Source organism: Notamacropus eugenii, chromosome 1 (genome assembly GCF_028372415.1).
Source record: "Notamacropus eugenii isolate mMacEug1 chromosome 1, mMacEug1.pri_v2, whole genome shotgun sequence".
Taxonomy (NCBI): Eukaryota; Metazoa; Chordata; class Mammalia; order Diprotodontia; family Macropodidae; genus Notamacropus; species Notamacropus eugenii.
In genome coordinates, this window is record NC_092872.1 from 693,133,070 (window position 1) to 693,260,993 (window position 127,924).

General features: G+C 41.8%; 1 protein-coding gene across 3 annotated transcripts; it reads left to right on the forward strand.

Annotated features, from left to right (window-relative positions):
• The first annotated feature begins 7,598 nt into the window (after positions 1-7,598).
• Positions 7,599-117,837, forward strand: BEAN1 (brain expressed associated with NEDD4 1). 3 transcript variants are annotated; one of them, XM_072635921.1, is made up of 6 exons: positions 7,599-8,603; positions 25,353-25,487; positions 65,720-65,802; positions 81,767-81,979; positions 89,751-89,892; positions 114,055-117,837. In XM_072635921.1, the coding sequence occupies exons 3-6, from the start codon at positions 65,742-65,744 to the stop codon at positions 114,392-114,394; spliced, it is 756 nt and encodes a 251-aa protein (XP_072492022.1). In that variant the 5' UTR covers positions 7,599-8,603; positions 25,353-25,487; positions 65,720-65,741; the 3' UTR covers positions 114,395-117,837. The 3 variants fall into 3 exon arrangements, with proteins under 3 accessions (XP_072492022.1, XP_072492020.1, XP_072492021.1); XM_072635919.1 differs by lacking the exon at positions 65,720-65,802; XM_072635920.1 differs by lacking the exon at positions 7,599-8,603 and having other exon boundaries at positions 25,404-25,487; positions 65,663-65,802.
• Positions 117,838-127,924: the final 10,087 nt, after the last annotated feature.

The following is a 127,924-nucleotide window of genomic DNA, read 5'->3' on the forward strand; positions in this document are numbered from 1 at the left end:
AACAATTCAGAATGAATGATATTCAGGGAAAGGACTGGTTATATTACCTCCCAACATATCTTATTCTCTAGGATAGCATGGGATTGGCTCTCAGTAGCATCAATATAGAGATATTGATGAACAGTGATGATAGAGTCAACTCTCCAATAATGTAAAAGGGGCAAAGAAATAGACAGACGGATAAAAAGGAAATTTACCCCTTTGACATTGAACAGGTCTCCCAAACAACCATGGAATGCTGGAGTCTCAGAGTTGAAAATGACCTCAGAGGTCATTTGGTTACATCCCTTTCTGAATAAGAATCTGCAATAGGAAAACACTCCATTTGGAACAAATATCCAAGAGCAAGAGGTCTCATGTTCACTGTTCCTCAATTACATCTGAATCCCTGATCCAACAGAGGTTTCAAATAATTTATATCTATTGTATAATCAACTTCTAGATTCCTTTTATCTTCTCTAGAAAGCCTAAATTTTAGTTCTCATTATCTTTCACCTGAACTATTGACACAGCCTCCTAATTGGTCTTCTTGCCTCAAGTCTCTCCACCCCACTCTTCTATCCTTCTTTCATGTAGCTGCCCAAATCAATATTCCTAAAACAGAGGTCTGGTCATGGCACTCCTTTACTCAGCAAATTCCAGTGGTTCCCTGTTACCTCTAGGATCAAATTCAAACTTCTCTGTTTAGCATTCAAACCAGCCTTTCCAATGAAACATTACTCCCTTTCATTCCCACTCTAGTCCAGCCAAATTCACCTTCTTATTATTCCTGACCTACAAATCTCCATCCTTCATCACTATGCCTTTGCATGGTCTCTCCCCAATGCCCAAAACATCCTCTCTTCTCACACCCATTCCTTAGTGTCCTTCAAAGATCAGCTCTAATACCAGTTCCTATATGTAGCCTTTCATGATCCCTCTAGCTTCTAGTTTCTTGCTTACCTTAAACTTATCCTGTATTTATAATGTACAGGCTTGCCTCATTTTATTGCTTTATTGTGCTTCGAGCATATTGCGATTTTTACAAACTGAAGGTTCGTGCCAACCCTGCATCAAGCAAGTCTTTCAATGCTATTTTTCCAACAGTATGTACTCACATTGTGTCTCATCTGGTAATTCTTGGAATATTTCAAACATTTTCCTTATTATTATATTTGATATGGTGATCCGTGATTAGTGGATCTTTGATGTTACAATTGTAATTGTCTTGGAGTGCCAGGAACCACACCCATATAAAAGGCAAATTTAATTGATAAATGTTGTGCAGGTTTTGACTGCTCCACCAATCAGCTGTTCCTCTCTCTCTCTCTCTCTCTCTCTCTCTCTCTCTCTCTCTCTCTCTCTCTCTCTCTCTCTCTCCCCCCCCCTCAGGCCTCCCTATTCCCTGAGACACAACAATATTGAAATTAGGCCATTTAATAAACCTACAATGGGTTCTGTAAGAAAGAGTCAATCAATGAGACAAGCTTCATTGCTGTCTTATTTTGAGAAATTGCCACAGCCACCCCAACCTTCAGCAACCATCACCCTCATCAGAAAGCAGCCATCAACATTGAGGCAAGACCTTCCATCAGCAAAAAAAATTATGACTCACTGAAGGCTCACATAATGGTTAGCATGTTGTTTTCTTTTAGCAATAAAATATTTTTTAAATTAAGGCATGCGCACTGGTTTTTTAGACACAGTACTACTGCACATTTAATAGACTACAATATAGTGTAAACAGAACTTTTATATGCACTCGGAAACCAAAAAAAATTGGGTGATTCACTTTATTGCAATATTAGTTTTATTGCAGTAGTCTGAAATCAAACCCACAATATCTGTGAAGTATGCCTGAGTGTATTATATATAAGGGAGAGGGGAGCTAGTCTTTTTCCACCTCCTTATTCAAGTATAATTCATGTAGTCGCTAGATACAATCATAGATGATTGTAAACAAGGTGTTAACACTTAGTGTTCTCTTTTACAAAGTGTGAACAGCTTTATCTGATGAAATTAAAGGGAATCTGACCATTAGATGAACAAAAAATTGTCAACATGCCCAGAAGAATTTAAATCCTGGAGTCAGTCACAAGTTTAAGAGTAATCAACTGCACTCACACTCCCCACTAGTAAAACATTCTATTTAAAGTAGATATACAGAGTAAAATGCTTTAAGCAGTTGTGGAATATGGCATATATCAGAGTTCAGAGAGGGAAAGGAGTACAGTTTCTTTTTTTCCTACCCAATCAACCATTCACTGATGGTTCTATTTACCCAGTATGATCCACCTCATTCAGCAGCTGTAGTGTTTCTCAGCTCAAGTAAGTTCTAAGCACAGTTAAGATGCATGCAGCAGGGAATAGGGTCACACATTCACCAAAGAGGCAGAGAGATAGCCACTTGAGATCAGAAGCAGCTTTGAAGATTGTCAGCTCTGGCATCATAGAAGAGAGCTGGTAATGGACTCAAGAGAGGCTTAGCTCTGGTAGCCAAAAGCTGAGGTATGGAAGCTGAGTTGAGTAATCTGCCCAGCCAAGATGCTGCTTCGAAGAGGGAGCTACATGAGGATTCCACGGAAAGAAGAGACATCACAGCCCTGGAGTTCTAGAATCATAGATTGCCTTTGTTATATATCCTCTACATGTGTACAACACTATTATTGTACTCCAAATTTATGTCCACTTTTCATATGAAAGCTATGTTATACACATATGAAACTGCATTTATGGGGGAAATGCTTCCCAGGCTTATGGTGGGAATATTTTGTCACTACTATTCTTACTACATCCTCTTCATTAATGCCTTTCCTTTGAGCTAATTTTATTGACTACCTAACTGTTAATGAGATGCACATCATAGGGGTTCATAAGCTATATAATGTTAGATGTACAGATTCACAAGTCACCCTTAGAAACCAAAATATCCAACATCCTCTGGGGACCCAAACTTCAAGTGTGAGAGTAGGTTTGAGGAAATATCTCAGAGCAAGTGCAATAGATAGAAGATATGTAGAAAGACAAATAAATACATACATACATACACACATTAAAATACATGTCTGTGTATATCTGTATATAGATATATAAGTACATGTAGCCTCTCCTGATAGGTTATAAGTTCTTTGATGATGGACCATTTTATCCCCAGCATCAAGTATAGTATCTGTAGCATACTAAGCACTCAATAAATACTTGAAATCCACAAACATTTATTCAGCATCTACCATTTGTCGGATGAAGAGGAGACAAAGACAAAAATGGTCGATTGGATCTGGAGCTGAAAGAGACTTAAAGATCATCTAGCCTGACTTCCTCATTTTAAAAATGAGGAAACTGAGGCCCAAAGAAATGATGGAATTTGCCCAAGGTGACAAAAGTTGAAAATAGCAGAGCCAGTATGAAAACCCAAGTCTTTATAAGGTTCTGAATTTTGTGGTGGTTTTATTACTTTTCAGTATGGTTTTGCACTTCCTGCCAGCATGGTTATATTTCTCAATTGTTCCTCCAGGTTTCTCTCACTTGAATCATTTCATATAGATTGCAGTGATTCAAAACAAAACAAAACAAGACAAAAACTGGAAACGAAGTAAGTTCCCATCAATCTGGGAATAACTAAGCGAACTGTGGCAGGTGAATGTCGTAAGATACAATCATGCCATAGAAAAGAGTGAATATCAGGAATTCTGAGAAACATGGCTAGACTTAAATAAACTGATGCAGAGTAAAGGAAGAAGAACCAGGAACACAAGATCTACACTGACTACAACAATGTCAATTTCAAAAAACTACTAAAAGTCATTCGATCTCCGATTAAGTGCAATAAACAATCTTGGTCCTGGAGAACTGATACTGACAAACATTCCCCTCCTCTAAATATAGAAGTAGAAACCTAGAAGTATGTAGAACATCACATACACCATCAGACTCATTTTCTTTTTCTTGTGTTCACTTAAATGTTTTACTTTGTTATGAGGACGAAGATCCAATGTACATGTAACAGTTGTTACCCTTTAGACTCTTTTGCCCATATTTCATTGGCATTGATATTTGGATTCCCATTCTGCCACTACTTTCAGGGTTCTAGGGGTAACCTATGGGTCACTTAACATTAACTCATCAGACTCTATTAGTGTGATTTCCCCTATCAACAATTTCTCTTTAACAAAACCACCAGAGAGTTCATTAGCAAAGGCACTTACAGAAATGCACAGCAACAAAAAGTCACATTTTCCCCCAACACTAGGGTGTGTTCTCTCTCTCTCTCTCTCTCTCTCTCTCTCTCTCTCTCTCTCTCTCTCTCTCTCTCTCTCTCGCACGCACACACACACACACACACACACACACACACACACAGACACACTCCACAGAGGGAAGAGTTAGACTAAATATAAAGTGAGGTGCACATGTAGTGAGCGTGCATGACCAAAGCAGCTAATAATTCTTGAATTACTGGGCCTTGCTGCCTTTTCTTTCTCCTCAGGGTCAACACAACTTTGTCTGTGGAGTGTGGGAAAGACAAGTTGCTTCTGGTATTTAGCAGCAGTGGCTTATCTCAGGGAATGCTTTTTTCACTAGACGGGTGGCTAAGCTGGGCTTGCTTCTCACAAGGTGATGTGTCTCAGCTGCAAAGGCCACTTTGGAGCTCTAGCAGTTAGGTAGGCAGTGATGTTGATACACAGTAGTTAAGGCTGCTGCTAGATGGGTTGTGTAGGCCACTCTGATACTTATTTAAAAAGATGAAGCCAGTGAAGTCTGGATCATAAAGCTGAAAAACCATGTTCCCTGAGCTCCCATCAAGTAAATTCATTGTCCAAGGCTCATAAGGAGTGAAACTTGCAAAATTGGGTATGTGTACTGCACCATCATGATGAGATCATCACAAGGGTGTGCCATATTGCCATGATGGGTATGAGATGCTAAAAGTGACGATGAAAATTGTAACTGAGCAGAGGCTACTGGATGGGAATAAACAAGCTCTGCCACTGGACAACTGCTGCCAAGCTCATCCAGGCTGAGCCAAGACAGTGATGTTGCTTGACCACTGGTTTCCTCCCAGTATATAGCATCTCTGCTGGATGGGTCAATCCACTGGACTCTCTGGGTTTAGTCTTCAATAGCCAACTGAAGTCTTTTTTCTACCTTTAGCTATTGGCTTAACTGGGTGGTACTTCATTCTCTTCAAAGGAGTGCCCCATTAGCTGATACAGTAGATCAAGGGCTGGGCTAAGGAGTTGGGAAGACCTGGATTTAAATTCTACTTCAGACAAGTGTGACCTTGGGTAATTCAATTAACTTATTTGCCTCAGTATCCTCATCTGTAAAATAAGGAGAATAATGTGTGTTCATCCTTCGTTGCTGAAGAAGACCATGCCATCAGAGAAATGATGACATGACTTGCACTTGACTTTGTTTTGAGTGAGGGAGGGCTGTGCAAGGTCACCAGCCTCACTTCTCCTCCAGAGCCATCTGAATCCAGTGACCAGATATTCATCAGGATGATTGGAGATGACCCAGGATGAGGCAATTGGGGTTAAGTGACTTGCCCAAGGTCACACAGCTAGTGAATGTCAAGTGTCTGAGGTGAGATTTGAACTCAGGTCCTCCTGACTCCTGCACTGGTGCTCTATCCACTATACCACCTAGCTGCCCCCAAGGAGAATAATAACACCTACCTCTCAGGGCTGCTGTGAGGATAAAATTAGATTATATCTGTAAAACATTTAGCCCAGTTCTTGGCACATAGTAAGCACTATAAAAATATTTGTTTTTATTATTAATATTATTAAAGTCCTTCAAGTGCTATGTAGACGACAATGATGATGATGATGATGATGATGATAATGATGATGATGATGATGACGACGATGACGACCCTCCACATTTCCAGGCAGGAGGTGAAACAGGAAAGTTCTGTCTCCACATAGGAACTGGGAAAGGAGGTGTTGAACTGTGTCCCTTGTTCAATAATCCTCTTTAACTCAGAAGTCCCCTATGTTCAGTAAGGTAGTCCACATTAACTTGGAATAATAACATCTAATTCAGTCAATTCTACCTCCCGAATTCCTGTGCGGATCAAGGATCTCATGTAGATGAGTAGCTAGGGACAAAAGTTAGAATGCAGCCTCCACCAGAGAGGCAGCTCTCAGCCCTTCCCTTCTCCCTCCATCTGTGTGCCTTTGGAAAGCATGCTATATTCTTAGGGCCTTCATCTGAGCCCCATAAATACTCCATCAGGTCATTGGGACAGATCAGAGAATGTGACCATGCATATTATGATTTACAAATTGGAGGGGTCTTGGAAATCATCTCATTTTACAAATCAGAAACAATAGCGAAGAAAGGAGAAATTATTTGCACAAGGTCACCGAGGAATCACTAAGCTGAGATTCAAACCCAGTTGGAGTCTGTCAACTCAAAATCCTGTGTTGTCTATATTCTGTTGTTGTCCAGTCATGACTGACTCTTTATGACCCTATTTGGGGTTTTCTTGGCCAAGATGCAAGAGTGGTTTGCCATGTCCTTCTCCAGCTCATTTTACAGATGAGGAAACTGAGGCAAACAGAATGAAGTGACTTGCCCAAGGCACACAGCTAGGAAAAGTGTCTGAAGGCAGATTTGAATTCAGGTCTTCCTGACTCCAGGCCTGGAGCTCTATCCACTTTACCACCTAGCTGCCCTCTCTATACTCTACTATATTATTCTCCTCCTCCCTCCCTACAACCAAAGTAACTTGCCCAAGTTTAAGGCAGCAATCTCATTCAGAAACCACATTTTCTAGACCTTAGGCCAAAGCTTCATACTGCCTTCACCATTTCTCCTGTAATTTGGTAAACCCAGGGGTTGGCTAAGCACGTTGGGCTGAGGGGTAGGAATGGTTGGCATTTGAAGAAATATTGTATTTTTCCCGAGATCTCATAAAGAGTTAGATATTTCTATGTGTGACCTTAAGCAAGTCACTTAACTTCTCAAAGCATGTCTCTTCTCCTGCAAAATAAGGAACTTGGATTAATAGAAGAGTGGTGCGGAGCGAGAAGGGGAAGAGTTGTCCATGAACTTGCTTTTTTTAAAAAAATATATTTTAATAGGTTTTTCCATATTATTATTTCCTTTGTAATCCTGTGTATTTTATTTATGAATAGACAACCGTTCTTCTGAGAAGGGATCCACAGGGTTCCCCAGACTGCCAAGAGGGTCGTCGATGTTGTCAAAGGTCTCTTCCAGTTCTCTAATATTCCAGATTCTGACATTTCTCTCCGAAATTCCCTTTGGGTTTTCACATCGCAGGTTCCCAGATTTCTTTCATCTCTGCTATTCTGTGATTCTGCGAAGGTCTGCCTAAACCCCTGCCACCAGAGCCCAACCAACTAATTAAGAAACCTTGGCATTCGAGTAGCTTGCCCGAGCCACCCCCACCCCCACCTCTACCCCTACCCTATCCCCACCCAATCCTTCTTTGCGGAGCAACTGAGTTTGTTTTCAGGAGGCAGCTGCCCTTCCCTCCTCCCTGGGCACAGCTACTGCAGATCCTGCGGCACCTCCCCCGCCCCCACCCCGTCTTTCTGTCCTCTCCCTGCCCCCTTCCCTCTCTCGGGCTCTTCCCAGCCCCGCTCTTTTCAACCTGTCTGTCCTCCCCTGCCTCCGGGTTGAAGGGTTGGCTCCTTTCTCCCCTCCTCTGTTATCTGTCTGCCCATGTCTCTGCCTCCTCTCCCTTTATGTGTGTGTGTGTGCTTGTCTCTCCTTGTCTCACTCTCCCGCCGCGTGTCTAGCTGTCTCTCCTAATTTCCGTGTGTGTGTGTGTGTGTGTGTGTGTGTGTGTGTACAGTGTGTGTATAGTGTGTGTGTGCAGTGTGTGTGTACAGTGTGTGTGTGCAGTGTGTGTGTACAGTGAGTGTGTGCGCGCGCGTGTCCCTCCCTCTCCCTTCTCCCCTGAACTCTTTCAAATGTGACACATCCCGCGGGGTGAAGCTGTCGGCCCCAGAGTAGGCGCCGCCAGGGCGGAGCAGCCAAGCGCACCGGAGCCTCGGATACGAGCCCCAGCCCCAGCCCGGAGCCCGAGCCCCAGCGAGCGCGGGGGCACCGCACACCACCGCGCCTCTCGAGGCACCGGGCCAAGGAAAGAAGGAAAGAAGGGGCGATGGGCGGCGGCCGGCGATCCTGGCGGCCGTCGCTCGCCACGGCCAGCGGCCCAGTTCGGAGCTCGCCCTGAAGGAGGTAGCTCCGGATTCCCCTACTGCCCGGCGCCCCCCGCCCCCCGGGGTATGGGCTGGACTGCCAGGGCTAGGAGAGCGTCCAGGTCCACCCCTGGCCCGGCCCCAGGGGACCGAGCATCCCACGTGGCCAAGATGCGCCCTGGGCGCTCTTAGGTGGAGGCGAGCGGCAGCCCCCCGCCCGGTTCTCACTCGGCTGGCCGCTGGCTCCCGGCTGCCCTTCCCGGCCTCTCTTCCCGGGGCCAGAGCCCACGGGGGCCGGGCCCCGCCCCGCTCAGTCCCATTGCGCCCCGCCCAGCCGGGCAGAGAAGGCAGAGGAGGAGAGACGCCTGGCCCCCTCTCCGCCCCCTGTGGTGTCTCCCCGGAGCTCTGGGCGCATGGAGAGGACCGCGGCCGGCTGTGTGTGCCCGGGTAAGGGGACGCAGTGAGAGGCGGACTGCGGGAGGATGGGGGACCGGGGGTCGGGGGTTGGAGGGAGGAGAAGAGGACAAGGATGAGGGATGGAGGGTGGGGGAAGGGAAAACGCTCCGTCTCTCTTCCCCGCAGTCCCTTTCCTGGTCTCTGCAACACCCCCACCACCACCCTTCCTCACCCTCCCCCACCCCCTTCTGCCCATCAGCCTGCGCTCACCGAGTCCTGGGTCACAGCTGCCGAAAGGACTGGCAGATGGACACACTGACACCCTCCCCATCTATGGCAGGGATTTGTGGCCCCTGCCAAAAGGCAGAGGAGTGAGGGAATCCTTGGGCAAATCATCCCTTCCCGACTCAGTTTCTTCGTGTGTGAACTAAGGTGGTTAGGCTAAATCTTAGGATCAGAGGCTCTAGAGATGGAAAGGACTTTAAAGATCTCTTCTAATCCAAACCACTGACATTGGGGGTGGGAGGCGCTCAACCCCCTCGCCCCCTCCCCCTCACTCGGATCTGGTGAAAGTTTCCATTTTGCGACTTGCCCTCCCACTCCTTCCCCTCCTGTTCTGTCTTTCCCAATCTTCTCATTAAGCACCCGAATGGAGTCAGGGGTCCCACTTGGAAAGATTCTAAGACTTCGAGAAATGGGCCAGGATATGGGGAGAACCTTTCTCCACTACTGTCCCACCCTCAAACCACCACCTCAGAGCCACAAAGATCAGAGAATGAGTCCTTGTTGGTGTTGTTCTGGGAGGAGGGTATAGATCAAATATCTCCTGGGGTGTCAGTGCTACAGAGGCAGCTTACTTAGGGGAGCTTGGTTAACTGAAGCAGTACTCAGAGAGGAGAACGAGGTTTTCTTTCCCAGGCTCTTGCCATCAGGGCCCTTGAGCTTGTTAACCCTCTATTACTGAGCAAATCCAAGCACACAAGTGGTGCAGAAGGGTTTGTCTAGGAAAATATTTAGAGAAAAGTTTATAGGAGCATCAGTAGCTGGGTCATCTCCCTCTCCCCCCTCCCCCATCTTGTTGTAAAATTTATAGAATCCAAATGATGAGGTGAGCATTGGACTTGAAATCAAAGGATCTGGGTAGAGCGCCTGTCTCTGCCCCCATGTGGCCCCTGGGTCACCTGGAGAAAGAGTCTGAGTTTCAGTTTCCTCATCTGAAAAATGAGGAATTACATTACATGGTGGCTAAGGGACCTTTCAGCTTTATGATCCTCATTATTTCACCTAACCATTCACCTGCCTCCAGGATGAGGAGTCCTTACTCCCAAGCCTCAGTTTCTTTATCTGTAAAATGTAAAAATAATGCTTGTTTCACCTTCCTACGGTTGTTTTGAAATAATCACTTTCTCTGTAAGCTGTATCCAAGTGGATTGTTATTATCTACCCCCTTCCAGACAGATAAGTGCTTCTTTTGTGTTTAAAAGATCGTTATGGAAAAAGAAGTGAGCCGGGGCTGCATTTTCTCCAGATGACTTTTATGTGCAAGAACAAGGCTTGCTCCTGGTGTAGGTTAGTGGGTGGCAAACTCCCAGAGGCCAGAAAACTCTTTTCTTTGTCTAATTAGGCAGCTTTTTCCTAATCTCTTTAAGAAACATTTAGCTGGTGATTAGTCAGTGGTTCCTGGGCATTTAACTTGGTGGTCTCCAGGCATTTTATTTGGGCTTTTGCTCTGACTCACTTGACCCTTTGTTCCAAAAGTAGATCATAGTTACAGTATTTCAAGTTGGTATTTGGGGAATCATTGGATCATAGATTTTGAAAAATAAATAAAACAAAACCTTCCTTTTTTATGGATGAGGAAACTAAGGCACAGAGCAATTAAGTAACTTACACAGGGTCACAGCTAGTAGGTATCTGAGTGAGATCCTGACCTTAAGAGCAGCACTGTAGCCATGGTCCTTATTGCCCAGAGTCAGTGGTGACAATTTGGGAAGGGAAGATGGAGGGGAGAGACCAGGAGAAGGCAGCAGCCTGTAAGAACAGGTAGTCAGAGGTAACAGAGACTGCCTTGTCACTCAGCTCTTAAAAGTCTCTTCTGGGTAGGCCTTTGATTCTAGTGTCTTCCCACCCCCTTCCCTAAAGAAATCTGTAGATCAAAAACAATTTGTACTGATGTATAAATAACAGGATTTTGGACTGGTATGGAAATAACAGGAAAGAACCCTAATTTTGAGGGCAAAGAGGGAAGGGGAAGATTTTCGAAACAACATGTGTCATTTATTTACATCTGGCAACCAAGCAAAAATCAGCTATTACTCAGGACCTTTCCTTGTCTAGAGCCCTGTCCTTCCCAAACCTGTGTCTCTTCCCTCCTCTGATGCATAAGAATGAGTACAGTGTACTAGAAAGAAGATTAGATTTGGAATCAGGGGAAAAGTGGGGGATGGGGAATCCCAGGCTCTGATTTTAAAAAAAGGTGATATCTTGTCCTTTTGCAACACCTTCATTTTCTACTATATCCCCAAACCCCCCTGACCATCTCTTGTAATAATGAATTTCTTAAAAGACAGATAAAATGCAGTTCAGCAAATCTAACCAACACATGAATCAAATCTGACAGTATATGGTGTGTTCCACCTCCATAGTTCCCCATCTCTACAAAATCAGAAGAAGATGCATTCTCATATCTCTTTGGGATCAAACTTGGTCGTGATAATTACAAAGTGTCCAGTCTTGCCGTTAGTTGTTAATGTTCTTCCCCATGACATTGCTATTATCACTTGTTTTCTTGATCCTGCTTTTTACACTTTTCATCAGTTCATCTAAGTCTTTTCATGTCCCTGTGTATTACTTTTATTCATCATTTCTAATGGTGGAATCATTTTCTTTTATATTCATTTGCTACAATTTGTTGGACCATTCTCCCAAATGATGGATGTCTGCTTGGTTTACATGTCTTTACTACAACCGAAAGTGCTGCTATAAATATGTTGAACCTCTGTGTCATTCCAGCAATGGAATCTCTGGGTCAAAGAATGAGGACATTTTAGTTCCTTTCTTGGCAAGGATCCAGAATTAGTAGACAAAAGCACAGTTCCACTAGCTGTGAATTAGTGTGCCTAGTTTTCCACAACCCCTCCCACATGGACAATTCCTATCTTTTGTCATCTTTGTCAGTTTATTGGGTGTGAGGTGAAATCTCTGCATTGTCTGGCTTTGCATTCCTCATTATTTGTAAGTTGAAGCAGTCTTTCATGGTTGTTAATAGTTCATAATACTTTTGAGAAGAACTGTTGACTCACATCCTTTGACTACTTATGAGGGCAGGAAATGCTTCTTACTACCTGTGTTGCCTTGGGAAAGTCAAGGGCCGAACTTGAGGACCTAGAGGGCTACATGTGGCCTCAAGGCTGCACGTTCCCCACTCCTGGGCAAGATGTTTCCTAAGATTCCTTTTAAGACTAAAACCTAGGAAACTCTGACTCCTTGCCCCGAATACATGCTCAGGTTTTTTTCTTCATCCTTTCCTGAGTCTCTGAAATCTCCATTTATATTGGAAAAAGCAATTATTCTGATGTCTATAAGTAATCTTTTTTCCCCACTATAAAGGCTTGCCTTACAATAAAATACATACAGTTGTATGAATGTGAATATTCTTCTGGGAGTGATCTAGTGAGCCAGGGAGTCATTGCAAGCAGAAGCAAACTAATTTCTGATGAAAGGAAAGTGGAAAAAACTGCATGCTAGAAGAAGTACCCCTCCCCACTTATCCCTCATGGTTCCTTTGGGGTTGATTTTCCATTTCAAATGGGTTTGGGGTCATTTCCATGCCCTTAACACCTAGGATCATAGAATCTTGAACTAGAAGGGACTTTGGGGATCATCTTGAACATTTGAAGAAACTGAGGCCCAGAGGGGAAAAGGGACTCCTTGGAGTAAATAATAATGAAGGATTTGAACTGAGAACTTCTGGCTCTAAATCTAGAGTTCTTTCCACTGAACCATGCTACATTTCCATCTTGGGCAGTGATAGCCTCTCAGCACTTGGCTGGAAGCTTTTACTTAGCTGGAGCCCCAGGAAGGAAAGATGATGTTGAAGGCTGTTGGGAAATTCCAGTGGTTCTGGCAATCAGCAGGAAAGCCTTAGGAGTGAACTGGCTGTAGGGAGGGCAAGCTAGGAAATTGGAGAGAGCCAAATTCCATTCACCCCTTTGGAATTTGCCTCTGATTCCTGGAGCAAAAAAAAAGTGATGAGCTTGAGGAGCTAAATGAAATAGTGAGCATCCATGGAAATCAGAGACTGTTAACTCTAGAAGGACCTGAAAGGGCTTCGAATTTAAACCCATCTTTTGAAAAAGTAGGCGGAGGGACTACAGTCTGAAAAGGGATGGTGAATTGTGATTTGCACACTGTAAACTAATAACCAAGTTGAAACTCGAACCCAGGTTTACTAATTCACTAGTATCCTTTCCATCTCACGTTGTGCTGGGAGACCAGAATAGTCGCACTTTTTTTAGCAAGTCAAAGTCAGTGAGAGTTCATATGTAATCTTGGAAGTTTAGAGGTATGGGTGGTTGGGGGAGACCTTAAAGCAGAGAATATTAGAGAGGAAGGGACCTTCGGGATTATGTACTTTAGTAACATCCAGGGATGTGCTGGAGCCAGTTTATGCCCTGGGGAGAGTCAGTTGTTAAATTTTCAATGCAAGTATTTATACCTGGGAAATTGGCAAATGCCTCTAAATCAGCAAACACTAAAAATCAGGGCTTGATTTATTGTTGTTGATTATTTAGACTTAAAATTATGGAGAAAATGTTAACACAGATTAAACTTAAAAGTTGGAGCGGACACACTTTTTTTTTTTTTTTTACAGAGATCTACTTGTTATAAATTTACCAGTACACTCCTGGGAACATCTAACTTTTACAGTAGTAGCCTGAATGATTTTTTAAAAAATCTATATTATGCAGGCTATATTATTTTTTATGTGTTGGCTAAAAAATAAGGTTTTTTTGCAGTAGGACAAAACTAGTTCAACTTTTCTTCATACAAAGGTAAACACTTTCAAGCATTGTTCACTCCATCTCAGAGTTGAAAAGGATGCCAGAGAAGATCCAGTCCACAAGTATGTAAACAGAAATCACCTCTACTACAGATTAGCCATCCTCTGCTTGAAAACCTCCAATGATGAGGAACTCATTACTTCCCAAGGCAGCTCCTTCCATTTTTAGACAGCCTTAATTGTCAGTTTCCTTAAGTGTCTTCCTTTCTGGGACATATCCCCAACTGTCACTTACATGATCAGGCAGGGGCCCCCAAGGATGTTGACTACGAAGGGTTCTAGGAATAACCCTGAGGAATTGAGATTTCTGGTACAGTTGTTCCTGAGCCCTCACCAGTATGCTCCCCATTATTAATCAACCAGTTGAACTCTTTATAAAAATTTCTATCAGGAAGGAATAGCAAAAAACAGTTGTTACAAAACAATCTTCCCTAGCAGAGCTGTACTCAACCTTTACACATACAAGGTCCTTAAGGAGACCTTAAGGGAAGAGAAGGGAACAAGTATTTATTAAATACCTACTGTGTACCAAGCATTGTGCAAAGTGCTTTACAAATATTACCCCATTGAAAGTGGGTTCACAATAAAGTACAGTGGCCATGGGGCACACAGAGAGAGAATACATCTGGCAAAAGAGTACCTCCTCACCTCAGAAGTCTCTTTCTTCCTTTGTATTATCCTCAAGAAGTTCTCCTTAGGTGGAGCTTACCGAAGGGCCCTGAAGTTCCGAGTCCCTAGACAATGCTTCTCTCTACCCCTAAGGGTCATGATAATCCAGGCCACCACAGTCCTCTAGGAACTCTTTAAGCACTTTCTCTATTACTGACTACTGCTGGTTCTGTGAACCTGGCTTCTGATGACTCTGATGGAACCTCAGGATGTCCCAGACTTATATGGTTTCTGCTAGGACAGTTCTATCTCAGGATATTCATTTACCTAAGATTGAGGGGAGAGGGAAGCACCAAAGAAACAATGGCCATAGACATGGAGCATCCAAGTGGGATGACACCTTACCTGACACCTCTTAACAATTCTACCTCACTATACTAGGAAGGAAAAAAATCAAAAGATCAGTAACCCCTTTTGTATTTGAACTGCATTCCAGCTCAGCCCTCGAGCATCATTATTTCTTTTAGCTCCTGCTAATTAGAAGACTTTTTGCCATCCTCTTCTACCAACCGTTCAGTTACTCATGGCCAGAAACTGACTCCCCAAAGTTCTGCATGTAGGAATGAAACAAGGCAAGAAAACCTACTGACTAGGAAGGGCAAATCTAATCATGTTTTAAGAACTGGGCTATCATTGGCCCCTACACACAAATCTGCTTCTGAGCAACTTTGACCCAAAGCTCCACACTCTACCCCTTGGAACAAAGCAATTCAAATCATCCAGCATTTATTAAGTGCTTAATATGTGCCAGGCATGGGGGGAGGCACCAGGAATGCAAAGACAAACATGTGGTGGACCCTGCCCTCGAGGAGTTTAGTTTCTGCTGGAAAGAGAATAAATCCAAGTCCTCTCCTGTATGATAAAAGTATAAAAACATAGAGCTCATCACCACCAACACTTCTCTTCTCCAGGCTAAATATTCCCAAGTGATTCCATAATTCTAGCCACTGTGGTGGAGTGATTTGGAGTCATAAGATCTGGGTTCAAATCCTGTATCTCCCACTTATTAGCTCTGTGACTTCAGTCAAATCATTTAATATCCTTCTGCCTTAGTTTCCTCATCTATTAAATGCAGATGATAATTCCTACCTTGCTAGGTTATTGAAAAGATCAAATAAGGTAATAGGAAGTATGCATTTTGAAAATCCAGAACTAGTAACAGTAGTAGTAGTAGTAGTAGTAGTAGTAGTAGTAGTAGTAGCAGCAGTAGTAGTAGTAGTAGTGGTAGTAGTAGCAGTAGTAGTAATTGCATTTATATATTCCTTTAAGTTTTACAAAACATTTCACAAAAATTATATCCTTTTATCCTCACAACCCTGAAAGATAGATACTATTATTAAATCTATTTTACAAATGAGAAAACCGAGGTAGGGAGAGTTTATGTGACTTGGCCGGGTCACCCAACTAGTAAGTGCCTGAGTTTGGATTTGAACTTAGAACTTCCTGACTTCACGTCTTTCACTCTATTAATGTCAGCTCTTTAGTTTTAAGCCAATAATAATTCTACTATTGAATATTCTTGATAGCTGTGTTTGGATTCAATCAGAAAATGCCAGAAGGCTAACTCCAGGTCTCTGTCACAGATTCAGGGCTGTATGAAGAGAGGCCAAGTTTCCAGAGACAGAGAAAGAGAGATGTCCCTGGAGTCAGGCCACATTTGCAGTGTTGTGTTCCATTTTAAACACACATTTTAGGAAGGATATTGATGAACCAGAGAGACTCCTGAGGAGGGTGAAGTGGCCAGAATGGGGACTGAGTTATGTGGAGATTTATTCAAGGAACAAGGAACAAGTTAAGCCTGGAGAAGAGAGTTAACAAAGACACTCTAGATAATCTACAATTCAAAGGTCAGTCAAATGGAAGAGGTTCTAATACCTTATTCTGCCTGGCCCTAGTGGGAAAAACTAAGAGCAAAGGATGGAAGTCATAGAAAAGTAGATTTAGGTTTGGTGGATAGAAAGCCTTCCCAGTAATTATACCTGTCTTATAATGGAATGGACTGGCTCTGTTGTTCAGTTGTGTCCCTGTTTGGGGTTTTCTTGGCAGAGATACTGGAATGGTTTTCCATGTCCTTCTCCAGCTCATTTTACAGCTGAGAAACTGAAATAAACAGGGTCAAGTGACTTGACCAGAGTCACACAGCTAGGAAGTACCTGAGACCAGATTTGAACTTCCATCTTCCTGATTCAAGGCCTGGTACTCTCTCCACTGCACACCTTAGCTGCTTTTCTGACATCTTCCATTCCTCCACATACACTCTGATCCAGTAACACTGGCCTCCTGGCTGTTCCTCAAACAAGATACTAGATCTCCTGCCTCTGGCCATTTTTACTGACAGTCCCTCATGCCTAGAATAGTTTTTTATCCCTAAATCCTGACTTTCCTGGCTTTCTTCAAGCCTTGGTTAAAATCCCACCATCTACAGGAAGCTTTTCCCAACCCCCCTTAAAACTAGTGTCTTCCTTTTGTTGATTATTTCCAGTTTATCCTATATAGACCTTTTTTGTACCTAGTTCTTCTTGCTTCTCTCCCCCATTAGATTGAACCCCTTGAGAGTAGGGTCTGTCTGTTATCTTACTTTTCACCCCCAGCACTCAACCCAGTGTCTGACATATGGCAGGAGCTTAATGAATGTTTATTGACCCATAAGTAATGGAGATCTTCAACCCAAGGTTAGGAAGGACCTCTAGTCTAATCTGTACTTGAACAGGAATCCTCCTTACAATATCCTTTGCAAGCATCCACAATTACTAATGGGACGATGCACTGGTGCCATGTTTGTCTTTTCCCTCCCCATTCCTGCTGAGTGTGGCATATCACTTGATATTGTATAATCTTCATTTCTCATTCCTCTTTTTCTCAAAGGAATTAATTAATTGAGAACTAATTAAGGGTTTTATGTCTACTGGTTGACACTGTTTGGAAACAAAAGTCATTAGGGATAATGGGGGAAACTTGAATTGTCATCTGCCACATGAAAATATTTAATCTGATGCCCCCAGAGGCAATCACCTAAGGCACTTCCCTTGCTGATGTTCAGTGCCCTTGATGAGGTAGAAAGAAGGAACAAATATCTTTGCATGGCACTGAAGGACCTTGCCAGTCTTGTTCCAGCCTGCCTTTCCAGCCTTATTTCACATCATCCCTCTTCCTACATTCCTCAATCTTTTCCATCCCACCCTATTCTGGGAGGCAGCATGACAGAGTGGGAAGAGCATTGAATGTTGAATCAGAGGACCTGGGTTTGAATCTTGGCTCTGTCACCTCACCTGTGTGACCTTAGGTAACTCACATACCCTTCTGGGTCTCAGTTTCCTCATCTTTAAAATGAGAAGCATTAGATTAGATGACTTTTAAGGTCTCTTCCTGGTCCAAGTTTATGTTCCTCTTCTTAAGGATTGGTGTAGTCTGGCAGTTCTCAAACTTTCTGATCACAAAGCTCCTTCATACTCAAAAATTACTGAGGACCACTCAAAGAGCTTTGGTTAATGTAGGTTATACCTATCAATATGAATGTTTTAGAGATGAAAATATCTTAGCATTATTATAAAAATAGTTTTGACTTTATTGATGCCCTAAATGGGCCTCAAGGACCCCTGGAAATCCCTGGACCACATTTCAAAAGCCACTAGTATAGCCTATATGATGCGCTCTCCTCTCTACCTTTCAGGATGCATCCCTTCCTTTAAGGCATGGTTTAAGTGGCCTAGGTACCACCTCCTCCATGAAGCCTTCCTTTCTACTTACTGGGCACCAAGATATAGAAATGAAAGCTATGGAAATTTCTAGGACTCACACCATGAGTGAAAGAGTCACCAAGAGTTGGACACAACTGAACAACAACCAATTGCAGGCAGCTAGAAGGCACAGTGGATCGAGTGCTGAGCCTGGAGTCAGGAAGACTCATCTTCCTGAGTTCAAATCTGCACTCCAACACTTCCTGGCTGTGCGACACTGGGCAAGGCACTTATCCCTGTTTGCCTCAGTTTTCTCATCTGCAAAATGAGCTGGAGAAGAAAATGGCAAACCACTCCAGTACTTTGCAAAGCAAACCCCACATGGGGTCACAGAGAGTCAGACAAAACTGAATAACAACAGTGCCTATAGCCAAGAGTACAGATCACCAAAACTGAGGAAACCATCCTAGTCCATTGCATTGATTTGTCCTAGTCCTATGCATTGTTACCTTCATTTTTATCACCACATGCAAAAACCCACTCATCTACAAACTGACACACAAGAAGTAGAATCATAGGCTCTGAGAACTGGCAGGGCCATCAAAGAGCATCTAATCCAACCTCCTTTTATTACATTTTCTTAAGCTTCATGGAGGGGAAGTGAGTTACCCAAGGTTACACAGCTAGTTCATGCTAGAGCTGAGACTTGAACCCAGTCCCTCTAGGACCCCATGCCAGACTCCCAGGCCAGTGCTCTTTCCATTACACCATTCCATTTAATTCAACAATGAGTCATTCTACCTTGGCTCTAGCTATAACAAGAGACAAAGTGCTGGGTATACAAAGAGAAACCCAAAGCTATTCATGCCGCTCCAGGAGTTTATATTCTACCAATACATAGATGAGTAAATAAATACCAAGGGTTATGCAGTCATTATAAGAGTCATCCAAACTCACAATTGATTGTAACTGCCAGGATACATAATTGCAATTTTTATAATTAGCCTTTTGTTAAAAGAAGAAAAGAACATGTGGTTTGGCTTAAACAGCCTAGTACCGACATTGTCCACCATGTTTGGCCCAAGGCTCTTTGTCATTGACCGTTCTTTTTCTGTCACTGAATGGATAGGATATTGTCGTTGTGGCTCACCATTCTCCTTCACATCCAGGATTCCAATTTCTCAGAGGCCAGGGACGGTGTAATTATACACCTTTGTATCACACACAATACATGTGAAAGGCACCAAGGAATGGCAAGCTTTGAGTACCCTGTCACCCAAGTACAAGGAGTCAAGATTTTTAAAACAACTAAGATCATTTTTAAAAAGTTTTGTATTGAGTGCAAACACAGCAACTTCGTAAACGATTAAGCTAATTTTAAAAACAACTTCATTGAGTCGACAGATGGTGTCGGAGGAAACAATGACATTAATTCAAGAAATCTTTCATTAAGTTAAAAAGAGTGAGACTTTTATTTACTCAATTATTTTTTAACTCACTGGTTTTCAACTCAAAAAAGGATTTTTTAAAAAAATTTCTTCAGTGCTTTTTTATGGTATCATTCATAAGACTGCGAATTAGAGGACCTGGATTCTAGTACAGCTCTGCTACTTCTGTGTCATCTTAGGCAAGCCACATTCTCCTTTTGTACCTCAGTTTCCTCATCTGTAAAATAGAGATAATGGTAGCACCTACCTCCCAGGGCTGTTGTAAGGATAAAATAATATTTGTAAAATGCTTTGCAAATCTTAAAGAATTCTAGAAATGAAGTTGTTATTGTTGTGAATATCAAATGAGACAATGTATAGAAAGTGTTTCATAGCTATAGGATGCTATGTAACTGTAATTATTTTTGTTCTGGCCTGCATCAGGTCCTATCTGTCAGTTTTCCTGTATCCATCTGGATCTTTAAACCTTCATCCTCTTCTCAGTCACAGAACATAGAGATGAAAAGACATCTGATTCAGCTCTCTCATTTTATGGAAGTGAAAACTGGGCCTAGGCACTTGATCACACAGGTAATGAGGGGCAGGATCAAGAAACGAATCCAGGTGCTCTCTGAATCCATCATTCTTGCTCCCATAGCACCCTCCCTTTATTATTACAAGGCCCATTATATGGAGTGTGAGCCATAGAAATTTCTGTAGTCTTTATTTGTACATCAATGGTTAGGGGCCCAATCAGTAGAAAGGAAGATTTCATGGAAGGAGGCGGTGCCTGAGATAACAGCTCTTTTCCCAAAGGGCCCACTTGCATTTTACAGATCTTTTCCATTCTTGGCTTTTTTTTCTTCTTAAATTTAATGAGTCTTCATCCTCCCTTTGAAATGATAAAGAAAAGTTTATCGCCCACATGTGAAGTAAGACCAAATTATAGTGCCTTCTCTGGGGCCTCTCGAATGGTAATTCATTTACCCTCACTGAGAGCCATTTGTTTAATGTGGCCACATGTTCCACTATTACAAATTCTCTTCTTGCCAAGAAGCTTCATTTTACAGAGTGAAGGCTAGACTTGGATTTCTTAGGAGTTGTGAGGTAGCTAGGGACACCCCAAGTGCAAGAGAGGGAATGATGATAGTAGATAGCAAGTATATAGCTTTTTAAGTTTTGCAAGGTACTTTGCATAGTGCATCTCATCTCATCCTCCAATGCCCCTGGGAAGACAGTACTGTTATGATTCATGTTTTGCAGATGAGAAAACTGAGGCAGACAGGGTTAAGTGACTTGCTCAGGACCACACAACTAGTAAGTGTCAGAGTCTGGATTTGGACTCAGGTCCTCCAGGGCTGGTGCTCTATCCACTGTACCACCTAGTTGCCCAGGTACAGGTGATGCAAAAACCAGGACCTACGAGCTGTGAGGACTAGCACCCTGGAGTAGGGAGGTAAGCATATATGCAGGATATAGAATTCAAATTCTTGGATTTCTTCAGAGAAAGAACAAAGATGAGTTATCTCACTCAGAGCAGGGCCAACCAGTGCAGGGTGTTTAGACATATATCCCAAATACAGGAAGGTCAGGAAATGGAAGGGTAGAATTTGAATCAGGATGATTCAAACCAAATGATATAAACCAAAAAGGGAGGCCAGTTTGGTATCAGGGTGTCTTTACCAAGACCCAGTGGTCTAAGACTCCAAATTGGACAGAGATTTCTTGAGGCCAGAAGGTTGGATTCCAGTTCTTACATAAATTAAAATAATAATGATAATAGCTCCTCCTGGAACCCACCACCACATGGTTTTATTGGGTCACACCAATGATCAGAGGTCTTGGAGCCAACATGATCTCAACCTATTCTCAAATTTTAAATGGGTAAGAAGCCCAGCTCTCTTAGAGAATGCAGGTATGGAATGTGAGTGCCTAGTAGATTTGTCCTCTTAGAGAACAAAGAACATCAACAGCCTAGTGGGCAACTTTTGGTAAGGCTTAAGGTCTAGTAGGCAGCTAGGTGGCACAGCAGATAGAGCCCCGGGAAGGGTGTCAGGAAGACCTGAGTTCTAATCCTGCATCAAATATTTTCTAGCTCTGTGACCCTGGGCAAGTCAATTAACCTCTATTTGCCTTAATCCACTGAAGAAGGAAATGGCAAACCACTGCAGTATTTTACCACACAGACATTATGGTCCATGGGGTCACAAAAAGTCAGCAATGATTGAACAACTACAGGGTCTACAAAACACTTCATACATGTCATCTCATAGAAGGTCCCTTCCATGTTAATGAATTTATCATAAATACTTAACACCAAGGTTCTAATGGCTTAATTGGTTGCCCTTCCCCCCCATAAGTATGTGTATTTTCAAAAGGAGTCCAGGGAATATCAGAATCCCAGGGTTGAAAGGGACATCAGAAGACATCTAACCTATTACCTGGCTGAAGCTTGTATCCTCTCAGTAATACCTCCATCAAATCCCCCATCTCTCCTTACAAATTTCCAGTAACAGAAATCTCACACCCTACCAAGGCAGACCATTTGATGGTTGGACCCTTCTAATTTTGAAGAACTTTTCCTCCCTCTAACATCCACCCACTGGTCTGACTCCTGCTTCTCTCTTCCAATAAATACATTCCCCCAATGATGGAATTTTAGACACAGTGACTATTGTTGTCTGTCCTTCATTTTTGAAGAGGACTAGAGTCATCTTATGAGGGTGATACCCTGACATGAGAGTGAATTGAATTTAAGCAAGGCGGTCACAGTGATGCCTTGGGTCAAGAGATATTTGCAGGGAAGGGAACTAGGCAGCACATTTTAAAATCTACTGAATATAAATGACCAGTTTGAAAGATCTGAATTCAAATGTGGCCTCAGACACTGACTAGCTGTGTGACCCTGGGCAAATTATTTAATCCCTATTTGCCTCAGTTCCTTGTCTGTAAAATGGGGACACAATGGAGAAGGAAATGGCAAACCACTCCAGCTTCTTTGCCAAGAAAACCCCTTGGACAAAAAGGCTAGAGGGTATGTAGAGTGGGACACAGCCAAACAACCACACTTAGGCTATTTGTAATGGAAGCATCAAGTCTATATATCCTGATAAATCTTCCCCCTCTAAGATGATCATGAATGTCTCCTAGGTACAGTGTGAGAAAGCTGGGCCCTGCTCAGCCGTGAAATTCCCCTGAGTCACTTTTCCCCCTTCCTTTTCACTTCAGTTAAGAAGGGAGGGGGGACTTTGGTTGTTTAATTAGCATGGTACCTTTTTAAGTCTGCATTTCTAAGAGTCCCCTTGAGTGGAAGGCTGATGAACAAGGAAATGAGAGGGAAATGAAGCAGACTTTTCGTGTATATAACAGAACCACTTAATAGCTCAAAGTACTGCACGCTGAATTCCCCTTGTTAGGAAATCCAATTAGAGATGAGTCAGAGAGCGGGATGGAAGTACTCTCCTCCTGTACTTCAGCCACAAAATGAAGAAAGCTGAGCTCGGAGACCATGGACTCGTTCCCTCATGGCTCAGTGAAGGAAGTCAGTGACAGATACGTGGGACTTGAGCAAACACTGAGCAGCTATTTTCCACCAGCAGTTTCTGGTCTAATGAACGGTACACCAGACCGTGAGGCAGAACTAAAACCCAGGGCCCCCGATTATTCCCACCATCCAGTACTCCTCCCAGTACGGTTCCTAACATCCTCGATTGCATTCTAAGATTTTGTGAATGTGATTTTATCTTATCTTATCTAGGATCTTCATTAAGAGTATTGCAATGGGTGATGATCTCAAGGGCATCTGAGGTGTTTCAGGGACTGAAGCATTTGGTTTTTTCCTAACCCCCACTACAAGAATGAATGAATGAACTACTAGGTCAATCCCAGAGACTGGCATTGTTTGCGCTCTGACTCACCATCCCTAGCATCTGAAAGAGATCTGTGTGCCCTGAAGCAGGGAGGTCTGTTTTCCCTTGGCAAGACAGCTTTTACCTCCAGTGAGCATGACTGATTGTTAATTAAGTCCTTAGCACACAGATTAAATCAACATTTTCATCAGCTGCAGTTCACTTGGTGGTGTTGTACAAGTGACCACACTCCCAAATAAATAATCACCAAATTGCATTCTATTTTACACATTCGCACACTGCTCCAGGACATACCAGGAAGAATTGATTCAAATCTTTTAATGGTAGGGTTACAGAACATGGGCAGATTGTTGAAATGTTTTAAAATTCTGTTCTCTGCTTTTATGAGTTGCCCCAGGGGTGGCTGAACTTCCCAAAGTTTCTTTGCCTGGTTGGTTGTCATCCTTCCATTCTCAGAGGACCAAAATGATATCGCTATGTTGACATCCAGGTACAGTGTGTTGACTGGTTCATCAATATGAGCTCAGAAGGTTCTACCACAGGCCAGGCACAAGTGGTCCTTTTGGAGTGGAGATGTCTCAGAATTTGCACCTCTCACATTTCTTTTGAGCTGCTGCAGTTCTACTTTGCTCATAGGTACCATTTTTGATGAGCACACAACATGCTGGTTGGTTCTTTACCAGCAGCTCTCATAACACACAGTGGATTCCAAAGTTCTTCAGAGAGACCTTGAAAGTGTTTCTGGCAACAAAAATTCATGTACCAACTCTCCCTCCACTTTCATCTTGGTTTGTAGCCTTTTCAAGTTAAACAACCCTCATAAGATTCACAATTTTTGAGTCTAAAGGCTTTGTCTAGTGATCAGTTTGGTGACTGATCCCTGGGGACAGCTTGATACTGTTTGTATCTTTTATGGACTCATCATCCCGTAATTTGCCTCCTAATTATTTGTATATATTTAGCTTTCCAACTATAATGTGAATTTCTCAAAGCAAGGAATTATTTCATATGTTTTGATATAGTTGCTAGCACATGATAAATACCCAATAAATACTCATTATCCTAAGATACATGAGAGGCAGCATGGCAGAGTGGATTAGAGAACTGGCCAGTGAGCCAGGACACCCTGACCTGAAGCCCCACCTGTGACATATACCAGTCATGTGATCTTGAACAAGGCACCTGACCTTTTTTTAGTGCCCTAGACAATTCTCTAAGATCACAGTTTCAGAGCATGTCAGTTTGCATCAGCAGATGTAGATAAGGAGTTCCCTACATTAGTGAAACCATAGATCCTGTCAAAAAAAAATCCTAAAATGTATTTCATGTTGTCCAAATGAAAGTTAGCTATGGCTTAAAGAACTCATTGTGAAGGTCTGTGTGGGTGTGTGTGTTTGTGAGTGTGTGTAAGTGGGGACAGGGGGTGTTTATCCTCATGGGATCAGTCATGACTAGATATGACTAATAGTAGTAACCAGATTATATTCTCTTGGACATCCAGATGTCCAGCTCAGCAAAAATCCATAGCTGGTTTATTCCTATGCCCAGACCTAGGTCAGCTTTCCAAGGGGAAGAAGAAGATACTACCAGCTTGGGGAAAAAAAGGTGGGATTTAAGTTTAGTCTTAAAGAAAGCCAGGAAAACCAAAAGGCTGAGGTGAAGGAAAAGAATATTCCTTCTAGGAATGGAGGGTAGCTAATGCAAAGGCAAGGAGAGGGGAGATGGAGTGATGTCACAAATCTCTTGGAAATCAATCTGGGAGAGTCATGACCCTGGGCTATACCAGATGAGGGATACAAGGTTTAGAAGGAGTTAGTATCATGCAAAGCAACGAGCCAGATTGGGAGCTGGAACATCCCCAGGTTCTAAGCCTGATATGTGACTAAATAGCTGTATCACCTTGGGTGAGTGATTTAATCACTGAACCTCAGTTTCCTCATCTGTAAAGTCAGGAGTTGATACTAGATCATCCCTTGTATCCCAGCTGGCCAGCTCTGATGTTCTAGGACCATCATTCTGATGTTCTGTGTTTTTAAGGTTACTTCCAGTTAAGCAGAGGGATTAAACGCCACTGTTTTTGTCTCTGTGTCCTTCAGATGAGCAGAGCATCCTTCCGTGTAAGAAGGAGGAGCTGCAGTGTGACAACGGGCTGTGCTTGCTGAACTGGTTACGCTGTCACTACAAGAAGGACTGTAGTCGAGACTACATGTCCATCAAAATCACCTGCTCCAGTAAGTCCTCTTCCTCACCCCATCCCCTGAGGGTACCAACTTCTGAGCTCCAGGCGGCCTGGTATAGCACCTCACTCTCCACCCAGGGCCTGAATTGGATGCTTTGGGAAGAGGGCTGGTGTTTTTATGAAAGATATTGTGGATTTTGCCAAAGAATTAAATTAATCAAATAGCGAGTGCTCAGGGAGGAGAAAAAAAAGGAGACTTTTGTAGTATGGTAGAAAGAACACAGACATGAAACCAAAAGGCCCCAGCTCTGCTACTTTCTAAATGATGGGACCATGGACAAGTCATTTTACCTTCTGGGTCTCCAGTTCATCATCTCTAACAGCCCTTTGGACTTCTTGAATTGGATGTCCCATAAGCAGCATAAATTTAACAAGTCCAAAACAGGATTCATTATCCTCCTTCCCAGACCTTCCTCCCTTCCAAACTCCCCTATGACTGTCAAGGACATCACCAAGTACATCACCAGGCTCCCGACCTCACTATCCATCCTCAGCTCCTCCCTCGAACTCAGCCCCAAGTCTCATCATTCATACCTTCAAAGTATCATTTACATGTCCCCTTCTCAGTACTCATACAGGGACAACCTTAGTTCAGGCCTTCATCCCGGGTCACCTGGATTACTGCAATGGCTTTCTGCCTAATCTTCCTACCTCAAGTCTCTCCCAACCAAACCATGTGCCAGTCATCCACCAAAGTGATTTTTCTAAAGCACGTGTCTGACGGTGTCAGCTCCCTGCTCAGTGAACTTCAATATTCCCTGTTACCTACAGGATAAAATACAAAATTTTCTATTTCAAGTCTTCATCCTCCGGCCCCTTTCTACCTTCTTTAAACTTCATTACCCTTCACACACTCTAGAATCCATCTACAATGGCCTACTTACAATCCCTTGAACACAGAAAATGAGATAATATTTGGAAAGCACTTAGCAGAGTGCCTGGCATACAATAGATGCTTTATAAATGCTAGCTACTGTAGCTTTTTTAATACTATTAATATTATTCATGTTGTAATTATTTTTACTATTATTACTATCTCCCTTATCCTTACCTTTGCACTTGCAAAAGCCCCCCCATACCCAGAATATTCTGCTTCCTGAACCTCAGCATTTTAGTTTTCCCAGCTCAGCTCAAATCTCACCTCCATAGAAGGCTTTTATTGGTGCCCTCCCCATCGTGATAGTGCCTAGTAGAGACAAGCTGGTGGTACAGCAAATAGAGTGCTGGTTCTGGAGGTAGGACAGACCTAAGTTCAAATCTGGCCTCAGATACTTACTAACTCTGTGACTCTTGGCAAGTCACTTAACCACTGTTTCTCTTAGTTTCTTCATCTGTAAAATGGGGATAACAGTAGCACCTACCTCTCAGAGTTATTGTGAGGATAAAATGAGATGATATTTGTAAAGTATTTTCAAACCTTAAAGCATTATAAAAAATGCTAGATATTGTTGTCATTCTTTTCTCAAGTTACTTTCAGCTACTCCCCCTCTCTCTGTATGTATATATGTATATTTATATATATACATATAATACATGCACATGTAAATGCACATATATATCAAACACACATCATTTTACATGTTGCCTCCCAATTAGAATATATGTGCGTATAAACATACACACATACGTGTATATATAATACATCCATATGTAAGTGCACATATATATAAATCAAACATACATCATTTCTACATGTTGCCTCCCCATTAGTATGTACTCCTCTTGATCGCAGAGATCATGTTTTTGGCTTTTCGTGTATTGTATCCCATAATAAGTGCTTTGTAAGTAAGTTTGTTGACCAACTGGGCAACTGACTAGTCTATAAAGTGGGCACAGTAATATCTTCATTACCTATCTCACTGGGTTCTGTGTGGATCAAAAGATAATCAATGCTGAAGCTCTAAATTATACAGCATGGACAAGTAGAACAGAGGGGTCACCCTATGGCTTCATGCTCCATTCAGGAGTAGCCTTGGGTAGAGACAGACTGAAGATCCAGGTAAGGTTTGGCAGGACATCAGCCCTACCGCTCCATCAGGGGCACGGGGATTTCTCCTGGAGTTGTTGGGCAGCAAACACTGAACCAGCCCTTTCTGAAGCCACACTGGCTCTCAGGTTAGTGGCCATCTTCCAAGGAAAGGATCAGCCTATTAAAGAGGATTCTGGTAAGAATCTTGCGGGCAGTGACCTTCCCCCTTCGCCCCCCCCATATTGTCACAAGATGATCTATTTCCTTTTCCTTTACAGAGATGGACAATAGAAGCTTCCTTAATTTTCAATTTAATCTGCATTTTTACCATTTTCTCCAGCACTTTCTTAACTCCAACAAAAGAGTGTCTGAAGCCCTAATAACAGCGTTTGGATAGCTTTTGAAGTTTTGCAAAGTGTTTTACATATGATATCTCAGTTAATCCTCACAACAACCCTGTGAGATAGGTGCTATTATTATTCCCATTTTACAGATGAGAAAACTGAGGCTGAGAGCAGTTAGGTAGCTCGCCCAGGGTCACACAATTAATAAGTGTCATATTCATGTCTCCCTGACTCCAAGCCCAGAACTTTTCCCATTACAGCACCTGGCTGCCCTTATCTTCCAAATGTCCCAGGAAACACCAGGAACTGTTTACATCATTTGAGATCTGGACCCAATCCATAGATCCTTTTAAATAACAACTATAACAACAAGTTATGTTCATGTAAAGGCAGTACGGTGCAGTGGGCAGACTACTGGGAAGACCTGGGTACAAATCCTACCTCAGACATCTACTAGCTGTATGAACTTGGACAAGCCATTTAACCTCTGCATACCTCAAATAATTCCCTAAGATTTAAGGCAGTGGTGTGGTGGCAAAAGTATTGGACTTGGAGTCAGGGGATTTGGATTCACATTCTAGCTTTATAACTTAAGTGTTAAGTGACCCTGAACAATAACCTCAAAATCCTCTCTGGGTCTTAGTTATCTCATCTGTAAAAGGAGGGATTTAAGCAAGATGAACTTTAAGGGTTCAGTCCCACTCTAAATCCATGATCCTATGACCTGCTAAGTCACACAGAGAGGTTGTAACCTTGACTGGTGGAGTGAATTCCCACGCTAGGAGTGTTTATGATGTGGAAATTACACGTTCTTTCATTTATATATGTATAATATTTAATACTTTGAAGTGAGTGTCTAGGCAGAACAGGGGATGGAGCACTGGACTTGAAATCAGGAAGTCTCATCTTCCTGAGCTTAAATCTGGCCTCAGACATTTACTTATTGTAGCTGTGATCCTGAGCAAGTCAGTTAATCCTGTTTGCCTCAGCCAACCACTCCAGTATCTTTGCCAAGAAAACTCCAAATGGGGTCAGGAAGAGTCAAACATGATTCAAACAACTGAACAGTAGCAAACTTTGGAACACTCTTGTAGAATCAGAAGATGCCAAAGCTGGAAAGGGTCTAACACTTGGAATGGTAAGTAGAACACACTGTACAGACTCTTAAGAATTGGAAGGAGGCTTGAAATGTACTGTTTTAATTGAAAGTGACCTGACGCATAGTAGGTGGTTAATAAACATTGATTGATTGATAGTCTCTTAGAATATAGTGTTACCTTGGGATGCAAGGGGTGTTAAGGGAGGACTGGTGCTTCTGATATAAGGGCTTGCTGAGCCCTTTTCAGGGCTGCTCATGTGCCTTTAGAGTCCACTTTCATTCACCCAACTCTCACCTGTGGTTTTGAGTAGACATAGCATGCACAGAGGCCACACCCCAGTAAATCATCTTAGCAGATGGGATAAGCCAGGTTGAGGGTAACCAACAGGTCTCAAACCTGTCAGTGAGTTAGAGGGGTGTTTACCCCCAAGCATGTAAAACTTTCCCAGTAGAATGGGTGGATAAGAACAATTTATTCCAATGACCATGGAGGAGGTTGAAGGAGGCACTAGAGCTTGGTCAGACATTGAAGACGTCAACATCATCCCCTCCATCCCAGTTCACCTCTGGTAATCTTGACTTTTGTCTTGCCACTGGACTTCAATGGGAAGAGAGAGTAAGGCTGATGACTTTGTGCAACTCTGCCTCACTTAAATCCAATTCACATATAAGTCAAGACATTAACCTCTCGATGTCATTGGTCCTCTTCGAAACAAAAGACGAACAACAATAACACCTTAGATACGACCTTAGAAAACAGAATGTCAGAGCTTAGAGACTAATCCAACCTCTTCATTTTGCCATACAGGTAACTAAGGTCCAAAGAGTTAAGTAAGCCAGGACATGAATCCAGTTCTCTTGACTGAGCTTGGTATATTTTTTACTATCACACTTACCTTATTTCATTCTCATGATCATTTTGTGAATTAGGTAGAGGTAGAACATTTCCATAAATTTTGAAATTTTGGCACAGAGAGAAAAGGAAGGTGCATTGGGAGCAAAATATATGCATTTATGTTGGTGATCTCTACCTCTAAAGCAAGAGTTTTTACAATATTGTGGGTGTGTCCTAGGACCATTGACACTTCAGGAAAATCTATGATCCCCTCATCAGAATTATGTTTTTAAATGCACAAAATAAACTACATAGGATTATAAATTATGGGCAGTTAGGGGGTACAGTGAATAGAGTGTCAGACCTGGCATCAAAAAGATAAGTCTCTCTGAGTCCAAACGTGGCTTCAGATACTTACTAACTGTGTGATCCTGAGCAAGTCATTTCACTCTGTTTGTCTCAGTTTTCTCATCTATAAAAATGAGCTGAAGAAGGAAATGGCAAACCACTCCATTATCTTTGCCAAGAAAATCCCCAGTGGGGTCACACAGTCAGACATGACTGAAATGACTAAACAACAATAAAATAAAGGAAAGCCAAGGTTAGCGAAAAATCAAGATGTCATTTTTTCCCATTCAAGTAGATGGAGTCCCTGAAATTTTCCCATTAAGGATCCTGCTCAAAAGGAAAAGATCTATTTGTACAAAAATATTTATAGCAGCTCTTTTTGTGGTGGCTAAGAATTGGAAATCAAAGGGATGCCCATCAATTGGGGAATGAATGGATAGACTGTGGTATATGACAGTGATGGAATGTTATTATGCTATAAGAAATGACATGCAGGATGATTTCAGAAAAACCTGGAAAGATTTACATGAACTAGTGCAAAGTGAAAAGAATAGGACCAGGAGAATGTTGTACACGTAACAATAATGTTGTACAACGAAGGACTATGAATGACTTAACTATTCTCAGCCATACAATGATCCAAGACAATCTCAAAGTACTCACAATGAATCATACTATCCACCTCCAGAGAAAGAACTGATATTGTCTGAATACAGACTGAAGCATGCTATTTTTTCACTCTTTCATTTTTTTCTTTTACTCAAGTCTTCTTGTACAAAATGACGAATATGGAGATGTTTTGCGTGATTACCTATATATATTGTATATATATACAATATGTATAACCTATATTGGATTGTTTGCCATATCAGGGAGGGGAGAGAAGAAGGAAAGAGAGAGGAATAGAATCTGGAACTTGAAACTATTTTTTTTAATGTAAAAAAATTATTTTAACATGTAATTGAAGAAAAGTTCTTTAAAGATTTCCAACTCTAAAGTAGCTTTTGGAATTTTTTTGTAATCAATAGTAATAGTAATTTGTATTTACATGGTGTTTTAAGGTTTTTAAGGTGTTATATGCACACATATATACACACATTTATGCACATATATGTGTATATCCGTGTATGTGTATTTGGTATGCATGTATGGGTATATGTGGTAGCGCTGTGGATAGAGTGGCAAACCTAGAATCAGGAAGACTTATTTTCCTGAGTTCAAATCTGTCCTCAAACACTAGCTGCGTGACCCCAGGCAGGTCACTTCACCCTATTTGCCTCAGTTTCCTCATCTGTAAAATGAGTTGAAGAAGGAAATGGCAAATCACACTAGTATTTTTGCCAGTAAAATTCCAAATGGGGTCACCAAGAGTCAGACACGGCTGAAAATGATCAAGCAACAACAAACACAAGTATATATATTTATACTTTGCACATCTCTGCTTCACTGAAATCCAATTCACATGGAAGTCAAGATATCAGCTTCACGATGTCGTTGGTCCTCTGTAAGAGCATAGGATGGATACAACAATAAGTGTGTATATATGTGTAAGTGTGCGTGTTTGTGTGTGTGTGTGTGTTTGTATGTGTGAATGAGTATATGTAAACAGCATTTAGTACAGTTTTTTAAGTACGCTAAGATGCAACATTGTGTAGGGGGTTGTACACATATGCACTTGAACACATGTACGTACATGTGTTCATCCGGCCTTTGCAGCAACCCTCTGAGGTGCCATTACTGGCCCCATTCTACAGAAGAGAAAACTGACTGAACAACAAAAAGGTGAAGTGGGCTCCATAGGGTCACACAGCAAAGTGTCTGAGATAGGAAGCCAGCTCTATCTGAAAGTCCAGTGTTCCATCCACTATACCACCCAGCTACTTCTAGATAGCCTTTAAGTTCCCTTTCAATTCCTAAAAATGTTTTTGTTTCTTTTTTTTTAAAAATTTACTAATTGCGTTTTTAATTTTTTAAAAATTTCCACATTTTTTCCTCAGTATGGTTTGGAAATGAGAGGAAGGCAAACTTTTTCTTATATACAAAGCTCCTTTTGTTTTCCCTTGGTCTTTGTTGTATCTGGAGACTTGTAGGGAAGGTATTATTCTCACTATTTGCCAAAGAGATGAAAGGAAGAGAAAATCTTCCAGAAATGCTGCAGGAGCCCTTTTCTAGAGGGAAGCCAAGGAAAGATGGGAGAGAGAATAACCAGAATTGCCAACTATCTCTTAGACAAGTGTTTACCAGGTTGGCTGGATATTTTCACAGCTCTGCAGACCTGTTGTAATTGTCCGCACCAGGATAAACAGCTCAGCTGCTTTGGAGAAGGAAAATGGAGGGAAGGAGGAAGAGAACTGAGCAGTCCTCCTCCACCTTGAAATGAGCATTAAGACTTCCTGGGCCTGGCCAGGCCAGAAGGACAAGGTTGGCAGCATTCATTGCATCCAAGTCAGCCTGACTGGCCTTGGCGCCATTCCCCAGAAGGAGCCTCTGACCTTATTTTCATAGTCAATCTCCTCTTCCAAGGTCGTCTTTAAAATAAGATTATGTTTCCCCAGCACTCACAGTGAAGAGGGTGGAGGCCCAGGGCAGAGGGAGATATGATAGTAGCATAAACCAAGGAGGAAAAAAGAAAAATTGATTTGCCCCTAGAATGAAGTTTTGACCCTCAACAGAAAGTAAAAGGAAGTGCCAAGTCTCCGGGATATCCATTAATGACAGAATGAATTAATAAGCAGGCATCTGTATACTAAGCTCAGAGTCGGGAGAAATGGATTAATGTCTAGACTCCCTTAACTCTTTGGGCCTCAGTTTTCTTAAATGAAAAATGAAGAGGCTGGATTAGATAATCTCTAAACTCTGACATTCTATGTTCTAAGGTAACACTATATTCAATCAATCAAAAAATATTCAATCAATCAATTTTTGTTAATGACCTACTATGTGCCATATCACTCTCAACCCTTAACACTACGTTTTGAGGTTTCTTCCAACTCCTAAGAGTCTATGTTCTATCTACCATTCTAAGTGTTAAGGCCCTTTCCAGCTTTGACAATCTCAGGTCCTAGGAGAGTGCATCAAAATATTAAACACTGTATGTATGTAAATGAAAGACCTGTGATTTCTACAGCATGAAGAATCCTAGCATGGGAATCTCCTCCACCAATGAAGATTGCATCCTATTTGTATGACTCAGCAGATCATTGGATCATGGATTTAGAGTGGGAAGGAGCCCCTAAAGGTCATTTTGTCCAAATCCCTCCTTTACAGATGGGGCAGCTAGCCAGTACAGTGGATAGAGGGCCAGACCTGGAGTCCAAAAGATTCCTCTTCCTGAGTTCAAATTTGACCTCAGACATTTCCTAGCTTTGTGACCCTGGACAAGTCCTTTAAGCCTGTTTGCCTCAGTTTCCTCATCTGTAAAATGAACTGGAGAAGGAAATGGCAAACCACTCCAGAATCTCTGCCAAAAAACCTCCAAAAAGGAGTCATGAAGAGTCAGGCATGACTGAAATGACTGAACAACAACAAAATACTGTCCTTTACAATTCCCCCCATGTACACACCAGTCTCTTTACCCTATATCTCTCCCTGATCATTAAATTCTAGCCATAGCTTCTTCAGGCTTTTTGTTTTCACGGGGAGGAGAAGAAGGGGACCTTCTCCATTTAATATGTATAAGGATTAGAGCTGAATAGGATAGGGAGGGCAAGTAGAGATGCTGGGACTTTCCACTTAATTATTTTTCATCTCTGCCCCATTCACTCCATAGGGAGCCCAAGGGGCTGGAAGGATCTGAAGGCAACCCCAGGACATAGGAGTGTAGAAAGGAAATGAATTTTAGTCCAAATTAATCCTACTGTTCTCAAGTAGGAACAGAACTGTAGACCTTCAGAACTGGGAGGCAGCTAGTCCAGCCTTCCAGTTCAAAAACCTGTTTTATAGCAACACTTACAGTCATCCTCCATCCTCTGCCAGAATACTTCCAGTGACAGAGAACTCTCTACCCTTGAAGTGGTAGGTGGCAAATGATTCCATTTTCTAACAGTTCTGAAATTTCATCTTCCATCTCAGGCTCCAAGAAAGGGTGTACCCCCCCAATTACTGTTTTTGGTCAATTTCTCTTCTCCTGGTGCTCTCCTCTACTCCCATGGGTTCATCGATCACCTCTAAGCTGATAACTCCCCAATCTATATATCCAGAACTAATCTTTCTCACCTGAACTCCACCCACACATTTCCAAACGACTGCTATCATTCAGTTCCGTCAAGATATACCGCCAGTTCAGTTCTTACGAACAAACATTTCCTAGTGCCTACTATGTGTAAGAAGAATGTACATGATGGGAATATGAAAACCGAAGGGCAAAGCTCCTTCTTCTCAGCGAGTGTAGTTTCTGTCAACCCCTCAGACTTAAGTGTCTAAAATAGGACTCTCCATCTTCCTCCGAAAACCTGCCCTGCCTCCAAATTTCCTACAATCATCCCAATCACTCAGGCCCCAAGCCTATGAGCTATCTCTGCCTCTCCCTTCTCCCCACTCCCCCTCCTTCCACTAAGCCTTGTTTTTTCTACCTCTCTGGAATCCCACTTTTCCTCTCGCATGGGCACTGGCCAAGGTTGGGCCTTTATTGCCTATTCTCTGGACCAGTGTGATAGAACTTTAATTAAATCTTCCAGCCTCCAGGCTCCCTTCCATCCCCAGCTGATTTTTCACCATGGCCCACCCTGATCAGAATCCTTCTTTGGCTCATCATTGATTCTAAGATAAATTCCAGACTTCTTTGACATTGGAGGCCCTCCCTCTACATCCTGAGTCCAGCCCACCCTTCTAGACTTACTCCATATTTTTTACTTTCTCATATTCTATGCCAGTCAGACCAAATTATTAGCTGTTTCTCTATCTTATCCAATCCTCTTTTATCATCCTGCACTCTTCCTGTTGCTCAGCTGCATTCTCCCCGACTCCTACCCTTACGTGCCCCTTTATCATTGGTGAATTCCTATCAAATTACTTTTTGAGGAAGGACCCAAACCAGCCATGCATCATTCTTTGGACTCTATCCATGCCTCTGCTCAGATACCCCCTCCTTATTTTTCAGCTCTCTTCCTCCTTCATGTATAAACTCTCTGAGGATTTGCCTTTTTTTTAAAGCTTATATTATCCCCAGCACTTAGTACAGTACCTGGCACTAATCAGTAATGTACAATAACTAATAATAAATGAGAATTTAATAAATGTTTATTGACTTGGCTGGTGCTGTGCAAATCATCTCTCATACCAATAATACACTCAATTATGATTTCGGCCTGTTCAAATTCTCTTTCAGAGCCCAGCTCAAGGCTATTCCATAAAGCCTTGACTGTCTCTCTGCCTCGGAGGAAAGGTCCTCTACCATCTCAAATATTTTTAGAACATTTTCCATGACTCTTTCCTTTGCCACCATCTTCTACCACGTATCATACCAATCTATCTATATGTTTTAATCTTCCTAATAGAGTATAAATTCTTTCAGAATAGAGTTTATGTCATTTTCTGTCTTTCTATATCCAGGGCTCATCAGAGGTCTTTAAACAATTAATTAATTTTTATTGAAATATGATTCTGTCATTTTCCTGCCTTGGTCATAGTTCTTCCCTCAGGCCACAGGTTATGTAGGCATACTCTAGAGTCACAAAACAAGTGTTTTTCCCTCATCCACTTAACAGTTATTCAGATATTGGGAGCCATCAATAGTGTCATTCCCCAACATCCCCCCAAATTAGAACTAGGAGGGACTTTGCTTTAGTTCAAACCATTTCATTTACAAATTTGGAAACTGAGGCAGAGAGGCAGTAACCATCCAAAGTGACTGCTCAGATAGTAAAGTAGAAGAGATTCAAACCTAGATTCTCTGACTCCACATTCAGCTGCCTTTTCACTAGATAGCACACTGCCTCTCTATTCTATCATGCACAGAAACCACTCCCAGGAGAGAGCTATCTGATGTGTTTCCCAGAGGAGAAGAGCCCACAGGTCCCACCCCTCACCAGGAGAATTTTCTCCTTGTCACTGACAGTTGTGACCAAATAAAGGAGTCTTCTAGTCTGTTTCAAGTCAAGGGCTCTGTGCCAACTGTGACCAGGTCCTTTTGTGGAGTTTGGAGAGAGTGTTATCGCTGATCCCCTGTAGCAGGTAGCTCAGGCTCACCATGTTGACAGGCATGTGAACAGCTCAACTTACCTCTGTCTAAAGGTTCTGGATGGAACTGTGAACACCTGGTGCCCTAGTCACCTCTGCAAGAGATCTACATTCCCATTCTCAGGTCTACAAAGAGCCTGCTTCCTTATCCAGACATCCAGAATATGTTGCCAGGATACCAGAGTCAACAGTCCCTGACATTTCTTTGATTCCTTGAATCAAATCACCTTGTCTCCTTGAAACTATAACTTTTACTCCATAGCTGTCAGTGTGAAAACAACCTTGAGGCTCCAAGAGTACATGCACCTGACAAAGAAATAACAAACTCACACACACACACACACACACACACACACACACACACACGTACACATACATACCCTCACATGCACACCTCACATCATACACATTGTCCTTCATATTTAAAGAAGACCAAACAGCATCACGATGTTGGGGTCAAGGTAGCGTCTACCTGTGGCTGATCAGACCAATACAAGCTTGGAGGCTCTCACAGGTCGGGCACAAAGAGTCCACATGAACATTTGAAGTGGAAATGTCTCTCAATTGATGCATCTCACGTTTCATTTGTACTACCCGGATTCTGCTTTGCTTATAAAATACAGCATCACCTTTGATGCAGGCACAGCATGCTGGGCAGTCCTGTGCCAGTGTCTCCTGTCTCCCGCAGTCGATTCCAGAGTTCTTCAGAGAGACCTTGAGATCAACCTTACATTGCTTCCGCTCTCCATTTGAGCGCTAGCTTTGTGTGAGTTCTCCATAAAATTATCATTTAGGCAAACATACACTTGGCATTTGAACAATGAGGCCACACACTTGGTGAAAACCACCTCCACAAAATCATGACAGTGAGCAGGGCTTAGAGGAGTGTACCAGGGGCAAGAACATACCCTGCTAATTGGAAGCCATTGAAGTGAGGCTGTCTACCTGTGTTAAAGATTCCTGGTGCTAGTGATCTGACAAATCAGCCTTCTCAGCCTTTCTAAGAGAAGTTACTACAAGGTCAGAAATCCTTTCTAACTCCACAGTCAGATCACTTACATGAGGTCATGTGCCCTGGAGAATTGTGCCCCAATAGCATCTGGGATTCCTCCCTCACATGGGCTTCAGTATTTTCTAGTTCCATGGAAGGTCAAATCATAAAGTCCAGTCCTCCCCTGTAAAATGAGGATGAGACTGAGGATCAGAGTGGCTAAGTGACTTGTCCACAGACATGCTTCTACTAAGTGTCAGAGCCAGACTCAAACCCCTGGTCTTCCAACTCAAAGACTGGCATCTTTTCCACCATACTGCACTTTCTCCCACCTACAGCACACACATGAGCCATGTGCAAATCCCTCTGACAACCAAGAAATACCCAAGGAAGAGAATGTTCTGTCTTCACATTTCTAACCTGTAGGTAGGGTTCCCCACTTGTCTGTCTGTGGGTATTGAGAAAAAAATCTGGGAGTAGAATTGAATAAGTCACATTGCTAAAAGATGATTACCACAGATGAAAACTGGCCCCTAACTTGACGTTTGTCATAGAGTTTCAATGAAGCTATACCCATCTATACTATTGAGGGAAGATACCTAAGGAAGAAGGCCGAGCTCTCTCATCCTCTTGGGCAGTTCTGGTACAATGACTAGAGAGAAGCAAAGAGAGACAAGAACAGCTGTTTGTGTGTTTCTCTGCTGTCTGCACAAAGACAGATTGCCGTCCTTGTCCTTTCTATGCAACATGACATTCGGTGATGGAAAACACCCAGTGGACACTAACAGATGGCTCGGGTACAGGCCTGCTCTGCTAGAGCAGAGAGCTTCTCTGCTTCAGGGCCCTTCACCCCAGGGACTTTTCCATGGTGACCACAAGATTGTCTTGTGTCATTATTCTTTACTCATCCACTTCCAAGCCTTGCTGACCAGTAATCTACAGAGCAGTGTGCTTGAGAGAGAGAACGTGAGTGAGCTTGGGTGAAGGCCATGCTAGTAAAATTTTCCACCTTACTACTGTCCAGTGGCCATCACCCACTTTGTGAGTTGGTCTCATACCTTCCAACTGGTCAGTCTCCCTCCAGTTGATTCCCCTGTTCCTCCCCCCGCCACCTTGGCAGCTGAGGGCTTTGCTTCATATTTAACTGAAAAAAAGAGAAATTATTCTTCTTAATCTCCGCCTTCTCCCCTCCTCTACATCCAAACCATCCCCTTAATATCATCCCTTTTTCTTTCTACTTTACTTCTATCTAACGAAGAGATGACCCTTCTCTCCACTTCTCACCCATCTTCTCTAGCAGATTCTCCCCACGGTCCTTCGGTCTCTCTGTATATACTAGAATCTCGGTGTCAGCTGATAATGCCCTGAATTTGGCATCAAGAAGACCAGACTTTGCCACTTAACAGTTGTATGACCCTGGGAAAGCCATTTTACTTCTCTCAACTTCGGTTTCCTCATCTGTAAAATAAGGATATTAAAGCACCTACCTCCCGAGATTGTTGTGAGATTCAAATAAGATAGCATACTTTAAACATTTTGTAAGAAATCTTGAAGTGCTATATAAATGCTGCCTCTCATTATTATACGTATTCCTTCTTTGCTGCCTAACAAACAACCCTACCATAGGCACACACTATCATCCTCTTACCTCTCTTCTCTTTCAAAGCCAGACTACTAGGAAAGGCTGTCTTGACTCTGTCTCCTCTCCTCTCACTCTCTCCTCCACCTTTTGGCAGTGTGGATTCTGACCTCATCACTCAGATGAAGTAGTTGTGTCTCTGAAGTTACCACCAATCTCTTAATTGTCAGATGAGATGGTCTTTTTCCCCTCTCCATCCTTCTGGCTATCTTCATCATTTTATACTCTCCTCCTATCATATCTTTCTGAGGGTTTTCATGAAACTGATCTCCCATGGATCTGCTTCTGTCTGGTTCACTGATCATCTTCACTCTCCTCTCATGGGTCATCATCAAAATCTCACCTTGTAACTTTGGGCAAAACCTGAGGCTGTGGAGTGGGCTCCTTTCTATTCCCTGTCTCCTCTCTTATTCCTAGTGGCATCATCAACTCCCATGGATTTATCTATCTCTGTGCAAGCGGCTCTCAAATCTATATAATCCATTCTTACAAATTAGCTCCAGATCTACCTCACCAACTCTGTATTGGACCTTTCAAATTGGATATTCAATTTGGATGTGCAAACTGAATACTCTTGTTTTAGGAATCTTAAAATCAACATGAGCGAAAACAGATTTAATTGTCTTTCTCCTCTTCCAAACTTCTCTATTTCTCTAAGTCAATCAGCAAATATTTATAAAGTGCCAAGTGCTAAACAGCCCCGCCCCCAGGAGTTTACATTTTATTTCATAGGAATATATATTACATATATCAGTTTATATACATACACACATATATATGTGCAGGTATGTGTAGACATGTAAATTTTTTTATATACGTATACATATTATACATATGTGTATATGTGTATTTATGTATTGTGTATACACACATGTATTATACACACACATGTATAGATAGATTTATTTACAGCTAGGTGGCAAAATAGATAGAGTGCTGGTCCTGGAATCAGGAAGGCCTCAGATATTTATTAGCTGTGTGACCCTGAGCAAGTTGCTTAATCCTGTTTGCCTCAGTTTTCTCATCTATACAATGAGCTAGAGAAGGAAATGGCAAGCCACTCCAGTATTTTTGCCAAGGAATCCCAAAAATGGAGTCATGATTGAAAAATAGCTGTATACATATACACAGACACATACATATACATATGATATATACTCAACACAGAGATAGTGATTGAGGTTGGGGGTTGGAAGGGTACAGTAACTGGGGGGAGGGGAGGTCAAGAAAATCTTAGTATAGAAGATGCCATGCAAGTTGAGCCTTAAAGAACACACAGGATTCTGTGAAGTGGAGGTGAGAGGAGAATGCAGTGCTTAGAGACAGGAGATAGTGATATCTATGAGGAGCGCTAGAAGCTAATTTTGCTCAACCACAGGGAGAAGCATCAAGGGAAGTCCTGTGTAATAGAACTGGAAATGTAGATTGGGATCAAACTGTGAAGGACTTTCAATAACAAATAGGGGTTTGTAGAAGTGATAAAGAGTCACCATCTTCCCAGTCACCCACATCTCTCCTTCACTCTCCAAGTCCAATCAGTTGTTATTCTCTTGGTCTTTCTACTTCTCCATTGTCTCATCTCCATCTCTTTCTCTGGGCTCACACATGCACCACTCTTTCTCATTTCCTTATCACTCCTCTCCCATGTCATTCCAGTAGCCTCTTAGTTGATCTCCCTGCCTTAAGTCTCTCCCTTCTCCAGATCATCCTCCCCACAGCTGCCAACATGATTTTCCTAAAACTCAGGTCTGGCTAAGTCACCCTCTCTCTTATACCTAAAGCTTCCATGGCTCCCTTTTACCTCTAGATTCCAATACAACTTCCTCTGCCTTTCAAATTCCTTCACAACCTGATTCCAACCTACTTTTCCATTTCTGTCCTTTACATTCTCTGTGGCTCAAGCCAAACTCTCTCTCTCTCTCTCTCTCTCTCTCTCTCTCTCTCTCTCTCTCTCTCTCTCTCTCTCTCTCTCTCTCTCTCTCTCTCTCTCTCTCTCTCCTCTTCACACACAGTACTCCACCTTTAGTCTCTATGTCTTTGTACAACCTCTCCTGACCAGAGTGTACTCCACTGCTTACCCTACCTACCTTTTACATCCTTTCTACTCTTCAAAGCTCAGCCCCAGAATTTCTACAAGAGGCTTTCCCCCTGACTTCTTGCCTTTCCTGCTAGTACCCTTCCTCAAAAAATGACTGTATATAGTTCTAAATGTATATACTATGTACACATTGTATGTACTTCCAAATGTACATGCCATCTTTCACAATATAATGTAAGCTCTTTGAGGACAAGGACTATCTCTTTTTTTGTCTTATACACCTACTGACCAGCACAGGGATAGTATCTAGATAGCTGGTGCTTTATTGATGTTATAGACAAGTTGACAATTTGTATCAGTAGAGGGAATTTCCATTTCAGAAGTTCCATAAACTATTAAAATCACAAGTCTGGACACCAGTTCCTTCAAAATTATTTATAAATGAAAAAAATTGGAAATAATCTAAATATCCAATAATAGGGGAATAGAAGAATATATTATGATACATAAGTATAATGGAATAGTAAAATACAATTAATATTGACAGATATGAAAAATATTAAAAACTATGGAAGTAGATTTGTGAAATGATGCAAAAAAAAAGCAGAGCCAAGGAAAGAGACTAATCGTCCATCTACCACTTACTAAGTGAAATTAGTTGTTGAGATGTTCAGGGTGAAGTTTTTGTCATTTAATGCAAATATGTAAAGCCATAGGTTAAAAAAGAAAGACTTGGTGCTCCAAACAGGTCATCATCAGGTCATGTGCTGGGTTCCAGATGTATCTCCAACAGAGGGGAATGGGCTACACTTCGCCTTTTCATGGTCTCTCACTGGGTCTCTCTTTTAACCAACCATGAGCATGTACAACCTGGCTGAAGTTAGTGTGTAATGTAAATTAAACTACCTTCACATTAATTGGGTTTGAGATTTTTGTGACACCTTGAGAAATAGCAGGAACCACGCGTTGGGCTAAAGCAAAATTAGAGCTGGGAATTGTTGCTCATGGGTAGTCACACATGCTATGACATTCACGGTTTATCATGTAATGTTAGAGGCTAGAAGGGACCTCAGGACATAGCATGTTGATGTTAGAGCTGGTCGGAGCCTTCAGTCATAAAACATCAGAATACAAAACACAGAAGATCAGAACTTTAGAGCACTAAAGGTTAGGACAAGTTCTTCATTTTAAGACAAAGATCAGAGAAAAGGAATGACCGCCCCAAAGGTACCCAGATAGTAATTGGCAAAACTAAGATTGTTGTGCCTCCCTTCTTCCACATTCCCCATTGCACTGTAAAGAATAATGAGTTTCACAAAGCATTTTACATTTGTTATCTCCTTTGATCCTCACACCAACCCTGTGAAATAGGTTCTATTATAATCTCCATTTTACAGATCAGGAAACTAAGGCTGACCAAAGTTAAGTGACTTGGTCAGGGTCATGAAGTTAAGGAAGAGTCTAAGATGGAATTTGAACTTAGAGCTTCCTGATTCCAAAGAGTAGCACTCCATCCTCTGTACCACCCAGCAGCTTAGCTGTAGCTTATTTGACACCAGGCCTTCCTTTTCAGTTAGGAAGAGGCCCCAGATTCATGGGCAGATGTGGGCTGTAAGCACATGCATTTACCATGCCTCATCTCCTCAATAAGATTGGAGCTTTCCTTAGGAGGGAACCTGCTCCATTTATAATAGATACCAAGGAGGACTGAAAGATATTGGTGCATGGCTGAGAGGACTTGCCAGATGTCAACCCAATCCTCTGAGCACGACTTGCAAGGAAAACTATTTTCTCCTGTAATTAGTAGGGCATTTTTATAATGGAACCAATTAATATTATTCCCAAGCAGCTGGTGATAATGCAAAGAGAGGGTAAAAGATGTGTGCATTCATGGATGCTCCAGAGTTCTGCCCGAGCACCAATGCCCTTTCATCTGAATGGGATAGTCTTACCACTCCTCCTTGTTTAGGCTGTCTCTCAGGGCTACAGCACAGCTCTGTTACAAAGCTTAGGTTATTTGAGAGAAAAGAGGTCAGAATCCCCGGGTCTGAAAATAGGGGTTCAAATCCTGGCTCTGTCCTTTCCTAAGTGAATATCGAAGTCACTTCATTGCCTCAGTTTCCTCATCTGTAAAACAGAGAGAATAACACTGGTACTACCTTTCCCTTATAGGATTGTTGTGAGGAAATCCCTGAACAAACCTCAAGCTATCATACACTATTATTATTTATTCTTGATTTCTGCGGGGAACAGGTCCCTTAGTGCCTAGAAGTGAGAGACTCATGAGCATTACAGCCTCCTACTGTCTCCATATATGTCATCTGCACCTTGTTCATCATTCTCATATCCCTCACACCAGAGCCTTGGACTTTGCCCAGGGTCCCAGCTCTGAGAAGTAAGCCTTTAGCTTACCTGGACAGAACATTCAGTCGTATCATGGCCAGTGGGGCAACACCAGTGGGTCATGGGGCCAGGAATGTTTTTCCATTGGCAGGGATGGAAGATATTCAGCCATTTCTTTCTGTCCTCATCCTCTTAATGACCAGTCCACAGTTATACGACCATTAGTTTAGGTTCAGACTCAGTCTATCACTATGGTTAGAGCTCCAGATATCATTGTGGTTAGTGTTCATCATGTCAATAGGATTAGAGCTAAATTTGTAACCAGAATTAGGCCTTAGTTTGTGACAGAGGCAGAGCTCAGGCTTGCAAACCTTTGTGTCATGGACCCCTTTGGTAGCCTGGAGAACCCTATGGGCCCCTTTCTGAATTATGTCTTTAAATGCATAAAATTAAATCCATAGGATTACAAAGGAAATCAATTATATTGAAATCTAGTTTTCAAAATATGTTTCTTTTTAAAGTTCACAACCCCCAAGTTAAGAACCCCTGTGCAGTCTTCAGGTGTGAGGGTTAGTTTGTGACTGGGCTCAAGGTTTAATCTGTGATAAGGGTTAAAGTTCAGTCTGTGACCTGGGCTTGGCCCTATTTCCTGGAGTGGAATGAAACTGAGGGACCACACCTATGGCCTTGGCCTCATTAGCTGTCACCAACCTCAGATAAATCCTAAAAATAGTGAAGGTAGGAGCATCTGATCCACTTAAAGGTAGATCAGATGGAAAGGCAGTGATTTCAACTGTCTGATATTCTCAGGGCTTCTAATATTCCAACTTCTTTCCATTTCATTATGCAAAATAACCTGACGTAATGGATTTACATATATGCCTTCTTTTTTTTTCAATTTGAGAACCTGCCTAGACTGAGATGAGGATACTGAATTTAGACCTTGCAAATGGCCACCGGTCAGATGGTCATCAGTAAGCCCCTCCCCTATGGGAGGTGCTTTGCTATGAGGTTCACTCATTGCCTTTGCATTGGAAAGACCAGCTGTTGTCACAGGGCAGACCTTTAGGTTTAGAAGCAGGGGATTTGGGTTCAAATCCCACTTCTAGCACTTGATAGTAAGACTTAGTTTTCTCATCTGTAAAATGGAGGTAATTATTCATTCCAAGAAACTAGGAATACATGAGTGTGAGACCTCCATCCTTCGGTGTTGTTTGTGACCCCTTCATGCCTTTGCTACATTTAAAAATTTTTAAATCACCTGGCAGTGAGCCTTCCAAAGTTTTCTTTTTAACATGACTAGAAAGAGTAATAATACTCACCCTTCTTAGCTCATGTAGTTGTGAGAAAAGTATTTTCAGTCCATAAGTACTATATAATGTGAGTAATTATTATTTCATGGATAAAGTATGACCTTGAAACGTAGACTCAGAGTTGGAAAGGACTTCACAGGTCATCTTCTTTATTTTTGCAAACAGAGTCATCAGTCAGTCATTTGGTCAGTCAACAAGCTTTTGTAAAGTGCATACTATGTGCCAGACACCATGCCATAGTGCTAAGGAACATTGATGCAAAGAAAAGCAAAAATAGTCCCTGTTCTCAGGGCACAAACATTTTTAACAGGAGAGGCAACTTGCAAATAGCTATGTACATACATGGTAGTGTAAATGGAAGGTAATCTCAGAGGGGAACCACCAGTAGTGGAGACTGGGGGATGAGGGAGAGGACTGGAAAAGATCTCCTGCAGAAGGGAGCACTTGAGCTGTCTCAAAGGAAGCCAGGAGGCAGAAGTGAAGAGGGTGAGCATTTCAGGAACATGCAGGGCTGGCCACGTAGATAGATTTCTGTTCAAACATTGTGATAGAGAGCTCCCTCCTGTACTTTCCCCCTTTTAGTTCTGGTTCTTCTCACAAGGACCAATGAGAACAAATTCATGCCATTTGGCAACTACCTAGCCTTATTTGTTTTTGTTTCCCCAAACCATTCACAAGTCAATTCAGTAAATATGGGGTATTAAGGAAGGACTGGTACTCTCTGGTGTAAAGGCTTGCCAAGCCCTTTTTCAGGGCTGCTCATCCACCTTTGGTGTCCATCAATCACCCAATTCACACTTGGGGCTCTAAGAAACTGTGACGTGTTCAGCAGCCATATTCTGATAAAACCATCTCAGTTAGATGGGCTAAATCAAGTTGAAAGTAACCATCAGTGAGTTAGGAGGATGTCTACCCCAAGCACATGAAGACTTTCCCTGGCAGAATGGGTGGATGAAAACAATTTGTCCCAATAGCCATGAAGGTGGCTACAACAGGCACTACCTGTGGAGCTCTTAGAGCTTGGTTAGACATTGAAGATGCCAAGGTCATCCACTACATCCCAGGCCATCTCTGGTCATCTTGGCCTTTGTCTTGCCACTGAGCTCTGATGACTCTGGAAGAGAGAGTGAGGCTGATGACTTTGTGCAACTCTGCCTCACTTAAATCCAATTCACATGAGTCAAGAAACCCCCCCCGTAATGTCACAGGTTCTGTTCAAAAACAATGGACAAATAAAAACGACTATGTAGAAGACCCTGGGCTGGGTGATGCTGATGCAAAGATTTTTAAATAATGTAACTTCTGCCCTAAAGGAGTCCACATTCCAACCAGGAGGAAGGAAGAGTGAGGATCTGATATATACACAGATAAATTGGAGAAAAGATAGATCTGGAGTAAGTGCTCCAGAAAAAAATTGAAAAGAAAGGAAGGCAGCTAGTTGGTGCAGTGATGAAAGTGCAGGGCCCAGGGGCAAAAAAGATCTGAGTTCAAATCCAACCTCAGACAATTATGTGTGACCCTGGGCAAGTCACTTAACTTTTTTCTGTGTCAGTTTCTTCAGCTATAAAATGGAGATCTTCATAGCCTTTACCTTCCAGAATTGATTCAAGAATCAAATGAGATCATATTTGTAAAGCACTTAGCACAGTCCCTGGCACATAGCAGGCACTTTACAAATACTTCTCTCTCTCTCTCTCTCTCTCTCTCTCTCTCTCTCTCTCTCTCTCTCTCTCTCTCTCTCTCTTTTAACTAGGAGCTCAGGGAAGGCTTCATGGAGGAGGTAAAAAGTTGAGTCTTGAGGGAAATGAAGGATTTCCAGGGCCAGAAATGATGAAGGGAGTATTTCCAGGCATGGAGAATGCCATTCCTCTATGCCCTTGGAGACTGATGATAAGAATCTGTTGATTTGTGTTCCTCTATCAATTGTCATTTAGATTGTTATCTTGTCTTCACCCTCTAAAGCAAAGCCATCATTAAACCACTCTTCCTCACTCTCTAGAAAGGAGAGGTGGATAATTCCTTTGGATTAGGAGGGTAATAAAGGACTCTCCTGTCTGTAATACTTTCCCTTTTATAAAGAATCTTTGCTGACAATATCCCCTTATGGTACCATAGTGCAGAAAGCACAGGATATTTAGAGGGGTTGCTATTTTGACAATGTAGAAAACTCTTAGTGTAGGAGTGCCCTCAACCAACCCAGATCAAAACTCATTTATGTCCTCAGGGAGCTCATATTGTGCAATGGGATAGACGATGTGAGAACCGCTATGTACAAACAAAATATATTATACAGGATAAATTGGGGGTGCTTTCATAGGAAAGATACTGGCAGCAAGGGAGGTGTAGAAAAGAAGAGCATCTTGCAATTGTAGGATCTGAGGTGAGTCTTAAAGGAGGTCAGGAGAGTCAGGAGGTAGAGAAGAGGAGAATACATTCCTGGCATGAAACGGGACATCCTACGCAAAAGCGTGAAGTCAAGAGATGGTGTGTTGTGGGAAAGGAGTAGCATGAACAACATGGATTGTAGAGTATCATGTGTGTTCAAGGGTCACCTACAAGCATGATTTTTAAAAATCTACAAACTGAAACTGTGTTGGCCTTTGGAAATGGTTCCTTTCTTGTTACATTGACTGCCTCCTCTCACAAATTCCAGAGGCAGAACATAATTGGGATTCATCTTTTATTTACTGGCTTCATCACCAAATCACTGTGACCAATGCCAGCACAACTGGAATGGTTCCCAAGGGTTTGTTGCTGGACTCTTTCAGAGGCAAAGGCATTTAGTGCCTAGTACCTTTTCCCAGCAATGCTTATGTATGCAACATGTAATCCCCTGGCATTTGTAAAAAAAAAATATCTGCAGAATCAGGATCTGGTACAGAGTTAAGTAAGTAGGATCAGGAAAACAATGCATGTGATGACTGCCTCAATGGAATTGGGAAGAACAAAAAGCCAAAACAATTCTGTATAATTATAATGAGCAAGAAACTTGGCTGTGGAGGAGAGTAGAGAAAATGAACGTCCCTCCCTTTGCAGAGGTAGTGAATTATGGTTGTGGAATACTGTATACACCGTCAAATTCAGCAGATTGCTTTGGCTGAATTGCTTTCCCCCTCCTCCTTTTTTTTATTCTTTGTTTTAAGAAACGATCCATTGTGTGGGGAGAGATATTTAGAAACTACAGTGATACAAAAGCAAAAAGTGTCAATAAGAAAAAATAAAATTTAAACTTAGGAAGCCTGAATATATGAACCTCCCTGTTGTTTTATTGGCTGCCTTAGTCACTCCAATATAAACTCAGTCTGGCAGGTCTCCTGTGCTCAGAGAGGAGTATATACCATTTGGCTATAGCTCAAAACTCTCTTAGGGCCTTTGGGGGTAATTCTCGTTGGAGGAAAGGGGACATTATCCTATTTCTCACCACCACAGCTCCTGAGGCCCTAGGGATAGGCTTCCCATTTATAGAAAACCAGTCACTATGGTACTAGGCACTCTCAAATATAAAACTTTAATCTAGAAAAGGCAAAAGCAGGACTAATCATTACTTCTCCTCAACAGAAAACAAGAACAGAAATAATCAAAATATTGTAAGTCATTTATAAACCTGGGTTACCTCCTATCAATGCACACAATGTTTATGGTAGAGTAGGTTCATATTTATGGAAACCTAGGAGGAAGACACATCAATGAGGAAAACCTACATATACCAGATAACTCTTTTTTTAAAATGTTTTTATATTTATTCCTTTTTAACTCCTTTTGAATTTCTTAAATACAAAAAGACAAAAAAACAGAACATTTCCATGTACACGGCACAACACAGAAAGAGGATTCAGTATAAAATCATGAATTTACACTTGACACTATTTACTTTGTTTTGAAAAACTATGTAATACTAGACATTGTATTCCTTCTTTTTTGTAGCTCTTTAGGGTTTAAACATTTTATTTTTCTTTCCAATTACATATAAAAACAATTTTAACATTCCCTTTTTATAATTTTGAGTTCCAAATTCTCTCCCTAACTTCCCCCCTCACTGAGAAGGCAAGCAAGTCAATATAGGTTATACATGTGCAGTCATGCAAAACGTGTCCCCAATAGTCATGCTGTGAAAGAAAACACACACTCCTAAAAAAAGCTTAAAAGAAAGTTTGCTTCAATCTATATTCACATTCCATCAGCTCTTTCTCTTGAGGTGAATAGCACTTTTTGTCATAAGTCCCTCGGAATCGTCTTAAATCATTGTGTTGCCTAAAATAGCTAAGTCCTTCAGAATTGCACAATTGCACAATATTGCTGTTACTGTATATACTGTTCTCTTAGTTCTGCTTATTTCACTTTGCATCAGTTCATGTCTTTTCAGGTTTATCAGAAATCATCCTGCTCATCATTTCTTATGGCACTATAATATTCCTTCACAATCATATGTCAGCTTGTTCAGCTATTTACCGTCCCTTCAGTTTCCAATTCTTTGCTACCACAAAAAATAGCTCTTTAAGGTTTGCAAAGCACTTAACAAATATTATCTCATTTTAGCTTCACAACAAAATTGAGGTGTAGTTGTGCTGATTATCACCCTTATTTTACACAAAAAGAAACTGAAGCAAACAGGTTAAATGACTTGCCCAAGGTCATGCATTTAGTAACTATCTAAGTTGAATTTGAACTCAAGCTTTCCTGATTCCAAATCTAGCACTCCTAACCACCTGCACAAACTAGCTTCTATTTATGGAAACAAGTAAGTTTCCATAAATAATAGTCAACAGTAAACCCTATATCTACCATTTTACAGTTGACTGAAAGATGTAGAAAATATAAGATTGGATTGTGCTTATCTATTGATTATGAAAAACATTTGATTTAGCAGAACAAAACATCACCTTAAGGACTCTTTTACAAGGTATCTTCTATCCATGTATCATAATTATCCAGGATTCCTTGGAAGAGGTAATGAGGGTAACTGTTAGGTGACCCTCTTAGAGTAAACATTAGGGAGAACATAAAGCAGGAAGATGTATGCTCAACAAAGGAGCATACCACTGTGATGGAGGACATCTAGCACTGAGTCCAGGTCAAAGAAAGTTTCCCTGTGGATAATGAGGTCCTCCAGGTGCTCATGTTTCTGGTTAACATTTAGTAATTTCAGAGCTTCCTTTTATTCTTCTCTTGGGTCTTGTATTTGAAAATTATATTTTCTGTTAGGCTCTGATCTTTTCAGGAGGAAAGTTTGAAAGTCCCCTACTTCATTGAACATCCATTTCCCCCAAAAAAAGATTATGTTCAGTTCTGAGGGATAACTGATTCTTGGTTATAATCCAAGCTCATTTGCCTTCTGGAATATCATATTCCAAGTCCTCTTGTCCTTGATATTTAAATTGTTTGTTCTGCCTGTTTGTAGTATTTTCTTCTTGACCTTAGAGCTCTGGAATTTGACTATAATATTCATGGGAGTTTTCATTTGGGAATCTTTTTCAGGAGGTGATTCATGGATTCTTTCAATTACTATTTTACTCTCTGGGTCTAGATATCAGGGCAGTTTTTCTTGATAATTTCTTGAAAGATGCTGTCCAGGCTCTTTGTTTTTATCATAGCTTTCAAGTAGTCCAATAATTCTTAGATTGGATCTGTATTCCAGGTCAGTTATTTTCCATTGAGGTATTTTACATTTTCTTCTATTTTTCCATTCTTTTGATTTTATTTGATCGAGTCTTAGTATGTCATAGAGTCATTAGCTTCTACTTGTCCAATTCTAATTTTTAAGGAATTATTTTCTTCAGTTAGCTTTTGTACCTCCTTTTCCATTTGGCCATTTCTTTTTAAGGATTTGTTTTCTTTTTCTAAGCTGTTGAGTCTTTTTTTCACTCTCCCTTCTTTTCCCAGTTTTTCTTCTACTTCTCCTATTTGATTTAGAAAAAAATTTTAAATTCTTTTTTAGCTCTTCCAAGAGGATTTTTGGGGATCGAGACCAATTCTTATTTCTCTTTGAGGCTTCACATGTAGGCATTTTGGCATTGTTATCCTCTTCTGAGTTTGTGTTTTAGTCTTCCCTGTCACTATAGTGGCTTTCTATAGCCAGGGTTTTTTTGGTTTTTTGCTTACTTTCCAGCCTATTAATTGACATAAAGTTGTGCTCTGCTCCTAGAGAACATTGTCTAAACTTCTTATGCCGTGGGACAAGGGCCTGGTCACTGGTTTTCTACAATGGAACCCCAGGGCTGGCAGTTCAAGTGCTATACTGGGGCTGGAGGCCTCACAGCTGACCCCCAGTGCTGTTGGCCTTCTGAGCCAGGACTGAGGACCCTTGCTTGCTGATCTGTTCTGGGACTAGGAGCCTCCTGCTGACTTGCCTAGACACTGCCTACGCTGAACTGTGCTTCCCTTTTATCCAAGTGAAATAAGTCTTTCTTGTAGTCCTCCTAAGTTATGTGGAGCTGGAAAATTATTTCACCCCATCTTTTTGTGGGTTCTATCACTCCAGAATTCATTTTGAGGCTTTATTTAAAGTTATTTCATTAGAAACTAGGGAGAGTTCAGGCAATTTTCTGACTTTTCTCTACCATTTTAGCTCTGCCCTCTTGACATCATTTTCAAAGTTATGCTGCTTTTTTTAAAAAAAAAATTTTCTCCCTCCCTACCCTGCCCTGGAAAAGAATATCATTAGACTCTAATGTGTGTGTGTGTGTGTGTGTGTGTGTGTGTGTGTGTGTGTGTGTGTAAAACAATACTATTCATACTTCTATTTATCAGTGTTTTCTCTGGATGTGAATAGCATCTTCCTTCATAGGTCCTTTGTAATTGATTTGAGTACTTATAACACTCAGAATGACTTAGTCATTCAAAGTTGTTCTTAGAACAATATTGCTGCTACTATGTGCAATGTTTTCTGGGTTGCATTCATTTCACTTTGTATTGTTTCATGCAAGTCTTTCCATGTTTTTCTAAAATCAATTAATTCATCATTTCTTATAGCACAGTATTATTCCATCACAGTCATATACCACAACTTGTTCAGCCATTCCCCAGTTGATAGGCATCCCCTCAATTTCCAGTTCTTTGCCACCACAAAGAGAGCTGCTATAAATATTTTAGAATGTGTAAAGTATTTTTTTTCGTTTTTCTCAAATCACCTTGGGGTAACTCAACTCTCAGCTAAAGGCTTTGATATCCTTGGTCCTTTCAGGATCAATTTGTACAATACAAAGCTGCTTCTCTGCCAGCTTCTCCCATAGGACCATAAATTTAGAATCAGATACAACTCCTCCATTTTTTCATATAAGAAAATATGAGTCTCAAACAGCCTTGCTCAGGTTCACATATTGTCTGAAATGGGATTTGAATCTAAGTCTTGATTTGGGAGGGAGGGGAGGAAGGGAACAAGCATTTCCTAAGTGCCTCCTATGTTCCAGGCATCATGCTAAGTAACTTACAAATGTTCTCATTTGATCCTCACAACAACCCTGAGAGAAAGATGCTATGTTGTCCCCATTTTACAATGAAAGAAACTGAAACAAGCAGAAGTTAAATGATTTGCCAAGAGAAAACATAACTATTAGGTTTCTGAAGCCAGATTTAAACTCAGGTCTAGTAAATCTATCCACTACAGCACTTATCTGACTCCAAGTTCAATGCTTTATTCATTACAGTACACTCTCTATTGGTCTCCCCTTATGTTTCAGATTGCCAAAGTGTTTGAGCTTCCATTCTTGAAGCAATGGTGCAGTAATAGAGAAGACACAGAGAGAAAGAGAGAGAGAGAGTATAGATAGATGGTAAATAATAGACGATGGATGGTTGGATGGATGAGTGTATGGATGGATAGATAGATGATAGATAGATGGATGGATATATAGACAGATAGATAGATGATAGATGGATAGATAGATGATAGATAGACAGATAGATAGATGAATGGATGAATAGGTAGAATTTTTATTAAGCATTTACTACGTGCCAGGGATTACACTAAGTGCTAAGGACACAAAAACAAGATAACAAGACGATCTCTACTCTCAATGAGTTTACATTCTCTTCAGGGAAGACAAAAACAAAGAAAAATTGGAAAGCAGAGCTGGGGAGAAGAGAAGGAAGGTCTCCACACCAAACAGCCAATGTAGAAGTGGAGCAGACTAGAGAGTGATACAGACGTGGAGACTGAAAGCACCATGACTGGGCCTTCTCATGATAGGGAGGTTCTAGGCAGATAGCAATCACTGAGAGGATCAACTTCTCAGGTTCCCCAAAAGGTTTTTCTTCTATCAGTCTATAGAGAGCCAACTTCAGTAGCTCTTCACACAGCAGCAGGATTAAACTCTTGTCTAATGAGTTTCCAGTCACTGTTCCAGCCTGTCTGCAAAATAGTACCTCTCTTCCAATCAGCAAGCTCCCATCAAAACATCTGAAGCGTTAGCTATCTTAGTTGGATGTTTTCTGTATCTTTTGTCCCCGATTTCTGCTAACTCCTCCAACATTCAGCTTCTTTCTCTTCCCTATAGTTTCTTCTCAAAGTTTCTTCTCTGGCTTCCCTCATCTTCCAATGTTTCCAATCAGAGCTTCTTTGTTGTCGGTGACTCATCTTCTACCCTATGAGGTAAAACTCAAGAAATCTACATTTCTGTCAGGTATGAAACAAATCGTTCTTTTAGACTCTTTCCACCAGTTTTTTTTAATTTATAGTTTTGTCCGTTATAACCTTTAAAACTCTAAAAACAGTCATAACTTCATGGACCACAATGCCCCAAGGCCATTTTAAACTCATTTTTCTGCCTTTAGTACATTCAGCACATGTCCTCATACTACTTTCATCTGAGAAGCAGTTTTCTATTTGGTCCTCAGACCAATCTGTCTCCTCAACATTTCATCAGAGACACTATGTTTCTTCACAAGTAGATTTGTCATAAATGGTTTTTTTCTGTCTCTTTTCAGCAGTCAAACTGTCTGTACATGAAAGGAGTTGTATTCTCTCTCTTTATCTCCAATATAGATATGTAGATATATACACATACATATATGTGTATATATGTATAGTTTTTTTTTAAATCAAGATGTGGGAAATTGTGTTTCCTGTTTATATTTACAGAATAGTAGACTACCTTACAACATTTTAGTGTAGTCTCTATCACATTAACAAGTAGTTATTAAATGTTTTGGACCTGAACTTAGCAGTGAGGATACAAAGATGAAAAATGACATAGGCCCCACTTTGATCTCAGACTATCCGATTTAGGGTTAGAAAATTCCCTTTAGTTACTATTAAATTCCTGCCAGCTCCAAAATCCATTTCAGGAACTATACTTCTGTAATAGTAAGCACCCCAACATGCACAGGGAGGGGGGGCCTGCTATCACAGGTTCTTAGATCTACATTGATAAAAGGAAAGGCAACTTTTGAGGGGCTAACAATCACTTTAACCAAGAACATGTATCATTCACCTAGTACAGGGGAATCAGCACCCTGAACTTCAAAGAAAATACAGAGAAATCAACAGACATGGCTCCCTCTGCCTGACCATCAACAGACAGGTCCAAATCTCTGACTATAGTTACCAGAGAGGGAAGCACCTACATCTGGGTTTTTCAAACCAGGGGGCTCCATAGTGGCTTTCCAGAGTCTTCTTCTGGCCAAATAAACACTTCTGATCAGTAAGCCCCAAAATAAAACCCACACCTCAGAGTTTTCATAAACTTTCTAGATCCAGAGAGCATCACATCACTTGAGAACCAGTGCCTCATTAACAAAAGTCATGGACCTTCCTAAAACTTCCTACGTCCAACAATGGGTGGGAAAGATGTTCCTTAATCATATTATTTAGAGACACCTTTAGTAAAACAAAAACAGCAAAAGATCCTAATTTGATTGCCATCACAACTTCCCTCCCCCCCAAATAAATTCCCATAGGAACTGTATAGGAGTAATGAGTAGCAATGTCCTCTCTTCCACTGTCAAGATCCTTTTTGACTAGTAGGCCAAAAAAATGAGAGATAAGAATAAAAGCCATTTGACTCAATCAGGATCATTACTCTCTCCCTGCCTCATTTTATTTTACATAGCTGCCAATGAGGACATTCATCCTGATGTCTTATATTCCAACTAACAAAACCCTTCCTGGTCTTCCTATATTGGAAATGGGAAACCACTGAAAGTTTTCAACCAAGAAACAGAATGGTGCAATAGGTTGATTAATTTGGCAACAGGTAACAGGGAAGATTGAAGAAGAAGCAAATAGAGGCAAGGAGACCTTAGAATCATCAAATGGCAGAAGTAGAAAGGCCCCTTGAACATAGACTGTCCGAGCCATATGGTTTATTAGAACACAGAAGGTGGAAGGAGACTCAGGACATAAATATAGGGATGGAAAGATCCTAAGTATTATTAGCATGCAGAGCACAGAATGTTAGAGTTAGAGACATCCTTATGGATGTCATCTGGTCCAACCTTTACACTTTTCCAGATAAAGAATTGACTTAGAAGGGAAGTAAGTGACTTACCCAAGGATATGCAGATAGTAGCAGAAAATAGATGAAGGCTATTTTAAATAGTTAATGTAAGAACTAATAGTGGCCTACTGTAGAGTTGGTCATGGGTGATGAAAGGAAAGGACAAATGAGAGAGAAAAAGGTTTTACATTTTTCTCATCCTTAGTGTGACCTCTCTTACTCTTCATCTCATTGACAGACCCAGCTGGGTTTGATGTTTAGTCCGCAAGGTAAGGAATGGTCTCCCTCTGCCCTACCCTCTGCCCTCACCCCAGTGCAGAAGCAGGCACCAGGAATCCAGAGTTCTGTCCTGTGTCCTTCCTTAAGGCATCCCCCTCTTTTGAGAATTCTAAGCTGAAGCCATCCTGATTCTATCTTCTAGATATGAGCTTTGGAATTCCCTTTGAGGAGATGCTGCTTCATAGCTGATAGACTATAGGCAGAGTGTCATAATGTAAGCCTAGGTTCATGGACCACTTGTCACTCCTGTCCTGTGTGGTGTCAAGTGAGTCACATCATGGCTGATTTCCATATCCATAAGATGAGTATCCCTAATATTTGTACTCACAGACTTTTTGCAAGGAAGTCGTTTTGAAAACTCTCAAGTACAATAGAAAGGTGAGCCATTATTTCTATTATTACTGTGCAAGGCATGGTACAGTGAAAAGAACACTAGACTTAGAGTCAGGAAAGAGTTGGGTTCCAATCCTGCCTTTGACACTTAATAGATGGGGAAGAGTAAACAAATTACTTGATCTCTCTGAGCCACTGTTTTCACATGTATAAAATGGGGATAATAATGTCTACAATATCTGCCTTTCAGGGTCGTTTTGAGGACTAAATGAGATAATGTAAGTGAAATACCTTGTAAACCTGAAAGCACTAAATGGAGATGTTAGCTATTGTTACCTGAGGTTTGAGAAAAAAAAGAAAAAAGGGACGTTGGAGTCATTGGTTTAAATAGAAGGGAACATGGCAACCTTGACCCTTGGGGGGGTCAAGATTAGAATTAGATTAGATAAACTCAGCCCTCTTAAGGATCTCCACCTCTAGTATTTATGTGGAGCCTAGGCCTGTGCTTGTAAGGGTGTGTGTGTCTCAGGCACTAGGTCAGGGAAGATCCATCTCCAGAAGATCCAGGATCCCTAATGGGGGCCCTGCTGGTCCACTGGAGGTAAGAGGCAGTTGTAGGACTGATCCAAGCCAATGAGATGACCAGTTCACTATGAGAGACTTCTCTGATCCCTTTAGCTCAGGGCTCTTAAACCTGGTATCCATGAACTTGTTTTTGATTTTTGTGCTTTTTAAAAAGTGTTTTGATAATCGTATTTCAATATAATTGATTTCTTGCATAATCCTATATATTTTATTTCATGCATTTAAAAACATGGTTTTGAGAAGAGATTCATAGGTTTCACCAGACTATTGCCAAAGATCTCCATGGCACCAAAAAAGGTTCAGAACCTGTGCTCTAGCTGAAAGGGTTTTTTCCATCCTCAAACTTTCTTAGACAATATGTTCCACCCATTCTCTTCTTTCCTCTCCACACCTCCAACATTGGACCGCATGTCTCTCCCCAGCAGAATATAATTTCTTTCAAGGCTGCCTTGTATTTTATCTAGAAGCCACTAGGTGTTACAGTGGATAAACCTCTGGGCCTCAAGTCAGGAAGACCTGAGCTCAAATCTGACCTGAGACAGGTATTACTGTATAACCTTGAGCAAGTCACTTTATCTCCGTGTGCTTTAGTTTCCTCAGCTATAAAATGGGAATTATCCTAGCATCCACCTCACAGAGACATTGTGAGGAGCAAAATCAGTGTAATGTTTGTAAAGCACTTAGCCCAGTTCCTGGCGTATAGTAGGCACTTTTTAATCTAAGTATCCCTTACATCTAACACTATATATTGCATATAGAAGGCACTTAATAAATGTTCAGCAAATGAATGAATAGACTAGGCATGTATCTGAGAGTACACACCAAGCGAAAATTCTCTGGCTGAAGCAGCCCTCTCTAAAACTAACATTGGGAGCCAACACTGAACAGTCTTCTTTAATCCCAAGAGTATTAAATAAAGTAGCTCGGTCTCCTTATTAGATTTTCACTGGTGCTCCGGTCTCTTTGAGGCTAAAACAATTTCAGAGGCAGACACAGTCAGGACCTGTTCTATTTAAGAGTTTTTTCATAAGTGAAAGAAAATTACATTTCGACCGCTCTGTACAGAATTTCAGGTGATTCTGCTTCAGGCTCCATTGTTGAGAGGAAAAGAAGAGTTTATATGCTTATAACCCACGTAACCTTCAAATCCAGGACCCCAAATTAGAAAGCTTCATTCGTGCGGATTTTTTTTCTTACTTCTCTTGTGATTCGTCTTAAAAATGTGGCTTAATTTTTTTTTGCTCAATGAAAATAAGTCTTATGGCTTCTCAGTAGAGAATCAGGGGATTATAGGAGTGGAAATACATACACTGGCAGACAAGGGCTCTCTGTTGGTCATTTTTACATCAGTGCCTTGTTTTAATGAAAGAAGGAAGGAGAAAGGGGGAAGAGAGAAGAAGGAAGGAGGGAGGGAGAGGGGAAAGAGGGAGGGATGAGGGAGGGGGGAGGGAGGGAGGAGGGGAGGAGGAAGGAAGGAAGGAAGGAAGGAAGGAAGGAAGGAAGGAAGGAAGGAAGGAAGAAAGGAAAAGCTAAGTCAAATATTATTCCATTTGACCTTCATGAAAACCCTGCAGTGTAGGTGCTATTATGATCTCCCTTTTACAATAAAGGAAACCAAGGCAGACAGAGGTTAAATTACTTGCCCAGGACCACTCAGCTAGTAAGTATTTGATGCCAAATTTAACTCAAGTCTTCCTGACTTCAAGCCCAGGGCTCTATCCGCTATACCACTGTAGAGGAATAGCCTACATCAGCCAAGTAATAGGATATAAAAGAACAAAAAGTACTAATAGAATCCCCCCCAAAAAATTAGCACAGCTATTTTTCAGATAGAAAATGAGAGAAGCTCTTAATTGGCACTTATTTAATGTTACTAACCTTGTGTCACAATGAAACTATCATTCAATTTGGAGACAAAAGATCTAGGTTCATTACTGGTACTGCTACTTATTCGCTGTGTTGGATTGGTCATTTTCTTTTCTGGATCTCGGTTTCATCATTTGTTAAATGTTGGATTAGACACATAAGACCCCTCCAGCTCTAAATTCTTTGACCTTACTGGTGAGCCTAGCAATGCAGAATGAGAATCTCAGGTCCCTGAGTCACTGCAGAAGAGAATGGAAACCACAGTCTGGGAAGATTCATTGAGGGGACTGGGAATGATTAGCCTGATGAAGAGAAGACCTGGAGGAAACATTATACATTGCTAAAAAAAAAAAACAAAAAACTTAAGTAAGCCACATCTGTAATCTTCTCCTGATCTACCAGTTTGGTGACCCTGTCCTTAAACAGAGATAAGGTGTGGAGTGGTCTGACCTGTTCTTAAGGAAACCCTCTCCATCTCTTTAATAACCCTTTTATAATATTTCTGGGAAGTGAAATAAAACTCACCAGGCTAGATTGTGCAAGCCTTTTTTAAAATGACTTCCCTTTTTTGAAAACTGGGACATCTGTCTTTCTCTAGTTCTGTGACATTTCTCCCATTCTCCACCATCATTCAGATATCACTATAGGTCCCTCAGCAGTGACTTCTGTCAGTTCTTTCAACACCAAAGGATGTAGTTCCTCTGGTCAAGATGACTTTTTGAAGTGATCTTTTACTAACTATATATTTATCTTGGACATCTGCTCTCTGTTTACCATTTTTGTCCTATTTGTTAGGCCATTCTCTTTGGCATAATAGAAATCACACATGCATCTCTACCTTCTCTCTGTTGTCGCTTACCATCTTCTCATCCACCTCAAGCCACAGTCCTATCCCCTTTTTGATTCTCTTTTCCTTAATATAACTCAGCATACTTTTTTTGCCTTTATGTTTGCTCAGTACTCCTGAGTATTAATCCTCTTCTTAAAGGACTTGGATTTCTATTTTGTTACCTGCCCTTACTTCTGTTTACTGTACATATTATTTTAAAATCTGAGTTGAGTGATGAGTTCTCTATGCTTACACATTTGGTGTCTTTCAAACAACTCCCATTCTTTCTTCCTCAGCATTGTTTCCCTTTGTGTCTTTAGAATTTCATTCTTGTGAGTTTCCCATTACTCCTGGACTGGGTTTTAGCCCATGGGCTTCTACCTGTCTGTCCTCTGAATCCCTTGAAATCTACTCTTTCAAAATCTAGGGTGCATATCAGGCTACATCTGGCTTTTCTTGCCTCTATTATAAGCTCTAGAAGGGAGGGTCCACTTCTCCCCAGGTTCCTGTCATTTCTACTTTAATAAATCTGTTCTTTCCTGTTAGTGAGAATCAAATCCAGGATTACATTTCTTCACTTTGGTTTGAGGAATGAATCTTTAGGGTTGTATGTGTGTGTATGTGTCTGTGTATGTGTGTGTGTGTGTGTGTGTGTGTGTGTGAGATAGAGAGAGAGAGAGAGAGAGAGAGAGAGAGAGAGAGAGAGAGAGAGAGAGAGAGAAAGGAAAGAAGGAAGGAGGGAGAGAGAGAAAGAACAAGAGAGAGAAAGAATAAGTCTTTACAAATGAAGTCCACCATGTGCACTCTATCCTTTCTCCCTGCCAGGCTTGTGATCTGTTTGCTAGCTTCCTCAGACATTTCTTCTGAATAGTCCAGAGTATACTTTAATGGCAGAAGTGCTGCTCTTTCTCCTTACATTGACCTTTACCTAAGTCAATTATTCAGGCAACCAACAAGCATTTATTAAGGTTCCTTCTTCATGTCAGTCATTGTGCTCAGTGCTGGGGATACAAAGTCAAAAAACAAAAGACAAAAACAAAGCTGCTTGCTCGTGTGAAGTTCATATTTTATCAGGGGAGACTCCATGTAAATATGTTGTAATTATGGGCCATCCCAGAAGTCTTTGTGAAGTTTTAAGCAATAGCACTAAGAAATTTTGGGACACTTTGTGTTATATAGATTAACCAGGCAGTGAGAGAAAGGCAGGAGGAACTCTTGGGAGGGGGCATGGGAAAAAAGGCTTCATTTGGAAAGTAGTGCTTAGGCTGCATTTTTAAGGAAGTGGGGGATTCTGCGAGGTGGAGGTGAAGAAGGACTACATTCCAGGCATCAGAGATAATAAAAATAATTACAAACCCTTGCTTTATATAGTGCTATAAGGTCTGCAAAGCACCTTAAAAGTATAATCTCATTTGATCTTGAACACCAGCCCTGGGAGGTAGGTGCTGTTACAGTCCCTGTTTTACAGATGAAGAAACTGAGACACACAGAAATTAAGTGATTTGCCCAGGGCTACACAGCTAATGTCTGAGGATGGATTTGAACTGTGGTCTTCCTGACTCTAGGTCTAGCATTTTATTACTGCATCACCTAACTGCCTACAGAGATAAGCCAATCCAAAAGCACAGAAATAGGAAATGAAGTATCATGTGAGAAGAACTAAGAAAAGACTGGTTATTTGACTGAACTAACTGCAGCCTTGAGGCCACATGTGGCCCTCTAGGTCCTCAAATATAGCCCTTTGACTGAATCCAAACTTCCAAAATCCAAATCCAAAGTCCCTAATAGAAGGATTTGTTCTGTAAAGTTTGAATTCAGTCAAAAGGCTAGTCTGAGGGAGACCCTCTCTCTCCTAGTGCTTGACTATAGCAAGGCCAACCTCCGGCCAGTGGCGGACATGGTCACATTCCCTCTGCTCATTCTGCCTTCAAGGACGTTCTTTATTTAGACCCCAGACCTCGTCTTTTCTACCAATGCCTTCCCAGACTGACATACTTGAAGACCTAGGGGGTCACATGTGTGGCCTCAAGACCACAGGTTCCCCACCCCTGGACTGGACCATATAATGAAAAAAGGGGATAATGTATGATGAGTCTGGAAAGGTAGACTGTGGCCAGGTTGTGAAGGATTTAAAAGTCAAACAGAGGAGTTTTTATTTTATCACAGAGGCAATAGGGTTGAGTTGATTAAAGGGGGTAATATGGGCAGATCAACATGGGCAGATCAACATGGGCAGAAAAACCCCTTTAGAGGCTAGGTGGAGAATGGAATTGAAATGGGGAGAGATGAAGCAGGAGGATCAATTAAAAGACCATTATGGTAGTCCACGCAAGAGGCAATGTGGGTCTGAACTAAAATGGTAGTTCTGTGAGTAGAGAAGAGGGATCAGATACACGAGATGTTGTAGAGATAGGAATGGCGAGATCTGAGAACTGATTGGTTATGTGAGATAAGAGAAAAGAAGGACTTAAGTAAAATCAAGATTCTAACCTGAAAGACTTGCAAGAATTCTGGTGCCTTTAAGAGAAATAAGTAAGTTTCAAAGGGGAATGGGTTTGGGGGAAAATATTTTGGAGGTTGAATTTGAGATGCCTCCAGGACATCCCCTTTGAAATATCCCATAGACAACTAGAAATACAGGATGGGGGCTGAAGAGAAAGACTAGGGCTGAATAAATGTAGCTGTGAGTCATCTGCGTAGAGCTGATAAATTGAACCCATGGGAAATGATGAGGTCATTGAGAGAGAGAAAAGAACAGGACCTAGGACAGAGCCTTGGGGTACACGCACAGTTAAGGGGCATAACACTAGATGATGAGACAGCAAAGGAGACTGAGAAGGAGTGGTTAGAAAGGTAAGAGAAAAACCAGGAGAAAGTTGTATAACCAGGTTTTCTGTATAAACCATATAACCTAAATGAGGTGATACTCTCTCTACCAGCTACTAGTTCATTTTCCTTATTCATGTGTGTCCTAAGACAAAGGAAGTTTTTGGAGATTTTCTTATTAATCGCTAACATCCCAACATTTCTCATCAAATAATTAGTTTTAAGCCCCCATTGTAGTTTATCAAGTATTGATTATTTAATGAACTGGAAAAACTTTTCCCATAAACTTTTATGTGTATGCATATGTGTGTATACATATATATGTGTGTGTGTGTGAAACCTCCAATCCCCTGGACTTAAATATCAAGTATACTGACTATTCCATTTGTGTGTGTGTGTGTGTGTGTTCGTCCTTCGTTGCTGAGGAAGACCATACTATCAGAGAAATGATGATATGACTTGCACTTGACTTTGTTTTGAGTGAGGGAGGGCTGTGCAAGGTCACCAGCCTCACTTCTCCTCCAGAGCCATCTGAATCCAGTAACCAGATATTCATCAGGATGACTAGAGATGAACCAAGAGGAGGCAATTGGGGTTAAGTGACTTGCCCAAGGTCACACAGCTAATGAGTGTCAAGTGTCTGAGGTGACATTTGAACTCAGGTCCTCCTGACTCCTGCACTGGTGCTCTATCCACTGCACTACCTAGGTGCTCCTTCAAAGACTCCTAAGTAGCCCATGTATATGAGAGGATTCCATTCTAAGCATAAGGAAGGGTTTGGGTTGGAGGCACAAAAAGCAGGACTTGATGAGGACCATTGAGTAGTCCACTGTGGCATGAATTGGAGAAGCCCAAAACAGAGCTAGAAAGATAGGTTGGTGTCTGACTAGATGATTTCGAATGACAGGCTGAATCTGAACGTTATTTATTAGTTCATGAGACAAGGAGAAATAACCAAATCTATGCATAAAGAAGATGATCTAGCAACAAGTTCAGGATAGATTAGAAAGGAAAAGACTAGAGCCAAGGAGACCAGGGAGGAGGCTATTTTGGAAGTCCAAGCAAGGGACAACTTGGAGCAGAAGAAGATTTAAAAAACTAAATTTGCAAGATACAGGGAAGGAACAAATTCAGTAACAGCTTGAATTTAGGGACAAAAGAGAGAAAGGAATCAAAGGAGACTCCAAGATCTCCAACCAGAACAGCTGGGAGGGAAATGAAGCCATGAACTAAAAAAAAAAGTGAGAGAGGAGGAAGTTAGGGAAAGAGTTAAGAGAAGACTGTCAGATATAGATTGACAGACTCACCTATACCTTTCTTACAACATTAGACACAACAGAATGTTTAGTTTCACTCAATATTTTACAAGAAAAATCATACTCATCCCTCTTTCTAACATTCCTATATCCTTCTAAGCACTGTATTTTACAAACCAGAATTCATTCTTACCTCTTTCCACTTCCTTGCCCTCCACATCCATTCTGTTGCCAAGTCTTGTCAACTCTACCTCCAAAACATCTCTCCCACCTGTCCCTTTTCCTCTATCACCCAGCCACTAGCCTAGTTCTGGTCCTCATCACCTCTTGCCTAGACCAAAGCAATAGCCCACTAAATGACTAAAGATGCCTCCAGCATCTTTTCTTACCAATCCATCCTCAACACAGCTGACAAAGTGATAATGATAAAATAGAAATTCTACTCTGTGAGGCATTCCATATCCTTGACAATCCAATCCCAACCCATCTTTTCAGGCTGACTTCCCATGACTCCCTGTCACATAGTCTATGCACCAGTCTAAGAGGTCTTCTTGCTGTATAGCTGCCCACAGATATTTCATCTCCTGCCTTTGTGAAGACTATGTCCCCATGCTTAGAATGTATTCCCTCCTTACTTGTATCTCCAGGAACCCTTAGCTCCCTTCAACATCAGCTCAGCTATCCCTTCCTTTGAGAGGCCTTTCCTGTTCTTCCTGGTTCCTAGCAATCTTTCCCTTCCTCATTATTTTGTATTTTCTTTTCATTTAGTCTAGAGGTTGTACAATGGATAGAGCACTGGACCTACTGTCAGGAATACCTGAATTCAGATCTGGCCTCAGATGTTTACTAGCTGTGTGACCCTGGCCAAATCACTTAATCTGTGTCTTAGTTTCCTCTACTGTAAAATGAGGATCATACTAGCATCTACCTCACAGGATTATTGTGAAGATCAAATGCGATGATATTTATAAAGTACTTAGCACACAACCTGGCACAAAGTAGGTGGTTAAAAACTTGTTCCCTTCCCCTACTTTACATTTACTTCTCTGTATTCATGTTCCCTGCCTCCAGTAAAGTGTGAGCTCCTCAAGGGTAGAGATTTTATTTTTTCTTTGAATTCCCACTACCAAGTACAAGGTCTAGCACATTGTAAGTGCTTAATCAATGAGAGTTGAATTGAATCGAATCAATAAAATCTCTTTTGAATGCCTACTATATACCTGTCCCTCTAGTAGCCATTAGAGATGAAAATAAAGATGGATGAGATAAAGATCCCTGCCCTCAATGAGCTCTGCCTCCTTTTACAAACAAATCTTTTTTGAATGCCTATTATATACCTACCTTTCTGGTAGACATTGTAGATGGACACAGAGATGGAAGAGATAAATTCTTGATCCCCAATGAGCTGAGAGTCTCATTAATAAGGCAAGACAAACAGATGAAACAATAGCCTTTATTGACAAGTACCCAAAATTTTGGGGATTCAGTCTATTCCGTGTCTCTCTCCTGTTGCTGCTAGATAGTGCCTGAGCTCCAGGAACATTGATTTCCCCAGTTCCTCCTGAGATAAGTGTGGACAGCCCACTTTTGTCATCCTTAATCCTTGAAGACATTGAGGTTTTTGAAGTGCACTTTACTGCTACTAAAAGGGATTAACAGAGGACAGAACTTACTTCCCAGAGTAAGAGAATCTTTTTTTCAAAATACCTCTAATTCATCCATAAATGGCCCTGTAAGGGGAGGCAGCAAAGTGTAGTAGATAGAGTATTGGACCTGGAGTTAGGAAGACCTGGGTTCAAATCCTGTCCCAGACACTTATTATCTCTATGACCTAGGACAAGGCCCTTCACCTTTCTGGGCCTCTGTTTCCTATTCTGTAAATTAGGAAAATAATAACTCTTACATTACAGAGTTGTTGTGCGGATTAAATGAGTACCTATAAGGTGCTATGCAAACCTTAAACGACTATATTAAATGATAGTTATTATTTTCATTTTTAAAAAGGGTTGGAATTTCTTAAAGGAACTTGCCCTTCTCTCCTGTACCTCCAATCCGGCCCTGGCCCTGTTAGGAGGCCATACACCACTTTATCTCACAAAAAACTCTGCAAATGTCCTTGACTTCTCTACTGTTCCCCATGATGAGTCCTGAATCTCAGACTCACCAATTATAGAGAGTCAGTGCTGGAAGGAACTTAGAATTCCAAAGGACCTCAGAACATAGAATATTAAAGCAGGGAAGGATGTCAGAACTCCAATGAGTCCTTAGAACATAAAAAGTTAAAACACAAAAGGGTGTTAGAATACAGGGTATCCCAAAAGTCTTAGTGCCATCTTAAACTTTAAGTGATGGAACCAAATAAATATTTATTTAAACTTTGTTAGCTTAAAACAGCACTGAGACTTTTAGAATGCCTTTTATAAAACAGAGCTGGACCTTAGCAATCATTCAGCTCAACTTGACAAAATCACAGAATATTTGAGTCATAAAGGGACTTTTCTTGAAAGAAATCTGCACTGTACCTTCCTCATTTTTCAGGTGAGGAAACTAAGAACTAGGTAGAGGCTGGGATTTGTTCGAGGTCACCCCTAGGCAACTCTGTAATGAAAGAGAAATGGAAAACTGGAAAAGAACAAACTCCAAATGACTTTATCACCCCTGCAGGTCTGGATGGCTGCTCCCTTCTGTGACCACTAATAACCCAAGCTTTGTCCCTCCCAGATTGGCCCAGCCCTAGGGGGTGATGCACGCCTCTCAGCCCCTATTCTCCAAAACCTGTTCTGTACACCAAAGTTGGGTCTCTGGTGAGTAATGGTGGCTTTCTCAGAACTGTAGGCGGAGGTGGTGGTGGGAGAGCAAAGACAGGGCACTCCCTGCCCTCCTCCAGTTACATTCATCTTGGGTACAGGAGAGTATAGGAGGGTAACTGGCTGCTGAATTCACCAGGGAAAAGGAGGCTGGAACGAATGTACTTGACAATCCTTGGGACAAGTGGCATCAGTTAATACATTCCATTACCCTGGGCTTTGGTCCATTCTATAGCCAGGAACTTCTATAGGGAAAGAAGAAGGTATAAGAAAGATATCCATAGGTATCCATGTCCTGAAATGGATGAACATTCTGTTGCCTCACAGCCAAACCCCTACAAGAGAATAATGATGATGATGAAGAAAATGATGAAGATGATACAGATTAGAAATTATAACAATAGCATGTTTATATGCTAGCTTAAGGATTAGAAAGCATCTTCCTGTCATTTTTCTCCTATGGGCCTCCGTATCCTCATTTGTTAAATGAAGGGGTTGTACTATATACTCTCTGTCTCTTTCTGTGTCTGTCTGTGTACATGTATCCCTCTCTCTGTGTGTCTCTGTCTCTTTATGTCTGTATCTCTCTGTATCTCTGTCTTTCTGTGTCTTTGTCTCTTAATCTCTTTGTCTCTGTCTCTCTCAGTCTCTGTCTCTCTGGATCTATGTGTGGTATGTGCACGTCTCAGTGTCTCTGTTAATGTGTGTGTGTGTGTGTGTGTGTCTCCCTTTCTCTCTCCTATCTCTGTCTTTCTGGATCTGTCTCTCTCTATGTGTCTCTGTCTCTGTCTCTGTCTCTTTGTCTCTCTGTGTGTGTCTCTGTTTCTATCTCTCTGTCTCTCTGTCTCTGTCTCTCTCTGTCTCTCTCTCTCTCTGTCTCTCTCTCTCTGTCTCTCTCTCTGTCTCTCTCTCTCTCTCTCTCTCTCTCTCTCTCTCTCTCTCTCTCTCTCTCTCTCTCTCTCTCTCTCTCTCTCTCTCTTCTTCCATGGCTAACATTTTAGTTTCTGATTCTTGGGTAGATCAAGTCTTTTCTCCCTTTTGCAAAGGTTGAATACAGAATCAGTTAGAGAGGCTAAGGAGGATGCCCAGAGTCACACAGCTGGTCTCAGAGCCAGGATTCAGACCCAAGTCCCTCTCAGCTCCAGTTTCTAGCCCTTCCCCAGGTCCAGTGGCCCCTCACTGCAACTCTTCATGAAACTCAGTGTTCCCTAGATTACTGCTCGGCAGCTCAGCTCCGGCATCAGCCGTTTTTCTCCCTGGAGAGGAGATGGTGTCTGTCATTTGACACCGTGCTATGCATGTAACAGGCACACTGTATTGATTATTAATGGACTGACTATTGATGGAAAGATGGATTGAGTAAAGGTTAAGAAAAGCCACACAATGTAATGGAAAGGACTCTGGTGAAAGAGTCTGGAGACCTTCATTCCAGTCCTGGCTCAGTCACTGACCAGTTGTATCACCATGGGTAAGTCATCTTCTTTCTCTGGGACTCAGTTTCTTCATCTGTAAAATTGGGACAATATTTATACTGTCTCTCTTACGGGATTCTGACCGAGAATTCACTTTGCAAACTTCTAAGGGCTATAGGAAAGGGAGCTTTTACTACTACTAATTATTAAGGGGTTTAGTTATTGTTATCATGGTGCTTGTTTCTGGTGTGAGGTATGTAAATGATGAATGATGTATGGGAAAGAATCCCAGATGAAGAGTAAGGAGATCTGGTTTCTATTTCTGCTTCTGCTGCTAATTCATTTTGTGACCTTAGACAGGTCCCTTCCCTATATCCTCCTATGTCCAATGAAGGAGCTGGACTCGATGGTCCCCAAGGTCTCTGTGAACCCTTGGTGTCTGTGATTCAAGTCAAAAAATATTCCTTAAGGACCAGGAGGCTTCCTGGGCAAATCACTCAACCTCAGCTTGCCTCAGTTTCCTCAAATATAAAGTGAGGATAAAAATAGCACCTACCTCCCAGAGCTGTGAAGATCAAATGATATAGTGTTTGTAAAGCACAGTACTTGGCATATAGTTGGCACTTAGTAAATGCTTGTTTTCCTTTTCCATAATAAAGGCTAAAAGCATCATGGCATAGTGGATAGAGAGCCCCTCTTAGAATCAGGGGGAGCTGGGTTTAATTCTGATCCCTGATATACACTGACCGTGTGCCTCTAGTCAAGCCTCTTAACATCTCAGCACCCTTGCAACTCCCCAAGACTCTGAGACTCAGAACAGGGGCTGGTCTGCATCCAGAGAGAGTTTGTTTGTGCTGAGTTCCATATGCCAATGAAATATCCAGTCAGGTTTGTATGTGTGTGTTTATACATACACATACATACATATATACATATATGTGCATATTGTGTATGGATATGGATGGATGGATATATATTTGTATATGTATATACACATATGATACATATACACTTATGTGTATATATGGATGGATGAATATTTTTATATACATATACATACATGCACACATATATATGCATGTATATGTCTATATGGATAGATGGATATACATATATGATATATATACTTACATGTATATGTATATATGGATGGATGAATATATTTATATATACACACATACATACACATATATGTGCATGTATATGTATATATGGATGGATATATATTTGTATGTATATTTAAACACATACATGTATATGATATATATGTATATACATATATATGATATATACATATATATATTCAAGGCACTATTGGAGTCACTAAGAGTACAGAGACAAAGGGAAAGCAGACCCAGTCCCCCCTGACCTCAGACAGCTTCTTTTCTCCATCCTCCTCTCAGCTGTGATCTTCCTGAAACACAGATCTGGCCATGGTTCCACCCCTTGTTCATCCATTGGTTCCCTGTCACCTCCAGGATCAAACATTGATCCTCAATTTGTCTTTTAAAGCCTGCTCCCCCCCATCTGTCCAGTCTTCTTACACCTCACTCCCTGCACATACTATGCACTCCAGAGACACTGACCTCCTAGCTGTTCCCCATGAACAATGCACTGTCTCTCAACTCTGGGCATTTCCATTGGCTGTTGCCCGTGCCTGCAGCACTCCCCCTCCTCTCCACCCCTGGCTTCCTTTGCTTCCTTCAAGTCACAATGAATGCCCTCCTTCTACAAGAGGCCTGTCCCAATCTTCCTCTATTGACTTCCCAGTTGGCCCCAGATCCAGTTGTTTGTGCATAGTTGTTTTCATGCTACCTCTCCCCCATTACAATGAGCTCCTAGAGAGCAGGGACTGGGTTTTAGCCTTAGCATTTAGTCCAGTGCCTGGTACAGAGCAGGTGCTTAATAAATGCATATCAACTGACATTCCACAGGGTGGGGTGCAGCATGTACACAGATGAATCAATAGATGATAGATAGCTAGATGAGAGAAGAATAAATAGATAAAAGATAGATACCAATGAATGGATGGAGAGAGAAGAGAGAAGGAAAGAGGAGAGAGAGAGAGATGATAGATACCAATAAAGGGATGGAGAAAGATAAATGAGAGATGGATAGATAGATAGATGATAGATAGATAGATAGATAGATAGATAGATAGATAGATAGATAGATAGATAGATAGATAGATAGATAGATAGAATCTCGGTTGAAGAGGATAAAAGCAATTCTCACTGGAGAATCAAGAAAAGCTTTTTGTAGGAGTGGCACTTAGCCTGGGTCTTAGAAGAAGCTAGGGATGCCAAGAGGGAGGGCATTCCAGGCCCATAAAGCTGTCTGTACCAAAGGACAGAGATAGGAGACGTAACGTTGTATTGAAGGAATAGCTGTTAGTCCAGATTGGTTGGGATGTAGAGTGTGTCAAGGGGAAATAATATGAACCAATTCCACCAAGGCAGGTGGGGGGCAGATGAAAGAATGGGATCCATGGTGTGGGATGGATTCCAGGCTAAGGTACTATCCTAGGGGAAAACAGGAGCCAGTAAACGTTTTGGAGCAAGGCAGTGGCATAGCCTGACTTACTATGTGCTGGATAGATGGCTGCGAAGAAAGACTAGAAACAGGGAGATGGATTAAGTGGCTATTGCAGCGTTCTGAGAGAGAAGCTATGGGGCCAGACTGAGAGTGACAGCTGTGTTAACAGAGAAGGGGACAGATGGAAGAGACTGACCACATGTGGAGTTAGTCTGGGTTCCCGGGCTGCATGTTTATAGCTAACCAACAGATCATGGGATTGTAGAACTGGAAGGGATGTAAAACCTTAGAGCGTCAGAGCTAGGAGAGACTGCAGAATGTAGACTGTTAGAACACAAAACATAATATGGCAGAGTTGGAAGGGAACTTAGAGATCACTGCCTCAGTCTCTTCATTGGGCAGATGGTGAAACTGAGGCTCAGGGAGGTGAAATCATCTTCCCAAGATCCCAAGAGTATCCAGTAATAACAATAATAACATATAACTATTTATATAGGGTTTACTTATTTATATAGAGCACCCGCCACTGGGCTAAGTGCTTGCCAATTATTATCTCATCTGAGCCTCATAACAACCCTGGGAAAGAGCCGCTATTATTTTTCCCATTTTACAGATGAGGAAACTGAGGCAAACAGGTAAAGTGACTTGTCCGGGGTCACACGGCTAGACCTAGCCTCAGTCACTTACTAGCTGTGCAACCCTGGGCAAGTCACTTTACCCTGATTGCCTCAGTTTCTTCATCTGTACGATGAGCTGGAGAAGGAAATGGCAAACCACTCCCATATCTCTGACAAAAAATAAACCCAAATGAGGCCACAAAGAATCACTGAAAACAACCAAACAACAACTTTCTGACTCCAGTTCTGGCATTCTATCCACTGCACCACCCAGCCAGGATTCAAATTCAGGTCGTCTGACCCCCAAATTCCATGTTCTTCCCACCTCTCTCCCACCCCTGAATAGCAGGATAAAGAAAATGAGAAATGTAAGCTTTGCCTTCTGGTTTATGCATGGAATGACAAAGACAGACACAGTGCTTTGATTCTTCCAGTTCTTTTTTCTTTTAAATTAAAACTTAAATACATAATAAAAAAAAAGAATCATAAACTTCTGTATTAAAACTTAATGTAAAATAAGCAAAGGAAAAACAGGTCATGCACAGCAGAACATAAAGAGAAGATACAAAATATGTAGCAGTCAATTTTCTTTTCAAGAAAGCCTGTATATTAAATACTATGCATTGTGTTGAGAGCTGTTCATCTTTTCTTTGGTTCCTTGTAGGTTTTCTTTTGTTCTCTGCTGTCTCCCAGTTCTTCTTGATTTCTTATTTTAAGGTGAATTAATCCAAGGGAAGAAAGCGGTCTTTTTCTAGCTACAGAAAAATCTACTGTTGTTAAACCTAAATTATAATTTCCAATGGGCTCTAGTGAATTCAGGTGTTTCGGGGAATCTATCCTTTACCTTGTAGGAAGATGCTTAATTTTTTTTTAACCGGTGACTGTCTGGGGCACCCTTCCCAGGAGTACAACCCTTGATCTCCTGGGAGAGAGACAGCCACCACAATTCTGTATATAAGGTCCATTTGAACTCTCCTGGTGTGGGTGGAAGGCATTGGGTAGCAGGAGTGAGGGAGATTTCTCACTGCATTGTTTTACTGCAGTCATACTTATCTTGTTGATAAAATGAGCCTCGGGTTGGAAAATTGGAAGATTTTTCCTCTTAATTTGAAACAGCCCCTGCCAGGCCTGGTGTGGCGTCAGTATAATGCCCTCAAGCCACAGCAGCTGGAAAGATTTATTCTCTGGGCCCTCATGCAAGCCTCTGACATTCTCAATTTGCAGGCAGCCGGTGAGCCAATCTGATCCATCCTGCCTTTATAATAAGGATGTCAGTGCAAGAAGAGAAAAGTCATTATCTGATAGCTGGCAGACATGATAAAGAAGAAACAGAGTTAGAGATCTCAGGAGGACAGACCACCCTTTCTGCTTTGTTTCATCTCCTCAAGGTCACCGTCAAGGTTGGATACCTTAGATATAGGGTTGGGTTCTAATGCTGGGTCTGCCAATAAAGTGTCCCAGTGACACCTCAAACGCATCACCAAAAAGCAACTCATCCTAGCATCCTAGAGGGCTGGAACAGTACCTCAGAGGCCACCAAGACAGCCCCTTCATTGTACAAAATTGGCCAGGGTCATACAGCCAGTTCCTATCTGAGATAGGATATGAACCAAGATCTTCCTGACTCCATGTCCAATGCTCTGCCTACTACCCAAAGCATCCTTATCTTTCCCCATAAATTCACCCCTCCTCCACACTTCCCTATTTCTGTCAAGGACAGAACCAGATTCATGGCTCTGGAGTTATTCTTCAATCTTTCCCCTCCCTCTCCACAACCTTCCCTATCCAAGCAATTGCTAAGTCTTGTCAATTCCATCTCTGCATCTCTCACATCAGCAAACTCCTCATCTTAACACATAGACATAGTACGCGATAAGGCTTACTAATATAATTACATATTTACATGAGGAATAAGGCAGCATTGTTCAGATATGACCAAAACACTGATTATTTTTTTTTGTCAATTTTACTTAATTATTACAAGGGAGGTCTCTGTGGAAGGAGGGGGGTCCTTAGGGGACTGCAAGGTTGAATTAATCACCGGGAAGTAGCAGTGATATTAATAAATAAAAGTCTCAATAAAACATTTAAAATGAAAATATCCCTTTATCAGTCCTTTTTATCTCCTTCGTACAGCCCACCATCCTAGCCTAGGCTCTCTTCATCTCTCACCTAGACTGTTATAATAACCTCCAAATTGCCTTCCTTGATCCCCACCCCAAGTTGTTCCTTTTCCTTTTCTCATATTAGTTTATTTTTACTTATTCCCCACCTTCCACCCTCGTAGTATGTAAGCTCCTTGTTCGCAGTAACCATGTCAGTCTTTCTAAATTTTACATCCTCAGTACTCAGCATAGTGCCCAGGATGGGTGCTTCATAAATGATCCCCAATTCAATCTACGCACAGTAGCACAAATAATCTCCCTCTAGATCGAAAATCTTTAATGGTCTCTCTTTCCTCTAGAATTAAAAACAAGTTCAACCTGGTACTTAAGTATCTCCACATTGTAGCTCCAGCCTTCATTCTGCTGAGTCGTTTCAGTCATATCCAACTCTCTGTGACTCCATTTGTGGTTTTCTTGGCAGAGATACTAGAGTGGTTTGTCATTTCCTTCTCTAGCTCATTTTACAGATGAGGAAACTGAGGTAAACAGGGTGAAGTGACTTGCCCAGGGTCACACAGCCAGTAAGGATCTGAGAGCAGGTTTGAACTCAGGTACTCCTTACTCCAGAGATAGCACTCTATCCACTGCGCCTCTGAGCCAGCTTCCATTACGAGACTAATTTAACAATTCCTTCCTGGTTCCAGTAAGGCTGGAGTACTAGCTAGGTCCTGAAATTCAATATTATGTTCCAGCCTCATGTCTTTGCATAGGCTGTTCCCCATGTCTGGAATGTTCTGCCTCCTCACATTTGTGTCTTAGAGTCCTTAGCTTCCTATGCTCAACTCAAATGCCACCTCCTTAAAAAGCTTTCCTTGATCCCCACACCCAGTTGTTCCTTTTCTTTTTCTCATATTAACATATTTGTTTATCTGTGTTTGTATTATATTCCCCTCAGTGGGATGTTAGCTCCTTGTGGGCAGAGACCCTGTTGGGCTTTTTAAATTTGGCATCCTCAGTACCCAGCATAGTGCCTGGGGTGGGGTGCTTCACAAATGATCGTTCATTTAAATTGAATGGAATATGTGACAATCCACCTTAGCTCTGGGTCCTCAAAAAATGATGAGATTGGACTGAATGATCTCCAGAGTTCCCTCTGTCCATAGCATTCAACCAACCAATGAATAAGCATTCATTAAGTGATTATTAAATGCCACCCACTATCCTTGGGGCAGCTAGCAATAGATAAAGTGTCAAACCTGGCGTCAGGAAGACCGGAGTTCAAATCTATCCTCAGACACTAACCATGTGACCCTGGTCAAGTCACTTAACCCCTGTTTGCCTCAGTTTCCTTATCTATAAAATGATCTGGAGAAGGAAATGACAAACCACTCCAGTGTCTTTGCCAAGAAAGCCCCTAATGGGGTCTCAAAGATTCAGATACAACTAAACATGCATTCTCCTTTGGGCACTGGGGGTACAAGGAAAATGCAAAAGCAATCCCTGCCCTCAAGAAACTATATACATACATATACATATATACACACACTCACATATACATACACATACATATATACACATGTATACATATAAAATATATACTTATATGTATGTCTATATATAGACAATAAATGCATAACTCAGTACATACAAGAGAAGTACCCTCATAGAAGTAGTCTCAGAAAACACATGAGCAACTGGGGTGACCAGGAGAGCTTTGCTGCAAGAGATGAAAAATGAAACATCTCCAGGGTTCTTAAGAGGGGGCCATAAGGCAGGAGACTGTTTCCCATATGAAGGATAGTCTTTGTAATGATGTAAGGTCATAGGATTTTGAGCTGGAGAGGACCTTAAAGACCAGGTGGTCCAAATCCTCACTTGCAGAAGATCTGAGGTCCAGAGTGGCTTGCCCACATTCACATAGCTGGAATTCCAACCCAGCTCTTATAATTCCATTGTTCTTCCTCCCTTACCATACTCATCTTCCTTATGTTCTAACATTCTGCATTCTATAACCCCTTCTGGTATCGACCTTCTATCTTCTACCATTCTTTTTTTTTTCAGTCCATTCTAACACCAGTGGAAGTCCAGTCAGTACACCAAGCATGCTTTACTAGGGAATCTGAGGGTGAAAATTAAAAGTTATACCTTTGTAGACCCATGAAATGTTAGACCGATATACATCTTGTTTGTTTCAGTTGACCAAAGCCAACTGAAACGGTAGAGAAAAGAGAGGAAGCTAGAGCTCCCTCAGTAGAAGCTGGGCTTTTGTACTTGGCTGCTGTTAATATAGGTCATTGAGCTGCAAGGTTCACAGACTTATTGCTTCATAACCAGAGACCAAAAGGAGGAGACACAGTGTGCATGGGGAGAAACTAAGGGAAGATGGGGAAAAAAATCTATAGAGGATATTGATTTTTCAGAGAAAAGCCCATTCTCGAGGAGCTGCAGGGCTTGAAAGGATTCATGGACCTTGTCACTTAGACAAATGTGAGCAAACCTCCAGGCTGCCTAAGGCATTCTGGGCCGCTCTGTGTGGGATAGAGGGAAAGCGAGGAGGGGGTGGTAGTGAAGGCAACACACAACTCCTCCAAATGCCAAGGGGACCAAAGTCCTGTTATTGTTTTGATAGCAAATACTTCCAAATGTTTCTCTGTTATTTGACAAAATATACCAGACATTAATTCAATTCAATTCTGAATATATTTTCTTAAGTATTACTCCATGCAAATTCATACTTTTGGTTCCAGAGATGCAAAGATAGACATAACAAGTGTCCAGCTGTCCAACAGGCAGTGAATGGGGGAGGCGGGTATCAATCAGTCAAGCATTTATTAAATACCTAAGGTGAGCCAAGCACTGGAAGTACAAAGACAAAATAAAACAGTTAGGAAGACTCATCATCCTGAGTTCATATCTGGTCTCAGACACTTACTAGCCGTGTAACCATGGGCAAGTCACTTCACCCTATTTACCTCAGTTTCCTCATCTGTAAAATAAGTTGGAGAAGGAAATGGCAAAGAGCTCCAGGATCTTTGCCAAGAAAACCCCAAAATGGAGACACAGAGAGTCAGACAGGACAGAAAGAACCCAACAACTATTAAGGAGACTATTTATACAAAGAATTAGGGGTTGGGAGCAAAGGAGTGCTCCAGGAAATTGCTATCAGAATTTTGAGGAAAGAGAGAGCAATTGGGGAAGGGAAGGAGAAGAGATTGTTACCAGGAAAGGCATCATGGAGGAAATGGCCTCTATGGTGGGTCTTGAAGGAAGCAAGAAACTTCAATAGGCAGAGGAGATTTCATAAGAAAAGACAAAGAAAAGGGAGAAGGCGGGGCAGGATCAGGCGATAAAAAAGAGTACATGAAGGGGAGCAGTTGGTATGAAATCATAAGATCATAGATTCAGAGCTAGAAAGAACTTTAGAGGTCATTAAATCTCACTCCCTCCCTCATATGGATGGGGTCATGGAGACCCAGAAAAGTTGAGTGTCGTGACCAGTTTCACACAGCTAACAGATGTCTAGATTTGTACCCACTACAATATATAAAGAGGGGCCAGATTGTTGAGGGCATTGAATGACAGAAGCAGAAAATGATTCTTTATTCAATGGATTATGGGGAGCCATTGGAGATTTTTCCGTAGAGAAATCGTTTGATCAGAGAACGGTACTAATTAATCCTTACTCTTTGAGATAGGTCTCAGTAATCTAAGAAAATTGACTAAAAGTAATGGCTAGATAATTTTTAAAAGATCATTTTATTAGGGACTTGAATGCAAATACACCAGTTGACAGTGAACAAATTCATTTTAGCAGCCTTCTCCATGGAGTTCTGACAAGATGCCAAACTGGATCTAGAAAGATCCCGCCCCCTGGGCATGTATTTTATTCAGTTATCATCAGCTTGGTGAGATTCAGGAATTTTCATATGTTTGCGACCTGGTGTCTGCTTTTGCATTCTCTATAGAGAAAGAACTTGCTAAGCAAATAAATAGCAAAGATAAGACTTTCCAAGGGCCATTTTTAACCCACCCAAAAGAAGTCAATGCTTTGGGAGCACACCGTGCATGCAAACTATATTTCCATTAGGAACCAAAGCAGATCTCTTCTTTAGATACTGCACGCTGTAAATCTTAATTTCCCAGTGTGGTATGGAAGAGACAGCACTGGGCTGTGAGTTTCTTCTCTGTGTAGAATGATGGGATTGCATTTGATGATCTCTAAGAACCCTAACCCTTCTAATCCCTAACCCAAATTCCAAGAACTCTGACTTTTAATGTCCTAAGGTGCTTTCCAGCTTTGATATTCTGGGGTCTAACATTCTATATTCTAAGGCCCCTTGCTTCAAGCTCTAATCATCAACCTCCTCAAATTCCTTTCATCTCTAACGGCTAATTCTGTGATTCATTCAGAAAGAGAGAAGTGCGGTGGCCTGCAGGGATTCAGGATTTAGCAGGCTGAGCAAGGGTAGGATCTTGGATGAATTTCAGATGCTAAGTGGTCCCGGTAATGAGGTCACCTTTGCCTGCCCTGGCTCCCCAGTGGACCCAGGAGGATGGGCAGAAGTGTCCAGGCAGATTGGTCTGGCTGGCTGAGCCACAGTGAGCACAAGGAAGACTTTGCCCCTGGATGGACCGCTCCCCGCTCTACCCCATCCCCAATCACAGTCAAGTTACCAGGTGGGCTTCACTAATTACTCCTCTTCCTAGCCTATCAGAGCTACTTAGGGCAGCTTTCCAATCTGGCGGCCCTCATTAGTAAACTAGGAATGCAAGCTGTCTCAGAAAGCCTAGAAATGCACTCCTGCGTGGCCACTTGGGCAAAAGGAAATCTTTCATGCCATTTGCATCCACAGAGCTTCTCTCCCTCAAAAGGAAAAAGCACTGCGGGTCTTCTTCATTCCCACTCTGAGAGATGCACACAGAGACAGAGAGAGACAGAGAGAGAGGAGGAGGAGGATAAGGGAGAGAGGGAGAGGAGGGGGACACAGAGAAAAGGAGCAGGGAAGAGGAGAAAGTGGAAGAGATGGGGGAGACAGAAACAGAGAGACAGAGACAGAAAGAGATGGGGGGAAGAACCTCTTACCTGGAATGCTACAATGGCTTCCTAACCCACCTTTCCCCCTCCAGTCTATCCTAGCTCTGGCCTGTGTGTTCTCTTTGTGACCCTGAGAAAGTAATTTTTCTTCTCTGAGCCTCAGTGTTCTCCCCTATATAATAGGAATAATGATACTTGCACTACCTAATTCACAGAGTACTTATGAGGAAAGTACTTTGCAATGAGCTAGGTGATAGAGGCTGAACCTGGAATCAGGGAGACTTGAGTTCAAATCCAGCTTCAGATGCTTACTAGTGAGGTGACCCTGGGTAAGTCATTTAACCTCTTTCTTCCTCAGTTTCTTCAACTTCAAAATAGAGATAATTGTAGCACCTACCTTCCAAAGTTCTTGTGAGGATCAGATGGGATCACATTTGTGAAAATTTGCTTAGCACAATGCCTAGCACATAGTAGGTCCTTAATAAATGCTTATTCCCTTTCTCCCTTAACAGTGAAGTGCTGGATAAAAGTGAGGTACTCTATTCAGGTTCCTAAATCCATATTCTCTGCTCCTCCTCCCATTTATCCACTCTTAACTGTCTGCTCAAAAATTCTTTATAGACAGCCTCTTGTGTGTGAAAGAAACATCAGCCTCCTTAGCCCACCATTCTAGTGCTTTCCCCAGGAAAGGTACCTTTCCAATATTTTTCTAACCATTTCTTCACCTCCACCCCCCTGCACATTTTATAAACTAGCTATGCTCATCAAAACTCTGACTTTGCTACTTCCTAACTGAGTGATCTTGGAAAGATCATTTACATTCCATGTGCCTCAGTTTCCTCATCTGTAAAATAAGAGGCTTGGACTAGATGACGTTTATAATCCTTCCAACTCTGGGTCTGTTCTCCCATGATCCTGTCATCTCTGTCTGTCCTGGGTTTGCCTATAGTGTTCACTGTGCCTGGGATGCTAACTTTCCCTACCTTCCTCCCACTCAGCCTTTCCCAACCCCTTGCTCAACACACACACACACACACACACACACACACACACACACAGAGCCTTTCTACCTGTTGAGAACATGCAGCAGGGTAGTGTAGAGAATAGAGTACTGTACTTGTAGTCAGAAAGACATGAATTCAAATCTTGCCTCAGAACTGGGTGACCCTGGGCAAGTCATTTACTTTCTATCTGACTCAGTTTCATCAACCTGTGTAATGAGGATAATAATAACACCCATCTCCCTTGGCTGTTTTAAAGATAATATAATATTTGTAAAGTGTGTTGTAAACTTTAAAGAGCTATATAAATGTCATCATATTGCTGTCATTATCCTTCAAAGTTCAACTCAGGTGCCACCCTCTCCATAAATCCCCCAAATTAGGAAGATTTCACTGAATCTTTAGGATGCTGTGTTTCTTCCTTGGGCAGCTAGAGCACTGGGCTTGGAATCAGGAAGAGTCATCTTCACGAGTTCAAATCTGGCCTCAGACACTTCCTAGCAGTGTGACCCTGGGCAGGTCATCTAATCCTGTTTGCCTCAGTTTCCTCATCTGTAAAATGAGCTGGAGAAGGAAATGGCTAATCACTCCAGTACCTGTGTCAGGAAAAGCCCAAAAGCGATCATGAAGAATCAGACAAGACTGAACAACAAAATCTCCTCACATTTATCTCATTTCTTTGTATCTTAGTTATTTGGAAACATATCTTATTCCCCCATGAGATTAGAAGCTCTTTTAAGGTCATGGACTGTGTGAATGAGGAGACTGGACTAGGTGATCACTTCTATGTCTTAAAGGTCCTTCCTTCCAACTCTGCCATTTTATGTTCCACTGCTAAGAGAGAGGGGGTGGAGGAGGAGGAAAGGAAGGAAGAGGAAGAGAAGGAAAGGGAGAGAGAGGGAAAAGGAGATGGAGAGAGAAGGAAAGGGAGGGAGAGGAGATGGAGAGAGAGAAGAAAAGGGAGAGAGAGGGAAAAGGAGATGGAGAGAGGAAGAGGAAAAAGGAGAGGAAGAGGGAGACAGAGAGATAAACACTGATGAACTACTAGGTATCAGGGATGATGGGAAGATAAATGCAGGCAAACAAGACACTCTCTGCCCTTGCATTCCAATGGGAGAAGACCAGTATGAAAAGGGATCTGGAAAGAGGGTCAGGGTGAGTAACACATCCAGATGTTCTATAGTCTATTTTCGGACACCCCTTCTAGGTCTGACAGTTCCAGTTCTAACATTCTGTGACTTACAGGAATCCTTCTTTACCTTTAGTTCTCTTCCCACTGTGATTGGTGCCTGGAGGTCCTCAGTAACCTTGGAGGTACTTAGATGTTCCTTGATGTTGCTTGACTTTCTTTTTTACCTGCTTCATTCAACCCTAGTCTTCCCTAGCCCCACCACAATGGGAGAAGGGAGAATGGGCCCAGAATGTCAGCAATCTAAAGGTCCCAGAACCTAATGTCTACGTCTTACCCCAGCGTGTCATTTGATAAGCCACAGAAGATTGACTGGGCCTTAGCCGAACAGGCGCCTCTCTGCACAGGGTCAAATAATTCAGGAAGCCAGTCTGGAATATGAGTCAGAAAGCAGAGGCAGGCTTAGAAATCCTCTGGGAACTGAGGCCCCACATTCAGTTCAACAGATCTTTTTTTACTAAGTGTCTCTTGTGCACCAGGATTTCTGCTAGATAGTCACAGGAGGAAATACAGAGGAGAATAAGAAACAGTTCTCACACACCTTACAGTCTAAAGGAGAGACCATAACGGGGGTAATTTTAATCATGATGGTTGTGCTCTGGGGCTACTATCCCAGCTTCTATTTGAGTGACTAGTCAGGTCCCCAGAGCATGGCTCCCCTCAGGCCTCTAGGGGTTGGAAGTCATCTTTGCAGTATCATAGAGTTCCCCAGCACCCACCAGCATACTTACTGCCATGATTGTGGGTTGATTTTCAATTAATTTGAATTTGAATTAATTAGTAATTTTCAACTAGTCAACCAGGATCAATCAATCTGTCCTTGGTTCCCAATGTAGACTTCAGCATCATCATTGATATCCCAGGGACTCTGCTAGGAACTCATGGGAATGAGGACAGCTCAAGTCCCTCCTACCTTTTGAAACTTACAGGGACCTTCTCCACAGTGAAACCAAGGCCAGGCCAAAGTCCTTTCTTCCCCATCCCATGCAGCTTCCCATGGGGGTTATTTGAATGGTCTCTCCTTTCTTGCCACTCACTTGGGTTCTGAATTGGTCTTCAACTTTAGAAATGACCCACAGAGCATGGCTAAGTGTACTCAGCCAATCAGAATACTCTTCCTACTAATATCATTCTAGTATATTCAAGGAATTTCACACTTCATCTAAAGTCTTTGAGTGACTGGTCAGGTAACATTTGCTCTCACCTCATCAAGATGTATGACCTTAGACACCTTGTCATTTAAAGTGGGTTGGGTTTACTTAATGGATTTACTCAATCAACCCTTAACAATTAAGTTTGTTGTTTTTCAGTCATGTCTGACTCCCCATTCGGGATTTTCTTGTTAGTGGGTTTGCCATTTCCCTCTCTAGCTCATTTTATAGATGAGGAAACTGAGGCAAACAGGGTTAAGTGACTTGCCCAGGGTCACAGTTATTATGTGTCTGAGGCCAGATTTGAATTCATGAAGATGAGTCTTCCTGATTCCAAGCACAATGCTCTATCCACTGTGCCATGTAACTGCCTCTAGAGGTGGTAGTCATAATAGACATATCATTGGATGTGGAAGCAGAGATCTGAGTTTAAATTCTAATTCTGCTGTTTACAGGGCAAACTATTTCCCCTGTGTGGATCTCTGATTTATTTCTTGTCTTATTTTTTTCTCTTTTGAAAGCAATCAGTTAATTGACTTACCCAGGGTCACACAGCTAGTAAGTATGTGAGGCCAGATTTGAACGTAGCTACCCCCTCTTACCTTATTCTTCTAGTACTGGCTATGGTAGCCATAAGCAAGTCAATTGACCTTTTGCCCCCCATTTTCTCTTCTTTGAAATGGATCTTTCATGGTTGTTATGGTGAAGCCACTTAGTAAAACTTAAAATGCTAAAGAAATGTGAGCTGTTATTATAGTTCAGGTGAGGGATAATAAGGGCTAGAATTAAGGTTATGACCCTGAATATAAAGAAATCATGGATTCATGAGACATTGCTAAGGTAGAATTGACTCCTTTATCTATCAGCTGTACTCGTATGTCTTTTTTTTCTTTCCCCTCCTCATCCCCGCCAACAGAAATTCACTCCAACCAGAGCGGCCCCATCAACAAGTACCCAGTCTTCACAGAGAGCACTGGCGACCCCAGCTTGCTGGTGTCCCCTCTGCTGGTGGCTGGGGTGGTCATCGGCCTGGTGCTATTTCTGTCCTGTGTGACCATCATTGTGGGCAGCCTGAGGAAGGATGGGCGACTCCGGAACCACCCACACCTGAGGAGAGACCCCACCTATGGTAAGAGAGAAATGACCTTTCCCCTATAGGCCAATCTGAGTCCCTGGACACCCAGGGCATCACAAGTCCTCGCTTGCCCTCAAGGGCTCAGTGGCAGAGCAGCCAAAGGTTGAAGTCCATTACTCCAATGACCAATAAATGGAATCCAAAAATTAGAGCTGGGAGGGACCTTTAGAACATAGAATGTTAGAACATAGAACTTAGAATGTTAGGATCAGAAGGCATTTTGATGATCTAAAGCAGTTGTGTCTGACCACCAGATAGACTGATCTAGAGTAATATCCTCATCAAACAGATAGGGAAATTGAGGTTTTAGAGAGGCCCTAATTCCCACAACCTAGGAGTAGGCCTGGGACTTAAACTCTGATCTTCTGACCATAAATCCAATCATTCTGGTGGCCCTCTCTTCAAGTCATAAGTCATTGGAGCAATTGGTAGGGGAGGCTTTCATCTGTGTCCAGAGCACCCCCAAAGAGTGTTCCTCAAAGTCCCAGTGTGACTTATTATGTCCCTGCCAAAAACATGGAAAAACAATGTATTGAGTCCCCTGGGATACATTCTATGCAGTGTGCATAGCAAGGAGTCATACAGGGCAAGCGTTCATATGGTGGTCAGAAGAAGTGATATAAGTACACTCTCAATGTCTCTCTCTAGAATTTTGGAATTGATTGTGTGATATGGGAGACTGGCACAGGACTGCTCATAATGGCATACCCACATCAGAGAAGGTGCTGCGTTGTAGAAGCAAAGCAAAATTGAAACAGCTCAAAGAAAACACAGGATGCACAAAGCTGGAGTATCCATTCCAAATGCTCACACAGACAATTTGTGCTGGACCTGTAGTAGAGCATTCCGAGCTCTTATTGGTCTGATCAACCACAGTAGGACACATTGAAACTTGAGTCTAGCACAGTGATGTCATTCTGGTCCTCTTCGAGAACAAGGCAACAACTCACCAACTATGTGCCGGGCACTGTTATAAATAACGACCCCAGACTCAATTCTGAAGACTGGTGTCTCAAAATTTCTTTAATACAAAGGTTGAAGTGCATTTCCCTTCTATTCTCAAGAAATGGACATACCCCTGTAGTAAAGGGACAGTGTGTCAACACAAAAGCAAGAATAAGCTTTATAAGGTTAATAATCCTAATTTCTCCCTTCTGGATCAGGATTGGTCCTAATCCTTCCAGGTTACATTTTTTTCATACATGTTTCCCATTCACATGTATTCCCTCTGTCATGGGTCGCATGTTGCTTTAATGAGGCTCTAATTTTATGCAGGGAGCTTCCCGCTACATGCATGAGGTTAATTAAGCATGTGCTGTAGTAAGAGAACAACTGACCATTCATGACCCCAAACTGGCTTGGTCCGGTTTGCCTAGGACCCCCAAGTTTATGGCTTCTGAGCCTCCTCAGTTTGCTGATGATTGGGAGGTAACTTTTATTTTATCTAAACAGCTTCTGTTTCCCCCAAGACTGATGATTTTAGCAGTGTGGAAACATAACTACTTCATTTCTCTCACACTGTGCTAAGTGCTTTTACAAATATTATCTCATTTCACCTTTACAGCAACCCTGGGAGGTAGATATTCTTATTAATTCCATTTTATAATTGTGGAGACTGAGTCAGAGAGTGGGTAAGTGACTTACCCACGGTCACACAGCTAGTAAGTGTTTTAGGTCTTCTAGGCCTAGCACTCTATCCACTACCATCTACATACATTCATTCAAATGTGATGGCTAAAGTCTAGTGCCAGTTGAAACCTTACCTATCCTTTAAGGCGCATCTCTTCCATGAAGCCCTCCTTGATTTTTCTGGGTGGAAAGTTATTACTCCCTTTCTGAATGCTCCATAGTAAACTGAGGGAGAAAGAGGTTAAATGACTTGCCCAGAGTCACACAACTAGTAAGGTTAGATTTGAACTCAGGTCTTCTTGACTCTAGACCCCAGTGCTGTATCCCCTGAGTTACCTAGGTACTGCTAAGTGATAAAGAAGTTGGGACAGTACCATGGAGCATTCAGAAAGGGAGTAATAACTTTCCTGGAAAAATCAAGGAGGGCTTCATGGAAGAAGAGGCACCTAAGATGTACTTTAGAGTTCCTAGATTATCTAGAACATAAGCCCATGAAGAGAGTCTTTCAGACATATGGCTCAATTCAGTTCAGTGGATGTTTTTAAAGTACCTACTATGTCTAAGGACCTGAGACTAACACCAGGGAAACCAGGGTTTGTGTAATGTAGACCTGCCTTCAACATGCTTACAATCTAACAGAATAAAGAAGAAATACACAAGTATGTATGGCACAAAAGACAGTGACATACATACAACGTTGAGTTCTTTGCTAAGTGGTATAAGATATTTGAGAGACAGAGAGAGAGAGAGAACGTGCTTTTTTGGGAGGGGTGGTGGTGGAAGGGATGAAGGGTGGTGTGGAGGCTTCTAAGAAGACTTCCTGGAAAAAGTAAAACATTCTAGGCATGAGGAATGGCCTAAGCAAAAGCACAAAGATGGGATTAGGATTAAAGGAAAACAGAGATGGAAGGTTGAACTGGAAAACACAACACATGGAGAATCCTTGAGGTGAGAATGGTCTTGTAGATTACAATGTGATTATGGACACTTTTGAATAACAGAATTTCAAGTTTCTGCTTTATTCATCAGTGAAGAGTCCTTCCATCCTTCCTTCCTTCTTTCCTTCCTTCTCACCATCTGTCCACATGGGGAATTACACTCTTACATATGGGTGCTCTGCCAAATTGCCTAAGCCTCACAAAATATCTTGGGGCTTGGGGGCTAGATTTTTTTCTTTGTTTTTCTCTTCCCTAATTATTTATTCTATCATTAAAAATACTGGGACAGTTAACTCTTTTGTCTCGTGTAGTTTCATTTATGATTTCTTGAAAGAGAACTTTGGAAAACCAGGTTTTGATAAAGCCCATTAGTATTCAAATGGGGCTACTTGACTATGCCTTTAAACCCAAATTACTCTGGCTCTCACTGACTGGCCAGTAATAGATCCCAGTCCAAACCTCACTTGGTTGTTGTTTGGGTTTTGATGGCTCAAAGTGAGTATAAATAGCAGTTGTTTCTGATCTGGCCAGAAACCCTGAGAGTCTTCCCCTCCCAGGTTGATTTGTTTTTAAGTCAACAAACTGGACCATCTTTTGCTTCATTTCTTACCTAGCCTTAAATCAATGAGTGGGTGTTGCTTCAGGCAAACTGAGACCTGCGAAAGATCTTCATTTAAAAAGGCCAAGGTCTCCCACTGCAGGGACATCTCCAGTCATCCTTATCTATGTCTTGCCACTGCAGTCAGATGACTGTGGAGGAGAGAGTGAGGCTGAATGACTTTGCACAACTCTGCTTCACTTAAGTCCAATTCATTTGCAAGTTGAGATATCACTCTCCTCATTGGTCCTTTTTGAGAATGGAGGATGAACAACTACAGAAGTGGAAAACCACCCTAAGTTTGGAGTAGAAGAGTGGCATAATCGTAGTGGTACATTAAGAAGACAATTGTATAACCAAAAGAACATATTTGGTGCATAAATATTGTTCCTTATCCTAAAATATGAAGGTCTTCCAGAACCTGGCTCCAAACAACTTTTCCAAACTTATTCACATTATTTCATACACCCTGCATTCCAATTCAACTGGACTGCTGGATCACTGGAACTTGACATTCCATCGCCCACGTCTGCGCGTTCATAGAAGTCATCCCTCATACCTAGATCGTCCTTGGCTCAACTTAGCTCTGAATCTGTGGCCACGTCTTCAATGAAGCCTTTTTTAATTCCTTCAAATGGAAGTAGTCTCCCTGCCCAGATTATCCCAGCTCATTTTGCCTGAATCTCTACTTTGTCCCTATCAAATGCTACCTTGTATCTTTTTTCTATGTATTCATGGCCTCTATTTCCTCTTGATAAATTGAAAGCTCTTTGAGGAAAGGATTGTTGTTTTTCATCTTTGCATCCCCAAGATCAACCCCACTTCCCTTGAGCACAGTAAGGCACTTTATAGATAGTTATTTCAGTGAATTCAATTCAATTCCATTTGAAATCCTGGCAGGATACCTGGACTTGAGTTCCAGCTCTGCTAACAACTCATTGAATGACCTTGATCATGACCCCATCTCTAAGCCTCAGTTTCATCATCTGTCAAATAGAAAGCTTGGATTCAATGGTCTCCAGGTCTCCCTCGGCTTTAAAACATGCTCTGATCTGTAATCATTCACACTCACTAAGCTGTGTGAGTACAAGGGTTTAGACATCTAGAGAAGAGGCAGGACATTATGGTGTCAGGGAGATAAGTTGGCATGTGCCATATCAGATTGCCTGCCCTGGCAGAGACAATTTGGATCGAGTGGAAAAATGAGGACACATACAAGATAAAACAGACTGTAAAAAAAACTCACCCTAAGGCTGGAAGGAACAGGAAAAGAGACAGATTGGGAAACATTCCTATAGATAACATACAACCCAGCAGCCCAGCAAGGTGATGATGTCTATGGCAGGATTTTCACTCAATTTGATGGGGGATACAGTCAGGGAAGAGGCAGGGCATGGGGACTGAGGAAGGCTAATACTTGAGTAAGAAAGACCCTGGGTTTGGGTCCTCTTTGTGATATTTGCTAGTAATGTATCTATGGGCAAGCCACTTAACTTGGAGGCAGCTAGGTGGACCAGTGGAGTCAGGAAGACCTGAATTCAAATACTGCCTCAGTCTTTCTAGTTCTGTTTCCTTGGAAAATCATTTAACCTTTCTCAGTTTTTATTGATTTATACTCAGTGTCCTCTAAGGTCCCTTCCAGCTCTAAACCTATGATTCTGTGATCCCATGACTCTTTCTGGGTCTCAGTTTCCTTATTTGTAAAATAGAGTTGATATCTATATTACCTACCTCATAGTGTGTCTGTGAGGATTAACATTAATAAAAATTGCCATGTCTATAGTACTGTAAATTTTACCAAGGAATTTTCTCATATTTTATTAGGTAGGAGAAGTTTTATAATAATAATTTTACATGTGGAGAAACTGAGACTCAGAAAGGTTATTAATAATTATGGTTAATATTTATATTGCGGTTCAAAAAATTCATTATATTGGTTATCTCATCTGATCTTCACAACAGCCTGGAGAAGGGGGTAAGATTATTTTCCCCATTTTATAGATAAGGAAACTGAAGTTAAAAGAGGATAACATGCCCAAAGTCACACAACTAGTCAGTATCTAAAGCATGATTTGAATTCAGCTCTTTCTGACTCCAGGTCCAGCACTCTGTATTCTCTGTACCACCTACTCTGGACCTCTGGCTCTAAGTGACTTGCCTGTGGTTATAAACTAATATGAGAAGATGGACCCAAATTGCTTTGAAATTCTGTGTAACTGGGAGTTATTATTATCGTTATTAATATGAGTCACTCTTCACAATGCCTCAAGGCACAAAGAAGGCTCTTACTGCCAGGAAGGCAGAGGAAGGAGGCTCTTGGCATTGTGGCATGATCCTAGGCAAGTCAGCAGCTCAGGAAGACAGATTTCCTGCCCACTCTTGATTCTCTGCCCCACCTTTGGAGGCCCAGACCTTCTGTACAGCAGACTCAGTACATTAGTAAATTAGTCTTTGATCCATTTGGCTAGCTAGCCCATCTCTAAAATAAAAGCCCTAGTGCTCCACAGGGGACAAGTAGAGCAGAATGGTAGGTTATCTTAGAAACTCAGTAAAGGCCAGGAGCCTCTGTCTGACCTCAGGGACAACCTCCAGGGTCCTTCTCTCCCTACCCAGAGTGACAGCCATTGTGAATCTATGGTGTGCATGTACTCACACACACACACACACACACACACACACACACACACACACACACACACACACACACACACACAAAGATAAAGGCAGACCTAAGGTGTGGCTGTGCCCGGGAGGTAATGTGGTATAGCAGAAAGAATCCTGGGCTAGAAGTTAGGATTCCAGTCTCAGCCCTACTATGTGTTACTACTACTACTACTACTACTACTACTACTACTACTACTACTACTACTACTACTATTCCTGCTACTACTAATACTACTACTACTAATACTATTAGCTAACTTGTATATAGTAGCTACTATGTGCCAGTCACTGTGCTCAGTACTTTACAAGTATTATCTTTGAAGCATCATGACAACCCTGGGAGGTAGGTACCATTATTATCCTCATTTTACAGAGGAGGAAATTGAGGCACAGAGAGGTTAAGTGACATGCCCAGTTTTGCACAGTTGAGTGACTGAGGTCAAATTTCAACTCAGGTCTTCCTAACTCCAGACCCAGCACTTTCTCTATCCACTGAGCCTCCTCAGTTTTCTCATCCATAAAAATGCAGAAGTTGGACTCGATCATCCACCTTAAAAGTCCCTTCAATCTTTGAGATTCTGTGGTTCTAGATCCCGCTGGCCCTGGCTCTGTGTTTTCTGTTTCACCAGGCTAAGCTAGGTATTTATTTTAAATTTTATTTCAAGATGGGAATGGCTCCCTTAATCAACTGCAGCCCCTTCCCCTGTTGGGTGTCAGACCAATCTTTCTACAGATGGCGATAGTGTTAGGATCAAAATACTGGGCCACACTAATGCTGTGCTGATGAAACTGTGGATTATTTCAACCATCTTACGAAGTAGTTTGAAGTTATACAAATAATGTGGATAAATTGCCCATGCCCTTTGCCCCAAAAGTTCCTCTTCTAGCTATATACACCAGCAAGGTCATTGACAAAAGGAAAGATGCTATATACACCAAAGTTTTATAGGAAAACTTTTAATGGTGGCAAAGAACTAGAGACATAATTAATGCCCATCAGCTGGGGGATGACTAACCCACTATGGCACTTGAATGTAATGGCCTGTTAAAGAAACAGCAAACATGATGTTTGTCATGGTCTTCTACCAGAGAAGCATGGAGTGATATAAGTGAAATAAACTGAGATGAGAGAACACCGTGGCATTCAGAGGCTACTGGTTTAGAGAAAGAGTAATGGGGCTGCTCATTCAGGAGCCACTAGACCATAATGTCACAGAATGGAACTCAGTTTATGTGCTGAACAGTCATAAAGTATTCATAGAATTTTAAAGCCAAGAGATCCTAAAACATACACTGTTAGAGACAGAAGGAAGGTGGGGGAGGAACAAAATTTGAGAAAATAGTCAAATTCTCTATTTTCCATGCTGATCAAGGAGCCAAGTATGTGATCCACAAAGGATGATAGTTGGCAACCCCAATTCTTTTTCCCTAGCCAGATATTGATATGGGTTTGATCATAACCTTTGAAAGAGGCAACTGAAAAGCACAATTAAATATCTTTCCACATACTCCAGTGATAATGCTTATACCAAATAATCTATAAGAAAACTTAGTTGATTGTATGAGTCTTCTCCCTAATAGTGTGTCCACCCAAACTCTATTTTGTCCAGACTTTAGCTTAATAATCATCATCATCCACATTTCTGTAGGGTTTTAAAACTTATAAGAGGCTTTCCTCACAACAGTTTTGCAAGTTGGATGGGGCACATAGTATTATTCCCATTTTAATAGTTGAAGTTGATGAGGCAACTTGTTTGTCACAAGGCAGTAAGTACTAAGAGTTGAACTCACCTGTCCAGACACCACAACTTGTGTTCTTTCCATCACGACCCTCACCAGACATGTCCAGCCAAGGTCTGCTGCTATTTGTCTCTCAAACCTGTTTCCGTTCTCTTTCCTGGATACAAGAAATGAGAGCTTAACTCTTCTTTTTCAGCTCCTGATGGCTTTTCCTATGGTGGCTCTGTTGGAGAGCTGAGATCCACCTGCATCGAGGAGTTCCCTCCTGCCTTCGACTTTGGTGCCTACATGGAGACGTTGTCCCAAGTCAATGTGCTGTACCCAGACTCACCACCAGGGTAAGGAATTCTCAAAGATCTTGGGATCAAAGAATCACAGAATTTAGAGATGATTTCATTGGAGGATTTTAAGCTAGTCAAGCCCCCTTGTTTTGCAGATGAGGAAAGTGGGGACCTGATTTGCTCAAAGTCACACAGGTAGCAAATAACAATGGTAGAATTCAAACCCAGGTCCTCTGACTCAAGAGCTAATGGTCTTTCTATTGAAGTCTTCATTACATAAATATTAGTGAAATTATCTATGATGGGGACTTTTCTGGTGAGAATTATAATGTTATGACAGATAATGGCCACATCCTAAGTGTTAACCAAATTCCACATGGCATGAAGAGACAATAGGATAAAAGTGCAGAGATTTACAAGAGAAAATGCCTTATAATTACCTTGTGAATATTATGCCTTTTACTTTGGGTTTTTGTAATGTTTATTTTTGTTGGTGATCGCTAGGTCCCTAATGATATAAAACAATTGCCGCTTGTATGAGGTGTATTGCAAACCTCTCCTCCCTCCAGTGGGACAGAAGCTGCACAAAGATAGAGACTATTTTTATTTGCCTGGTATCCCAGTGAGTACAGTGCTTTTGTATCTAAGAAAGAGAGCCCCCTGTGACTGTCACAGAATAATCTATTTCCTTTACCTTTATAGAGATGGACAATGGAGGGTTCCTAGAACTCTAGGGGAATAACCTCCTCTTTCATAAAACCTGGAAAAATTCAGTGAGCTTTTGTATGAGCAGTGGTCCCCCTACCATGTACATCTCAGCTGGAATACAATCAGCACCAGGTGTTTGCCACATGAAAGGAGCCCAATGGCCCTCAAAACCTCTTCTTCAGTTGGAAGTTCAGCTAGGGAGGGATTGACTTCAACATGAGCTAAATGGTCAGTGGCTTAAGCTTCGACTGATGACATTCTGTTGAGAACTCTGTGGAAGGGTTCAGCCCATCTCTCTAGGATCATGTCCTTATCACTAATCAATGTGGCTCCATCAGCACTGAGTAGTTGAGATACACCATAGGACTTTGGCCCATAAATAACCTTTAGGGCATCATAAAAGTCTTTTGTTTGTTGAGATCTACATAAAACTGAATTTCATCTGTCTTCTTACTGAGCCAACAATCCTGAATCTTTCTAAACTTTGCTTGTACTTTACTTTTGATGAAATAGGCACTTCCTAAATGCTTATAAAATAGATGAATGAATGAATGAGGAAGGGCAGCCTCTGGGATAGGGCCAGTTCTTAGAGAATAGCTACAGCTGGAATATAAGATCATCCCTTTGTCATGATTTTTTCAGCCTGAGAACCCAGGAGAGTTCTTGTCTATAAGGCTCTCAGTAAACAAGATTTATAAATGTTTCCTGTTTTAAAGGAAAAACAAACTAAGAAGCATCTTCTCTCAAGATCCTGATAGAGGCAAGGAATGTAGGCTCAGATTCCTTCTGACTTGGGGACCTGGGAGGGAAGTTATCGTTTAGTCATTCAGTCATGGCCAATTCTTTGTGACCCCATGGACCACAGCATCCGAGGTCCTTCTATCCTCCACTATCTCTCAAAATCTGTTCAAGTTCACATTCATTGTTTCCATGATACAAACTCTCTATCTCATCCTCTGCTGTCCCCTTTTGCCTTTTGCCTTCAATCTTTCCCAACATCAGGGTCTTTTTCCAATAAGTCCCATCTTCTCATTATGTGGCCAAAGTATTTAAGCTTCAGCTTCAGTATTTGACCTTCCAGTAAAGAGCCTGAATTAATTTCTTTAAGTATTGATTAATTTGTTCTCTTTTCTGTCCAAGGGACTCTCAAAAGTCTTCTCCAGGACCACAATTCAGTTCTGTTGACCTGAAAACTTTGAAAGAAAAGGCAACAGGCTAAATGCATACATTTTATGATTTAATTAATTAATTGATCAATTCCCTTTTAAAGACAATGGTAACATAATGCATTATGGAGCCAGAAATGTTCTGGCTACCGATACAAAGAATTGGGCAGCCTTAAATATGTTTTAGGACAAAGAAGTATTCTGTGTCCTTCAGACACTCCATAAGTGACTAACTAGACCATTAGTAAAGGAATTTCTTAATTGCATGGGTTGTAATACAATAAGATAACAGAGTTTGACAAAGTTTCACATAGAAATTACAACCCAAGATGTCTATATTTTCTTTACCACTAATATGCCATAACAAACATAGTATATGTCTATAGATAATAAGATATAGTTAGGTTAAAGGTCTCCTAAGGAGTGTAGAGTCAGCCTTGGCTGGCTTTTGCTGACATAGGAAGAAGCATTCTCTGAGTTTGTTTCAGAGAGAACAAAGAGATTATTCCAAAATTTTATATTAAACATTGTCATTCCCTCCTTTTGGTCAAAGGCAAGCCGAAGGCTTTGCCTGTAGACCAACAAAGATATGAAAAAAACCTCTAAATAACCAGTAGTGTGAGAGTTTAGTCTTCATGCAAGTCTGGTCCAGGCTCTTGGGAAAGTTGTCTATGTCTGATGGCATCTTCTTCAGGCCTCTTCAAAATTGGAGGGCACGATCCACTCAGGAGCAGGAGCAATGGAGGTGACAGATGGATCCAAGAGTCTATACAGAAAACTTGACAGGGTCTCCCAGAAAACATGATTTGATAATTCAGATGAAACAATACAACATAGTTAACATGGCTAAAGACACTTAGCAATAGTTCAGTTTCCCAGCCATGCAGGGCTAGGTTCAAACAACACAGTGAAGTTTTTTTTTTTACAGTTCACAAATTATATTTTTACATTAAGTCAGGTACAGATTAAAACTTAGATGGCTCACAATAGACTAGTTTTGAAAGGGAGATTTACATGTCACCAACATAAACAAGAAAATTAAACATGAACCGTACAAATCAATGCAATTATTATTTCAAAGTTAATTAACATTAAGTTCCTTGTATCCCAGTAATCCATTCTTAATTTTCATTTAAACAAAACTTTGAATCCCAGATTTCTCATGTAGTTATCTGATACCTAGATATCTTTTCCTTGACAATAGGTTTCATTCTTGGGACAGTTCAAAAAGAGAATTCTGCTTTTCTAGTTCAAATATAGAAGTTCCCAGATACTTCTGACAATATAAATTAGTACAATTACTTAAAATTTGTTCTCCATTTTTTTTTTGAAATTTCAGAAAATTTCGGTTCACATTATTTGCTGTTTCTGTCTTTTCCTAAATCTTGTACCTAGAATAAGAATCTTTTAAAATGTGAGGGTTCAACTACAAAATGAACTCATCTGCCTTTTAAATTATTGGACAGATATTTTAACGGAGAAGAAATAATTTCACTTACTTTTACTACTATCCTATACAAATTTTATGCAAAAATCCAAATTTGAGATCTTATTATCCAAAGCATGACAAATTTTAGAAGTCAATCATATCCATTTGCATATGATTCTTAGAGGAATCAGGCTGATCCTGTTGTTTTTCCTCAAAATTTGTTACTCTATTTAATTAGACATCTATCACATTACATCTTTGTCTTATTACCTGATCTAATAATTTCCTCGATGTTATCTCTATATTATATTTATTTATTTGGCCAGGAATATAGGTTAAAGTTGTAAGCTATTCATTCCTGCACCCCATTATAATAACTCAGAGATGCTCCAATTTCCATTTATTATTTGATAGACTTAGTATTGTACTTTAAGAACTTCTTGATTATAAAGATTTGCTATAAAAGAAAAAGAGGGACAATGTTAACAGAAGGAAAGAATCTCCTTAGTTCTAGTTGATTCCAGGAATAAGCCATTATCTGACATGTAATCATGAGGTTACCAGGTGCTGAAAGCAGGGCTTAGAGGTGATCAGGTGGGGAATTTCCTTTTTCAGAAAGGAAATAGAACATTTGGGAAATAAAGTTAGGAAGATCCTACCTAGGCCGTGTGCAAGGTCGTCTTCAAAACCTTTCCAAGCATCCACCATTAGCCTGCAGCACATGTCAATTGGCTTTATGATAACTTAGACAAGTATTCCTGTAATCAGAACTTCAAACAATAGTAAATTGCACTCCCATTCTTATATAGCAAATCAATATTGGCTGGTATCCCTCAGATAAAATACTTCCTCACTCTTTAAACCATCTGAAACTGACACAAAAGTATCCAGAACAACTATCTAGGAGCAAGAGGGGTTTGGATAACCCATATTTATTCCCAAATCTTATCTACTTTTCATAGTTTCAAACAGAACTTAATTTATCTTTCCAAATATCTCAATCCTATTCTTCCACTTGCTTTTACATTTTAACCATAAGACAAGATAGCTCATAAGTTATTACTTTTTGCTAGCATAACTGTACTGGAATCTCATTCCAGCTTAAACAAAACAGAGGTTAATGACTAAATTTATAGTTTGATGGAATTATGTCTTTGTTTCTCAAGTTGTTATTCTTCCCTAATTATACTCACTCTGGAAGAATGAGATACTTCAGGAATTAAATCTTTTACATAATAAATTCAAACACAAACTTTAACTCTGACTTAGGCCATAGAATGACTACATATTCAGATCAAAACAGCTTAATTTAACAGTATATTATTTTGAAGCTTTAGTAGGCCTTCTAAGAATCACACATGATTTTTCAAAACACTTCTTCTAAAAGTATTTCCCTTCTTTAAAAACAGTTTAAAATTTATTCTAATGTTCACTAAACTCTTATGAAGAAAACTAGTTGGAAACTTTTAAAATGCTTGATATCTCTTTTTTTTTTCTTAAGCAAAAATAAACCTTTAAAACTGGAATTCATTAAAGCTGAGTTGTTACAAAAATGTTCTTAAGTAATATGATAACTTCCAAAGTTATCATATTATAATATATATAAATTCATATATAATATGAATTTCCAAAGTATTATAACAAACTGAATTCTTAATTACTGCAGTATTCTTAGATATGAGACTGACTCACAGAAAAACACTGTTGCTTTTAAAATCCTTTTAAACAATGGGAACATCTTAAGGTGAGTTTTAAGTAGTTTACATAAATTTCTGCATATGTTCTAATTTCAGATAAAAATAATATTAGATTTCCCAGTAAGATTACACAAGCTCACATGTTTTGCTGGTCACTTGTTATTGACCACAGAAATTTGCTATAGAAGGAAAAAGCAGGGACATATGACATACCAAATATGACAGGATAAAAACATCCTTTACTCTGTTTGAATTCAGATAGGAGTGAAATTCTCCAATCATGCAGTATCTGTTTCATAGCCAGACTCAGGAATAGACCGGTGAGAAACATTCCTTTTTAAAGGAACACAATAGGGAAACTGAGCCAGGGGGATCCCATCCTAGATTGAGTCTAGAATTGCCCCCTCAGTGTTTAGTCAGGTGAGAAATATTCCTTTGTGGCATGTGTCTCAGGTACTGATTTAATGCAGACAACTATACCCAAATTCAAACTCAAAACAAAAATAGTTATGGTCCCAAATGCCTTTTACCTTAAACAGCAAGTCTCACTAATCACAACTTACAGTCAGATAACAGTTATTTCCACTCTCTTGGAGTTACAATAAACAATAAAGATTTACCAGGACACACACACATAAGGGATTCCATTTAACGTCTTTCCTCCTCAAATTTAAAACTTGTCCTGATGTAAAAACCAATTATCAAAAATTCTCTCTATTACAACTTCTGTGCAAGTAATATTCATTGTTTAGAATTTGCATTAACCAATCAAATTCCTTTACTAGGACTGATGATCTTACCCATAGGAATGGGAGGACTGTTCTGAATGAATAGAAGGAATTTAAATAAAGTTTTCACTCCATTCCCTCCTTTCCATACACAGGAATCACTTAACAATTTTAGGTTTCAGTATTAAAACAGTAATCCCAAATAACTTAGTTAACAATCCCACAACTTCATAGAAGATAGCCAAATTGTTAAGCTTTGCCTTTTTTTTGTTTGTTTGTTTAAAAAGCAAGGGAGAAAATACCTGATTTTCTAAACGGCAATTACAAAACATTATAAGACAAAGTTAGCAGGACTGATAAAGTAACATAACTGGTGTTACACAATTTTCCCAACATCTTTAACAAAATTCAGATTAAAAAATTGCTTTGTCTAACACTATTTCTAGATTACAATGGTCACTCAATTTTCACAATCTAAGAGAAATTCAGAAATACAATCCTAGAAATACAGTTTTAACACAACAATAACTGCAGATGGTATAATTTGCATTTCCAGAAATTATTGATCTTATTACTTTTAGCAATTAAAACCACTTCAAAGGTAACAATTACATTTGAGAGATAATAATGTTGTATGTAATGTATACCAGTCATTATGTTAAGCATTTTACAATCATTTTATCATTTTGATCCCATAACAACAAGCATAATTATTTTTACAAATCAGAAAATGGGTCAAACAGAGGTAAAATACTTTTTGCAACTGAACAGAGAAGTGAAGCTTACCAAGAGCAGAGAAACTAATGTCCCAGTGGTGACTTTCACAGGCAGAGTTTAGAGAATGGTCGCTACAGGTCTGATTCATCCATCTCCCCCAACCCCCCACAGCGGCAGAATTTACTGAGCCCCTAAGGCTATATGCAGGTGCTGGGACAGGGTGGGTGGAATGTCTAGGACCTCGGTGGCATTTCCAAGCTGTACCTAGAAAGGCGGGCTACTCACAATCTTAGGAGTTATTTCAAATGATCAGTTCCCGAAATATTTCTGATTAATTTCACAACATACAAATCTGCTAAAATGATTTTACCTAAGATGATCTAACTTTCCATTGTAATTCCAGGTTGGCCAGACCAGAATGACAAGGAAAAGTCTCAAAGTTTTGTTTATTTATTTCCCTAGCTGCAGCCCTTGAAGTCTGGCTGCTTGCACTTAAATCTTACAAGATAACACACTCATTCACAGCACAGATGATACAGACACAGACATACACCAACAGACAAACTGACAACAGGACAAACACAAACATAGCTCACAAAAAAACAACCCAGAGAGAGAGGGCAATTAGAAGCTTGCGAGAAATCCCCATCATGAATTGGCTATTATCATTCTGAGGAAAGGGGGTTGCAAGAATCCAAGGTCTGATAATAAAGGGGAATCCTGCAGCCTTTGCTCAGAGCACCCCTGCGGTCTTTGGAGGGGTGGGGAGCCTTGGTGCCCCAAAGTTTCTGACTGTCTTAAAGAAACAGGCTCGGTGGGAATAGGTTCAGGCCTCTAGTTCTTAGGTGAATTGTAACTGTCCTCTTCAGGACCAGAGCCTTTACGGGAAAGCGGGGAGGGGGAATGGGGAGGAGGGAGGCAACACAGGCTTGAACAGAGGCTGCCTTCCTTTGGTCTAAGGTAGGGGAAGGCCAGGGGGAAAGATTGCATCTAGGTGCCGTCAGTTTCCCCAGATCAGAGGCCTTCAAAGGGAGGGAGAGGGAGGAAAGGGGCAAGGAATAGGGCAGAGGGAGTGAAGGGAAGGACAGACTGGAGCCCTTGAAGAAGAAAGGATTTTTGCCAGGACACAGCTAGGTGCTGAAGCAGCTCCCAGCCTTACAGGGAAGAGGCTACCTGTGTTTTGTTCTCTCTCAGCCAAGTCAGCAAGCCCAAGATGAAACATTCTCGCTACTGGCTAGTTGTTTTGTTGGCCTTTCTTAATTTGGTTGTAAGATAAAGTAACTTTGACCAGTCCAAAAGAGCCCTGTGGTGGCCAACGTAATTTAGGGCTATCTTTAATTAATTGACACTAGTGCTAGTAATACCTGTGATCATCAGGTTGGTAACGGCTTGACACACAAGAAGTAGGGGTCTTCTCAGCTGGATTTCTACTTCTAGTTTTTGACTGACTCATAGCTAGCCGATTACCCAAGATCGATCTTCAGAGGAGACCTAATAAATACAGAGGCGTTTTCACGCAGAGTGGTCTCTGTCCTGCGGTTATCTTTAAAGGGAATTTTTGAGTCCTTTGGAAGCTGGGAATGGAAGGACTTACCCCAACCCCGTCAAGGCCCAGGACTCTAGGAAAAACGGTTCTTATTGGTGCCAGAGTCCTGGCGTTGGCGAGATGAGGAAATGTCCATTCGCTTCCTCAGTTCCAATCCACGTTTGGGAGCCATAACTGTTGACCTGAAAACTTTGAAAGAAAAGGCAACAGGCTAAATGCATACATTTTATGATTTAATTAATTAATTGATCAATTCCCTTTTAAAGACAATGGTAACATAATGCATTATGGAGCCAGAAATGTTCTGGCTACCGATACAAAGAATTGGGCAGCCTTAAATATGTTTTAGGACAAAGAAGTATTCTGTGTCCTTCAGACACTCCATAAGTGACTAACTAGACCATTAGTAAAGGAATTTCTTAATTGCATGGGTTGTAATACAATAAGATAACAGAGTTTGACAAAGTTTCACATAGAAATTACGACCCAAGATGTCTATATTTTCTTTACCACTAATATGCCATAACAAACATAGTATATGTCTATAGATAATAAGATATAGTTAGGTTAAAGGTCTCCTAAGGAGTGTAGAGTCAGCCTTGGCTGGCTTTTGCTGACATAGGAAGAAGCATTCTCTGAGTTTGTTTCAGAGAGAACGAAGAGATTATTCCAAAATTTTATATTAAACATTATCAGTTCCATACTACTCAGCCTTTCTTATAGTCAGACTTTCACAGTCATACATTGCTACTAGAAAAACCGTAGCTTTGACTTTGCTAGCAAGGTGATGTCTCTGCTTTTTAGTATGCTGCTCAGATTTGCCACAGCTTCCCATCTAAGGAGCAAGTGTCTTTTAATTTCATGGCTGTAGTCTCTATCTGCAGTGATCTTTGAGCCCAAGAATATAAAATCTGACACTGCTTCCATTTCTTCTCCCTCTGTTTGCCAAGAAGTGATGGGATCAGTTGTCAAGATCTTGGTTTCTTTTATGTTAAACTTCAAGTCAGCTTTTACACTCTCCTCTTTCTCCCTCATCAAGACCTTCTTAATTCCGCTTCACTTTCTGCCATCAGAAGTGGGGAAGAACCTGGCACTTTTCCAGGGATGGAGAAGAGTAGAGAACAGAGCAGGGACTTCTCTTGTTCATTTCCATGTTACTAACAACCTGTGTGTAGTACAAATTGCCCTACTGGGGACCCAGCTGGCCAGTTACAGTTGGGCAATGCAGCTCTTTCCTTCCTTCCTTATCTTTCTTTTTCTTCCTCCCTCTTCTTTTCTTCTCCTCTCTTCTCTTTTCTCTTTTCCTTTCCTCCATGTTCTCCCTCTTTCCACATAAGGTATAATACCCTTACCTGTGGGTGCTCTGACCAAAGAAATGTAAATTTTGATCAATGAAACTTCTCTAGAGATCTTGGAGTTTATGGGCTAGATTTCTTTAAGCACTGTGCCTTAAACCCAAATCACTCTGGCTATCGTTGATTGGCCAACAATAGTTCCTAAACCTGGTCATTGTTGAGCAAATATGAATTAGCAACTCTTTCTTTTTTGGCCAGAAATCCTAAGGGCCTTCCCCTCCCAGATTGATTTTTTTTTTTTACTAGGTAAAAGAGGCCATTCTTTGCCTCAATCACTGATTCTTAGCCTTAATCACTGAATGGGTGTTGCCTCAGTCAAACTGAGACCTGGGAAAGACCATAGTTTAAAAAGGCCAAGGTCTCCCACTGCATCCAGGGCCATCTCCAGTAGTCCTCATCCATATCTTGCCACTGGACCCAGAAGGCTCCAGAAGAGAAAGTGAGGCTGGTGACCTTGCACAGCCCTGCCTCACTTAAATCCAATTCACTTGCATGTCATGCCATCACCTCCCTGATGTTATGGTCCTCTTTGAGAGATGAAGGACAACCAACAATAAGGTGGCCTTCCGTGGCAAGGTTTTCATTAGCTATGAGGGCAGTATGGCAGTGGGGCTGTGTAATGACATTAATGTAAGGTAATTAATGTAATGACAGCTGACATTTCCATAGCTCTTTAAGGTTTGCAAAGGACCTTCCTCACAACAGCAGTTTTATAGACTAGAACACTGAAACTCAGACAGGATCAGTGATTTGCCCGTGTTCACCCAGTTAGTGGCAAGATTGAGATTCAAATCTAGGTCTTAGAACTCCAAATTCTTCCTCTTTTTACTCCACCACATGGCTTCAAGGAGCAGAGTTGTGTTTTTCAAACTCCAGGGTTGAGCCAAGTGTCAGGTTGAATGAGTCTGACTTTTCTGAGATGATAGGACTACACCTACATTGGCTTTATGTCATTTTCTTCCCTCTTGATTGAGGGAAGAATCAATCAGAAATACGATGCCATGGAAACTTGAAGAGTAAACACCCTAGCCCCTCATGCCATCTGGTGGTTTCCTAACTGTCTGATTGGAAAGATCAGCCAATAAGCTTGGTCCATTGAGCACAGATGGGTGAATGTTCAAATCAGCACAGCAGTGTGGAAGGGGGCTGAGAGGGAGAGACACCATTCACATCTGGAGCGGTGAGGGAGCCTGGCCTCCTGGCTTGGGGTTTCTGGTCTAGCAAAGAACATAGGCCATGCTAAGCCTGGGGGATTTAATTTAAGGATTAGATTAGAAAGCTTAGGTGCCACTCAGTCTGGAGCTGAGGAGACTGCTTTTATCTACACATCTAATGACCTTCCCCTGGTATATCATTTCTCATTTTGTATATTCTATTTCCTTTGTGAATGAACCCTAGAAAACACACTCCAGTGGCCCAAAGCTGAATTGTGTGTGACCACAGGGGAAAAAAAAACCAGGAGAGGGAATTAGAAATTGAATGTGATAGATTTCTAAACCCAAGGAGATAGGCTGGCTCTGAACAGACTGATAGGCCTAGGAGAAGCAACATCCTGTACTGGAAAAAACCCAGAATTTGGAGGCAAGGGACCTGGTTCTGATTCTGGTTCTTCTGGGGTCTGAACATGTCAGTGCAGACCCCACCCCACTCCCACATCTTCAGAGGAGACTCTCATGACTCCCTATTACACCTATAATCAAAGGGAAAATCTAGCATTTGCTTTTTAAAGTCTTTCCTAGCCTGGCCCTCTCTTCCCTTTCCAGGCTGCTTATACCATATTCCTTTCTACATGCTCCATAACACTGGTCTCCTCACCATTCCACATACAACATACTCCCATCTCCAGACTCCAGGCATTTTCCCTGACTGTGCCTGATGCTGGAATGCTCTCCCTCCTCACCTCTGTCTGCCTCCTGGCCTCACAGGCTTCCTTCAGGTCTCAGTTAACATCCTACCTTCTGCAAGAAGCAGGTCCTTTCTAGGTCCTTTGTCGAGTGTCTCTGGCCTGTATTGTAGCTGTTTGCATGTTGTCTTCCTCATTAGATAGGGATCTCCCATTTCTGGGCCTTTCTTTGCATCCCCAGGACTAAGCACACTGCCTGGTATACAGTAAGTGTTTAATAAAAGCTTCTTGACTTAAACTCTCTGTGCCTCAGTTTCCTCAGGTGTAAAATGAGGTGGAGGGACTTGACTTATAAGGACCCTTTCAGTTTTAAAGCTATGACCCTGGATCCTATCACTGGCTAGCTCCTGTGCACATCACTCCCTAAGGTTTACAAAGGACATTCGGTCCTCACAACAACTTCATAAGGTTCCCATTGAACAAATGAGGCAAGTGAGGCCTAGGCAGGTTAAACAATTTAGCCAAAGCTGCATAGATGAGGATATTGAGTTATAGGAGAAAGAGGAGAGATTGGAACCCAAGTTCTCTGACCCCAGTTGTTGTCATTTGGACAGAAATCGTGTCCTAGGAGGCCGAATTAAGTTACCAGGCCTAAGATTCAGGGTCTGATTTTTCACAGGATTCCAGGTGATATACATTCCCTTCTAGCCTAAACCCTCACTAGGAGGCAGTATGGTACGATTCGAAGAAACAGGTCAAGAGACCTGGATTCAAATTCCAGCCTCTACCATTTATTAACTTAAAGTGATCTAAAATAAGTTGCTTTCCTTTTCTGGGCCTGTCTTTTCATATGTAAAATGACAGGGTGGACTGGATGAACTCTATCATTTGAATCCTAGGGTCATGGAACCAGAGGACTTAAACCCACCATATAACTGGTGAAAAGTCCAATAAGAGGTCCTTGTCACTTGTCATTCCTCTCTCCTATCTTCTGCCTAGCCTCAGTGTCCTAGAAGCTCAATCACAGGAATGTGAAAGTAGACATATAGCATGTCAGAGCTGGAAAGGACCTTGCACAGTATCTAGTCAAAACTCATTTGAGCAAGGTGGGGATACGGAGGCCCAGAGAGGGAAAGTCACTTGTCCAAGGTCTCACAGGGGCAGTGGCTGGACCAGATCCCTTTCCTGTGCATTTTCGTAAAAGAAGCTGCTTGTGCAAAGGAGTTGGATGCTCTTTGAAATGGTTTTCCACACCACATTAGGAGAAATTGGGCATCAGAGGCCCGAGGTTTGGTCAGGGTCCTAAGGGGCTCCAGGATTGTTCCTCTCCAAATAGCTGTTTGCTCAATCCATCCTGACAGCCCTGAAGAGTTCACCAGTACCCCTCCCCAGGGGCTGCTGATTCCCTCCTGAATCGGGAAGCCTCTGCACTGCCTGTCACATTGATTTCATGTGAGGTGCTCCACTAGATGACAGGCTTGAAGGGAAAACAGACAAACTGATGTATCCCTGCCCTTCCCGGCCTCCAGTGGCCTTAGCCAGACAAGACATGCTTTTATCCCATTCCTTCAGAGAGATTCCTGTGCTCTAAGACACTTGTAAACTGCAGGAGAGGGGGTAACCTATGGGCCTGACAAGAGGCCCCAGATCACCAGGCACCCCTGAGGACATTGTTGGGAGATTCTCTCTCTACACCTCCCATAATTCATACCTTTCTCTTCCCCTCTCCCTCTCATTCAACAATGAAAACAATACCACATGGTAATAAATCTCCTCTCTCTCCTTTCTTCTGACCATAAAATGTTAAAGCTGGAGGGGACCTGAGACATGGGATATTAGAACATGGTACACAGAATGGTTAACTTTTGAGGGAATTTTTGAGACTTGGTTTCCCCATCTCACTCTAGCTAGACCATATTTGCTCACCAGTCCAATCCCATTACTGATTAGCATGGAGATTATGACCTACTCTTAAATTTCCTACTTATGTTGGTTCACCCCTCAGGCAGCCTGGTGCCTCCCACTCCCAGGGACTCCCCATTATGGTACTGTGCATAGCAAAGACACCCAATTGGCTTAGCCTGCTACAACTCAGAACTCCTATGCTCAAGCAATCCATTAGCCACAACCTTCCCAGAAGCAAGGATGGTAGACGTGCCCCAAGACAACCAGCAGGACACAGAATGTTAAAGCAACAAGGAATCTCAGAATATAGACTCTTAGAACCAGAAGGGATTTTGCTGCTGTTCAATCATCTCCAACTCTCTGTAACCCTATTTGGGTATTTTATGGCAAAGATACTGGGGTAGTTTGTCATTTTCTTCTCCAGCTCATTTTACAGATGAAGAAACTGAGGAAAACCGGGTTGAGTGATTTGCCCATGATCACACAGTTAGTACGTGTCTGAGGCCGGATTTGAACTCCCTAAGATGAGTCTTCCTGACTCCAGGTCAGGCACTAATTAAAAGCCATGTTTTACAGAGGAAGAAACTAAGGAGGGAGTTGATTCACAGCTAGTTCATCCACTAGTTAGTGACAAAGTCAGCACCAGAATCCAAACTACCTTACTCCCTTCTGGGAATTTTTTTCCCACCCCGTGTTGCTTATACAGCATGACACAGGAAAGCACCCTCAAGGCCTGGCTGGTCTGGGCAAAAGATCTTGGCCCATCATTCAGTTCAACAAACATTTATTAAGGAAGGAAAGAGAGAATGAAGGAAGGAAGAGAGAGGGAGGGGAAGGAAGGGAGAGAGGGAAGGAAAGGAAGGAAGGGATAGAGAGTAAGAGGAAGGAAGGGAGGGCAGGAAAGAAGAAAGAGGGAGAAAGGCAGGAGCAACAGGAGGAAGGGAAGGAGAGAGGGAATAAAAGAAGGAAGAAGGGAAGGAAGGGAGAGATGGAGGGAATAAAAGAAGAAAGGAGAGAGAAAAAATACAAGGAAGGAAAGTGGGAGAGAGGAAGGGAGGGAGGGAAGGAAGGAGTGAAGGACAGAGGGAGGGAAAGAGTAAAAACAAAGGAAGGAGGGAGGGAAGGAAAAGAGGGAAGGAGGAAAGAGAGAAGGAAGAAAACCAGCATTTATTAGGCTACATACAAGACACTGTCCTTCAAGAAGAGAAAGACTAGAGCCCATTTCAGTTGCAGCTCATGTCTCTGGGACTGGAGCACCATTGCAGTGGGGCCAACCACTTAACCTCTGTGGCTCCCTCCCCTTCCTGGGAAAATAGCCAGTGATAATGTTGGCCATCTCTCAAGATCTCAGGCTGGCTTCACTGATTAATCACCACCAAACAGCTGGGAAAAGCCTTACCAAGGGCCACAGAGATGCTAAGTTTTCCAATCGCTTCTCTCTATCTCTTAGGAAATAGATTTCCATTTCACCTTAAATTTGTGGGGAGGTGGTTATTTTTCATTCACCAGGAGCAGCTGGGAGCCAGACTCTTAAATTCCTTATCTCTCCTCCCTGGGCCTGCCTCTTGGTAAAACCTTTGTTAATTTTCACCAGCCTGCTCAAATAGAACTGTTTGTTTTTAAATTTGGCCTTCATTTGTGAAGTTAATTAATCTCTTTAAACACAAAGTTCGCCCTTTCTAGACCACTGAATAACCTCTGACTGCCTATGCCCAATCTGTGGATCGATAAGGATTTATTAATTATCTAATATGTGTCAGACACTGTGCTAGGCAAGGGTATACAAAGGCAAAAATGAAATGGGTCACATGGCTTAGTAGCCAGAGAGCTTGCTGTGAAGTCAAGAAAACCTGGGTTCAGGTGGCATCTCTGTGACCCTGGGCAAGTCACTAAACCTCTGAATGGGCAAAGACAGAGCCCTCAACTCAGAGACCCAGCAGCCTGTGCCAGAACCAGATTAAAAAATAATTAGGAAATGTTTAACAAAATGTTTAACAAAAGAAATAAACATACAATGCAACATAGATGATGTTGATTTGTGATTTTCTAAATCAATCTGTAGTCTGCAGGGCTCCCCTTTCTATTGGAGTTTAACACTACTGTTCTAGGCAACTAAGTCTATATAAGCTTTAGAGAAACCATTGAAAAGGAAATGTCCTCACCTGTGAGTTCATACTTGTTGTCCAATTGTGTCCATCCTTCACTATGTGGTTTGCCATTTCCTTCTCCAGCTCATTTTACAGATGAGGAAACAGATAAACAGGATTACATGCTTTGCCCAGGGTCATACAGCTAGTAAGTGTCTGAGGCTGTATTTGAACTCAGGAAAATAAATCTTCCTGACTCGAGACCCACGCTCTATCTACTGTGCCACATAGCTGCCTGAAACAAACTTTAAATAGCTGTAAATGCCTTTGCTTAGAGATCATTTCTTCTACTGGCTGACTGTTAATGGGACACACTAGTGGGGGCCCTAGTTTTAGGAGTGAATATCCTACCTAACCATCTAGCTTCGAGATTTACAAATTTACCCCCATTTTACAAATGAGCAGAGACTAAGGGGAGTGATTTGCTCACATTCCCAAAATAAATGGCTAAACCTAGTCTCAAACCCACATCTTTGACTACAGTCTCACATGAGAATGATATACTCTGTAATCTTGTGACACTCCATTTCCTGACTCCAGGTGTTTTCATTGAGGGTCTACCATGCCTGGAATACTCTCCCCCCTCATCTCTGCCTCCTGTCTTCCCTGACTTTTGTCAGGTCCCAGCTAGTGTCCCACCTTCTACAAGAAGGCTTTCATGGTCCTTTTTAAGTTTATTTGGTGCCTTCTTCTGAGATTATCCCCAGTTTTTCCTGTTTATATCTTGTCTGGACAGAGCTGTCTAAACAGTGTCTCCCTAATTAAAATGTAAGCTAATTGAGAGCACGGACTGTTTTTTGCCTTTCTTTGTATCCCTGGCTGTTTAGCACAGTGCCTGTCGTAGAGTATGCTGTTTGACTGATGGACTGAAAACCTCCCCTAACCTTGCTCCCTGCCCTATATCCCTTCCAGGCCCAATCCCAAGAATGCTTTCCTGATCCTCACCTTGAAAATTACCTTCCCTCCCTTGGACCTCACATAGCTCTTTGCATAGTAGTCTACAAAGCATTTAATTATAACTATGACTATAGAGTTATTAGGAGAGGGGAGGGAAGAAGCATTTAATAAGTGCCTTCTCTGTGCATGATAAGTACTTTACAATATTATCTCATATGATAATGTGTGAATGTGAATGTGTCCTGAAATGAAGTGGAAGAGCAAAGGATTGAGGAGTCAGGTCTTTGCCACTTACCAACTTTGTATAAGTCATGGGGTCACAGGGTTTAAAGCTGAAAAGGACCTTAAAGAAATCATCTAGTCCAATCCCTTCATTTTACAAATAGGTGAACTGAGGTCTAGAGAAATTGCCATTTCCTGTCTTTGAGCCTCAGTTTTTTCACCAGTAAAATGGAGAAATAGCCTTATTGACCTCAGAGGTTTCTTGTGAAGAAAATACTTTAAAGTATTACAGAAATGGAGGCTATTAATTCAGTGGTGAATTCCATGAGGATGTAAGTGGAGTCATACTTGTCCTGGTGTGTCCTCCAGAAACTATATGTCTGTCATTTCCAGTCGTGTCCAACTTTTCATGACCCATTGAGGGGTTTTCTTGGCAAAGATACTAGAGTAGTTTGCAGTTTCTTTCTCTAGCTCATTTTACAGGTGAGGAACTGAGGCATGGTGAAGTCACACAGCTAGTAAGTGTCTGAGACCAGATTTGAACACAAGTCTTCCTGACTCCAGGCCTGGTGCTCTGTCCACTGTGCCACTGCACATAGAGAACCCTTAATTGACTTTCTGAATGAATGATGGTAGTAATTGATGGGTATGGTGCCAATACTGGTGGATGAGAACTGGTAAGGTTTACAGGCCTCACGCTTAGAACAGATGGTCTTAACTAAGCCATCATGTTACACAAGCCCCTGAACCTTACTCTTGCTGAGGATGCCAAATTCTCCTTGGGTTTAATTGGCAGAACCTTTGAAACACTGTTTGCTCCCCAGGCTCCTTTGGGGCACAAATGTGATAGATGCAGATGGTGTATATGGAAACCTAGACTTCAACTCAGTTCAACAAGCATGTATTAGAGAGCCAGGTGGTGCAGTAGTTAGCGTTTTGGACTTGGAGTCAGGAAGACCTGAGTTTCAATCCTACCTCAGACTCTTACTGGCTGCATGACCCTAGGCAAGTCACTTAACCTCTGTCTGCCTAATTTTCTTCTGTGAAATGGAAATAATAAATACATGTGTGTATGTGCACATGCACACACACATACACACACACACATACGCACACCCCTTCCAGGGTGTGCTGAAAATGAAAGGGTTGCTGAAATGAAAGAACCTTCAGATGCTCTATAAATGCTAGCTATTGAGCACCTGCTGTATACGAGAAAATGCACTAGGCACAGGAGATACAGAGATGAAACAAGAACAGTCACTGCTTACATTCTACTGGGAGAAAACAACATAAACACAGATAAGTAAGGACAAAACACAGACAAGGTCATTCCTAAAGGGACCTTAAGAGATCATCTCTTTGAGCCACCTCATGTTACTGAACAGAAACTCAAGGGCCAGAAAGGCTGGGGGATTTGAGCAGTTAGTCGCAGTGTCAGGTCCAAGAGCCAAACCCAGGTTTTCTGATCCCTGTTCTTTTTTCTGAATCTCTCTGGCAATCTGACTCTTGAATGATTTATGAAGCCAAAAATAACATTTCCATCAAAAATACATATTGTTTTCTCAGCTTTGCACCTTGATCCTGAAGGCCAGAAGTTCTCCCAACTTTCAGCCTCCCCTTCCAAGAGTTTCCCCCTCCTCCCAAGGTCATTCTTCATGAATGACAGCTATTTAGTTAAACTCTCTTAGGTTTCCATGGCAACAAATCCAACTTATATTCAGTCCCACTGAAAATGATAAAGCCAGATCTGGATTTCTTTTCCCTGTACCCCCACTCACTATCCCCACAATAACCTTTTTTTCCTATTGCAAAGGGAACCACCTCAGATGGAGATGTTAACCCTGTCTTTACCACCACTTCCAAAACTCTTAGTTTCCGAAAGAGGTTCACCACATCCGAATAAGAGGGATTAAACGATCCCCCATCCTGGAATCTAAAGTAGAAGAGACCCTAAAGCTGGTCTAGTTCATTTCCTTCTTTTGACAGTTGAGGAAACTAAGACTGAGGAAATAAAAATGACTTTGTCCAACGTCGTGCAGCTAATGTAACAGACTGGATATTCAAACCCAGGTCCTCCCAACTGCAAATCTAGAAAATTTGATATCATATAAAGGAAAGAACCCGAGCCCAGCTTTATGATATGTTGTCAGACCTGAAAGAGGCCATTAAATTCTTTGAGTCTAACTCCCCATCTTACTGGCTGTATGACCTTTATCAAAACACATGACTTCTCTGAAGGTTCAGTTTCCCCAATATAAAATTCCTGCCCACTTGGGAGATTTTGTGAAGCTCCAATGTATGTGAACAGGCTTTATAAGCACAAAGCACCATATTCGTGCAAGTTAGATAATAACCATATTTTGTATCCTAAGCACATAACAGAGTGCCAGCATCTAGTAGGTGCCTAATAAATGTCTGTTCTTCGTTTGCACAAGGATTCAATAATCCATGATTTCATCAGCAAAGTGGCACAGTGGATAGAATGCCTGGGCCTGGAGTCAGGAGGACTTGAATTCAAATCTGACCTCTGATACTTGGTAGCTGTGTGACCCTTGGCAAGTCACTGAGCCCTGTTTGCCTCAGTTTCTTCATCTGTAAAATGAGCTAGAGAAGGAAATGGCAAACCACTCCAATATCTTTTCCAAGAAAACCCTGTTTGCCTCAGTTTCCTCATCTGTAAAATGAGCTAGAGAAGGAAATGGCAAACCACACCAGTATCTCTGCCATGAAAACCCCAAATAGGATCATGAAGAGTCAGACATGACTGAAATGACTGAATAATGACAATAAAATTCTCTGCAACTTAGTAGCAGCCTTAGAATTGTATTGTGACCCAGAAGATCATTACCCTGTGGCCAACCCAGCGACAAGCCTCATCACTCAGGCGATGAGAGAAGCTGACATTTCTGTTATGTTTTACCCACATTACCTTATGTGACCCTCATAAAGCAAACCGAGGTAGGTGCTATTCTTAGCCCCATTTTACGGATGAGGAAACTGAGGTTTGATGAGGGTAAGTGATTTGTCCAGGGGTAGGAGTAGAACCCATGTCTCCCCAACACCAAGTCCAGCATTCCCTCCACCTTGCCTCTTCCAATAGACTGACACACCATCTATTCCAGGGTCATGCTCAAACCAACAAACCAAGTTAGCAAGCATTTATTAAACATCTTCTGGGTACCAGGAGCTATAGTAAGCACTGAGGACACACAGAAAGGCAGACAAACAGCCCCTGCTGTCCAGGAGCTCACCATCTAATGGAGGAGACGATATGCGAACAATATTAGATACAAACAAGTTATGTTGACTTCTCAATGCAAACTAAATTGGGGGCATCCAGGTGGCACAGTGGATAGAGCACTGGGCCTGGAGTCAGAAGGACCTGGGTTCAAATCTAGCATCAGATACTTATTAGCTGTGTGACCTTGGGCAAGTCACTTAATTGCCTCCCTCCCCCCCAAAAAAAAATACAAACTAACTTGGGGATACTCTCTAGGGAAGGCACCAAGGTTAAGGAGGACCAGGGAAGACTTCTTGTAACAGATGGGATTTTAGCTGAGACTTGAAAGGAGTCAAGGAAGACTAAACATTTCTAGCTTAGAAGGACTTAATAGGACTTAGTCTCTGCTGGTTTACCCTTCATGAATACCAGGTCCCCTCTACGCAAGAAGGACCAAAGAGGGACAAAAAGAGAACTTTAATTAAGAGATTTTCATTTTAAATCTCTGAATCTAACATCTCCTGTACTCTTATTTTCATAACACTTCAAAGTTTAAAAAGCACTTTTCCCCTCCAAAACAACCCTGGAAGGAAGAAAGTATAAATATTATTGCTCTCATTTTATAGGTGAGGAAATTGAGGCACAGAGACGAGTGATTTCCCCAAAATCTCACAGCCTTAAGTTGCCAGAGCTAGGCTCTGAACCCAGTTCTCTAGACTTCAAGTTCAGCACATTTTTTGTGACACCAGATGGGTAGATGGGGTTTAAATTCAGAACTGAGAGCATTCAGAGTGGACACATACCTGCCCCTAGAAGGTCACAGAGAGACAGAGGGAAGGAAAGAAGGAGAGAAAGAGAGAGAGAGAGAGAGAGAGATGGAGGGAGGGAGGGAAGGAAGAAGGGAGGGAGAGAGGGGGAGGGAGGGAGAGAAACAGAGACACAGAGGGAGAGAGACAGACAGAGAGAGAAAGGGAGGGAGAGAGAGAAAGAGGGAGAGGGAGGGAGGGAGGGAGAAAGAGAGTCTGCGCTTATCTGCTTATCCCAGCTCTTCCATTTGCTGGTTGTATGACCTTGCACAAGTCATTTTCTCTGGGCATCATTTTGCCATCTGTCATCCGCTCTCCACAGCATGGCTGCTGTTGTTCAGACTGACAAACTACTCCTCACCCTTCTTCTGCCCCCTTCTCTGACACTCAGGGACAAGTGTGTATGTAATACATGAACAACAGGTTGGGAATCAGGAGATAAATGTCAGTGACATCTCTGCGATTTATTGAGTTGCTTGGTGACTTGGACATTAATTCATTTATTCAACAGACATTAGTAAGCAACCTCTATTTGCAGAATCCTGTGCTACACCCAGAAAGATATGCATCATGTAGGTAAAACCACAGTCCACGTGACCTCATACAGATCACAGGCTGATGATAGGACACAAACCTAACAATTCACAATATGGCATGATAAGTCCATTAGAAAGGTACAAACAGAAAGCTCCGAGGCCCCAGGAGCCCTGATGGGAAAGGGGAAATGGAGGAATAATGAGGGTAGGCTTCCTCAAGGTCAGAGCATCTGAGTTGAGATTTAAAGGACAGGTAGAAATTCAATAGTCAAAGAGAGAGGGGGAAACATTCCTGGAGGGTACAAGTCTTAGTGAAGGCGTGGGAAGAGTGCAGGTGAGTGTGTAGAAACCCATAGTGGGAGCTATATAGGGGATAGAGCACTGGCTTGGAATCAGGAAGACTCATCTTCATTACTTCAAATCTGGCCTTAAACTCTTGCTAGTTGTGTTACCCTGAGCAAGTCACTTCACCCTGTTTGCCTCAGTTTCTTCATCTGCAAAATGAGCTGGAAAAGATAATAGCAAACCACTCCAGAGTCGGACTCAACTGAACCAAAACAAAATAATGTCTACAAAGAGGGTAGCTGCTGCCTAGGGAACCCCTGACGCTAGGGAAAAGAGTTTTAACTCAATGTGATAGGTAACAGTGAGCCACAGTGAAGACCTAGTCTATCAGGTTATCAGCATTCAAAGGCTATCATCCTAGCAAGGGGTCTGTTAGAGGGAAAGCAAAGAAGAAATCCTTTTTTTTCCTCTTAATCAAGGAAGGCACCCTGGCAGAGGTGGGCTCATGGATGGGGTTCAGGTGAGGAGGATGAAGCAGTCTGGCAGATGAGGGGTAGAACAGGCAGAGCATGAAGCATGATGGGGATTTCTGGGAAGAAAAGAATGAAAAATTCCTAGAGTCAGAAGGACCTGAGTTCAAATGCAGCTTTACTAGCTGTGTGACTTTGGGCAAATCACTAAGCCCTGATTGCCTCAAAAAAAAAAAAACCAAAAAAGCAATCAAAGGATAAAAAGAGGAATGCCAATTATTCTGGAGAGGAAAGCAGCTGGCAAAAATGACTCAAGAACCACTCCCCCAACCCCAACCAGGGAAAGTTCTACAGCAGATCTGCACCGTTCTTCAAAAACACAAAGTTCTAGTGACTCAACTACGCCACAATTGAGCTTTGGAACTCTGAGCAAATCACTTCAATCAGTCAATCAACTAACAAGCATTTATTAAGTCCCTACTATATGCCATGCATATGTTAGGTGCTAGGGATACAAAAACAAAAATGAAATCATCCCTCTCTTCAGGGAGCTTATATTCTAATAAGAGATCTAATATTTACATATAGACATGCATATGCTGTATTTACATATAATATATTTGCATATAAAATAGACACAAGGCAGTTGTTATGGGGAAGGCGTTTGCAGCTGGGGAGATCAGAAGAGGTTTCATATAATAGTATTAATAATGATAGTAACTTTCATATAGCACTTTAAAGTTTGCAAAATGCTTTATAAATATTATCTTATTGATCCTAATAATAAATCTAGCAGATAGGTGCTATTATTATCCCTACTTTACAAATGAGACAATTGAGGTAGAAGGAGACAAAGCAATTTGCCAGGGTCACACGGCTAGCAGATGTCTAAGTTGGGATTTGCACTCAGGTCTGACTTGAACTATGCCTTAAAGGAGACCAAGCCTTCTAGGAGGTGGAGTTGAGATGGTTGAATATTCCAGCCATGGCCAAAGATCCAGAGACAGAAAATGTAGCATCCTCTGTGAGGAACAGAAAGAAAGCCAATTTGACAGAACCATAAAGTGTGTGAAGGGGAGTAAGGTGGTATAAGATTGAAAAGGTAAACTGAGAGGGTTGGCCTCTGTGGTCCCTAGACTCTCAAATCACTGTCCAAAGGTCCCTCACTGAGATCCCACATTCTAAGTTTCCCTTGAGCTCAAATAGACTGTGTCATGATCGTGGTGCATTCTAAGGTCCCATCCAACTCAACCATTGTGCCTCAAGGATTCTAACATTCTATCATCGAAGTTCCTCTTCACCACTAACATTTTGTGATAATACGTTTTGTTCAAAGGCCCCTCTATTCCTAATAGTCTCAGGCTATGAATCCTGTGCCTGGTTTATTGCAATTTTATGTTGCACCACCCTGACCTGAAGTTCCCTTGGCTTCCTTTTGCCATCTTTCAAGGTCAATTGTCAACACCATTGTTGTATTCACTGTACCCTCCTCCTTCATGCCTTCCCTGATAATCTTTCCAAGGCATTCTTCTCTCTCTTCTTAGCTCCAAAAGCACTTGCAATTTGGAGTCTACACTGAGCTATTCATTCACTGGGAATGTTATTCTACAGTTATTTTGTGTGTGTGTGTGTGTGTGTGTGTGTGTGTGTGTGTGTGTGTCTTGTTCCCCTCATCTAGACTGTGAGCTCTTCAGGGCAGGGACAATTTCATCCCCTCTTGTTTCTCAGACTGGTCAAGGACAGGGCTATGCTCCTGGACGTGCAGACTATATCAAAGATGACAAGTACTTTAGAGCTACAGAGTAGTTCCATAGAATGCATGAACATAGAACATCAGTCCTGGCAAGAATCTTGGGACACCAAATGTTAGTGATACAAGATGGTACAGTGGATAGAGCACTGGGCCTAAAGTCAGGAAGACCAGAGTTCAAATCCAGCCTCAGGCATTTCTTAACTATATCATCCTGGACAAACCATTTAACCTCTGTCTGTCTCAGTTTCTTCATCTGTTGTTGTTCAGTTATTTCAGTCCTGTCCAACTCTTGGTGACCCCATTTGGAGTTTTCTTGACAGAGATACTTAAGTCTTGTCATTTCCTTCTCAAATTCATTTTACAGATGAGGGTCACACAGCTCATAAGTATCTGACACTATGTTTGAATTCAGGTCCTCCTGACTCCAGGCCTTTATCCACTGCATCACCCGGCAACCCTTCCTCATCTGTAAAATAAGGATGATACTAGCACTTACCCTCCAAATTGATCGTGAAGATCCAATGAAAAAGTATTTGTAAAGTGCTTGGCACACTGTCTGACACATAGTAGGCACTATCTAAATGTTAGGGATTATTATCATTAGTGTACTAGAGCACAGAATGTCAACTGGAAGAGATTTAAAGGCATAGAATGTCAGCATGTAGGATGTCAGAACTGGGAAGTACCCTTGGGCTTTAAATGTGAAAACAGAAAAAACTATTTTGAGAGGCAGAAGGTCCTTATCTGAGACCTTGGCCTTAGAAATCTCTCTCTTTCTCTTTTTTTCAGCTACGAGGAGTGTGTGGGACCAGGGTCAACTCAGATCTACATTCCCACTGAAGACCCTCCACCATACTCACTGAATGACCCTTGCCAGGACAGAAACGTCTCCATCCAGATCAGCGCACCAGAGGAGAGGGATGAGGATGGGGCTTCTTTGTCTGTGGCCGAGGGGGGTCCAAGCTGTTCCATCAGATCTCCCCAAGGACAGGCAGTCATCTCCACTATTGCCCTAGAAACTGTGCCTCCCTATGAAACTTTAGTGCATGACCCTAATGTGCTGCTTCCCCTTCAGAGTCTGAAAAGCTCCCCATCTGAGTACCAGACCCTTCTCAACAGGACTGTGTAACCAGGGGAGGCCTTCACAAGCTCTGCTCCACAGCAGGGCCTGACTCACTGCAAACACACGTACACACACGCAGAGGAAAAATAACACAAAACCCACGAGGTTGGGGCAGGGGTCATTCAATAATAGAATGACCTTTTCACTACTGGCCCAGTGGACAAGACTCCCTTCTGTTCACTGTCCCTTTCAGGACCCAGGATGTGCAGGGGCATTAGATTCCTTTCCTTTCAGCCCTTTCCACTACCCACACTTTCCCAGCAGGTCCTCGAAGTTGGTGTAACCCAAGTAATCAAAGTCTGATTTCTGCATTAGGAGTTCTTTCCTAACCTGCTAGAACCTCAGCCCAGGCAGCCCCTAGGTCATCTCTGCAATATTATATGTCCCATTCACTCTCTACTCCCATCCCTGTCTTCTCCCCAAAGAGACACAAACTGGTTGTTCTGAGAGTGTAGCATGGATGGACCAGAGGTCAGGGGAAATAGACAGGTCTTACCAACAGTGGCTCCTGTTCTCAATGGAAAAAGAATTCTGCCTTCCAAATGAGCTTTTAAAATGAACTTGAAGAGGCAACAGAGTAGCCTCCACCATAAGATTCAATCCAGGCAGGAGCCCAACAGTAGGCACCTAGAACCTGGACTGGAACCTTCTCAGATTACTGACACAGCCCTAAAATTGGCTGGCCAGGACCAGAAGAACCCAAGTAAGCCATCCTGTCAAGTCATTCATTCCCAGAAGGCCCACCTCATGAGCATGCCTGTGGAGGAAAATGGTGGCCAAGAAGAACATGGATTCCCAATGTCGGCAGCACCTGAGCTTATTTAAAGAGAGGCAGCCCCTCAAGAAGTTAAACCCCCATTTCTAGCATGAATAGCCTCTGTCAGACAGCCTCTGCATAGCCTTGGACTCAGGGGTCCAAATGGGCAATGCCCTAACAAGAGAGTTGGTTTGGTGTTGTGTCCTGGGCCCAATCACTTCTCAATATTTGATAAATGACTTCCCTGCTAGTTCAATTAAGCAAATATCTATTAAGTACCTACTGTATGCAGACCCCTATGCTGGGAACCAGGGGACATAATAAAGTTTATACAAGATCCATGTCCTTATGGAGCTCTAGTCTAGAGAAACTCAGCAACTAATGCTTTAACCAGGGAGAAAACAGCCTTTTGGGTAAGAGATGAATTGGGCTGCATACACCAGCCTAACTTTGGTGGGTCTATGGCCAAAAGCTTTCCCAGAGAAACTGATGTACTTAAATCTTCCCCCTCACTCCCTACCCAAGCACATTTAGTTAATACTAAATGGACAATGGGCCAGAAAATGTTGAGTTAAATCTCCTAGGAAGAATGAGAGACACAGTCCAGAAAAAAGGGATGGAAACTGATTGTGGGATCAGCCCCAGAATTCTTCAGCCATTGGTACCCCTTCCAGTCCCATAAGATGAGAAACCTTCCCTCTGATCAGCATGAGAACATTCTGACTGGTATCCAACTAGCCAGACCAGAAACAGAGGATAGACAGAGGCTTAGGAAGGAGGTCTCTCTCAGGAGGGAAAAGAGGCACTGATTGAGTTCTGTTATGGATGGAAACCTCCAACGCTTCCCTCCTCTGAGGGGAGCTTTGGATATTGGACAACCACCCACATTGGCCACCGCCACTGCTAGGAGCCATTGTTTCAGAACTGGTCCTGAAAAAGGCAACTCGAAACAACCCAGAAGTTCTGTTTTACCCACCCAGGCACCACCCCATCTCCCAACCTTCCTTCTGCTTCTCCCCAAAGCTGGAGCTTTTATTCTGGAGGCAGAGTGGCATTTTCCAAAGAGCATGGGAGCTGGAGTCAGAAGACCAGAAGTGGAATCCTTGTTCTTCTATCTACTTACTACCTGTGTGACCTTGCACAACTCACAACCTTTCTGAAACTTTCATTTTCCTCATCTGTACAATAAGGGGGTTGGGCTAGATGATCTGCAGGGTCCCTGCCAACTCTCAATCTCCCAATACTAGGGCCCTAGGGCTCATTTTTTAAATACCAGGATTTTCATCCTGTTTCTTGTTTCCTCCCACCTCCATTAAATTTTCCAACTCCAGTGAAGGGCTATGACTTTTCTTCAATCACTTTTTAAGGAGCTGGGGGCCAGGAGGGGGGAGGAAAAAAAATGAAGATTTTTATATTTTACTCTATGTAACATTCGAATTTCTCCCAGTGCTATGCTTTTCAAAGGCTCCCTTTAGCTGTTTGCACCTTGATGTTCTTACTCATTCTGTGGATACTAGGGAGTGTAAACTTTTTAAGGAGCTGAGGGCCAGGAGGAGGGAGAAAAAAGTGAAGATTTTTATATTTTACTCTGTGTAACATGCAAATTTCTCCCAGTGCTATGCTTTTCAAAGGCTCCCTTTAGCTGTTTGCACCTCGATGTTCTTACTCATTCTGTGGATACTAGGGAGTGTAAACTTTTTAAGGAGCTGAGGGCCAGAAGGGGGGAGAAAAAAATGAAGATTTTTATATTTTACTCTATGTAACATTCGAATTTCTCCCAGTGCTATTTACTGCTTTCAAAAGCTCTCTAGCTGTTTCCGCCTCCATGTTCTTTACTCATTCTGTGGATACTAGGGATTGTTTACAAACAGCTATCTGTTCCCTTTGGTGGTATTATTGTTTTATAGGGGGAAATGTATCTATCTTCTCTCTCTGTCGTACTGTATAGATTTTTACATGCACTGCAGCGCCTTGAGTCTCCTAAGAAACCTGTCCTCCTTCCACACCGTAGCAAGCGTGGGTAACCAACCAAAAAACTTTCAGGATACATCAGCTTTTGCAGCTGGCTACAGAAATGGAGCTGGACATTTTTCTTTCTCGGGCTGGGCTCTGAATGGAGCAACAATATATTCATTCTTTGTTCTAAATAAATGACTAACAATGTAGCACTTGTAAACCTAACTTTAGTAATCGAGTGCACAGCTGGGCTTTTCTTGCCTTATTGAAACTTGTAAGGAAAGGAAACAGCAAAAAACAGCAGCTGATACAAATGCCTCGATTTAGCAAATAACGTTTTAACCCAGCAAGCCTTCACCTGAATGTTTCTGAAAATTAGGATCTGTAAGCGGTACAAAATGTTTTATTGTTCACACAGAAAGATTTTGCAGCTGGTTATATGCTGTAAATGACTTGCTGGAATGGTTTTTTTTTTTTTTATCGCAACTGAAACTCGGCATCATTTTTTTTTTTTTGAGACTATGGAAAATGTGTGGGTCCCTGACACAGGTTATGGTCTTTAGTCCTGTTTTCCAGCAATACGGGGTCCAGGGGCTTCAGGGATCCACACATTTTTTAAAAGAGTAGTCCTTACTCAACTTTCAGGTCATTCTGACTTTTACCACCAGGAAGACATGTATCAAGAGTTGACTGTAAAGCTGTTTTTAATTGCACAATAAAGAACTGTTTCGCACTTTGTCCAGACCAATGTTATACTGCACCCTATAGAGGCAACCTGGTTTCTCTCTGTACCATCCTCCCACGCCCCACCTCATCCACACGTAGTTCCCTAAGGCTGCCCATTCCCCAACTCTGAATGGAAGTCAGGTTCTTTAAGACAGTATCCTTGCCAAATTCCCCCACTCCCACCCAACTACCCCCAACTAGTCTGAGCCTTAGTGGCAGGGCTCTGACATTTCCAAGGAGGGAGACAATGGAGTCAAGTGAATTGCCAATCAGAGGGAGCCCATCTTAGGCTAGTTAGTTGCCCAGGGGATGCATGTCAATATCTACGATTGTTATGGGCTGGTACAAAAGGCTATGGCTCTAAGACTAAGGAGACTTGGGTTTTAATTCTGCTTCTTACCCTTACCACTTTCTACAAGTTACTTAGCCTCCCTGGGCCTCCATTTCCTAGTTGGACTAGATGGACTAGGTCCCCTTGAGTTCTTGATCTGTGATCCTATATCTGTCAGATCACTCAAAGGATGGGATAAAGAGGAGCTAAGCAGCACAGTCAAGGTTGGCCCTGGAGTCAGGAGGACCTGAGTTCAAATCCAGCTTCAGACACTTACTAGCTATGTGACCCTGGACAAGTCACTTAACTCTGCCTCAGTTTCCTCATCAATAAAATGAACTAGAGAAGGAAATGACAAACCACTCCTGGATCTTTGCCAAGAAAATCCCAAATGGGATCATGAAGAGTTTGAAATGACTCAACAAGAAGGATGAGATGGACACATCAGAGAGGCAAGTTCTGGTATAACAGCTTCATCATCATCTCTTCCCCAAACTGATACTTACTGTGTGTGACCAACAGAACATGACATGGTGTGTACACATGACTTGTACCAATGATCATGCCCACATAGCACCATGCAAGAGGGGAGCCCAGGGCTGTCTTCAGGTCACAAAGAATCACAATAGATGGGCTTCAGTGGAGAAGGAATATACAATGAATGTAATTTACCTTTTTCTTGAAAACTTAAGGTCATCACACCCAATAGCCATTGTGTCATGTCATGCAGCGATGCCTTCAAGGGCGACTAAATTAAGTGAAGCTATACTGCTTCATACAAGTCATTTAATTTCTCTGGGCCTCAGTTTCGTCATCTATAAAATGAAAGGGCTCAACTAAATTTTTTCTCAAGTCCCAAAGAGCCCCAATATTTTATGTTGAGGTTTCTTCCCAGCAAACATTTTATACTCTAGACCTCAAATTCCATAGTGTTGGACTTAAAATCTGGAAATTTCCTGGCCTAGATATTTAACTGCTGTTTGGGGAATTTTACCCTGGTCAAGTCACTTAATGTCAGCCTCAGTTTCCTGATCTGTAAAAGAAGAAAAATAGCATCTACCTAACAGAGTTGTTTGAACCTCAAATGAGAGCATGTGTAAGATATTTTGCAAACTTTAAGTTATTATATAAATATTATTATTATTGTTATCACAATATCAACAGTTCCACCATGGGGGCCACAGTTCTCAAACTGCTCCCTCTCTTCCCCTCCTCCTCACTTCACATCACTCATATATCTTCCCCAACTATCTTTTGATTATCACTCATATCATTTGAAGATGGGGTAGCTTCCACTTGCAAAGTCCAACCTCCTCACATTGCAATCTTGATTCTATCTCCTCTCTTCTCCATCTGATGATCCCCACTATCATTTATTGTTGTGGTGGTTAGGTCATTTCAGTTGTGTCCAACTCTTTGTGACCCCATCTAAGGTTTCCTTGGCAAAGATATTGGAGTGATCTGTTATTTCCCTCTCTAGCTTATTTTATAGATGAGGAAACTGAGGCAAACAGGTGACTTGACCCAGGGTCACACAGCTACTATTCAAGGCCACATTTGAACTCAGGTTTTCTTGATTCCAGGCAAGGTGCTGTATCCCCTCTGCCGCCTAGTTGCCTTATATGCCTGGCACATAGTAAGTGCTTAATAAATTATTGGTGACTTACTGACTGTAGCTTCCTGTGCACCCAAATTCTATTAGATCAAAAAATAAGTAAGCATTTCTTAAGCTTACTATGCACCGAGCATTCATTCTTCCAATTCTTACCAAATATTCTCTGCATACCAAATAAGATCCCATTGCCCACTTGTCATACCCTCCAAATAATAGCTAATCTCTTCCTCAAATCTTTTGTACACCAGCACCATTCCTACTCCCTGTCACCCCTAAACATCCTAGTGAAAATGCCAATGTAATTCCTTACTCCCCATCAGTTGATCCTGTGACAGAGCAATGTGAGGCTAGGTGGGCCAAGGGACTGTGGTGAACTGAGACCCTGGATGTCCTTAAATCAGCCTCTAGACACCATGGCAGTGCCTGAGTTGAGCATCTGCCTGCTTTACTTCACTTTTTATGGGAATCCCTCAGTAATGATTTAAGAAACACATTGTCATCACCTCTGGAAAGAAGAGCTCTCTACCTTTCCCCTTTCTAAGACTCAGCTTCTGGTAAAGAAGGAAGCCTTCATTCAATCTCCTTATGTCCAATCTTGGAGCAGACTGCTCATTTTCATGCTGAATCCCCATTTTCACAGAATCATAGGATCTCAGAGTTGGAGGGGATCTGGAGGCCTTCTAGTCCAGCCCATACAGGGACAAGAGTCTCCTCTGCAATGTTACCAAGTGGCCATTAAGGGTTCATTTAAATGAGAGGGAACTCACCACCTTCCAAGAATGCCCATTCTATTTTGGGGAAGTTTTTATGACCTGGACTCTAAATTTGCTTATGGCCAAGCAGGAGAAAGCTAATTCTTTCTCCACATGACAGTCCTTCAAACACAGACCATGATCATGACTCTCAATCCCCAAGTCTTTTCTCCTCCGTCCTAAATGATCCTGGATGATCTTCTTCTGACTCTCTCTGGTTTGTGATTGTCCTTCCTAAAACACTAACCATGATGTTATAAATATGATCTGAACAAAGCAGAAGACAATGAGACTGTCCTCTCCCTCATTCTATATCATGTACCTCTGTCTAAAGCAGCTAGGTGGTACAATGGATAGAGCACCAGGCTTAGAAGCAGAAAGATTCATCTTTATGAGTTCAATTATGGCTTCAGACACTGGCTGGGTGACCCTGGGCAAGTCACTTAACTGTTTGCCTCAGTTTTCTCATCTGTAAAATGAGCTGGAGAAGGAAATGGCAAACCGCTCCAGTATATTTGCCAAGATAATCCCAAATAGAATCGCAGAGTTGGACATGACTGAAACCACTCAACAGCAGAAGTTCTTCTTTCTTGAGTCCATCTATGAAGATTTAAAATGAAAAGCATGGACTTTCTAGAAAACTATGCCAAGGAATGATACACTTCCAGGGGCCCTTCAGTAGCGATGGCCTATAGCTTTCTTATTCTCGACATATTTTATAAAAACACGTTAGACTGTTAAGTGGCAGAGCACCAGTCCTGAAGTCAGGAGGATTTGAGTTCAAATCCCACCTCAGACACTTATAAATTGCGTGACCCTGGGCAAGTCACTTAACCTGATTGCCTCAAAAAAAAAAAAACTTACTCTGGAACTGTTTTGTGAAACACTTCAGCTAAGTGGCACAGAGTACAGAGACTGGGTCTGAAGTCAGGAACACTTGAATTTAAATCTAGCCTCAGACATTTACTAGTTGTATGACCCTGGGCAGGTCATTTAACCTCTGTCTGCTTCCATTTCTTAAACTGTAGAATGGGGACAATAATGGCATCTATTTCACAATGTTCTTGGGAAGATCAAATAAGATAATATTTGTAAAGAGCTTGGAAAATAGTAGGTGCTTAATAAATGCTTGTTCTGCCCCATACATCTCTGTCATGTCTGGGAGGAGACCCTAGATTTCTCAGACAAGCACCAGTTCTGGCAAGAACTCCCAAGGCTGTAAAACCTTTGACCATAGGCCTTCCTTAACCTTCTGTTTATTGTCTAGGGACCATCCAAAGCATGGAACAGCTCCAAAACTGAAAACCAGCCACCAGGGGCATGACTTTTGGCCACAGCAATTCACGGAAACTGTCTGTTAGGGCCCTTGGGATCAGGAGATCTGGATTTGGATCTCAGCTCTGATACTTGGTGGCCACATGACCCTAAGCAAACTTTAAAAAAGCAAACTGGTATAAATGCCAGGTCTTTACCAGTGCCCATCACATAGTACATGCTTAATAAATGACAGTTGACTGACAATACCAAAAAGTTTTATTATGCCCCTTTTACAGACAAGGAAACTGAGACTCAACATTACCTGCCATAGGTCTAGCTCCTAGTAAGTAACAGAGCAGGGAATGGAATCAAGACCTTGGTACAAATCAATGATTCTTGCTACCTCATCACTAGGAAACTAAAATAGGGGAGGGGGGAGAGAAAAGTGAAGAGAGGAGGGTCCATACCAGTCTCTTAACCTTTTAAACAAAGTCCTCAACTATCCGGGGTTAGGAAGATGGGCAGTGACCCAGGGTTGGAATCCAATGGACTGATTCCAAATTAGGAAGTGGTAAGTGAAGGCTGAGGGATAGCATTTATCTCTCATACTTGAATCGAAATATCCTCTAATGATAATGACAGGTCACATTGCTATTGCATTTTAAGATGCAAAGTGCCTTCCTCATAATAATTCTTGGAAAAAAGCTCTAGAGAAAAGAATTCAGAGGATCTGAGTTCAAATCTCACTTTTTCCACTTCCTACTTGAATGGTGGTGAACTAGTACCTTCCTAACTAACAACTGGGAGGATAAAGAAGATACTTCATGGAGCTAATCTTCCATCTCTAGATCTCAGTTTTCTCATCTGCAAAACAACAGGGTGTAAGACTTCAGGATTCCTTCCTGCTCTCAATCTATGGTCAGTAGTCAGCCAATCTGTTATATACCTTCCACCACCACACTTCCACTCAGGCAGCCCCAGACAGTTCCTCACAGTCACCTCCCTGCACTGAGACTCTTGCGCACCTCCCTTCCCAGGCGGTCCCAATTTCTTCCCATCCCTCTCCTCTCACCCCACCCCCCCACTATTGAAGGAAGGCAACTGTCACATGAGCAGCCAGCTAAAATATTTTCACACTGAAGTGAATCATTCTGAAGCCTGGGAGAGTGTGAATAACGTAATTAACACCTCATTGGGCTCTGGAGTTCAGTTCTGACTTCCTGAGAAGTCCTTTCTTATGACAAGAGGCTCCCAGTCCCTGTATGGTGTGTGCTAGGGAACAAAGACTGGTAGAAATGGACCAACCCAAAAGGGCTGGCTGTGTGGTGCTGCTACATCTCATGATGTAGCCTAACCTGAATCCATGTTAGCAAACCTGAGAGACTTCCTTCTCTGTCACAGCTGGGCCCTGGCCCAGACTCTGGAGCCTGGTGGGGTGACAAGGTGAGCAGGCATGGAGAACAAGGTGCCAAGTCTGGGTCTGTTCATCAGCTCTTCCATCTGCTCTAATTAATAATAACAATAATAATACTTTTAAAATTTCAAAGTCAGCAATTCTGGTAGTAAGGATCCTGTTCCCACCAATAACAACAATCTCAGTTAATAAATGGTATTTGAAATTTGCTATGATCAAAAATGCTATCACCCTGTAGTCAGTCAAACTGGCAGTGAACCTCTCTGAATCTGACCAGGCTGGTCATGGAATAACAAATTTAGAACTGGAAGAGACCTTCAAAGCCAACAAGTCCAAATCCCTGTTTTATAAATGGGGAAACTGAGGCTCAAGAAGTTTAAATGACTTGCCTGAGGTCACACAGCAAAGGCAAGATTTGAACTCAAAACCGCAGACGACAGAGGGACAGTGAAACCCTAGTCATTCAAAGCCTTTCTCCATCGCCAAAGTTGGCCAAAGCTTGTGGTATGCTGGCGGACCTTCAAGCAGCCAGGGTTGCCTCCATGTCATGCTGAAATAATGGAGAAAGATCTTAGAAGCTGCCCAATAAATATATGACTGCCATCTTCATAGAACTTTAAATCTTATAAAGCACTTTTTCATAACTTCTATTAGGTTTAATAGGATACACTGTCACCTCCTTTTATAAATGAGGCTCAGGAAAGTTATGTCAGTTGCCCCAAGTCACAAGGATGCAAAGTGGCAAGGATCAGTAATAACAAGAATAGTTCATATTTTCTTAGCACTCTCAAGAGTTATAAAATGAAATGTATTATATATATATATCAATAGTTATTATTTTGTGTTTATTTTGTTGTTCAATTGTTTCAGTCAAGTCTGACCCCATTTTGCAGTAGTTTGCCTTTTCCTTCTCCAGCTCATTTTATTGATTTGGAAACTGAGGCAAACAGGGTTAAGTGACTTGCCCAGGGTTACATGGCTAGTAAGTATCTGAGGCCAAATTTGAATTCATGAAGATGAGTCTTCCCGATTCCAAGCTCTGTGCTCAATCTATTGTGCCACCTAAATACATTTGTAATTACAGATAATACATAATTATCACATATCATTATATTATGAATTATATATGAATGTGTTTATAACAACATGTAATATATTAACATGCAACAATGTATGTTAATGGTATAATATTAATATGTTATCATTACATAGTGTGTAATTAATAATATAATTATATTATATATTATATATCATATATATTGGTTGTTCCATCATTTCCAACTCTTCATGACCCTGTTTGGGTGTCACACACTAACAAGTGTATGAAACCACATTTGAGCTCAAGAAGACGAGTCCTCATGACTTCCGGTCCAGCGTTCTAACCACTGAGCCACCTAGCTGCCTCTGCTCTTTCTATGGGCAGCCTGACTTGGTTTGAACTCCAAGGAACATGATGCCCCTCTTCCAGCTACCTCCTGGTGGTGCCCCCTCTCTTCTTATGTGTTGTCTCCTCCCCTATAAACTAAGTCAGGGACTTCAGGGACTGTCTTTTTTTTTTTTTTTTGTATCCCAAGCACTTAGCACAGAGCCTGGCTCATAGTAGGTGTTAATAAACTTTTATTTTATTGTATTGTAAAGAAGTGACATAGTCAAATCTAGGCTTTAAGAAAATCATTTTAGCAACTGCATGGAGGTTAGATTAGAAAGGGGAAGACCGGAGGCAAGGAAACCAAATAGGAGGCTATTGCAATAATCCAGAAGAGAGCTGTATTGTATTGTGTTGTGTTGTGTTGTGTTGTGTTGTTTGTCTTTGTGACATTGTGTTGTCTTGCATTGTATTGTAATCTTAAAAATCATTTCAAAGGGGAGAGGGGTTAACAGTGACTTTAAATACCTGACTGAGGAGCTTGTATTTTACCCTGGGCTCCCCAAGGGAGTCACTGAAGTTTTCTTTTTTATTTTGGAGGGATGACATGCATTTTAAGAATATTGATTTACAGGATGGAGTAGAGAAGAGGAAAATTTAGAGAGGAGGAGACAAAGTACAAGGATATTCCAATAGTTCAGAAGAAAGGAGATAAAGGCCTCACCTAGAGATTGCTGAGTGGAGAGAAAGGGCCAGATGCAAGTGTTCGATTTGAAGCAATTGCCCAGAACATGCCAGGATCTGCTAAGAAAGCCAGGTGGAGCCAGCATGGAGTGCAGTAGCTTCTAGGGGACAGCCTGGGAATCAGAAGAACCTGCTCAACCTATTTCTGGGAAACAAGGTGCTAAGAAAAGACTCTTTGCAAGCCCCACCTCCTATTAATCAACAATCAAGTTGAGAGAGTGATCCCATGGGAAAAGAGGAAAAGAGGGCAGGAAGGGGTTGGTAACCTAATTTCAGATAAAGCCACTGGAAGCAAGGATGGGGGGAAATATAATAATAATTACTATTATTATTAAAATAATGATAATAGTTAACATTTACATAATACCTACTATGCACCAAACACTGCACTAAGCTCTTTACAAATACTTCATTTGGTGCTCATGACAAAATGGAGGTAGACAAAGCTGTAGTAATATACCCAGGGTCACACAGCTAGGAAGTGTCTCTGGGTAGATTTGAAATCTGGTTTTCCTGATTCCAGCCCCAGTGCCACTATCACTGTGCCACTTAGCTGCTACATCTCAGCCCAGATGAGGGAGGTGGGAAGGGAAAAGGAGGCAGGAGATTTGCCTTCCTCTCTTATAAATGGTGTGGCCCTGTGAAAGGTGGATGAGCAGTCCTGAAAAGAGCTCAGCAAAAAAATTAAACCATTAGATTGACTATATGACAAAGAAGGAAAATGATGAATGCTGGAGAGGATGGAGGAAAACTGGGACATTAATGAACTGTGGGTGGAATTGTGAACTGATTCAACCATTCTGGAGAGCAGTTTCGAACTATGCCCAAAGGGCAATCAAAATGTGATTGATCCAGCAATTCCACTGCTAGGTCTGTATCCCAAAGAGATCAAAAAGGTGGAGGGGGAGAACGACCTGTTTGTACAAAAATATTTATAACAACTCTTTCTTGTGGCAGAATTGGAATCAAGAATCATAAATCAAAGAAATTCCCATCAATTGAGAAATGGCTAAACAGGCTGTGGTATATGATTGTTTAACAAATGCTAAAATTGTTTTAGCATGTAATTGGGGGGGGGGGGGCTCAGCAAGCCCTTATGCCAGAGGTGCTAGTCGTCCCAGAACACCCCATGAGTACCTGGCACTTAACTCTTACCTGTGACTCCAAGAAACTGTAGCATGCCCAGCAGCCACACCCTGAAAAAAACTGTCTCAGCAGATGGGCTAAATCAGATTGAGGGTAACTGACAGGTCACAAACCCTTGGGTGACTAGGGATTGTCTACCCCAAGCATGTGAAGACTTCCCTTGGTGCAATGGGCAGATGAGAAGAGTTTGGGTTTGCCTGGGTTACTTACTGCCTCTACTCTGCTATCTTCGTTCCTCCCATGGGCCTTTTTTATATTGTTGTCTTTGGTTGGTGGCTGTGGGAGTAGAAAGGGAAGTAGGGAAAGTAAGCATAGTAAGTGTAGTATGTAGGAAAAGGGAAGTATAAAATAGCTATCGATTGGATTTGTGCGGGTGAAAGTAAGCAAGGAGTCCAAGATGATGCCCCAAGGAGTCCAAGATGATGCCCCAAGGAAAGGAGCCTGGATGGGAGAGTGGTGGTTGGGCTGGTCAAATTAGGAGAGACACCTGGAAGTGCTTATTATTATAATATTTTATTAGCCTTGCAAGAGGAGTTACAGGGTCTGGAATGACTGGGCAGTCCAATCCAGCAGCACACAATCACACATACACACACAACAGTGCTCATGGAAGGAGGAAAGAAGGAGTAGTCCATATGGGGAGAACAGGAGAATGCTCAGTCCCAACACATCATGGGGAGCCTTCTTCCCAAGCACCTTCAGTCCTGGGCTGTCTCTAGGTAAAGAGTGACCCTGTGCTGTTGGGGCTGGGCATGTTGTTCTCTTACAGGGGGTTATCAGGAGAGGGGCAGTCCCAGAGCTCTTGCTGGTGGGTTTTTCAAATGATGCCAGTGTTCCCACCAGGCCCCCCTTATCACTAGGGTTGAGGGCCCAACAGGAGTGGCCTTGAGGCCACATCCTAACCAGACGTTTAATCTAAGGCTTGCTCACTGCAAGTGGTATCGTGAACAGTAATCAGAAAGTTGGGCCATGGGGAGAATTTGAGGAAAAAGATAACGAGTTCCATTTTAGATGTGCCAATAAGATATCCAGTTTGAGACATACAATGTGGAAGTGATGATGTGAGACTAGAACTCAGGAAACAGGGTTAGAATTATTATTCCCATTCTAGAGAGAAGGAAATTGAAGGGACTTGTCCCCAGACACACAAGCATCTGTTGGCACTTGTGCAGGAAGCATGTAGTAGGTTTCTAGTTTGGAGAGTGAGCCAGACTTGGCATCACTTCCAACCTATAATGCCATCCTTAACACTGTGGACCAAGAGCCAAGCTAGACAAATACAGATAAGTTTTAGAGACACACTGAAAGAGAGTTGGGAGCCACAAGAATTACCAACCAGTGTCTATCGGCAGCAGTGGCAGGAGATTCCTGATTAGACTGGCAGATGGTGGCACTGAGAACCTTGATCTGCTCTGGGGATTCTGGTCCTCCACTGAATCTCAAGTGGAACCCCAGGAGTCAAAGATTTCACC

Bases quoted from the DNA above. Each gene is read 5' to 3' on its own strand.
- BEAN1 (XM_072635919.1), top strand. From the start codon at position 8,570: ATGGAGAGGACCGCGGCCGGCTGTGTGTGCCCGG. The intron at 8,604-25,352 runs GTAAGGGGACGC...TGTGTCCTTCAG, and splicing joins GGCCGGCTGTGTGTGCCCGG to ATGAGCAGAGCATCCTTCCG. The intron at 89,893-114,054 runs GTAAGGAATTCT...TCTTTTTTTCAG, and splicing joins TACCCAGACTCACCACCAGG to CTACGAGGAGTGTGTGGGAC.